We start from the raw sequence: 142075 nt of genomic DNA on the forward strand, positions 1-142075 counted from the left end.
AGCCTGGACTCTTCCATTCACTTGCTGGAGATTTGAGGGATCCATTCACCAATCCAGGCCCCAGTTTCCACTTCCGTAAAATGGGGGAGGATGTCTGTGTCTCTAAGGCCCTTCCAGCTCTACCGAGTGTAATGGGGTTTCATGAGAAAGGGGTGAACTGACCTGGTTGAATGGGCTGTTTGCTGCCCCCTTATGATGGGGCCTACTCTTCCTCAGTACTGGAGTGTCTTAGGCTTCCCCAAACTTCCAGCTCTGCCCATCCCTGTGAGGAAGTATGTGTTAGGAGGGCACCTCTTACTCCAGGGACATCCTTTCTGCTGTCTTGCCCCCACTGGCCTGTCCCCCATCCATCTCCTCAGCACTTGAGGCCCCCCTAAAAGGGCCTCTTTGTCTTTGATACCTCTCATACCATTTGCGCTTTTTATCACTGACCCAGTGTTATGGGCTGAATTCTGTCTCCCCCAAATTCTCAAATCTGCCCACTTTTTACCTCCCTCTGCCCCAACTCAGCATCACCTGTGTTCTGGAAGACTACATAAGGATTCTCACTGGCTTCCCAGCTTCCACTTTTGCCTTCACGATCTCCAAGCCATTCTCCGTCTTCTTTCTTTTTTTTTTTTTTTTAAGATTTTATTTATTTATTTGACAGAGACAGCTAGAGAGGAAACACAAGCAGGGAGAGTGGGAGAGGGAGAAGTAGACTCCCCGCGGAGCGGGGAGCCCGATGCGGGGCTCGATCCCAGGACCCTGGGATCACGACCTGAGCCGAAGGCAGACGCCTAACGACTGAGCCACCCAGGCGCCCCTCTCCGTCTTATTTCTAAAGACAGGTAATACATACATGATTTAAAAATTCCAGCTCTACAGGTCACCCCTCTAGAGGCAGCTTCTCTGTTTTGCCCCTTCCAGTCTGGGCATCCTAGGTACTCGTGTGGCTATACACATTCGCCCCAGCCCGTCTACCCACATGGCTCCGGGCTTTACACTCCATCGAGGCGTCCTCTTCCCATCGTAAGTGGACACCTCAGTCTCTTAGGCAGTCCCCGGCCTTTCAGGCTGGACCGCGTGTATCAGTCTCTAACCAGTCACTTCTTTGTCCCAAAGCTCTGCAACTTGGGATAAAACCCTTTGCTCTCTTCTTTGCCCCATCTCCCACGTGGCCATGGGGTCCCTCCCTCAGGGCTCAGTTTCCAAGTCACCTCTTTTGGGCGGCCCACCCATCACGTTCTATCACAGCACCTGCACCTGCACACAGTAAGACTATAGTCTTATTGGTGAGTTCTCTAACGCCCTCCCCGCCCGGAGACAGGAGCGCCGAGGCCGAAGCCAGGCCCACAGGTCCGTCCCGCCCCCGAGGAGAAAACCAGCTTGCGCCGGCTTCGCAGCTACATGAAGGAAGACTACCACTCCCAGAAACCCTTTCGCGGGGGGAGGGGCTGGAGATTTGCCCTCCAAGCCCTTCCTGCGGAGGAGACTGAGCATGCGCAACGGCAGCTGCGCTTAGCCCGAGAGGCTGCGCGGGCGGGGACTGCATCTCCCAGCGGGCCCTGCGTGCAATTTTCATCACCGCGTGACGAGTGACTTCCGGCGCGGAGGGGCGGGGCGCGCGGCTGAGGCAGCAAGTAAGGCAGCCGCTGGGGCGGCTAGGGGAGCGGCCGGGTGGCCGTCGGGCACTAGCCGCCATGGAGGCCGTGCCCCGCATGCCCATGATCTGGCTGGACCTGAAGGAGGCCGGTGACTTCCTCTTCCAGCCGGCCGTGAAGAAGGTAAGTGCTTCCCCCACTGCCTCCACCTCTCCCGCGTAGCGCCGTCTGCCAGCGCGTGACGCCCCCTGCGCGTCCATCATCTCTCTAGGCCCTGGTCGCAGGGTCGGGTGAGGCCAGGAGGGGCCTCCGCTGGATTTCCTCAGCCTGGGCCACCCTTTGCAGACAGTCCTGTCCCCTCCTCGCCCGCTCGGGGCTAGCACCCACAGTCTCGTCGAAATCCGCTTCCCGACTTATGCTCCGGGGCCGTCCACTGTTCCCACCGAGGCGCCGCACTTCCTCGGTCTGACGCTTGGGACCTAGTTCTGCTCCGCCCCTCCTCCACGCCGGGACCGCCCCGCGGGGAAGGTGGGCGGCCCTGGCCGTCTCGTTGACCTGTGCCCTAGGTGCGCTGTCGGTCCAGGACCCTCCTGGGACGGACGCCGGGGATGTGGCTCAGTGTGTGTGTTTTAAAGGTGGAAGCCAGAGGAATGCCTGACCTCTGCGACTGGGGTCTCTCTGACAGTTGGTGCAATTCTCTCTGGTCTCTTAAGAAGAACCGTATTCGGGAGCCCCCTTGGACCAAAAGATACGGTTCCTTGTCATTTTTGGAAGGGTTACTGCTTTTCTTAACCGCCCGGAGGATATAAACAGTGTTGTAGCTCCTGGAGAAACCTTAGCAGTCGTTGTGTTGAACCTTCAGTTGGACGGGGGAGACAGGCAAGTCTGGTGGTGATGGAGGCAAGGGACCTCTGTGGCGAGATCAGGTGGGGCTGGCACAGAGAGAGGCCAGGTGTGTTGAATGAGCATAGGGTGCCCTCCGGGACATCCCTTAGGTGGGGAGGGCCACCTAGGAGCATTGGGTCAGAGCAGGAGTGAACAGGAACTACCAGGTCGTTGCAGGTTGGCATCCTTGTGGTTTTAGTAGAGCAACTGCCACAGTCAGTCCCAGGTAATCTAGATGGTGCACCACTCAGCAGGGTACTCAAGAAAAGGGATCCGAGAAAGAAAATAGGTTTGGAAGTAGTTCCCCCAATAAGCTGTCTCCCTTCCTTTATCCTGCCACTGCCTTAGTTCAGACACTAATGATTTGTATTCCTTTGATTCCATCCTTAAACTAAACCTCTTTGGGCATTTGCTTCCTCATTTGTGAATACAGGAAATTAGATTAATCTAAAACTTAAGAGTTTTGTTACCTCTTCTCCAGACTTTGGTCTTCTCTCCATCTACTCTTTCATACAAGTACAGTTAGGTGAATCTTTCTAAAGCACAACAAAACTCCTTTGTTTTCTAGTTCAGCCCTAACCCATTTAGAGTTCTCCCTGACCAACCCCAGCCCTTTCAGTATTTTTTGAGGGCCCAGGGTATGCTTGGTCTATGTATTTCTTTTTTTTTTTTTAAGATTTTATTTATTTATTTTGACAGAGAGAGACACAGCGAGAGAGGGAACACAAGCAGGGGGAGTGGGAGAGGGAGAAGTAGGCCTCCCGCTGAGGGGCTCGATCCTAGGACCCTGGGACCATGACCCGAGCTGAAGGCAGACGCTTAACGACTGAGCCACCCAGGCGCCTCAATTGATCTATGTATTTCTGATACAGATTCTGTTCACAGTCAGCCATTTGCTGTTCTCTTGACATTCTCTGTATGTTTGTTCTTCTGTGCCTTTGGTTGTAGAATTCCTCCTACCCAGAAGAGCGGTCTCGTTTGTCCTGTGGGATGGGGCCCTTCTTTAATTTCTGTATATTGGTTCTGTCCCTCTTTCAAGGTACAATTTAAGTTCTTTCTCTTCCAAAAGCATTCTTTAATCCTTCCACCTAGGTTAATCTTTCTCTTCTCGGAATCCCTTTTTCCATTCTTTTCCTGGTGTTAGTATGTGTGCTATGTTTTAACTCCCCTATTCAATTCTAGGTGACCTGAAAAGCATCTCCATGTTCCTTGAAGCCTAGCGGGATCTTCTCTACATAGTTGGCATTCAGGAAAATGTTTCTGAAATGACTGAATGACATTTGAGAGAGAATTTAGACATGGTGACCATAAATTTATGGAAATTAGTGGTAAAATCTTAACCCAGAAAATCCTAGGAGATATTTTTGTTTGAACTTAGCCTTTGATACTCTGGTCACTCTTACCTAACCAACAAGGTTTTATGTGAGTCATGACTTCTCTGGAAGCCTCTCTGAGCCTCCATGACAGTAGTTGCTCATTAGCCATTTAGCCTGAGGTGGTATCAGATGCTGAAGAAACTCTTCACTTCCTAGACATCAGCTCTTTTTCTTTGTTTCCTGTTCTTTGGGTTGGGAAAGATACTGCCACTTATTTGATAGGTTAAGATTGTGGCATGTATTTGCATGAACCCACCGAAAAGGAATAGCAGCCTGTGGGTAGGCTGGGCTTGCGAATGGCCAACTCCTTCCAGGTACCCTGGAACTCTTCCTGCAGGACACTGCAGAAGCCAGTTCAGCCTGGGAAGTCTTCCTGACCTGGACCCCTCTCCCCAACCCTAGAACCCCTACTCTGCCTCTGCCACTCATACCCTTGTCCTCTTCTACCCTTTTTCTCAGCCATGGGAACCTTCACCATTGACCTGGAGCTGAGAGGTACAATTTAATTTAGGATACTGGGGTAAAAATGGGTTCTCTTGAGGTCAACCTGTTGAGCACTGTTACCTTGGTAATACAGGTGAATAAGAGACATTTTTTTTTTCTTTCATGGAGTTCAGTTTAGTAGAGGAAATTTAAAAATTAAATGGCAGTATCAGTGGAAGAGTATGTGCACAGTGTACAGAAGTACCAGCCTAAGGAAGGGCCATCAGAGAAGGCTTGGTGGGCTTTGAAGGATGAATAGGAGTCTTCCAGATAGCTAAAGGGTTTCTTTCTTTGTAAGGCCTGGGCTGTTGAAAAGACCTTTCATAATGGTTAGTATTGGTTTTTTGCTCCTGATGGACGTGCCTTCAATTAGGGAGTAACGTGAAATAAGAGCCAGGAATGGGGCGCCTGGGTGGCTCAGTCATTAAGCATCTGCCTTTGGCTCTGGTCATGATCCCAGGGTCCTGGGATCGAGCCCCGCATTGGGCTCCCCGCTCAGCGGGAAACCTGCTTCTCCCTCTCCCACTCCCCCTGCTTGTGTTCCTTCTCTCACTGTGTCTCTCTCTGTCAAATAAATAAATAGAATCTTAAAAAAAAAAAAAAAAGAAAGAAGAGCCAGGAAAACAGCAAGCTGGTTTGGAACTGTAGTGCCAAGCTTTAGGTTAGGATGCTGGGGCCCACATAATTTTCTGGTGGGGAAATGCTTCTGTCTCTGCACTTTCTTACCTGTGCTTTGGAGCTCAGAGTGCTGACTCACTGGAAACTGATGAAGGCTGACTTGTACTCCTCATCCCTGAGTGATTTGGTGACAAGTGTTGGTATTTGAAGCTGTTTTCTCTTCTGGTCCCAAACACCTGCCCTTAATCAACTGCACTAGAGCTTAAGTCAAGCTCACCTGGACTTAAGTGTTAACATCCATCTCTGATCCAGTTATTGAACAAATAGTTATTGAGTGACTGTATGTGCCAGCCCTGGGAACTCAGGGCTGTATGTAATGACAAAAATCCCTGCTTTCATGGAGCTTATGTTTTGATGATCCACATAGTAACCCTTCCTCAAGGGCATATGTATCATGTGGTAGCTGCCCTGTCAACTGGGTGGCTTCTTGGCCTCTCCCCTCCTCCCACTCTGGCTTGGATTGATCTCTAAATCTCCAGTTTTCCACCAGGTTCCTTCAGAGAAACTTTTGCCTGCTATTCAAGGCCTGCCACCACTTGGCTTCAGCCTGCCTTTCTCTAATTCATTCCCCCAGGCCTCTCCTATAGGAACTGTCAGCCTCTTTTCCTTCCACATCTGGTCATTGTTCTTGCTCTGGTCCTTACTGGAATTCCTTTTTTCCCATTCATTACTCAGGTTGAACCATACGTCCTCAGGCCCCCTTTAGCTGCCTGGCTGTTGTACCACACTTCTCCAAATTCAGACAGGTCTTAGCGCTCAGTTGACCTGCGCCACAGAGTGCACACTCTTATTACCTCTTCTTATAGTTTATCTTTTTTTTTAATTTTAAAAATTTATTTATTTGACAGAGAGATTGAGAGAGAGCACAAGTAGGCAGAACAGCAGGCAGAGAGAGAGGGAGAAGCAGACTCCCTGCAGAGCAGGGACCCCCCCCCCCACGTGGGGCTCGATCCCAGGACCCTGGGATCATGACTTGAGCTGAAGGCAGCCGATTAACCAACTGAGCCACCCAGGTACCCCGTCTTACAGTTCATCTTATTCACTTGTAGGTAGAGCCTGGTTTTTAGGTTTGTGGAAATTTTCTCCCTCTTCTTGATTTCCCATGGGTAGCTGACTCCTTTGAAACACTTGCCACATACCCAGAAAAGGAGATGACCAGAGGCCTAAAAGGGGACCCTGCCTCAGCAGCAGTGAGGAGCATGGGACATTGCCAGTTATTCTGGTGGTGACCTGTCTTTTCTCTTTATCACAGATTTGGAGTCACCGAACCTGTCTGCCCAGTTGTGTTTTACAACAGAATGACTCCAGGAGCAGATGACGTGCATTGTCCAGTTCATTCTCTCTGACTTTAGTCTCGTACACCAAAAACCTGTATCCATTTCACTCCAGATTTTTTCCTTTACTCGTGGCTTAATAAATACTTGTGTGTGGAGACTGCTTCACAACTGTTGGTTGAATGACCTAGTCTAGTTCTAGCACCTGCCAGGAGATGTAACTTGAGTTGTCCTTGCTGGTGTTGTTTAGAAGAGATGTGGAGAGGTTCCTTGAGTGTAGGGCTAGGTGTTAGAGTAGGCGAGGATGAAGGACTGTTCTCATCCTCGCTGCTGTTAGCCTGTAATTTGGTTTTAGGCTTGCTGACATCAAGGGGCAATAAAACTTTTTCTGAATAAAATTAATCTCATTTGAAATTCAGTAGCAAAGCATATATTGTATTTATTAACAGTCCTGAATGTGGGACTTAGTTTTATTTGTGTTTCCATGGACCAGCCCAAGGAATGCCTCATATTTAAGTAAATCCTGCAAGTGGGGAAAAAAGAAATAAGTGTATGGTGAACAAAGGTAACGTTAACACATGTGATGCCTTTTATTCTCTTTTTTTCTTGGATTGCTGCTTTAATTAGCACCATGAAATTCCAAGATGTTATATCAAATTAAGAGCAAAAGCTAAACACCCCCACCACCTGGTGGAGAGGGGGGACCCATACACAGAAAAGTGAGAACATGCTAATAGAAGAGAAAGTGACAAAATGGAATAACCCTGGGTCAGGAGTCAGGAAACCTGGCTTGGGGTTCTAGCACTGCCATTGCTAATCTCTGGTTCCCATTTTTCCAATCTGTAAAAGAATGTCAGGATCTAGGATGAATATTTCCAGTGATCTCATCTACCTACAAAATTCTGTGCCATTTGTTGCTCAGTAAAAGAGTAGTATCATGGAAATAGCATAGACTTTGGAATCAAGACAGACCTTGGTTTAGGTCCCATCTCTTCCACTTAATTGCTAGGTGACCTTCAGCTGCTACAAATGATTACATAACTAATCTGGTCCTCATTTTCCTTGCCTGTAAGATGGAAATACTATACCTCATAAGCTTGTGAGAATCAAGAATTAATGCCTGTGAGTCCCTATTAGAGGTCTTGACATCATATACATATTTCTCTCTGGAAATGGCCTTTCCATTCTCTTAGTATTTTGCACTTGTAACTCCTTCCTTTCCTTTTTTATTTTCCCCCCAGTGGCTCTGGTCCCTGGACATGCTCTCAATTAACATAGACGTGTCTATAGGTCTTTTTGTTCCCTCAGGAAAGGATCTCCAGCTGCCCCAGAGCCTGCGTAGGCTCTGGAGGTTCTCTGGTGCTCTCAACCCTAACTGGCTGTTAGTTGTGTAAGTGCACTGGGGTCCTTTCATTGCCTTCCAGTTTCTTGCTCCTGGTCTGTGGTGGCAGGGTCCAAGGTCTACCTGCTGCAGGGCCTTCCCTCTCAGGCTCTGTTAGGAGCTTCAGATACTGACCAGACTCTGTTCTGAGCTCTGCAACTCTAAAGAGTTTGATTTCACCGTATTTTTGTGTTCTCTCTTTGTGTGTGTCTTTATATACATACACACATATACACATGTGTGTATGTATATATCCCATGAAGCTTTGAAAGTAAGTTGTACACATCTCAGCACATCCTAAGAGTAAGGACATTTCTTCTGTATAACCATATTATCATCTCACGTAAGAAAATCCACAAATATTTTCTACTATAATTTTTTTTTTTTAGATTTTATTTATTTATTTGACAGAGAGAGACACAGCGAGAGAGGAAACACAAGCAGGGGGAGTGGGAGAGGGAGAAGCAGGCTTCCTGCGGAGCAGGGAGCCCGATGCGGGGCTCGATCCCAGGACTCTGGGATCATGACCTGAGCTGAAGACAGACGCTTAACGACTGAGCCACCCAGGCACCCCTCTACTATAATTTTTATTAAAATTTCACCTATTGTCCCCAAAGCATTTTTTTAAAGATTTTATTTTTAAGTAATCTCTACACCCAACGTGGGGCTCGAACTCACACAACCCTGAGATCAAGAGTCACATGTTCTACCCACTGAGCCAGCCAAGCGCCCCCCCAAAAATATTTTTATGACTTTCCCCCCCAAATTCAGATTCAGTCAAGGTTACCATATTGTATTTTGTTCTGTTTCTTTAATCTTTTAAAATCTAGGCTAGTCTCCTGTTTACCCCCACCCCCATGACACTGATTTTTTTCAGAGACTGGGTTAACTGTTGGGCAAAATGTCCCATCTTTGGACTTTTCTTAAGTGTCTTCTTTTAGTATTTTCAGTTTGTTCATCCATCCTCTGCATTTCCTGTAAATGCAACCATTTGTTAAGTATCTAACACATCTAATAAGGCCCCAACCATTCCCGATGCACTCATTGTTTGGTGCGGGTTGGAGGGGTGTCACTGGCATGACCCTGCCGCTGTGCCAGGCACAGTCTGGTGAAGGCATGTTTAGAATGTAGGGAGAGCAGCAGCTAGAGTTCAGGGAAGTGACATCACAGCTGAGTCTTAATAGAGAAGAGGGGACAACATGTGAACAAGCATTGAGACCTGAGAGCAGCAGTTCCACAGGACTGTTGGCTGGGGGTCTCCGGGAGTTGCTAGAAGACAGTCCTTGAAGGCTGCTGGGGGCAACTGTGAGGGGCCGTGGACTCTGTGCCTAGGAGATTACCTTTGCCTTTGAGGCTTTGGGGAGCCATTGTTGCACATCCTTTTCAGATTACAATTTTTCTCTTTAGATTGCAACTCATTTCTCATAATCTCACTATCCTGAGAAAAGTGTGTTTGGGTTTGTTTTTTTCCCCAGGTGTGTGTGTGTGTTTCAGAAGGCTTTAAAGTCAGGAGTGACAGTGGATTTTGCTAGAAAGAGAACTCTGGCCCCTAGGTAAGGGGTAGATTTGAAGGGGTGACAAGAGGATAGAGAAGAGAGCTCATGGACACATGGGACTTGCAGGAGGTAAAACCAGCAGAAGAGGTCAGAGTTGGAGGTTTGGGAATGTGACTGGTTGATGCTGAAATAAGCTTGGCAGGAGCCTCCCCTCTGCCTGTCCCACCAGGGCAGGTAGGAGCTGTCACATGGCCTTCCGGGTTCCCATGTGGCTAGTGCCCCAGCTGTGTGGCATAGGTTCTGGGAAGGGACCTTAGAACAGTTCGGTGGGCCACAGACATGGTGTGAGTGTGCTGCTGGACAGAGCAGGCCACCTCTTTTCAGCCTTTTTAGCTTCCTTCTCCACTTCACAACCTTGGTTCGGGCCTTAGGGAACCTGTGAGGTGGGCATCAGTGCCCTTTGCGTTTGTGGAATGGGTACATCTGCTCCCCCCCCGCCCCGATTGCTAATTCAGGCAGCAGGAACCACAACAGGCGTAGTTCAGCGGCCTTAGTCTGTTGATCTTAGGTGAACAAGGGGTCTTTTGGTCCAGGCTGTGCCTCCAGACTGATGAGTGCGTTCATTTCCGAGAGAGGCAGCTCCTGAGGCGGTGAGTGCTGTTGTGGCCAGGCATGCCAGTCCCCTCTCTGATGTGAGTACGGACTTTTCCTTCTCCTCTCTCTCCGGATCGTTCCCATCACACACCTGTAGGCCTTTCTTCAGGGTGAGGACGATGTAAATCATTTCTACTGTGGTGCCCTTTCCTAGCCAGGGGGGCTGGTGAAGAAGGCTTTGCACTCCCACTCTTGTTTGGTATCTTCTGCCTACATTTGTTGTTGGGTTAGGATTATGGTTGTGATCCCAGAACACAGCAAGGTCCAGTCCTTGATGGAGGCTTGAATTTGTGGCCTATTTTGGGATGCTCGGTAGGATCCCGTTTCAGACAGCTAAGTTCCCCAGCTTCCTGAGCTGCCAGAGTCCTGGACTTTACAGGGAGGGCTGCATCCTGGTGAAGACCACTCAGCGTGTTCATGTAGGGTCGTCCAGTCGTATTTTCTATTTTGCTCAAAGGTAGAGGCTCCCATGGTTAGCATCTTAGTGCTGCCCCGTTGTTGAGGTAGAGTTTCCAGTGGTCCAGCAGATACGCTCGTGGTTGTGGATCTAGACTGCCAAGGACTCAGGGCAGAAGTGAGAGCAGGGGAGCGTCCTATATTCATGGTTTACATTGTTCTCTCTCTCTCTCTCTCTCTCTCTCCCTCTCTCTAGTTTGTCCTAAAAAATTATGGAGAGAACCCAGAAGCCTACAATGAGGAACTGAAGAAGCTGGAGTTACTCAGACAGGTAGGAGGATAGTATTTTTATGCACTTGTGAACAGGACAGGTTGGATAGGGAGGTAAAGAAACCACCTGGAACTGTGTTCTTATTTTAATTTAATATTTTTTCCTCTTTAAAAGCAGCAAAGTTAATGATAGAAAAGTTTGAAAATGCTAAAAAGAAAAAAAAAAACTTAATCCTTCTCACAAATTTTTGTGTATATATAATTGACTCTTGAACAACGCAGGTTTGAACTGTGTGGGCCCACTTATATGCTTGTTTTGTATAGTACAGTACTATAAATGTATTTTCCTTATGATTTCTTTAACATTTCCTTTTCTATAGCTTACTTTATTATAAGAATACAATATATAATATGTATAACATACAAAATGTGTATTAATTGACTATGTTACCAGTGAGGCTTCTGGCCATCAGTAGGCTATTAGTGGTTAAGTGTTTGGGAAGTCAAAAATTATAGTGGAATTTTGACTGCGTCGGGGGGTCAGCACCCTTAACCCCACACTGTTCAAGTGTCGACTGTGTATACTGTATAAAAACACGGGAGGATCCTACACTGCCTGTATAGCTTATATAGTCTGCTTTTTTCATTTAATGTATTGTGGATTTGTTTCTGTATCAACGAACATAGAACCATAGTATTTGTAATGTCCTGTGATCATTCCATGGCACTGTGATTTAGTCAGTCTGGTCTCAGAGAACATTCAGTTATTTCAGTGTTTTCACCGTGGTAAGTATAATCTGTGTCTGTGTGTACTTGGGCGCTGGGATTGTTTCTGTAGGAATTAGTGGGTGAACAGGATGCGCTTGCTCTCATCTCCACCCCCAGCGCATACATGCCTACTCGTGCTGTTACTCTGCAGTCCTGGCACTCTGGGAGGTGAAAAGGGTATTTAATTTCAGTTTTCAGTTACTTGGTTAATCGTAAGGTTTCACAGTTGTTAATGTGTTATATATCTTCTTTTAGGACTTGCCAGTGTCTTTTGTCCATTTTTCTCTTCGAGTTCGATAGGCATACCTTGTGTTGTGCCTCGCTTTATTGCACTTCACAGATACGTGTGTGTTTGTTTTTAAAGATTTTAAGTAATCTCTGCACCCAGTGTGGGGCTCGGACCCACAGCCCTGAGATCAAGAGTCTCGTGCTGCACCGACTGAGCCCGCCAGGTGCCCTAGATACTGCGGTTTTTACAAATTGAACGTTTGTGGCTGTCCCACATGGAGCAAGTCTGTTGGTGCCATTTTCCCGACAGCACTTGTTCACTTTATGTCTCTGTGTCACATTTTGGTAATTCTCACAATATTGCAGACTTTTTCATTATTATATTTGTTAGGGTGAGCTGTGGTCAGTGAGTTTTGAGGTTACTATTGCAATTGTTTTGGGCACCAAAGGCCCCATGTAAGTGGGCAAATTTAATTGGTAAATGTTGGGTGTGTTCTGACTGCTCTACCGACCAGCTGTTCCCCGTCTTTCTTTCTTTCCTTGGGTCCCCCTGTTCCCTAAGACACAACAGTATTGATATTAGGCCAATTAATAACCTTACAACAGTTTCTAGTGTTCAAGTGAAGAGTCCCACGTTTTCATTTTAAATCAGAAGCTAGAAATGATTAAGCTTAGTGAGGATGGCATGCCGAAAGCAGAGACAGGCTGAAAGGTAGGCCCCTTGCACCCATTAGCGAGGTTGTGAATGCAAAGGAAAAGTTCTTGAAGGAAATTAAAAGTGTTACTCCAGTATGAGCACATGAATGGTAACAAAACCACATCAGCATTGGCTGATGTGGAGAAAGTTTGAGTGGTCTGGATAGAAGATCACACCAGCTACAACATTCCCTTAAGCCAAAGCGTAGCCCAGAGCAAGACCCTGACTCTCTCCAATTCTGTGAAGGCTCAGAGAGGTGAGGAAGCTGCAGAAGGAAAGTCTGAAGCCAGCGGAGGTTGGTTCATGAGGTTTAAGGAAAGAAGCCGTCTCCCTGACATCAAAGTACAAGGTGAGGGGTGCCTGGGTGGTTCAAGTGGATAAGCGTCTGCCTTCGGCTCAGGTCATGATCCCGGGGTCCTGGGATCGAGGCCTGCATCGGGCTCCCTGCTTAGTGGGGAGTCTGCTTCTCCCTCTCCCTCTGCCCCTCCCCCTGCTCATTCTCTCTCTCTCTCTCTCTCTCTCGCTTGCTCTCCCTCTCAAATAAGTAAATAAAATCTTTAAAAGAAAAAAAAAGTACAAGGTGAAGCAGCAGGTGCTGATGGAGAAGCTACAGCAAAGGATCTAGAAGATAATTCATGAAGGTGGTTACCCCACACAACAGACTTTCACTGTGGATGAAACCACCTTTATACTGGAGGAAGATGCCATCCAGGACTTTCATAGCTAGAGAGAAGTCAATACCTGGCTTCAGAGCTTCAAAAGACAGGCTGACTCTCTTGTTAGGAGCTAATGCAGCTGGTGACTGTTAAGTTGAAGCCAGTGCTCATTTACCATTCTGAAAATCCTAGGGCCCTGAAGAATTATGCTAAATCTGAGCTGTGCTCTAGAAATGGAAAAACAAAGTCCAGATGGCAGTACATGTGTTTACAACGTAGTTTACTAAATATTTTAAGGCTCCTATTAAGACCTACTGCTCAGGAAAAGAAGATTCCTTTCAAAATATGACTGCTCATTGACAATGCACATGGTCACCCAAGAGCAGTGATGGAAATGTATGAGATAAATGTTTCCATGCCTGTTAACACAGCATCCATTCTGCAGCCCATGGATCAAGGAGTCATTTTGACTTTCAGGCTTATTCCTTAAGAAATACATTTCATGGGGCGCCTGGGTGGCTCAGTCGGCTAAGCGTCTGCCTTCAGCTCGGGTCATGATCCCAGGGTCCTGGGATTGAGCCCTGTGTCAGGCTCCCTGCTCAGTGGGAAGCCTGCTTCTCCTTCTCCCACTCCCCCTGCTTGTGTTCCCTCTCTCGCTGTCTCTCTCTATGTCAAATAAATAAATAAAATCTTTAAAAAAATAAAAATACATTTCATGAAACTATAGCTGCATAGATGATGATTCCTCTGATGGATCTGGGCAAAGTCAGTTGAAAACCTTCTGGAAACGATTCACCATTCTAGATGCCATTAAGAACAATAGTGATTTATGGGAAGACGTTAAAATGTCAACATGAACAGGAGTTTGGAAGAAGTGGATTCCAGCCCTGATGGAGGACTTTGAGGGATTCAAGACTTCAGTGGAGAAAGTCACCGCAGGTGGGTGAAAACAGCATGAGAGCTAGAATCAGAAGTGGAGCCTGAAGATGGGACTGAATTGCTGCAATCTCATGATAAAACTGGAATGGATGAGTTGCTTCTTACAGATGAGCAAGGAAGAGTAGTTTCTTGAGCTGGAATCTACTCCTGGTGAAGGTACTGTGAAGTTGTTAAAATGACAACAAAGCATTTAGGGTATCACATAAACTTAGTTGATAAAGTAGTAGCAGGATTTGAGAAGACTGACTCCAATTTTGAAAGAAGCTCTACTGTGGGTAAAATGTTCTCAACCAGCATCACATGCTCCAGAGAAATCGTTCATAAAAGGAAGAGCCAATCAATGGGGCAAACTTCATTGTTATCTTACTTAAGAAATTGCCACAGCTACCCCAGCCTTTATCGACCACCACCTTGATCAGTCATCAACATGGTGGCAAGACCCTCCACCAGCAAAAAGATTACTACTCACTGAAAGCTCAGATGATGGTTAGCATTTTTTAGCAATAAAGTACCCTTTTTTTTTTTTTTTTTAAAGATTTTATTTGACAGAGAGGGAGCAAGCACAAGCAGGGGGAGTGGCAGGCAGGGGAGAAGCAAGGCTCCCTGCTGAGCAAGGAGCCCGATGTGGGATCACGACCAATCCAAAGGCAGATGCTTAACCGACTGAGCCACCCAGGGGCCCCTAAAAAGTACTTTTTAATTCAGGTATGGATGTTTAAAGATATAATGCTACTGCATTAATAGACTATAGTATAGTATAAACATAACTTTAATATACACTGGGAAACCAAAAAATTCATTTTGACCCACTTTATTGTGGTCTGGATCTGAACCTGTAGTATCTCTGAGGTTTGCCTTTACTTTTGTTCTTATTTTATAAAACTTATTCACACATTGGTATTGTTCCTTTGTCTTACATGATGCAAATTTTTTCAGTTCATTGGTGGTTTATTTTTTGGTTTTTGTTTTTATTTTTTTAAGTAGACTCAATGGAGTGGAGCCCAATGTGGGGTTTGAACTTAACAGCCTTGAGATAAAGACCTGAGCTGAGATCAAGAGTCAGACACTTAACTGAGCCACCCAGGAGCCCCATATCATGGTTTTTGTTATGTTTTTAATGAAGACTTTTCAAATTTTACATATAAATGTTTAAGTCAGGTCCATCTCATCATTCCTTTTACCTACCTTTGCTATGCACTGAGAAAAATACTTCGTCACCTAAATAAAATGTAAGCAGTTACTGATGTTCTTCTAGTACTTGTGCTATTTGATTTTTACTTAAACCTTTATATAGCATTTATTTAAGTGTATGGTAGGTGAGGGAAGGCTCGAGCTTTAACTTCCTCTCTATACTTTTTGTTTTTGGAAACACTCCTATGTTGAATTCTTACATACACTTTAGGTCTATTCAAAATTCCCTCTTCTCTTCTACCATCTACAGGTCCACGGTATTTTTTTTTTTTTTTTTTAAGATTCTAATTAATTAGAGAGAGAGAGTGAGAAAGAGAAAGAACGAGAGTGGGGAGGATCAGAGGGAGAAGCAGACTCCCTGCTGAGCAGAGAGCCCAACGTGGGACCCGATCCTGGGACTCTGGGATCATGACCTGAGCCAAAGGCAGACGCTTAACTGAATGAGCCACCCAGGCACCCAGGTCCACAGTATTTTAAGTATTATCTATTGTACATTTTTCTATCTGGTAAGACTAATTCCTGATAATAACTTCTTTTTTAAGTTTTCCATGGTTATTCTCACATGAATATTTCTCAGATGAACTTAGAATCTTTTTGTCAAGTTCTGCAAAATAGCATTGGGAATTTTGTGAGCTCATAAAACTTACAGATTGATGAGATAGAATTAATATGTTTATAAGGTTGCTGTTCTCTGCATTTCTTCATATATATATATATTTTCAGGTTTCTCAGTAAAGTTTTCTTCATACACATTTTCTTCTTTACACGTATCTTGTTGAGTTGATTTCCAGACTTTTTATTGTTGTTGCTGTTATTGAGTGTCCTTCCCCCTCTTTTATATTTTCCACCTGTTGCAGTTGGCGTAGAGAAAAGCAGTTGAGCAATTTATTTTGTTTTTTGGGTTTTTTTGTTTATTATTTACTTTTAATTAATCTCTACCTCCACTGTGGGGCTCGAACTCATGACCCCGAGATCAGGAGTTGCACACTCCTCAGATTGAGCCAGTCAGGCACCCTGAGCAATTTATTTTGATAATTGTCTTCTTTTGGATGGTATTTGAGTTCATTTTCTTGGGTTTTCCAAGTTACTGGCGTCGTACCATATACACATTATGATTTTGCCTTCTTTCCAGTGGTTGTACTCCTTATATTCTTGGAATCGGCAGACATTTCCGGAGCATTGTTAGTAATTGTGAGAATGACTTGATTCTGGTGTTGAGGTATCAGCTTGGAGCGCAGCGCTGGCCACGGTGCTGGTGTCAGGGTGTCAGGTGGCTTGTGTCTGCATGTGGGGGTGCAGCGGCCCCTCGTCTCCGTGCGGCTCACTCTCCTAGCGGCGGGGGTGTCTGCACGCTCACTCACTTTGTGTTCTCATCAATTAACAGGTCATAAAAGCTATACAAAACTTTATTTCTATACAAATAAGAGAAATATAAAGAACAAAACAATCATGCCCAGAGTCATTGTGATTTTATACATTTCATTTTTATTTAAAAAGCCCAAAGTTAAAATAACATTGCCAAAGCACTATAGACTAAATCATTTTAATTGTTAAAAGATTCGCTTGAATTTTATTATGTTTCTAACCTTTCTTGACCTGTGCCCCTTAGCAATAAACAATGAGCAATAACCAAATGCTGTTTCTGTAATTAATATTAGGAAAGCATTTTTTCCCATTTTTAAAATAAAAATGACATGATATTGAATAATTTCATCTCAACTCTAGCTGGGGCAAAGCATGATCCCCAAACAAAGAGAACTAAGAGGAGCTCTTTATCTGTCCTCTTCATATACTGTTCCAGTCATGCTTTATTCATTCCCTTAGCAAACATGCATGGAGGGCTCTCTGAATCTCAGGTACTCGTCTAGGCGCTGTGGCTTCAGCAGTGAACAAAACAAAGTTCCTGTGGCATCATGTGACGTTCTAAATAAGATTCCTTGAGCAGAGCAGCCCCGGTGCGGCACCGCCAGCATTAGGCTAAGCTTCCAGTGGCAGGGAAGAGGGCAGAGGAGCCAAATCCTGGGAAAAAAAAAAAAAGATGCCCAGTGAAAGAGAGTCTTCGTGAGGGATCCAGGAAGTGTGATGCTGGAGTGGGGGTTTCATTTGGCAGTTTAGAGTGAGGCCTTCATACTTCCACGTGACTTACTAATGCCTCCCCCAGCCTCCTGGGGTGGTGGTGTGGTCCCAGCCATCCATACAGTCGCTCACCAGAGACACAGTTAGTGGAGTAACAGGTATGGGAACCAGATCTAGAAGATTTGACATAGGCTCAGTTCTCAAGCAAGAAGCTGTTGTACTGCCTACAGCATTGGGGAGACAGTGTTACCAAGGCCACGTGCCAGTTTGCTTATTTTACTTTGGAAAAGTTGGCCCAAGAGTTTCAACAGTGGAAGGCTCCAATTAAGGGAGCTACATAGGAGTCCACTGCAGATGCTTTTTTTTTTTTTTAAATATGTATTTATTTATTTGAGAGAGAGAGCGGGGGAGTGGGGCAGAGGAAGAGAGAGAGAGTACACGTGTGTGGGGGGACAGGGACAAAAGGAGAGAGAGCTCTCGGGATGGAGGACTGGCAGAGGGGAGAATCTCAAGCAGACTCTGCACTGAGCGCGGAGCCCAACTCAGGGCTTGATCCCACAACCCTGAGATCATGATCTGAGCTGAAACCGAGAGTCCGATGCTCAACTGACTGACCCATCCAGTCGCCCCCTGGAAATGGAAGCCAGATAAAACTTGGGGAGCTGCAGGCAATCCTCTTTTCACGATCTGGCCTGTTTCCTCATCTGTAAAGCAGGGGCTGGAAGAGTTGTCTCTAAGAAGACCTTCCAGTTGCAACTGTGAGATAAATTCTTCATTTATAGGGCATAAAGCTGGCAGGCATGGTGAGAGGCTTGTTAGGGGGGTGGGAGTGGTGTGGTCTCAGAGCTTCCTTACCACTCTGCTGTTCGTTCAGCTAGGCTCATCCTAGCTCCTCCCCATGCAGGGCCATGCAAGGATGGTGGGGTGCTGTGGTTCTCTCCAGCAGGTGGGGTGAGAGTGGGCACAGTGCTTCTAGCCCGTCCCTTCTTTGTTTTGTGTACCTGCTTCTTGGAGAGGATGTTGTTGTCTGTTCTTCTGTTTGTTTGAGCACAGGGTTCATCTGCTTTGTTTATTTCCCCAAAATGGGAATAGCTTTATTGTTTTTTTATAAGAAGCGAAAGTCGGGGGGGGGATGAGGTAACTGGGTGATGGGCATTAAGGAAGGCACGTGGTGTAATGAGCCCTGGGTGTTACATGCAACTGATGAATCACTGAACTCTGCCTCTGAAACTAATACACTATATGTTAATTGAATTTAAATTAAAAAAAAATTTTTTTAAAAATAGGAAAAAAGTAGAAGTGTTCGATATAAAGAGTAAACTATACAAAGAATTAAATATATGTCTCCATATGTATATACAGAATAGGATAAGTTACTTAAACCCTGTTACCCAGTGGTAATCACTTAACATTTTGGTGTATAACCTAGAATCTTTTATCTTTGTGTAGTTGACTAGTTGGCTGTCAGTATCTATACGATTTTACATAAATGAAATCATACTGCTCATCTGTTACCTTTTTTTTTGGCTCAATAAATATGTCATGAACATCTAAACATAGTAGAGACTCTTCAGTCTTTGTGGCTGTATTTTCTTTTGTGGGTAGTCTTGACATAATTTATTTAAACAGTCCTCTTTAGTGGAAATTTTGGTGGCATCCAGTATTTGACCCTCTTTTTTTTTTTTTTTTTTTAAAGATTTTATTTATTTATTTGACAGAGAGACAGCGAGAGAGGGAACACAAGCAGGGGGAGTGGGAGAGGGAGAAGCAGGCTTCCCGCAGAGCAGGGAGCCCGATGTGGGGCTCGATCCCGGGACCCTGGGATCATGACCTGAGCCGAAGGCAGACGCTTAACCGACTGAGCCACCCAGGCGCCCCTGACCCTCTTAATAATACTGTGATAAATATCCTTGTATGCTCACCAAGCATTTGCTTTTCTGGGTGTCTTTTATTACTGTGTGTTTTAGATACAGAACTGTGGGTCAGCGTCAGGTACATGAACATTTTTAATGCCTGTTGTAAAACTGCCTTCTGGAAAGGTGGGACTGACTCAGCCAGCCAGCCGTGGCTGGTGGGGTGGTTGTTGAACAGCTGTAGGCATAGCTGTGGGCTTTCCCTGGATCCCTTGGGGTGTGCGGTCTGCTAGCTCAGATGCAGATTTCTTTCTTGGGCCTCTGTGGGTAGACAGACCTGCCTGTACTCTACCCCAAGTGATGGCAGGCCTGCTTCTCCCATCTGCCCCCCAGAACGCTGTCCGTGTCCCACGGGACTTTGAGGGCTGCAGTGTCCTCCGCAAGTACCTAGGCCAGCTCCACTACCTGCAGAGTCGGGTCCCCATGGGCTCGGGCCAGGAGGCCGCCGTTCCTGTCACCTGGTGAGAGCTGGCAGGCAGGGCTGGGGGGGCAGCCCGGAGGGTGCCTGGGGCGGCGCAGTGTGTTTGGATGGTGGGGAGGCCCCCTTCCCTTCCCCAGCCCCCTTCCCTCTTGCTGCAGAGGATGGGGAGTGGCTTGGTGTGGTCTCCATGGGCCTCCCTCTGACCCACACTGGGGTGGCTGGTCCTCTCACCTGGTCTCAAGGCCCTGGCCAGCTACTTCCCTTAAGACAAAGGGGGTGGCATGTCTGCAGGACTGAGATCTTCTCTGGCAAGTCTGTGGCCCATGAGGACATCAAGTATGAGCAGGCCTGCATTCTCTACAACCTCGGTGAGCTGCCTAACCCTTTCCCCATGGCCCTACCTCCCAGCCCTGCCAACCTAGGATCTCAGCTCAGCAGAAGGTCACAAAGGCAGTGGGTTAAGGGACAGAAGACCCCTGGATTCTGACCCTTCACAGCCTTCCCCATAGTTTTGCCAGCACCTCTTTTCTGGGCCATGGGCAGCCACCCTGCTGGGGAGAAGCTCTGCTGGGCTGGCTGCCACATGGTGTTGCTGCTGTGTGCTCTGGCCAGGAGCGGTGACTGCTCTTCTTTGACTGGACAGCTCTGACCCCCCTAATGGCTTTGGGCTGTTCAGTCGAGAGAACAAGACTGGCCTCAACTAGCCCTGCCATCAACCCTGATGACTTAGCCTCACTGTGGCTCGAGGGAGAAGCCTGGGGAGCCTGAGTCCTGTGTAGGCATCCCTGGGGCCTCAAGACCGGACCTGTAGGCTGGGTGCTATGGATGGGAGTTTCCCCTTCTGGGTGTCCTTGGACCAACTGCCCCAGTTCTCAGACCCTGTCTTCCTGATCCTGTGTGACAACACGGCCCCTCTGCCTTAACGCTCGACAAAGGCTAGCTCTGACACCATGTCCTCTGACTCCCCAGGGGCGCTGCACTCCATGTTGGGGGCCATGGACAAGCGGGTGTCTGAGGAGGTGAGGAGGGGAGGGTCAGTGGGTGGGACACAGGACATAACCAGGGAGGGGGGCTAAGTGTTCTTTGACTCCAGGGTTTGCATCCTGTCCCGTGGGAGTGGACACGGGCAGCTGTCTGGCTCTGCCTCTGGCCATCGTCGTCGTCCTCTTCCCTCCCAGGGCATGAAGGTCTCCTGTACTCATTTCCAATGTGCAGCAGGCGCCTTTGCCTACCTGCGTGAGCACTTCCCTCATGCCTACAGCGTGGACATGAGTCGCCAGATCCTCACTCTCAACGTCAACCTCATGCTGGTGAGGAGGTGCCCTTGTTGGGGCCCAGTTCAATCCAGGGGAGGGGACAGCCGGCACTGGATCCTGGACCAGGCCCTGTGCACATGGCAGTGGGGCCTTGGCTTTGATCTTTTGAGCCCCAGGTGGATCAGAGGAGGACGGTGCTTCTTGGAGTAGCGAAGGCGGGAGGAGAGAGGACAGGGCAGGGGATCTCTCTGTGGTCCCTCTGATGGGAAGGGTAAGATCTCTGCATTTGTCCGCCCAGGGCCAGGCTCAGGAGTGTCTTCTGGAGAAGTCAATGTTGGACAACAGGAAGAGCTTTCTGGTGGCCCGCATCAGTGCACAGGTAGGGGCAGGGGTGGATGGTGGCCCTCGGACTGAGAGCAAGCCTTTAGTTTACTCATGACCCCATCCTGGCCCCCAGGTGGTGGATTACTACAAGGAGGCATGCCGGGCCTTGGAGAACCCTGACACCGCTTCCCTGCTGGGCCGGATTCAGAAGGACTGGAAGAAGCTTGTCCAGATGAAGATCTACTACTTCGCAGCTGTGGCTCATGTGCGAGCACTGTGACGGCCGGGGCGGGGGGGGGCCGGGGGGGGCGGGGCAGCCACAGCTTGGGAAATAAGTAGGGGCGTCTCTTCTTTCTTACCCCAGCTGCACATGGGGAAGCAGGCCGAGGAGCAACAGAAGTTCGGTGAGCGGGTGAGTGAGCTGTGGCAGGGAGGGGTTCGGACTGATTCCAGCCTTGTTCACGAGGTGCTAGAGGGGACCCTTCCCTTACAGAAGAGGGGAGGCTCTCCTCACCGTCCCTCACACCCACATCCTTGGCCACCCCCTGGCTGCAGGCCTGGGGTTTCTTGTGTGTTGTCCCATCTGCTTCACTTTCATCCCCAGTGGGGACGGCTGGTGGGAGGTGGAGCTGTAAGATGGAGCCGGCTGGGCTGATGGCAGGCTGCTTCCTCGGCTTCTGGTCTTCGAGTGGGTCACCTCATGGCCAGGCAGGGCTTAATGGGGTGGCAGAAGGAGGGGGAGGGATGGACCGGGCTCTGCCTACTGCCCCTTGTAGGTCGCATACTTCCAGAGTGCCCTGGACAAGCTCAATGAAGCCATCAAGTTGGCCAAGGTAAAGCTGAGGAAGAGCCTGGCTGTCCCTCAGAGCCCTGAGGGAACCCAGAGTAAGCCCGCTGGGGCCGAGGGTTGTCCTGGCACTGGCTTAGATTGGTGCTGAGCCCCCTCCCATCCCTGTCCCACAGGGCCAGCCTGACACGGTGCAGGACGCATTGCGCTTCGCTATGGACGTCATTGGGGGGAAGTGAGTCTGTGGGGCTGGGGGTGGCCTTGGTTCCTTCTTGTTGGGAAGGGTCTTGGTTCTCTGCCTGCATCGTTGGGAGGAAGCCACCAGTAGCTAAGAGCAGTGGCCTCATTGCTGGACTCTCCACTTCTCCTTCTGACCCCAGGTACAATTCTGCCAAAAAGGACAATGACTTCATCTACCACGAGGCTGTCCCAGCACTGGACACCCTTCAGCCTGTAAAAGGTCTGGAGCTGAGGGGAGGCTGAGGGTCAGGGGAGGGCATGAAGATGGGAGAATAGGAGAGAGGCAGACTCGAGGCTTGTGTGGGCCTGGTTTCCACCGTGCTTCCTCTCTCCCCCAGGCGCCCCCTTGGTGAAGCCCTTACCAGTGAACCCCACAGACCCCGCTGTTACAGGCCCTGACATCTTTGCCAAACTGGTACCCATGGCTGCTCATGAAGCCTCGTCGCTATACAGGTGGGCGGGAGGGGCTGGCCCTGTTCTTAGCACAGATGGGGTTGGGAGGTCTCAAGACGTAGCTTCCAGCAACTGCTTTGTCACTTTGGCAGTGAGGAGAAGGCCAAGCTGCTTCGGGAGGTGATGGCCAAGATTGAGGACAAGAACGAGGTCCTGGAGTGAGTGCAGGGCTGGAGGGGGGAGTGGGGGGGGGGGATGCAGCAGATCTCCGCGGGGTCCCCAAGGCTGCTTGCAACAGGGAGAGGAAGAGTGAATGTCCTCTTGCATCGGGTTTCCTAGCTTTGCCTTCCTGCCCATGGTCTTGGGTGCTAGATTTATAGGGGGACAGTCACCTGGCTTGGGAGGGCGATGTTCCTGTGTCCCATTGTTTTCAGCAGTGCCCCAGGTGCGTTCTCTGGGGCCAGGTCAAACCTCCAGTGGTGGAGGTCAGGATGCTTATTTGCCTTTGCTAGGACCTCAGAGCTGGTTTCAGTTGTGGGGGCTCACCCTCGCAAGAGGAGGGAGAGTTGGGTCAGCACCCACCTGGTCCTGTTGTCCCCCCCCCCCCCCCGCAGTCAGTTCATGGATTCAATGCAGCTGGACCCTGAGACCGTGGACAACCTGGATGCGTACAGCCACATCCCGCCCCAGCTCATGGAGAAGTGTGCGGCTCTCAGTGTCCGGCCCGACACCGTCAGGAACCTTGTCCAGTCCATGCAAGGTGAGCAAGGGGGAGCAGCAAGTGGGTGACGGAAGTCCTCTGCGGCGGCCTTCTCCGTGTCCCCTGTTCACCGAGGACGGAGGTTGTGCAAGCACCCACCCTCATGCCTCCGTGGATCCCCGCACCCTGCGTCTGCCCTGCTCAGTGAGCCTGGGGCCACACACCAGCCCTTGACCGTGTGGGTGGTTCTGTCTCCCTGGGGAAGGGCGCAAGTTGGGTGCCTGGTGTGGCTGCCTCAGGAGCCGTTCCCTTCCTGCAAACACCCCCCCAGTACTGTCAGGTGTGTTCACGGATGTGGAGGCCTCCCTGAAGGACATCAGGGAGCTGCTGGAAGAGGATGAGCTGCTGGAGCAGAAGTTGCAGGAGGCCCTGGGCCAGGCCGGGGCCAGCCTGGCGGGCTCCAAGGCAGAGCTGGCCGAGGTGAGGCGAGACTGGGCTAAGTACATGGAGGTCCACGAGAAGGCCTCCTTCACCAACAGCGAGCTGCACCGGGCCATGAATCTGCACGTGGGCAACCTGCGCCTGCTCAGTGGGCCGCTGGACCAGGTCCGGGCTGCCCTGCCCACGCCAGCCCTCACCCCGGGTGAGCCCCCCACACCCACCCCCGTCCCCTGTCCCATGCCCGTGGGAAGGGAGGTGGAGCCGGAGGCTCTGGTCTCACCGACCACTCCTGCTCCCAGAGGACAAGGCTGTGCTGCAGAACCTGAAGCGCATCCTGGCCAAGGTGCAGGAGATGCGGGACCAGCGCGTGTCCCTGGAGCAGCAGCTGCGGGAGCTTATCCAGAAGGATGACATCACGGCCTCGCTGGTTACCACGGACCACTCCGACATGAAGGTGGGGTTGGTGAGCCGGGGACGGTCTCAGACTCTGGGCTCCACCCTCAAGCGGCGAGGCCCTGAGTGTCTGTCCCCCCATGCCCCGCGCCCTCCTGCCTCAGAAGCTGTTTGAGGAGCAGCTGAAGAAGTATGACCAGCTGAGGGTATACCTGGAGCAGAACCTGGCAGCCCAGGACAACGTCCTCCGGGCGCTGACAGAGGCCAACGTGCAGTACGCGGCCGTGCGGCGGGTGCTCAGTGAACTGGACCACAAGTCAGTGTCTGGCCCTGCGCTCTGGCCCAGACTCCCGCCCGGAGCTTGGCGCGGCTCCTCACCTTCTGCTGGCCTTTCCGCCCCCCCAGGTGGAACTCCACGCTCCAGACCCTGGTGGCCTCCTACGAAGCCTATGAGGACCTGATGAAGAAGTCCCAGGAGGGCAAGGACTTCTATGCGGATCTGGAGAGCAAGGTGGCTGCTCTCCTGGAACGGGCCCAGTCCACCTGCCAGGCCCGCGAGGCGGCCCGCCAGCAGCTCCTGGACAGGTGGGTGCGGCCTCGGGGCAGCTGCGGCCCAGACCCAGGCTTGGCTGCCGGGGGTGCGGCTCCACTCCTTCCTGTGTTCCCCAGGGAGCTGAAGAAGAAGCCGCCCCCGCGGCCCACCGCCCCGAAGCCGCTGCTGCCCCGGAGGGAGGAGGGGGAGACAGTGGAGACGGGAGACCTGCCCGAGGAGCTGCGCAGCCTGCCCCCCGACATGGTGGCTGGCTCACGGCCACCCGACACCTACTTGGGAACTGCCGCCCCACTCCCCTTTCCTCCCAGCCCCTTCCCCGGTTCTGCGGGCCCAGGACCCCACTATCTCTCAGGTCCCTTACCTCCTGGTACCTACTCGGGCCCCACCCAGGTGTTGCAGCCCAGGGCCCCCCAGGCCTCAGGTCACCCTGCAATGGCCATGGCCCCTGGACCTGCCCTCTACCCAGCCCCTGCGTACACACCGGAGCTGGGCCTCATGCCCCGATCCTCCCCACAGCATGGTGTGGTGAGCAGCCCCTATGGGGGGGTAGGGCCCCCCCCGCCAGTTGCAGGTCTGCCCTCAGCCCCACCTCCCCAGTTCTCGGGCCCTGAGATGGCCATGGGGGTTCGGCCAGCCACCACCACGGTAGATAGTGTCCAGGCCCCCATCTCCAGCCACACCGCACCACGGCCAAACCCCAGCCCTGCCCCTCCCCAGCCCTGCTTCCCAGTGCCCCCACCACAGCCGCAGCTGCTGCCCGCGCCCTACAGCTACCCTGTGGGGGCCAAGCCCCCCCTCACAGCTCCCCCTGCCCAGCACCACTTTCCTCCTGGGATTCCCCCGGGTTTTCCAGCCCCCAGGGTTGGGCCCCAGCCCCATCCCCATCCCACAGGAGTGGTGTTTGGGCCCCAGCCCCCCCAGCAGCCCCTTCCACTCCCGCATCCGAACCTCTCCCCACCCCCGGCTCCGGGGCGGGTCCCCCCCCCCCAGCCCCCCCAGCCCCCCTACCCCTTCACTCCTCAGCCTGGCGTCCTGGGACAGCCAACGCCACCCATGCACACCCCTCTCTACCCGGGCCCCTCTCAGGACCCTCTGCCCCCCCACTCAGGGGCTCTGCCCTTCCCCAGCCCCGGGCCGCCTCAGTCTCCCCATCCCACCGTGGCGTATGGTCCTGCCCCTTCCCCCAGGCCCCTGTGCCCCCCGGCGGCCCCTCTCTCCATTCGAGGTCCCTCACCTGCCGGCCAGCCCACCCCAAACCCCCACCTGGTGCCTTCACCCGCCCCGTCACCAGGGCCCGGCCCAGTGCCACCTCGGCCCCCTGCCGCAGAGCCGCCCCCATGCGTGCGCCGGGGCACTGCGGCCGCAGACCTGCTGTCCTCCAGCCCGGAGAGTCAGCACGGAGGCACGCAGCCCCCCGGGGGTGGGCAGCCCCTGCTGCAGCCTACAAAGGTGGACGCGGCCGACGGCCGCCGGCCACAAGCCCTGCGGCTGATCGAGCGGGACCCCTATGAGCACCCCGAGAGGCTGCAGCAGTTGCAGCGGGAGCTGGAGGCCTTTCGAGGCCAGCTGGGGGACGCAGGGGCCCTGGACGCCGTGTGGCGAGAGCTGCAGGACGCCCAGGAACACGACGCCCGCGGCCGGTCCATCGCCATCGCCCGCTGCTACTCCCTGAAGAACCGGCACCAGGACGTCATGCCCTACGACAGTAACCGCGTGGTGCTGCGCTTGGGCAAGGATGACTACATCAACGCCAGCCGCGTGGAGGGGCTCTCGCCCTACTGCCCGCCCCTGGTGGCCACCCAGGCGCCGCTGCCCGGCACGGCCGCGGACTTCTGGCTCATGGTGCATGAGCAGAAGGTGTCGGTCATCGTCATGCTGGTGTCTGAGGCCGAGATGGAGAAGGTGAGAGGGGGAGGGGGCTGCCCAGAAGGGACCCTGGAAGAGCAGCCCTAACTGCCTCGCCTCTTGGTCCCTCAGCAAAAGGTGGCGCGCTATTTCCCCACCGAGAGGGGCCAGCCCATGGTGCACGGCGCCCTGAGCCTGGCGCTGAGCAGCGTCCGGGCCACCGAGACCCACGTGGAGCGGGTACTGAGCCTGCAGTTCCGGGACCAGAGCCTCAAGCGCTCGCTCGTGCACCTCCATTTCCCCACTTGGCCTGAGTTGTGCGTCTGCTGTCCCGGCGGGGGGTGGGGGGGGTAGGGGCATCCGCTGAGGTCGGGCTCACGGCTCCCGCCCGCACCCCGCAGAGGCCTGCCAGACAGCCCCGGCAACTTGCTGCGCTTCATCCAGGAGGTGCACGCACACTGCCTGCACCAGCGGCCCCTGCACACGCCCGTCGTCGTGCACTGCAGGTAGGGCCCGGGCGGGGAGCGGCCGCACACCCCACGGGTCCTCGGGCCTGGGCCCTGCTTACGCCCCCTTCCTGCCGCAGCTCTGGGGTAGGCCGCACGGGAGCCTTCGCGCTGCTCTACGCCGCCGTGCAGGAGGTGGAGGCTGGCAACGGGATCCCTGAGCTGCCTCGGCTGGTGCGACGCATGCGGCAGCAGAGGAAGCACATGCTGCAGGAGAAAGTGAGGGTCGGGGGGGGGGGTCGGGGGGGGGGTGGTGCCGGGAGGGGCCCTCCATGCTGGGGCCAGGGAGGCCCTGCCCTGCTGACCAAGCCGAGGGCCCTGTCCAGCTGCACCTCAGATTCTGCCACGAGGCGGTGGTGAGACACGTGGAACAGGTCCTGCAGCGCCACGGCGTGCCCCCTCCGGGCAGACCATCGGCTGGCATGAGCGTCAGCCAGAAGGTGAGGAAGGAGCCCTTGGGGCTGGCGGGGTCAGCCCCAGCCTCGTGGACCGGTCTCCACCCACTCCTGTTTCCCCAGAATCACCTTCCTCAGGACTCCCAGGACCTGGTTCTCGGCGGGGATGTGCCGATCAGCTCCATCCAGGCCACCATCGCCAAGCTCAGCATCCGGCCTCCCGGGGCCCTGGATTCCCCAGTCGCCAGCCTCCCAGGCCCCGTAGAGCCCCCGGGCCTGCCACCAGCCAGCCTCCCAGAGTCCATTCAGCTCCCGTCCTCCCCCCCACCCCCCGTCTCTCCACCCCAGCCCGAGGCCCCCCAGCCTGAGGAGGAACAGCCAGTACCTGAGGCCCCCAGCCTGGGGCCCCCCTCCTCCTCCCTGGAGCTGTTGGCCTCCCTAACCCCCGAGGCCTTCTCTCTGGACAACTCTCTGCGAGGAAAGCAGCGGATGAGCAAGCAGAACTTTCTGCAGGCCCATAATGGGCAGGGTCTGCGGGCTGCCCGGCCCACTGATGACCCCCTCAGCCTCCTGGATCCGCTCTGGACACTCAACAAGACCTGAATAGGCTTTGCCTGCCCGGTCCTTACACTACATCATCTCCCGCACCGGTCTGCCCACCCTAGTAGGGACTCTCCGGCCGGCCGGTCTCTTACTCCCATTCCTGCTGCCTTCAGCCCTACCTGGCCCAGCCCGCACCCCTGTGGGGTGGAGATGCCTCGCGGGCCTTGGGTCAGGTTCTGCTCCTTTGTGGGACCTGACATTTTTCAGCTCTTTGCTATTAAAGTAATAAACCAACCTGTTCTGTGGCCAGTGTCTGCCCATTGCTGCCTTAGGGAAGGAACCTGAGCCTCAAGCACCGCCTGAAACGTGGTGCCTTCAGTGAGCTTGGGTGGGGCTAGGCGGTAGGACCATGGGGCCGCACTGGGCTCCCACGTCGCTGAAGGGTTAAGGAGGCAGGCCCGCAGCTCGGGCTTGCTGGGCTTCCCTGCCTCGTAACCGCCCCTGTGCACTGAGCATGGCCCCTGCCGGGAGCGACTCGTACTCGCAGAAGCATGTGAGCAAGTGGGGGGCTCCCGGGCACAGGGAGGGCGTGCGGCAGGGGTGCAGCAGCTCTAGGGAAAGATGCAAGTGGCTCAAAAGGCCCGTGGCAGATGGGATTAAAAAAAAAAAAAAGTTTAATATTACAGTCACGAGGCAGGACAGGACAGATCAGAGACAGCTTCCGGAAGACTCAGCTCTGCACCGCAGCTCCCGCCCCCTGCTCAGTCCAGCTTCTCCAGCACGGAGGGCACGTACACCAGGCTGAGCTCGCTGCCAAAGTTGCAGACGATGGCGGCATTGTCCAGCACCAGGATCTGGCGGGTGGGCTGGGCCTCACTGTTCTTCCCCAAATAGACGGTCTGTAATAGGTCCCCGTAGTTTAGGTCCCAAAAGGAGACACAGCCCTGGCCGCCAGTCACCAGCAGGTTGTCAGAGATGACCCCCAAGCTTGCACCACAGCCCAGGTCCTGGAGGCAAAAACAGGATCAGCTCGGTGTCCCGAATCCCTCCCTAAAACACCAAGAATCCGGAGGCCCCCGACCTGCCCACCTGCTGAATGGAGTAGAGCTTGATGCCAGTGCTCCGGTCCCAGATGCTGATGAGGTCATCCAGGCCACTACTGATGACGCAGGAGGTGGTACAGGTGAGGGAGGTGACGTCCCCACGGTGAGCGAACATGTGGCTGACCCTGCTGCCGGTCAGCACATCCCACAGGCAGATGGCCCCATCTTGTCCTCCACTGGCCAGCACCATGGTCTAGGGGAACAGGCCCGGGGGGCTGGGTCACTGGGGCAATACCTCTGTCCACGAGAGTGTCCCAGTGCCCTGGGGAGTGGGGGGTCCTCCCGCTCTGCTTCCCAAAAGGTTCTGGGGGCCAGCTGTCTGGAGTCCAAAACAAAGGCCATGGCTTGGTACCCTGGCACCCCACCCGCGGCCCCCGGAGGCTCCCTCACCTGGTCAATGTACACAGCTGTGATGGCCCCCGAGTGGCCCTGCAGGGTGAAGAGGCAACACGAGTCCTCCAGACGGAACACCTGGGGCAGGGGTGGGCATCAGTTCTGGTCTGGGGTGGTTTCCCAGCTCCATTTTGGCCAGGAAATCCCTTCTGTGCATCCTCTCCCCGCTCGCCAACCCGGGCTAGGCCACCCCAGCCCCCACAGACAGAGCCAACCCTCACTCTCAGCGTGTGGTCCTGGCTCCCGGTCACGAGTCGCCCAGCCGCAGCCTTCAGGGCTGTGATGGGTTTCTGGTGTGCACAGGGCACGGTGTGGGTCAGGCGACAGGCTACTGTGTCACTGCTGCTGTACACAGGGGACGTGGGGGAACTGCTCCGCCCTGGAGTCCCTGGAGACAAGCCAAGTATGCGGTCTCTGCGGGCAGCCGCCGCACCCCCCGCCCCCGCCGGGTGCAAGCACCTGCCCAGCGCAGGCCCTCTGACCTCGGAACTGCAGGGGGCTGAGGGCAGTGCAGGTCTCCAAGGAGAAGAAATCCAGGGAGCCGTTGAGCCGGGCAGCCACAATCCTGGAAGAGAAGAGTGGCTGCTGGTGGCTCTCCCTCAGAACACCCGGGCTGGGGGCCGAGCACTGTGGCCACCTGACGGGTCAGCTCCACTGGGCAGATGGGAACAAACGAAGGGACCACGGCCAAGGGGCAAGCACAGGTGCTGGGAAACATGTTGAAGCCGGGGGACCCAGGCTACAACTCTACTCCGCCTCTGTTTCTCTATCTGTGAAATGGGGACAACTACCCACCTCGCAGGGTGGTCACGAGGGTAAAAAAGTGGCACCTGGAGAACAGGTAAGACTGTGAGTTGAAGGCCCTCAGAGCCTGGAGCTAAAGGAGGGGCTTCTGAGGAGAGAGACGGGCCCCAAAGGGGCTGTGTGTTGGAGCGGCAGGAGGCACCGGGGTCTCTGGCCTCAGAAAGCAGCTTCGATCCAAGCACCACCCACTGCCCTGCCTTCTTCACTGCCCAGGAATTCCTAGGTAGAGATGGGGGTATTTGCCAAGGGGTCCCAAAGCCTTGCAGTGAGTGGAGTTCAAAATCTTCCTCCAGCACAAGGCATGTCTCCCAGCCCTGAACCGGAAGGGCCCAAGCCAGAGCCTGCGAAGGCGCCGTGAAGGGGGAGTGAGGAGGGCGAGGAGAGCCCACGGTCACCAGGAGCTCTGAGGGCTGGGCGGACACCCGGGGGCTTTCCCTGAACCTGAGAAACCAAGCAGCAGGGAAGAACTTGGAAGAGGGGGAGGAACCCGCAAAGGTGGCCAGGCTCGGGGTGGCGGCTGAGGGTGTCAGCCAAGGCCCGTGCAAGCGGCCTCGCAGAGGCAGAGAAGACAGCTGCAGCCGCCAGAACCTGAGCGCTGAGGGCCAAGGGCACCCTGCCCCGAGAATAAAAAGGCTCCGGCTCTAGCTTAGAAGCTGGTGCCACAAACGGTGGGGACCCCAGAGGGCAGGGCCAGCATGGGACAGCTGGGGCAGGGGGGTGAAGTGAGGAGCAGGAGGCCCCGGTCGCAGTGAGACCTGGGTCTATCAGCCAAGAGCGCGGTTGGCTGGGCCCCCGGGGAGCACCCACAGCCAAGGAGCACGCCGAGGACGGAGGGGAGCAGCGTACAGCGTCAAACACGAAGGTAAGTTTTAAACAGAAGGTTCTGCTGAGAAAGCATTTTTCGGTCACTGAAAACGCAGCCAAGACCTGGTAAGGTCTACGCTGATGGACTCATCCGGGAAACCCTGACTCTGAAGGGTAAGAGGGAAACCGAGTCACAGGGATTAGGGGCCTATTCTAAGTGCTTCAGTTGTCACCCCCCCACAGGTGTGGGGCTGAGTACTGAGAAGGGCCATCAATCACGCGGTGGGGAAGGACCCAGGAAGGGGACTTCTGCAGAGAGGCCGGGCAGCGCAGCGCCTCTCACCTTTTGTCCAGGAACACAAGCGCCGTGATGCCCGAGGTCACCTCCTCGCTGCTGCAGCGCAGTGTACCCTCGATGGCGTCCCACACCTGCAGGCCCAGAGGCCGTGAGCACCTGCGGGCCGCCAGGCCCCCCAAACCCGCGCATGGCCAGCCCTCTGCCTACCCCCGCCCTCCCCGCCGGGGCCCTGCCCACCTCCAGGCGGCCGCTGCTCCGCCCCACCACGATCAGGCTGCCCTGCAGCTCCAGGCTCCAGATGGAGCCGTCTGCGCTGGGGGCCCAGGCCAGGCAAGGGGAGCCCTTCTCGGGAGGGCAGCCCCCCTCGTCCTCGGGGGTCAGGGGGGGCGGCCCGGGCCCCGGGGAGGACGGGCGCAGGGCCGGCGGGCGGCCGGGCGCCAGGCCATCGTCCTGGTACACGCGCTGCACCAGGCGGCTGAAGTCGTAGCCCGGGCCGTCGCGAGCACGGCTGCAGCCCGCCCGGTGCCGGGGCTCGGGCTGCGTGGGTTCCGAGAGCCTCGGCTGGGCCGAGAAGTTAGTGTCGATCAGGCAGGTGAGGTCTGGCTGGTCCCCGAAGAGGGCAGGCGGCGGAGGGCCCCGGGGCCGGTGCCGCAGAGGAGGGCTGTCCCCAGGCTCCTCCGGGCCCCCCTTCCCGCTGTCGGACAGCCGTTCCCAGCTCTCTTGAGCCTCGAACGCGCTGCCAACGCCACTGTCGCGGCGCTGCCTGCCAGGGGCCAGGAGGACGGAGTGAGGACACAGGACGGACGGGAGGGGGAGGGCGGGGAGGGGGCGGGCACCTACCCCAGGCGCGGGATGCGCGTCAGGCAGTCCCCGGTCTGCGCGTCCCACACACACACGTGGCCCGCCAGGCAGCAGCTCACCAGCAGCATGCCGTCGCTGGCCAGGCACTCGATGTCCTGCGCGAGGGGGGCGGTCAGCAGGGGCTCCGGCCCCGCCCCGGCCCCGCCCCCAGCCCCGCCCCCGCCCCCGCACGCACCATGAGGTGCCCGCGCAGCACCAGCGGCGCGATCTCGGTCTCGGGCGGCGCGTAGCCGTAGTCGTCACAGGGCAGCTCCCCGCGCCGCCGCCGGCCGGGCCCGCTGCCGGGCTGCCCGTAGTTGCGCGGGCAGAGCACGCGGTAGAGGCACAGCAGCAGCAGCACGAGCACCATGCCGGCCGCCAGGCCGAGCGCCGCCACCCTGCGCGGGCCGGAGCGTGGTTAGGCGCGCCCGCCCCCCTCCACCCCCTCCCCCTCCCCCCCTCCCCCTCGCCGGCCTCACTTGTACAGGGTGACGTCCCCGTGGGCCGGCGCCACGCCCGGCGCCCTGGGGCCCGCCTCCCAGAGCCCACCGGGCCCGGGCCGTCGCGGGGGCCAGGCGCTGCGGCCGTCCTGAGGGTGCCGCCCCTCCAGGGCCTCCCTGGGGTTCAGGCGCAGCGTGACCGGGATGACGGGCAGCAGGCTGATGTACCTGGGAGCCGGCGGGGGGGCGGGGTGTCAGCGGGGTGCCTGCAGAAGGGCCCCTCCCCACTTCCCACTGGGACTGGCTCAACCTGCTCCACTCCAAGCCCACCCTCTGGGGACAGGCTTCCCAGCACTGGGGAGGTGCAGAGCCAAGGCCCTCCCGGCCCGGCCCGGACACCCAGCCTTGCTCTGTGATGCGCACCCAGCGCCCGGGGAGACACCACGGCATGCGGGCTGCCGCCGCCGCCCGTCCTGGCACAGACTGGGTGCCGGCCAGTGGGCTGATCTCCTTCGGGCTGAGGGGCTGGCAGTGACCTGTGACTTCCCAGGGCTGGGCCCAGGGCGACTGTCTTGGGCTGTGGCCGCCTGGAGCACTGGCTCCTACCTCACAACCCTACGGGTGTTTCTTTGAAAGGAAATGCAGAATTCAAAGCAATGGGTCTCCCGCCTGAGGGGGAAGGGACGCTCTGGGGACGAAGAGCTGACAGCAGGCGGGAAGGCGGCAGCTGCACAGCCCACTCACCTCTTGGCCAGCGTGATGTTGTAGTAGCTGAAGAGCGTAGGCCAGTGGCGGAAGGAGAGCTTCCTCCAGAGTTCCTCGTCCTCGGGCCCCCACGTTACCTCCGGGACGGGGCTGTCAGGGGCGCCCTCTGCTGGGCCCCCAGGCTCAGGCGGCTCTCCAGGCAACGTCTGGTTCTCCGGTAACTTCGGGGCATCAGGCGGGAAGATGGAGAAGGCAGGGTCCGGGTGGCTGGCGGGCAGCACGCCACTAGGCACAGGCATGGGAGTCAGGGCGCCCTCGCCCAGTGGGCTCTGTTCTGTCACCTGGGCAGCAAGGTAGGTGCGCAGCCCTGCTGGGTCTGTGTACACCAGGATGCCGATCCAGATGACGGTGCCGGCCTGCAGAGGGGCAGTGGGTGCTCAGCGGGGCCTCTGGGTGCTCAGCAGCCTTGGCCCTCGTGCTGGAAGGAAGCAGCACGGGGACCTCAGGCCTGGGGGTGGGGAGAAGACACAGGCCCCAATGTGTCCTCCCTTCTGCCTCTCCAAGTCCTCCCACTACCACCTGGGCCAATTGCCATTGGAGGGACCTAGTTCCCTTTTCATGGTCATGGTTTGGGGTTCCCGGCCTAGAAATACAAAGCGCACCTTTAGCACTTCCCCAATCTCCACCTATCAGCTGGGCCAGAAAGCAGGCACCATTCCCACGGACAGCACGGCCAGAGGGACCGGCTAACGGACCTGCTCCAGAGTCAGACCTGCCCACGGGTCCCCCCCAGTCCTCAGGGGGCCTCAGGCTCGCTCCCTCTCCCTGCAGCTCCATGGGGGTGCCACTGCTGGCCAGGAGCCAGCCCTGCTCCTCCCCTTCCGCCCAGCCCAGCAAGTGAATGATTCAGCCAGCATTTTCTGAGTCCTGCACACTGTGTGGCAGGGGAACCCTGGCTCGGGGAACCAAGGTAGTTCCATCCTGGAGCACCCCATCAACCAGGCTCGTGTCCTGGGTCCCTCTAGGGAGATGATGACTCTTCTACCCCATGCTCCTGGGGCTGCTTCTCCCAGGGATAGGCTTATCAGCTCAGAAGCCACCAGGATCTGGGCAGGAGGGTATGGTGGGCGGCTTCCCAAAGCCAGGCTTCCTGGGGCCATGAGGGCCTGAGGAGCATCTCCCACCTCCAAGGCAAAGTGCAAAAGTCCAGAGGGAACAGAGTGCTGGCTCTCAGAGGGCAGGGCAGGGGTGGCAGGTACCATGATAAGGCGCTGTGCCAGGCGGGTGCGGGCCAGGAAGTAGATGACGCGCAGCCTCTTGGGGAGCCGCAGGTTTCGGAAGGAGGACGGTTGCAGTGTGATGGTGTGGGGTGTGGAGGGCCGCACAGCCAGCTGCCGCTCGAAGCGTGCTGGCCGCCCCACTGGTTTTGCTGGGGGCAGGCAGGCCTCCGAGGGCAGCCGCTTGTTCAGGTCCGCTAGCTGTGGGGGGGGGGGGGGGGGGGGGGGGGGGGGGCACAGTGGTCAGGGCTCGAGGCTGCTGTCCAGCGGCTGCCCACGACCGAGATCTGCACCACTCTCACCCCGACGCCCTGAGGCTGGCCAGGGAGGGAGGTAGGGGCAGGGTACAGCGCACTCCTACCTCCATCCGGCGAATGTCAATGGAAAGGACAGTGGTGAAAAACAGCATCTGAAGGAAGAAGTCCGACACCAGGCCCACAACGGCAAAGAGACAGAACTCCTGGAATTAGAGCAGATGAGGGGACACGATGACATCACGGCCCAGCACCTGAGAAGCAGCTCCCTGCCTGCAGACACTTCAAAATCTGCAGGGCAGTGGCGGGCAGAGCCCAGCAGAGAGAAAAAGTTCTGAGTCTGGGAGCAGCCAAGGTTGGGGGGGGGGGGGGGGGCGGCACAGCTGCCCCCTCCCTCCCCACCAGGGGGCAGCAGAGACTCCCCCACTCACCTTGATCCAGAGAAGGTGGAAGGGTGGGTGCTCTCCCTAAACCTTCCAATCGCCCTAGACAGGAGGGCCTGATGCCACCTGCAAAGCTCTGAGCCCCACCATCCCGCTCCCCGCAAAGCTCTCCCCCAGTGATCCTTGGGCCCTGCTTAAGTCCTGTGACCAATGCCTACTTAGAGCCCACAACTGACCCAATGTCAGGACTCAGACGGCTTCCTGGCCAGTGACTGCACAGAACCAAAGGAGGGAGAGAGGGCAGGAGGGAATTAATTTCTGCCCTGAAACTGAATACGGGTAGTGTCTCTGCTCCCCAAGCTCTATCAACAGATGGAATCTCCTCAGATTTCAGTTTTCCTCCCCTGCCCTTCACCACAGCTTCCACTCACATCTGGGGTAAGATGAAGGACCCAGCTCGTGGTGGCACAGGGGTCATGGCAGCTCTACTGTCCCAAGGTGGCACTGTGTCCTGCAGATGCCCTCTGGGTCACCCTATGTTCTCTGCTCACCCCCACAACTCAGCAGGCCTGCCAGCTCTAGGGGAAGGCAGAGGAGGACAAGATGCATGGCTCCCTTCCTGCAACCCCTCAAGCAGTGGTCAGCAAGTCTGCGCTCTGACTCAGCGTAGGTCCCCTCCGGCTGCTCGTAGCCCCACAGCTGCGTGGGGGCACTTGGCCAAGACCAGGAGCCACTCGGAGCAGTGGCCCTCCACTGGGGGGAGGGGTGCGGTATGACTGGAGGCTGCAGATGTGGGTCAGGGCTAAGCCTAGGAAGGAGGAAGGGACCAGTGCAGGGGCCCCACAGGGCTTGTGCCTGAGAAATGAGAAACAGGTCTGGCTGGAACTGGGTGAACTTCTGAACCAGGCCTGCCAGGAGCACTCTGTGCATGGAACACCATCTTGGCAGCAGAGGTCCCAATGCAAGGGTGTCTGCGTTGAGAGGGGTACACCTCCCACACAGCGGGGGAGCTGGGCAGCTGGCTCCACACTCACCCAAGGGGCAGGCCTTGGGGCCTTACCTGGATGGCAGGCACCAGGGTGAAGTAGCCAATGAGGATGATGCCCAGCTCCGTGGCCATGTTCTTCATGATGGACCAGCTCTCACTGCTTAGGCCTGCAGAGGACAAGAGGGCCATGGGGCCAGCACATGGGAAGGGTGCCCAGCCTTCTGAGGCAGCCATTCCACCACAGTGGCCCAGTGCTCAGGCCACCACAGTGGCCCAGTGCTCAGTCTGCCAGCGCCCAGGCTCCACGTGTTGCCACCACTGCAGAGCTGTCGCGGGAAGGGGCTGGAGAGTACAGAGGAGAGCTACAACCACCATCAGAGGAAGGGAGAAGCAGGGTGGTGAGATGAGCAAATCCAAGGGGAAAGCCGAGGGCCACCCACTCTAGCACGTTCAGCCTCCACGTACCATTCGGTCTGGTCTGCACGGGCCCGCCCACACATGGCAGAAGGCCTGAGCGATGGAAGTGCTAGCTGTGTTCTTCCTCCAGCCCGGCCCCCAGAGCAAGCCCTGCCGGGTAAGGGGCCATGGCCCCTCGTGTCCTCGGTGCCCCCCATCTAGCGCAGGGCCTGGCCTCTCACAGAAGCTCATGAAGGCTTGTCCAGTGAGCGAACAGCCTGCCCTCGGCCCTGTTCCCACAGACTGGGGGTTAGGAAGAGGAAGTGCAAGAGTTCAGACTTCCGGGTCTAGGCTCTCTGCCCACTCTCCTCAGCATCCCGATCCCCACCTCCTGGCACTGAGGCCCAGGGGCCCTTTGTGGCAGCTGTGGGGACAGCGTCTCTGAAGGGACCAGCCGCAGGAGCCTGGGCCAAGTGCGGGAGGGTGAGGCGGGAAGAGAAAGCACCAGGTGCCAGTGTGGACGAAGGGCCACTGAACACGAGCCCTGGAGCAGAGTTCAGCTGTGTTCTTACTGACACATGAAACAGGACAAAGTCCAGTCCAGCAGTTCCGTGGTTCCTCAGGGCATGCGCTAACAAGCCCCCAGGGCCTGATGGTCCACACCACGTTACACTAGAGGTCAGAGCAAGGGTGATTTCTGGGGCCCCGTCTCCTCCACAGCAGGAAGCCCAGCACAGAAGGCCCCCTAGCGCCCCCCGCCAGCCACGTTACCTTGGGCGATGCGCAGCTTCACCTCCAGGTCCACCGGGGTCGAGACCACTGACTTGGTGAGCACCAACACGTTCTCTAACCCAATAACCACCACAAGGTAGGGGAAAATCTCGCTGGGGACAGAGAGGGAGAAGGTGAGGACAGTGCTGAGGAGGGCCCCCAACACATGCTGGTTCTCTACAGGTTTGGGCCCCGGGAAGACTGTGGGGTTTGCGGCCTCTAGTGGGAGGCTTCTGAGTGACTTCCAGAAGCACAGGGCAGAGCCCCAGCCCCCTCCACCCCACCACACAGGGCCTCTGCCTGCACAGCTCCCAGCTTTCAGGCAGGCCTGGAAGCCCGGCCAAGGGGTCAGCAAGCATCCCGGCCTCCATGTACGCAGCACACAGTGGCTGCCGGAGCACCGCTCTCCCTGTCCCTCCCACACCGGACTCTGCTGGACAGAGCAAATGGCCGGGAGCCCTCAGCAGCACTGCAGGCCAAGCCGTCGGGACTAAGTAGACGGGGGATGAGAGGAGCCTCTGCGGAGGCCGTGTGGAGAACTACTAGCTCTCCAGGGCCCACTGTGAGGCCCGCACTACCGGCGAGGACTATGAGGGACAAGGCACACCGGCTGAGGTGTAGCTGCCGGGATCCCTGCTGCGGGCTCTGAGGAGGGCACAACAGCCACGGGGGAGGGGGTGTCAGCCCCGTCGGGTTCAGGAAAGGAAGCAAGTGTTCCACGAGCAAGGGAAGTAACAGAAGACATAGCATCGCTGCTCCCGCAACCAGCCCAGCCAGCCCCGGTAGTGGATGGGCCAGGCGCTCAGCGACCACTAACGGCCAGGCCAAGGGCGGGCAGGGGGTGGGTGTAGCCAGAGCCGGGGAGACCGAAGACAAACATGGGCCGGGGCTTCCAGCCCAAAAGTTGGAGAGAAATGGCAAGAGAAAGCACACATCAATGGAAAGGTGGCAAATTAGAGTGTGCTTGTGTCTTTTAAAAAAACTCTGAAATGACCTATTTTATTAGTCATTTAAATGTTTTAGTAGTAAAAAAGGGAAGAAATATACCTTTTTTTTTTTTAAGATTTGATTTATTTATTTGACAGAGAGATAGAGAGAGAGCACAAGTAGGCAGAGTGGCAGGCAGAGGGAGAGGGAGAGGGAGAAGCAGGCTCTCCGCTGAGCAGGGAGCCGGACATAGGGCTCGATCCCAGGACCCTGGGATCATGACCTGAGCTGAAGGCAGCTGCTTAACCGACTGAGCCACCCAGGCGCCCCGAAATGTACCTTTCTTAACCTCCTACCCATCTGTGCCTTAAACCATCAAGGAGCAGTATGCATGTGTATATATACGAACACACATGCACGTCCACATCCACTTACAGACACACACACACGAAGGGCAAGGCCACACGTGTGCAGAAACCCACGTATATACACATACACAGCCCTACCTGTATACGTGTTGTATGCATACACAGATGTACTCTACATACATGAGTATGAACGCAAGCCAGGTAAGTTAAAGGTAAAAAATGTACCTCTTAAATGTCAAGATAACAACGCGAAGACACAGGGTACCAGCAAGCATCCAGTCCCGGGCAAGCCCAGAGGCTCTCCGGTCTGAAGCTCGGTGGAGCCTGGTGGGGACCTACCCGCCGTTGAGGGTGGGTGTCAGGCCGAAGAGTGTGCAGAGCCCCACGGACATGAGCAGAGAGCTGAGCACCGTGACCACGGCAGCCAGAGCCAGCCCCCACTTGGACTTGACCATGTCGATCTTGCCTGGAGGGCAGAGAGGGCACATCAGGGCGGCATCTCCCCCAGACCCTGACACACCCCGGCCCTTTGGGGCTTATCTCCCAGGAGGAGAGTGAGGAAGGGGTGGCCCCTGGTTTAACCCAAGAAGGGTCTTTTCCTGAGAAGCCAGAGAAGGCCTGGACCCACCCAAGCCTGAGACTCTGCTGGAGGATGAAGCCCTGGCTTTTGTGACCGCTGGGCATGTCTGACATCTCTGCCCAAGCCACCTCCAGAGGCAGGGAGGCAGGTGGTCTGGAATGCCCATTTGGCTTGGAGAAAGCCCCAGCCTCCGTGCTGTGCACCTACGTGTGGAGAAGTAGATGTAGGCAAACAAGATGATGTAGGTGGTCACGAGGGGGATGAGTTCGGCGATGCCAATCTCCTCCTTGAAGTGCACGTGGACCAGGCTCTCCGCCCGCAGGCTGCAGTTGGGGCTGGGGTGCAAGAGCATCAGGCGGGCCCGCAGGCTGCCCAGGAACCTGCTCATGGAGTGGAGTGGGGTGGGGTGGATGAACTGTCCCTCTTGGGCCAGGGGCAGAGACAATGCCTGGAAGGAAGGCCAATCAGGGCTGCCCTCCTCCCCGTGTTGGAGGGAGGTTTTCTGTGGTGTCTGAGCTTCCCCACAATCTCCAAGGGGCTTTGGAAGAATGGCGAAGTTGTCTCAGGAGCTCCCCCAGCCCCTTCCTCAACACCCCTTTCCTGACCCATCATAGCACTCTGAGTGCCCCAGGCCCAGACAGCCAATCGGAGGCATCTCTGGTGCTCTCTGCCTTGGTAGGGAGCTGCCTGCAGCACTTTGCTGGGAAGGCCTGAGGCCACATCGGGCTCAGGAGTCACCAGCTGGGGACTCCTACCAGAGGCTCAAGAAAGATCAGTGGAAGCACCAGGACATTGAATTTGCCTTAGTCCCCTATTCTTTTTTTTTTTTTTTTTTTAATTCAATTATCCAACGTATAGTTAGTCCCTTATTCCTTTTTTTTTTTTTTTTTTAAAGATTTTATTTATTTATTTGACAGAGAGAGACATAGCGAGAGAGGGAACACAAGCAGGGGGAGTGGGAGAGGGAGAAGCAGGCTCCCCGCAGAGCAGGGAGCCCGATGTGGGACTCGATCCCAGGACCCTGGGATCATGACCTGAGCCGAAGGCAGTCGCTTAACCAACTGAGCCACCCAGGCGCCCTTAGTCCCTTATTCTTAACTAGGCCAGGTCAGGTCATCCCCGTTCAAATGTGAAAACACAGCATCCTTCAGTCTAAGGGAAATAAACATTTCAACTGGAGGCCTGAAAACTGCAAGTTCCCAGGGGGCATTCTGGGCACCCTAAACCAGAACGGGGACTACTCAAAGCCTCATGCCATTCCACAGCCCAGCCAGGAGCCCCGAGCGCCGACGGCCTTACTTGGCATGGTAGCGCTGGAAGACCAGGGTGATGGTGTACGAGACCATCCTCTTCCTGGTGTAGAGGCTCACCCCGCTGTACTTCCCAGGAACACCAAACAGCAAGTCTGCAGACAGAAACCAGCAGTACTGACATACGAAGATAGCCACTGTAGAGCCGCCAAGGACCCCTCCCTACCCCCCACCCTAAGAAACAAGGGGTAACCCCTGATATGCCAGAGCACCCGTCAAAGCGGACATGGTGATCAACCTAGGCAACCTGCCCTGGAGGTACCTTTGAGTGTGGCTGAGGTCTGTAGGGTTTTGGGCTCGTGCTGGTGGATGGTCCCGATGATGTCAGGATCAGCATGGAAGCGTTCCCAGTCATTCTGCCAGAAGTTCCCAGGGGACAGCAGCAGGCATCCATGCTCGGGAAGTAGGTTCCGGAGCTTCCTGAGGCCTGGCAGCAGGTCAGTCACCTGCAGGCACACCTCCTCCAGGCCCCTGGTCCCAGAACTGTGCAGGAGACAGCACAAGGCACCCGCTGTGTCCGTGAGCACTCGGCAGGCGCACTGCACTTACGGGGAGAGCCTCTGTCATCAGGTTCCCGGATGCCTGCTATCTCAAAGAGCCTAAGGATTAGGACAGCAGGGGAAAGTTCTCCCAGGTGGTCAACAACCAAACCATGTGGCTGATGGACCTTCACAGTACACATGCGGCCCCGAGCCTCTCTGAGAAGTGTGCTCTGGGAGCGTGCACAACCTCTCGCCCACTAAGACACCTCAGCCAATTCAGTGGGCAGCTGAATTCAGTGGCAATTCAGTGGGCAGAAAATGAGGGGCTTCATTTCGTTCACCAAAACGCGTGTCAAAGCTCTCGGCTAACTAAAATCCCAGCGGGTGGAGCAGCCTGTGAAGCCAGCACACTCCGGAGACCCTCGGGGGCCGGGGGACACCGCCCGGGTTGGGGCTTCAGAAGCGATCCCCAGGTGGAGCGGGCTTCTCCTGAACCCGAGTGAACCTCAGTCACGTCCACACCACTGAGCCGCCAGGCAGTAAGCCACCTGAGGGGCAAGCAAGCTCGGCACGGGGTCAGCGCGGAGGACGCCTGCTCTGTCTGAGACCTGAGGACGAAACCACCTGCGCCCTCTGAAGAGGTCCAGGGGAGCGCGGCCACAGTGGCCCCACAGGAGGCTGAGGAAGGCAAAGCGAGCTCACCCGCCACTCTTCTCACTTGTTCAATTTCTGCCAAGCTGGCTGGCTCAGTATTGCCCTTCGGGACGGAACAGATTCAGGGAGGCTGGGGTCTCTGAGAGGGATACCTGTCTCTCAGCACGTGGTTCCGGATCTCTTCCACCAACTGGAATGCCCGGGACAGAGGAGAACGGAACACATCCACCGCCAGCAGGTTCTTGTGCCAGGGAGACACCGAGGACTTCACAAATATCTGCTGGATGTAAGCCACGGGGGCGCCCACATACTGCAGAAGAAATAGGGGAGGGGGGGAAATGGGCCCACATTCAGTAAGGGTTTACTAAGCATCTACGATGGGCAAAGTGTGTGGGGCCCAAAGGACAGGCCTTCAAAAATGAAGATGTCCACGAGGGGCTTTTTACCATCTATGAACCATTTTCCTAAACACTTCCCAATAGACCAGGGATCGGCAGACTATGGCCACAGGCTCAATCAAGCCCGGCACCTGCTTTTCTAAATACGGTTTTCCTGGAACACAGCCGTGCCCACTCCATTCCGTACTGTCTGGGGCTGCTTTCACGAAACAATGGCCGAGGTGAATGTTCACCACAGAGACTATGACCCACGAAGCCTAAAGCACTTACCATCCAGTCATCTATGGGACCGGTCTGCCGCCCTCACAGTGCACCCTAGGCTCCCAATAGGGTGCAGCCTTAGGGATCCTGCCACTTGCAGGTTAGCGGATTTTAAAGATCCAAGGACCCAATTTTAAATCCCGGCTCTCCAACTGTATGGCCTTGGGAACATGCTGGATTTCTCTGGATTTTGGTTTCCTCACTATGAAAGAGGGGTGACTGACATTCACCCTGCAGCATCGAGAATATGCACACACACTCACACACGCCTCCCACCACACGGACCCAGAGACACACATGCATACAAACAGCACATGCAGAGATTAAGTATTAATGGAAATATTAGCAATAAACAGTTGTGGCACATCTTTTCATCGCCCCCCCCCCACCGACAGTCCTATGAGAAGGTGACTCCCCAGGCTTTCATGACTCTTGCAGCGGGATGCAAGGACCCAAGCCCGTGTGTCCTCACTGAATGTCACACACTTCTCTCACTAGAACCGGCCATCTGCCCTGGAAGGGCTAACAACAGGCACCTGACCAAAGTATTCAGACATGTAACAGGCATGTCTGAATAACTCCCAGTGATGGAGAGGTCATGGAGTACCCCCAAAATGAGGTACTGGATTAGCCGTGGCAGGATTACAGCCCAGGGAGAAAGTGCGTGGAGCCGTGAGGTGGGGAAGGCCAGGCAGGAGGGGGACGGGGAGGGCCTCTGAGAGCACATCCAGTCCAGAGAGCACAGGGAGTCCTGCCAGGTAATCCCAGAAATCATAGCTAGAATGAGGGGAGGCTGGGAGGATGCCTGACTGAGCAGTCTGGTTTCTCACCAGCTGACAAAGAACAGCCCCGGGAGTCTCTGAGAGGAAGGGCGACCAGACGAAAGCAGCGCTCTGGAAGCCTACTCTGGAGTTACGGCGTCAGCCAGCTGGAGGCCGGGCAAGACGGCCGGCGCCATGACGCACGGTGGTGCCGGCTGCAGGGAGCTGCAAGGGCTGTCTCCACACCTGCGCCACAATCAGGGACTTCCAAGGGCAGGGGAGGACATGAAGGAAGGCCACTCAGCCACTCGATGATGCCCGGATAGGTTATTGCACAAGCGAGGGTCAGGATGCTGAACCGAACAGCAGGTTAAGGCCTCCTGAGCTTAAAGGAACAACCCAAGGCAACCACCTGTGCCTTTGTGAAGTTTACACTTATGAAGCCATGTCTTACAAAGGCTCTGGGGACAGAAGGCCTCACCTGCTTTGTCATTCGCACCGACCTGGCCTGTTAGAAGCTGCCCAGAGGCACAGAGGGATCTGGATGGAGCCGGCTGCCGCAGGCTCTGACCTGAACAGCAGCTCATTGGTTCAACTCATCACACAGGCCTGCGTGGGGGAGGAGCCGTTGCGCGTACAGCTCTACAAGGAGAGCTGTCCCCGGGGGAATCACCCCCAAACCCTGTGAAGGACGCAGCGTGTCACCCAGGGGCAGCAGGGCATCGCGGAGCCTCCAGCCCCAGGTTCGTACCCACTGGCCACAAGGCTGTGTCGCACACACCACCTCCTCTGCCCAGGGCCCTCCTGAGGCCCTCCACCTCCGCCTCCACGCTCAGGCCCACCGAGCCTCTGTGACTGAACCCTTAGTGTCCAGGCGGGAAACTCCTCTGGCTCCTGGGCCCTCCACTTCTTCTCCAGCCCCCTTCCCACCAGGCACCTTCTCCCCAGCCAGGACCACTCGGGCCACCATCTCAGCAAGTGCTAACGAACATGACTCAGAACCAGAGCCTTCTCCCTGGGCCCTAGGGACAGCTCTAGAAGTTCTGGGAGCACCTTGCTCCCCCAATTTTTAAAAGTTTCTGCCTAGAAGTGTACATATTATGACTACCATCATCATTTTTAGGAGAGGATCCATGGCTTTCATCAGATTTTCATAGCAGCATGTAACCCTTTGCCCTAGGTAGCTCCTTCTCGGTTGTCCTTCCACCAGTGCTGGGTAAGCCCTCTACTCATCTGTTCGCATGCCCGACCAGCACGGCAACCGCAGCAGACGAGAACCGGGGAGGAGTGATTCCTACTGCACAGCCCTGCTCCCTGGCCCTGGCGGGGCCTCCCTCTGCTGCAGGGCTCCTGATTCACTCCCTGATTTCCAAATGAACTTCCCAAGCAGCTATTCCATGTCTTTGCAACTCTTCCAAGGTCTTGGTCCACTCATTTAACAGGATTGTAGCAAACTTGTCACCCAACACAGGCTCCCTCAACCCCCCTCTTCTGGGCATCAAAATTCCCTCTCCGCGGCTTATTCAACAGGCACGGGCCTGACTCCTGTCATCCACTATCTCAGTCTGGGTTCCCCAGGAGCAGACCCTAAGACAGGTGGTTTACTTGGGAGGTGCAGAAAGCAGAGAGAGGGGAAAAGGACAAGGAACAAGGGAGGGAAAGCAGACAACAAAGGGTGTTACTGGCCAAGTGACCTCTGTGGGTAATGGGGTTTAGCTGAGTCATCCCACCTGAGGGATTAGAGAGCTCAGCTATTACACGCCCCACCCCGCGCCTACGGCTTGAGGGCTGCCCCTAGGGGACACCGACTCCCCGGCACCTCAGACCTTGCTGCACCTGAGATGCTCCGATACAGGACATGCAGGGGCTGGTAGCTGACAAGCAGGCGGGCAGGCGCTGAAAGGGCAGTGGGGATGTGGCCAGGGCCCCACCACTCCCCGTGCTGGGCGCTATCACAATCGCCACTGGCTGTTATTAAGTGGGAGACAGACATCCGAAGGCAGTGACTGCGGAAGCGTAAGGGCCCGCGGATCCAGATGCCCGCAGACTCCTCACTAGACAGAGGTTGTGGCAGGCAGTCTTCTACCACGGCCCCCGTCTCCCCCACCCCCGGCGCTCACGCCCACGTGCAATCCCCCCGAGAGTGGGCTGCGCCTAGTGACTGGCTTCTGACAGATGACAACAGAAGTAATGACGTCATTTCTGAGATTAGATTACAGAAGATTATAACCCTTGGGGACGTAATGCTCAGTGAAATAAGCCAGTCACAAAAAAACAAGTACTGTACAATTCTACTCCTATGAGGTACCTAAAATAGTAAATTTATAGACACAGAAAGAACAACGGTGGTTGCCAGGGCTGGAGGAAGAGGGGGGTTATTAATAGGTATAGGGTTTCTGTTTTACAAGATGAAAAGTTATAGAGATGGATGGTTGTACAACATGAATGTATTTAATATCAGTAAACTATATACCTAAAAAGGGTTTATACGGTAAATTTTATGTTGTATTTTGACACACACACACACACACACACAAGGGCACGCAGGCTCGTGCATGTGCGCAAGCAACTGAAAGGAAAGAGACTATAATTCTTCCTCTGTCCCCTTCTTCTGGAACCACCACTCTGATGAAGTTAGCCATGTCGTGAACTTCTCTGGAAGGTCCACGAAGCAAGGAACTGAGGGGACCCTCAGCCAACACACGGTGAGGAGGGGAGCCCCTCAGCTCAACAGCCTGCAAGAAGCCCCTTGCTAGCTGGCCACTGAGTGAGCCTGGAAGCGGATTCTCCCCATTTGGGCTTGGAGATGAGTGCAGCCTTGGCTGATACCTTGCGTGCAGCCTTGGGAGACCCTGAGCTAGAGGTCGCAGATAAGAAAACCAAGCCCAGAGAGATAAAGGATGTGGCCAAGGACAGAGCTGACAGGCAGCTGAGCCAGGATTAAAGCCAGGGCCGCCCAATTCTCAAACCTGTTTTTTCTCAACAGCCAATGTGCCTGGGTGGTGGGGAACCATGCGAGTTCCTGTAGAGAACAGGAAACAGACGGCAAGGCCCACCACGAGCAGTGTAGGAGGGGAGCTGAGGTCCTAGGGATCCCTGGGGTCTCCGGCCACCAGCATTCACAGCATGAGGCGCTGACCAGGGCCCTGTGGAAACCCCGCGTCCAGGCTTAGCCACCACCACGGCCACCGCAGTGCCGGCCCAGGAAGCCCAGCCAGCTCTGTGGCTGGCCAGGTCGGGCTTCGTGTGGAGTTCAGGGTTCCTGATGACCCCGTCTAGGGGAGCCAGGCCAGTGCAGGAGACCTCAGGCTTGTTTTGTTTGTTTTTATTTTTACTTTTTTAAAGATTTATTTGACAGAAAGATAGAGCACAAGTAGGCAGAGCAGCAGGCAGAGGCAGAGGGAGAAGCAGACTTCCCCACCGAGCAGGGAGCCCGACACAGGGCTCCATCCCAGGACCCTGGGATCATGACCTGAGCTGAAGGCAGACGCTCAACCGACTGAGCCACCCAGGCGCCCTGTTTTTGTTTTTTTTTAAATACAGTCCTTCCTCTCCATTCAGATAGAGCAAACTAGAGTTCTCGGGAGTTTACCTTTACACTGACACACCCAGGGGCTCTCTGCAGAACCTGACAGAGGACGCCTGATACTCAGCAATTCTGAAAACCAGGGCTCCTGATCCTTGTCCTCCAGCCCTGGGCACATAAGGGGGTGTGGTGGGCGGGGGGGAAGGAGGGAAAGGCAGGCTCAGGGGACCCAGCTGGGTTCAACTTCTAGTGCCAGCCCTGGCTGTGTGCCTTGGACAACAGTGTCTGCACTCTCTAAGCCCCAGGCCCTTACTAGGGAATGCGGATGGAATGCCAGACCTCACGCATCACTGTGAGGACCCAACAAAACAACACATATAACCATCTGGCAAAGTGGCCAAAAACATGTCACTTATATGGAGTTACATTACCATGGCTTAAAACTATTAAAATTAGATTTGGCATCTCCTGAAGATCAATCCCGTCACTCCCTTCACACCCCCAACCCTTCTCCTAAGCACGGTCACCTCCGTCTCCAAGTTTCTCCAAGTTCAATACAACTGATCTTCCTACTGCCACTTTCCTCATGTCCTTGCCTCTGGGGGACTGGCTTCCCACTGCATATACAATCAAAGTTGAAACCCCACCGCCTCAGATTCAACTTGGCCCCACCTACCTTATCACCCATCATGCACCAAGAAAAATGACTCAATTTACATTCCTGGTCTGCTAAATAAGCCGGGCTGTTTCTGTTAAACAAGAAGCTTTTCCTCAGCACCTACTATGTTAAAATACCGGACTATATGTGCTCGAATGGAACACAATTCCTACTGGGTGGAAATACAGAGAGGAGAAGCAGGGCAAGAGAGCTGGGGAAGGCTTCCTGGAGAGAGTGGTATCTGAGCTCCACTAAAGGACTGCAGGCCTGCGGTGCCCGGAGGGCAATCAAACATATGAACTTTGGTCCTCTTCCAGAACTTCGGCCAGATCTGATCAATGACAGTGACAACAGTGACAGCCACAAACGTGTCAAATGCAAGTGATGGGCCTGGCACTAAGCCTTTGCATGCCTTCGTGTAATCCTCTGACGACGTATGATATAGATATGATTATCATCCCCATTTTATGAATGAGGAAACATGGGCACGAAGGTGTGAAGTAACCTGCCCAAGGTCACACGTGTGGGAAATGGAAAGCTTCTACCATTTCTGCTTTGTTCTTCTGTTCCTCTGGTAAAAACATCCCTTTTTCCAGAAGGTGCCCCTCCCAACCTGACAAGGCCATTAGTTAGTGACTCCACTCTTAGAGAGCGTGGGCCTGACTCAGAGCACCAGGACCCGGCACAGTGGATCAGAGACCTCTCTGCAGGACCCACAAAGGCAAGACTGCACAGCGCAGCTGACGTCCCACTGTGGGGACACTAGAGCAAGAGGGCAGAAAAAGGGCTATATAGAAAGCCATCTCCAGCATATGGAAAGACTGGCAATTCAATAAAAAGAAATCCAAACGACTTCATTCAAAATGGGTGAACACCTACCAAAGAAAGACATGCAAATACAATAAGCACTTGACATTAACCATCTGGGAAAGGCAAATGAAGACCACAATGAGATTTCTCTATGTATCCATTAGAAAGCCTTTTTAAAAACTTGTACCAATAGCTTTACAGCATAAAGACTGAACTTTAATGTATGGAAATTTATAAAGTAACTCAAGAGGCTGACGTATGTGAAAAGAATGATGCTTCACCCCTGCGGTCTTCCCCAAACCCACAATCCCAGGCTAATCTAGAGAAAAAACAAAAAATCCCCCTGGAGGGCAGTCTACAAAATACCTGGCCGCTACTCAAAACTGTCAAGCTCATCAAAGACAAGGAACGTCTGCGAAGCTGTTGTACCCAAGAGAGGCCACCGGGGAAGCGACACGCGAGTGTAATGTGGTGCCCTAAATGGGATCCTGGGAGAGAAAAAGAACTTCAGGTAAAACCTAAGAAAATGTGGTTTCCTTAGTTTCCTTAGTGACAGGTTCTCAGAATTTCCTTGTTTTTGATAACCTTGACAGTTTTTTTTTTTTAAAGATTTTATTTATTTATTCATGAGAGACAGAGAGAGAGAGAGGCAGAGGGAGAAGCAGGCTCCCCGCTGAGCTGGGAACCTTACGCAGGACTTGATCACAGGACCCCGGGATCATGACCTGAGCCGAAGGCAGACGCTTAACCATCTGAACCACCCAGGCGCCCTAACCTTGACAGTTTTAAGGAGTTGTGGTCAGGTACTGTATAAAAAGTCCCTCAATTGGGGGGGGCGCCTGGGTGGCTCAGTCGTTAAGTGTCTGCCTTCGGCTCAGGTCATGATCCCAGGGTCCTGGGATCGAGCCCCACATCGGGCTCTCTGCTAGGCGGGAGGCGTGCTTCTCCCTCTCCCACTCCCCCTGCTTGTGTTCCCTCTCTCGCTGTCTCTCTCTCTGTCAAATAAATAAATAAAATCTTCAAAAAAAAAAAGTCCCTCAATTGGGATTCATCTGATGTTCTTCCCATAATTAGGCTAGGATTATGGGTTTCTGGGAAGAAGACCAGAGGTAGAGTGTCTCACTTGTCACACATCAAGGGTATATACTATCAGTCTGATCTATCACTGCCGACGTTGACTCTGACCGCCTTGCTGAGGAGGTATCTGTCTGGTTCTCCACTCTAAAGTGCTTCTTTTCTCCCCGTCTCCATACAGTGTTCTTTGGAAGGAAGTCACTATGCACAGTCCACGCTTAAGGAAGGGAAGTTATACTCCACCTCCTTGAGGGCAGAGTATTTACATAAATTATTTAGTATTTTTGCCCAGATTTGTCTATTTCCCCCCATTTACTTATTCAAGCATATGAACTCAGATATTTATTTTATACTTTGGGTTATAATCCAATACTACTTTGCTTTATTGCAAAATATATTTTATTTTCTAGCATTGGCCATTGGGAGCTCTTTCAGTTGGTTCCTGTATCCCTTTGACATACATCATATTTATTTTAAACTGACATCTTTGTCTTCTCTTTCTAGTCAGACTGAGATCTCCCCGGAAGCCGTGAGGCTCTATGTGTCCCTTAGATCATCACCCTGCCGGGCACACCACAGGCATGCAATAAACATATGCTGAATACTAGAAGGAATGGAGGGAGGAAGGAAGGATGTTCTGGTTCCTGGGTGGGCAGCAGGTGCTTGTGCTGTGCTGCCCGGTGCCTGAGCCTCCTGATTTTCCTTTTGAAATGGTCCTTTCTTGTTCTCAGCCTCATGATGGAGACAACTAACAATGAAGCCAGTCAACAAAGTACCCGTCTTCACCACGGGATTTGGGATGGGGACAGGCAGGTAACCTCACTTAGAATCAACCTGGCACCTTCTCATCCTGCACCAGATTGGATATTGCAACAACATGGGGCTGAAGCTGCTGGAGCTACTGTTAGGTAGATCAAGAGTGGAGCTGACAGAGTAGAAAGGTGGGCTCCTTTTGAGGCCCAAGCCATACTATCCTTGAGTTCTAGGACTCCAAAAATTCCCTTTTTGCTTACTCTAGTTTGGGCTGAGTTTTTTGTTCCTTATAACTAAAGCAGTCCTTACCATTCCTGTTTTGCTGGCCTGAATTTTTAGCACGGATTATCCGTGGAGGTAAGGTAACTGACCACTAACCTGCAGAGCACCAGGTCACCGCACCGAGGCCTTCAAGGCAGGGGCCAGGGCGGGGGGGGGGGGGGCTCCAATGAGGAAGACAGAAAACAGACAATCCTCTGTTGAGCCCTGAAGTTACTTGTACACCTGCTTACTATCATCATCCCAGACCAAAGAAGGGCACTATGGAAGTTAAAGAGCTCACAAACACGTCACCCCCTCCCCCAACAGCTGTATCATTAAACGTCTCTCCTGCACCGTCAGGCCCACCGACCCCCTGGAGTCACGACACATCCACGAACACAGACACCCTGTGGTGACCGGGAGCCCTTAGTTCCACCCTGCGGTACAACTGCGTCAGAGGTTAATGAACCAAGAAGGTCCCATGCGGAGCCAATGGTCAAGCTGGGACATGAAGTCAGAGCTGGTTTCTGCCAGCATCAGACATGCTCGCTCTGACCTTCATGGACAGAGTCCTAGGAAGACGGATTCACGTACAGCTTAACACACACCCAGCTGACCAGCTGGGTCTCTATTTAGCACCAGCAGGGCTAAATTTGTAACAAGGTACCTGACAGCTACATTACCCTCAAAGGAAACAGAAAGGAATGTACCACCACTGTCAGAGACAGGCAGGAGCACAACTGAGCTTTGGATTTCCTCCTCAACAACACAGCCCAGCACAAATCCCGGGACCAAAGCACAATGTGCGAAGGAAGGACACTTTACCCGCTACCTGGCAGGTAAAAGCTTCAGAGATGGGCTAATGGAGCTCGTAAGATTTCCGAATAACAAGTCCAGCATCACAGTGAGTTAGTTCCTCCGCCTGAGACCTTTGACTGGAGCGACTGTTACTTCCTAGTGGCCATCAGTGCTCAGCTCAGAGACAGTCAACTGGGGATGGTATGGTCCAGGAGCAGCAGGGGTCAGGAGTCCCGGGGTTCTGATGCAGTGCTGACCCCACGTAAACTAAATAACAGAGGCTCCTCATCACTCTGGGCCCCACTTCCTTAACTGTAAAAGGGATTAAAAAAACACAAAACACAAAAACTCAACTCTTTCTACCTAACTGCATTGTGAGGAGAAAATCGGACCTAACCGATCTGAAAAAATGAGGTGCACACCGCATACATTAGATGGTGTCAAGACGCTGATGACAGAACGTTCTCTAGGGATGCTCCCTGGTTCTCATGACCGCTTGGGGCAAGGAGATGGCCTGTCTGCCAGAGCACGGCTCGGCTCCGGGCATGGTGTGTGAGCAGGCCAGCTAGGAAGCCAGACCCACCTGGCCACAGTGACCACAACCACAGACCCCACCCTGTTATTGTAGGACAGTCGCACTTTTGTGTCACTTGGGGTTTCCTTTCAAAAAAGGTTATTCATTAACTGTGTGACTAAGTATCTGTGGTGCCTCTGTAAAGCTGGTCAAGGACACGTATTCACCAATCAGAAGCTGGCCACCCTCACTCTCACTCCCACAACCCCTGCCTTGGCCAATCTCCACCCAACCCTCGGGGCTCTCCCCAGCCACACGCTGAGCACCTACCCACTCTGGCCGCTCACTGGGCTCCCCTGGTTTGCGGTCAGGGGCCACAGGCGGGGGCGAGTAGTCCTTCACAGGAGTGGTGAACTCCACCGGTCCTGTCCCCGGCAGGGGCAGTTTCAGCAGTGGGCAGCTGGGACGAACAAGAAGGAGAAAAGGGTTAGGACACGGCAGGAGCACAGTCCGCGCCAGGACGAGTGACGCGGGGGCCGCTGCAGGTGCTCTGCGCTCTCCCTGCCGGCACCGTACGTGTGTAAAATACCAGGATCACAGAACTGCAGGGCGAGAAAGACACTCAGAGCCTCCGAGATCACAAGTTTTCAAGCTCATTTTTAGTCACAGAAAGCTTATAAGGAAGTCCAATTCATAAAACAGACTGGTTGAATATTTTTAGAGATGTAATAAAGATGCTTAAAAAAAAAAAAAAGCTTGTCAAATTAAATATAAGTAAGACAACAATAAGAAACTGGGGGGAAAATCTATAAAAATCCCAAAGGATCCCAATGCATATTGCTGGGCAATTGCTCCAAAAAATCACTGAGGGTGTGGTTTACACTCAGACCCACTGTTCACATGGGAAAACCTTGGTCTTACATCAAAAAGCTGGCGAACCGATGTGCATTTTGTTTCACATTTTTTAAACAAACCTTCTGTTTTTAACTGAGAATTAACTTTTATAGAATACGATGCACAAATCTTAGATAGTTCAATGAATTTTTACATACACATACACCTGTGTAATCACTACCTAGATCAAGCTATAGGACATTTCCAGAACCTCAGAAGGCAGCCTTCTGCCCCTGCCCAGTGAAGAGCATCCCCAAACTACTATCAGGGCGCGCCTGGGTGGCTCAGTCAGTCAAGCGTCTAACTCTTGGTCTCAGCTCAGGTCTTGATCTCAAGGTCGTGAGTTCAAGCCCCGCACTGGGCTCCCCACTGGGTGTGGAACCTACTTAAAACAAACAGGGGCGCCTGGGTGGCTCAGTCGCTGAGCGTCTGCCTTCGGCTCAGGTCATGAGCCCAGGGTCCTGGGATCAAGCCCCGCATCAGGCTCCCTGCTCTGCGGGAAGCCTGCTTCTCCCTCCCACTCCCCCTGCTTGTGTTCCCTCTCTCGCGGTCTCTCTGTCAAATAAATAAAATCTTAAAAAAAATAAATTAATTAAAAAGAACTTCTATCACCATAAATGAGTTTTGCCTTTTTAATGGCTTAAAAATGAAATCACCCATTCCACGTGTGTACTCTCTTGTGAGTGGCTACTTTCACTTAAATTTTATCTGCTAGATTCATCCACACCGGTGCACACAGCAGATCACCCTTTCCCGCAGATATGTGCCATCCCACTGAATTATACCTCAGTGAATGTTTCCATTTCACTGTCAAGGAACCTGTGGCTGGTTTCCAGTTTCAGTTATTAAAAATAAAGCTATTAGGGGCGCCTGGGTGGCTCAGATGGTTAAGTGTCTGCCTTCGGCTCAGGTCATGATCCCAGGGTCCTGGGATCGAGCCCCACATCGGGCTCCTGGCTCAGCGAGGAGCCTGCTTCTCCCTCTCCCTCTGCCTCTCTCCCTGCTCATGCTTTCTCCCTCCCTCTCTCAGTATCTCTGTGTCTCAAATGAATAAATAAAATCTTAAAAAATAATAATAATAAAATAAAATAAAAATAAAGCTATTACGGTCATTTTTATATATGGCTTTTGGTAGCCATAAGCACTCATTTCTGTTGGGTGTGTTCCTAGAAGACAATTTCTGGGGGTTAGAGTGTGCATGTTCAGCTTTGCATATAATACTGATTTTCCAAAGTAGTTGTACAAATGTATGTTCCCACCAGTGGTGTGACAGGAGTTCCAACTGCTCCAGAGCCTTGCCACCTCTAGATGCTGTCAGGCCACTTAACTGTAACCATGTCGAGGAGGCAGCAGTGGGGTCTCTCTGTGGTTTCAATGTGCAACAGTGTTGAAAATTCTTTTGCATGCTTGTTGGCCATTTGGACACATCCTCTTTTGTGAAGCCCTTCTTCAACTCTTTTGATTATCTTTTTCTCATTGATTTATAGCTCTTTATATATTCTAGCTATGAGTATGGAGTCCTCTTCACAACTACACGTTTCCCTCCTAGTCCTACTTTCATAGCACCCCACCAGACTTGGTGTACCATGTTGTTTTCGTTCTCATCTAAAGGTATTTCCTAATTTCCCTTCTGATTACTTGACTCACTGGTTGTTTTAGGATGTCCTGTTTAACTTCCACTTATTTGTGGATTTTCCAGTTTTCCTCCTAGTATTTTTAATTTCATTCCACTGTGATTAGAAAAGACACTCTATATGATTTCAGTCTTCTTTCATTTTTTAAGACTTGCTTAATATGGCCTAACATATGGTCTATCCTGGAGAATGTTCCATGGGCACTTGAGAAGAACATCAATCCTGCCGTTGCTGCGTGTTCTCCACATGTCTGTTAGGTCTGGCTGGCAGACACTGTTGCTCAAGTCCCCCATATACTTATCACCTTGTCTGGTCCTTGTATCCAGTACTGAAAGTGCAGGATTCAAAGGTCAACTATAACTGTGCGTTTCTCAATTTCACATTTCAATTCTGTCCCTTTTCGATTCATATATTTTGGGGCTCTGTTGTTAGGTGTGTGTGTGTGTGTGTGTTTATAACTGGTGTGCACTCTTGCTGTATTAAGGCATTTAACAATATATAATGTCCTTCTTTGTCTCATAACCTTTTAAATGGTATCTGATAATTATATAGCCACTCTAGGTCTCTTTCTATTACTATTTGGCATGGAATATATTTTTCCATCCTCTTATTTTCAGCCTCTTTGTGTTCTTATATCTGATGTGCAGTGTGTATCTGAAGTAGACAGCATATAGATGCAACCTAATCTGCCAATGTCTCTTTTAATAGAAGAGTTTAATCCACTCACATTTTATGTGATTACTAATAAGGAAGGATTTCCTCGTGCCACTTGTTTTTGCATGTCTTATATGACTTTTGTTCAATTCCTTCAATTGCTGCTTTTTTTTTTTTTTTTTGGTATTTGGCTGATTTTTGGTAGTGTGCCACTTTGACTTCCTTCTATCCTTTTCTGTATTTTTCAAGTTATTGCTTGGTTACCGTGGGGACTACAATTATTATTAACAATTTACAATCACCTAGACTGAATGCTGTTGTTACAGCGGGGTTCTACAGATGGGAGCAGGCGGGAGAAGAGGTCAGCGACCTTGAAAACAAGCAACTGAAATCATCCAGCCTGAGGAGCTTAGTTTCAATAGTATCTAAACACTGTTTCTATAGATCTGTCTCACCCCTTTTATATTGTTATTGCCACAGATTATAATTTATACACTGTATGCCCATCACCATAGATTTAAAAAATTATTGTTCAATGCACTTGCCTTTTAAAGCCCAAAAGACAAAGAAAGATGTTACAAACCCAACCAAAAGTTACAAGTCTGGTTACCTTTACTAGTGTTATTTTTAATTATGGTTTCAAATGACTGTCTAGTAACCTTTCATTTCAGCCTGAAGGACTTTCTTTAGTGTTTCTTGTAGGGCAGGCCCAGTGGTAACAAATCCCCTCAGCTTTTGCTTATCTGGCTATTTCTCAATTTCTCCTTCATTACCAAATAATCGTATGCTAGAATATACGATTCTTGGTTGAGTTTTTTTTCATTCAAAACTTTAAATCTTATCCAATTGCCTTCTGGCCTCCATGGTCTCTGAGGAGGTATCAGCTGTCAATCACATTGACACTCCCTGGTTCATGAACAGTTGCTCCTCTCTTGCTTTCAAAAGCCAAGGTTCAACTGTTTGGAGGGAGGTGTCAAGGGCTGTCTCCAGACTTAGCTAAGGTTCTGCTCTGGAAAGCTCTGCACAGCACACAGGCTGAGCCCTGGGCTCTGCGTGTGGAGCGGAGTCTGGGGGCCTAGAGCTAAGATGATGGAGCTTTAGCCTCACTACAGGATGAAAGCATGCAGTACACATCTACATTCACTTCCCACACCACAGCTGCTCAACTGACTGAACTAGGGGCAGCCTGTTTCTCAGACTGTGAATTATTAAAAACATCTGTGAATTCTAGGAGTCTAAACACTGCAGCAGGAAGAGAAAGAAGGGCAGGACACTCCAGAACCTCCAATTTTCTTAGGATAAAGTCTCTTGGGAAAAAGTCCACAGGCCTTGAAATTCTTCAAGAGGCTGCCAGTCATTCTCTACCCTTGCCCGGGAGCCACACCCTTGCTCTCTTGCTCCTGAGGCTCCATCCCTGCTGGAACACGCTTGCCCATTCTTCTCCTAGATCACTCATCTTTGAGGCCTCAGTTGTGGTACCACTTGCCCCAGAAAGTCTTTTCCCTTTCCCCAAAGTCTGGCTTTCCCCTTTGGTAGCTCCTCCTGTGAGCTACCGAAGTGCCCCATACTCACCCCAACATGGCTCTTCTCACTGACAGGGACCTGTTTCTGTGCCTGTACTAGTGATGGTCTCTCTCACTGAACACCTATGTGCCAGACACCAATCCCAGCGCCTTCCACCCATTTGCTCATTTAAGCCTCACCACAACCTAGTGAGACGCAGAAGCTATATCCCCACTAGGAAGTGACAACACCAGCAGGTCAACACAGGCAGTGTGGTACCAGAGTCTGTGCTCTTAACATCGCACTCACGTATCTTGTACTGCATTTGTTTTGCTAAAAAAATTTAAACGACCATACATTCCTTTTAATATAGGCAAAGAAAAATATCAAGAAAAAGATTCTACAAAAATGCAAAATGCAAGGGAATAATCACCATCCACAGCTACCAAATTCTAGCCAAAAGGAAAGCTTGGAAGCACAGTGTCAGGCAATTTTCAGAAGTAAAAACACTTACTTTTCCAAGGTTAGAAAACAGACTAGAGACATTTAAAGAAACTGTCTGGGGATTTCTACCACCACCCCCATGTTACTTCCCCAAAACTCATTTCTAAGACCAGATTACATCTTGGCTTACCCTGATCTTACAGGGGCAAAGGAAATGAACCGGGTCTCCAAAACCTCCCCTGCCTTTCCTGTCTCAGCTCCACCCATCCAGTTGCTCAGGCCAAGCACTTTGATCTTGACTCCTCTTTTTCTCATACTCCACATCTGGTCCTCAGACAATCCTGAGGGCTCCACCTTCAAAATATACCCAGACACGGCCACATCACACCACCTCCAGGCTCTCCACTTAGACTAAGCAACCATCAACTCTCACCTGGGGCAATGCAATCACTTATCTCTTAATCAGGTATGGACCTGAAATCCCCAATCTTCTTCACCACCCAACCCATAACTTTGTCACTGCACCTGCTCCCCACATGTGACCACCTTACGAATCCCAACAGGCTGCTGGGGCCCTCCCCTTATTCCCTCTGTTCTTATTTCTGGGCATGCTGGCTCAATTTCCGATTTCCAACTGCTAGCACTTGCATCTCTTTCCCTGAGACTATTGTATTGCTGTTGGAGACCTCTCTGCCTAAGTGGTGGGAACTGATGCTAGCTGGAGGCAGCCCTCAACCAGTAGTTGATGTGGTTGTTGTACAGATCAGGGGTTCACAAACTACAAGCCCACAGCCCATTTTTGTGTGGCCCATGAGCTAAGAATGGTTTTTACACATTTAAAAGGTTATTTTAAACAAACAAACAAGGGGCGGGGTCCTGGGATTGAGCCCCATGTCGTCAGGCTCCCTGCTCAGTGGGGAGTCTGCTTCTCCCTTGTGCTCACTTTCTGTCTCAAATAAATAAAATCTTAAATGAGTAAAACAAACAAAAACAAAAACAAAAAAACAAAACCCAAAAACGTGACAGAGACCATATGTGGCCTTACTATCTGGCCCTTTATGGAAAGAGTCTGCTGACCCCTGGCACAGACTGTCCAAGCCCCCACACCCAGGTGGGAGCTCTGAGGTGGCTGTCCTACACCATTTCTCAGCATTCCCCAGTGAGATGACACAGCTGCCTGTGGGGATAACTTGCTGGATGATGCTCCTTCCTTCCTAGCTCATCGTTCCACCTTGCTGCCAGTGCTCATTTCATCTCACACACAAGCTACACCTTGTCTTAGGGGAGCCCAAACCAAAATCCCCCCCTGCCCCCCAAATGCCAGCCAAATTCCTGCCTAACCTTCAAGGCCACACTGCCTCTCTACTCCTCTGTCCCCAAGCCAGTAGTTACCTCTCCTCTATACTCTATGGCAGCCTGCAATCACTGATCCCAGAGACCTCTACTCATCCGCATGATTAATACAAGAAACATGGGAACATGCCATTTTAATTTCTGCATCCCCAATACTAGCCACATGGAAGACATTCAGGAAATGTTCAGGATGAGTTATCTTCCAGATGGCCCACGCACGGCTGACTTCATGGGTGTACAACCCATATTGCTGCACAGGACCCCATGCTCAGAAGGTCCAAGTGCTTGGGGTTTAATGCTCTGCAATAGCAGTATGGACATTCTCAATAAATTTACCTTTAAACTTGTGTTTTGAAGTGAAGTCCACCACAATGGAGCGTGTGCTGAGAGTGTGGAGTATAGGTTCACCTGTGGTCCCTCCCCCCTGGGACCACCAGCTCCTCTGCCCCCTCGAATCCCAGGACCTGGCCTTGCCCTCCCTTATCCAGGTATCCCCTTTGCTGCTGCCCCCTGGCAGGGGCCTGAATGTAAAAACAAGGGGAGGGGGTCGGGGTCAGATGTGCACGCCTTGCTGTGTCCTAGGGCAGGGTGAGGTGACGGCCACCCCTAGCCCAGACTGGCAGCACCATTGCGCATCTGGTGGGCCTTTGGGTGGGGACCTTTCACCCACTCCCATGCAAGTACATTTAGGACCTTTAATGGTCCTTTCCCCTGCCTCCTGACCAAGCAGCCTTACACTGTCCTATTGCTCTGGTCCCACAATTACGGGGATGCTACTGGCTCTAGTCTCATCCCCTTCTCGCTCCCAGCCACCTGGGATTGGGGTTCAGGAGATGCTGAAGACAGACGGAAACAGCAACCACAGAAATGACGTTCAGAGATGTCACCTGAGGCGCCTGTCTGGAGACATCAAGGTGAGACATGTTTTCTCCCTTCCCTTCTCAGAGGAGAACAACAGTACAGGATGAAGGGTGGGGTAGTGAAAGGCGGTATTTCTGAGATCTCCTGCTCTCTCTTGTGTTTGAAGAAATTTCAGGTGGTGAAGGAGTCTTTGATCTCCCACAGGCACTTCAGAGCCTTTCCGGAGCTTGTTTGTGAGGCCAGGAGTAACTTTTGCTGGGGGAGGCCTTGGCTCTGGCATGCTTAACAGGCCAGCGTCCTGGAGCAGCTGCAGGAGCTGGTCCCCTGGGCTCTCAGGTGTAGGCTTCAGGGCAGAGCTCAGAGGTGCTTTGGGACCCGTCCTCAGCTACCCAGCCTGGCTCTCCAGAACACAGTCACAGATAGGCCTTCACTTATTTAAATTTCTTTCTTGTCCATGAAGAGAATAGAAATGTGTCTAGAGTGGCCACAAAGGCACAGAAAAAAGAAGCCTTTAACACAAGCCCCTGTGTGTACACCCCACCAAGAGGCCATGGTGATCTTGGGGAAACTCGTAACGTGGGCAGACCGGGGGAGGCTGACAAGCAGAGGCCACCACAACTGAGATGTGCAGCCTCAGTCCCAAGGTACTGTGTCCCTCCAGAGAAAAAGGAAGAGGAAAGGGGCCAAGCCTGCTCTGGAATACCCACACAGGCTGCACAATGACCGTTCTTCACGAGGTTCAGAATGGCCTCATCGTGATTTAACTTGCTCTCCAAGCTCTCTAGCCATGAGCAGCAGGCTGTAGAATCAACAAGGGACCCAGTGACCCTCATGTTAACCTCTGACCTGCACCCAGGAAGGCCGGTAGGTAGCCTGGCACCCAAGCCCTCTTTCTTCATCCCACAGTGCACCTACCACATCCCCGCCTGGAAGCAATAGCACCCTGTGCCTTGCTGGGCTGCTGCTGGGCCACGCCTCGGGTGGCCTAACCTCTAGGAAATGTGAAGACACCTCTTGCCACAGTGCCTACGTGCCACAGGTTCCATCAGATTTTCCCAGAGCAAAGAGCATTCACTGCTCCCAGGGTGATCCAGTGCTGATGAACAGGGTCTACAACTCAGGTGGCTGCTAGATCTGAACAGGGTTCTCAAGTGCAGGGATCCTTTGAGGTCAAGCTGCACAACTGCCTCATTCCAGGGACAATAAAAGATAAGCCACTAAATAGAATGTAGATATCTAACAAAACTACTAAAAGCTGTCTAGGACCCACACTTTGTTTTCTGCAGGCAACCCGAGACTCTGAACAGAAGGGGGGACTCTACTCTGGACAAAGAATCTTCCCAAGGTTAGAAGAGGACAGGCTTGTGCCATAGGGCCACAATATCTGGTCTCTTGGACAAAAAGGCCCAGAATCTGTGGATCCTTTGAAACAACTTTGTCATTTTAGGAGGCTGACAGACTTCATCTAGCCTTGGGAAATTCTTCCTAAGCCAATCAGATTTTAAGAAAAGTTGTTAAAAGGCTCCTTTGAGGGCACCTGGGTGGCTCAGTCGTTCAGCGTCTGCCTTCGGCTCAGGTCGTGATTCCGGGGTCCTGGGATGGAGCCCCATGTCGGGCTCCCTGCTCTGCGGGGGGCCTGCTTCTCCCTCTCCCACTTCCCCTGCTTGTGTTCCTGCTCTCGCTGTGTCTCTCTCTGCCAAATAAATAAATAAAATCTTTAAAAAAATAAAATAAATAAAAGGCTCCTTTAAGATGACATGACAAAGATGCCGGTTTGGGAAAGTAATTACAGGGCACTAAGAATGGGACAGTCCCTAAGGCTGGTTTTCCTCTTCAAAGAAAAACCTCGTGTCTTTGGAAACTGTCACGCCATTAGAAGGTGGGACCAGAGGAGGCAGCCGGTTCTCGGAGGGGCTCTCCGTGGGACCACCCTCCCTGCCTGGCTGCTAAGTGAGCTGACTGATGGCCACGACCATAAACAGGAAAGGAGGCGAGGAAGATGCCCCTCACTCTCCCTGCAGGGTGTGGCTCAGAAGTGCTCCCCCCAGAAGCCTCGCTGACACTGTCTGCCTCTGCACCAAAGCCAGGTCACATGGGCTGACGGCACTGCGGCTGTGTGTCTCGGGTCCAGACTGCGCTTTTGAGGAGAGGGATGGTGTGCACGTCACTGGGCCGGCACAGTGCTTGGCGTATATTATGGCCATCTTTATTAAGTGATATAAAACCCAACTTTGTGCTCTCTCCTCAACTCCCGTTACACATGGCTACGCCTCAAAAAGCCTCCCTGCTCTTGTCTAGGCAGGTCCTGCCTACAGATCCTGCTCCTGGCCCATGGCAGCTGAGACCATCTCTCTTAGGCTCCTATTCAGGGAGCAAACTCCTTGCAATGAAAGCTATCAGCACCAAACAGTATTCTTCAAAAAGTTCCTATCACCTTGGTGAAGTGGAGAAAGTACAGGGCTTCCCACAAGGACCTGCCAGTTGTAACACCACTTCTCAGCTCTCCACGCTAGTTTCATCATCTTGAAAAAAACTAGGACATAACCACCCCCTCTAAGGATGTCAGGCACCAAACAGAATAGCACATGTGAAAGGGAAAGTTCCAAAGGACGTATGAAGCTAGGAGTCATAGAAGATCGGTCTTCCTTGCCTTCCCATCAGCCCAGTCCTACCCCGAACCTCGCCCACCCCTTTCCCAGGACTGATGTTCAGCCAGGAGCACCTGTGGGATATAAGGCAGGCTTGGCTGCATCTGGGCTGTTCTAGTCGTTAAATATTGCTATCATCACATCTGCCTCTTCCTCCACCTTCCAGACCATTCTAATTCACCCTGAGTCGAGAAGGCGCTCTCCAAACTTGAGACCACAGCCATCTCCTAAGGTTTTCACACCAGAGGCCCTCACGTCATAAATCCAAGGACTGTCTGTTCCGAAACACTTGTGTAACAGCAAATTACTCATTCAAAGGTAAGGTCGACGGCACCCGAGCAGCTGCTGCGTGTCCAGGACGCTGCCTAGTCTCAGCTGGCAACACCCAACATCCAAAGATGAATGGCAAACAGGAAACATCTTTTCCTCTTCCTGTAGCTAGAGTTATCTTCATGGAAGGGGATCACAACTACCCTCCTCAACTCAAACTGACCGCACAGCATATAAGCTGAATCCAATGTACTCGTCCACCAAGTAGTTCTTATCACCTTCCCACGTGCAGAGGCCACTGAGGACCTAAGGATTTAGTGCAGGGGAAGCTCAGTCCCACCACCCTCAACAGAAGGCCATACCAGGGATAATAACCATGAGTGTCCCCATGAACTGCTGCTTCAGAAATCAGCAAAAAAGAGAAAACACTTTTAGCAGAGCCGTGGTAGAGTTGCAGACAGATTTTCAAGAAAGACAGTCTAGTGGTTCTCAGCACATGGTCCCAGGCCTGGGAACTTGTCAGAGACACAAATTCTTGGACCCAGCCCAGACCTGATGAATGAGAAACTCTGGGGCGAGGCCCGGCAATCCGTGTTGTGCATGCCTCCAGGTAATTCTGTTGCTAGCTCAGGTGTGAGAAATACATATGCCAGGCCTAGAAAAGTATGATTTTGAAGGACAGAGATGACTTTTAAAAAGTATGATCTTGAGAAATTTTTAAAAAGCTAATTAAATTAGAGGAAAAAAAAAAAACACAAGAGCTGGGTTCTACTAATTTATCTCCTATAGAATGTAGCCGTATCTTATCTTTTACAACACAATTTAACAAAATTTAAGCATCAGTACAAATACACTGAGCCAGAGCGAGGAGAGTCAGGGTGACAGAGTGCCACGGGGGCAGACACCAGAAATCCCTAGGCCTAGATTTAAAGCCCAGTGTCCCTGCTTATTAACTGTGTAGACCACACAAGGCTCCAATCCACCATCCTCCTTTGGTTAAATGGAAATATAACTGGACTGCTTCCCAAGGTTATTATGAGGATTGATGAGATTAATTATATGCCTGAAGCAACCAACAGGAAATTCTCAATGAAAGATACTCATCTTTCTTAGTCCTAATTAGAAAAGAACTTGGGATCATTAAGAACCCGACTGGGAGCTCAGTCCTGAACCACCCTCCTTCCAGCACAGCACTGAATACATCTAACAAACGTCAGATGTACAAAGAATGTGGAAACCTTTCCAGAGGCAAGGATAACACAGTGGGCTCTTTTCATGGCTGTAAGTGTTTTAGAGCCAAAAAAGGCCATCAGATATCCTCTTACACCAAGCCCGTCCTTCTACATGTCATCATCGGCTGCAGCCTTCTCGAAGCCTCGGCTTCTGTGAGGCCCTGTAACAGACAGACAGACGGATGGGAACCGAAGGCAGCTGCGGCAGGCACGACAGTCGTTGGGGAGCACAGCAGGCCCTGAGAATCAGCAAGAGGTCAGAAAGACGCTCCTCGTGAACACCAGAAAACGACTGGAGAGCAGAGAACCAAGTCTCTGGGTGAGCCCGCACGAGGGTGTCCAAGGAACTGTTCAAATGGACTTTGTCTTAAAACATTCAAATGCTCCTGCTCTTAACCAGGTACCAAAATGAAACTGTCACTGTTGAAAAGGAATATTAAAAGATCATGCCTTTCAGTTATCTTTTGGTTTCTTAGAAGTGTCTAAACATTATTTTGAAATAGACTACCAGTGACATGAACAAATCTGGTGAATCCCTAAGTTGGGGCCAGCCTGGACTGTTTACAGTCTAGTGGCTAAACACTCCAGGATGTGAACTCTACACCCACCAGCTCCAATGAGCCTCCAGTTACATTGTGTAAAAAGTATACACAGTCCAAGGGCTACAGAGCAATCAGGATTAGGAAACCTACTGTCCCAACACAGTGGCCCACCATATCCAGCGCAACTCAGAAACATACCAGCAGGCTAAGATGCAGAGCCCTGTGAAGAGGATGATAGGGATGGGGTAGGATGCGCAGAGCAGCCCATGGTTGTAGAAGGCCTGAGATATCTTCTCACGCAGCCTTTCAGTCAGGGTCATCCTCAGCTGAAGTCACCTTGCTGCCATCCCGGAAAGTGACCATGGATCAGCCTGGTGTGCGCTGGACAGCACGGACAATGGACACCATCTGCAGGTACCTGGCAAGAAGGGAGAAAAGTCAACGAGTCCTGGTTCTGCACACTGGGGCTGCTGGGGGAGGTAGCTGTGATGCGTGGCTGGAGACATGTTTCAGGATGCCTACATCCAAGGTCTGGAGACATCAGTCCCAACACACACACACACCCCCTCCCCTCTGGTCAGCTCTTAGTAACTGTGGGCAGTTTCTCAGTCAGTCTAACCAAAGAGGCCAAAAACTGCCCCTCCAGCTCTGATGATAAACTCTCAACCCTCTTTCATACAGGCATTTCTAAAAGCCCACTCCCGAGAGAGGGCACTATTCCCACAGGTGGCACAGGAAAGCACCCCTGGGTAACCGACATCACCTTCAGCTGCTCTCTGACAAAGGGGAGTTCTGGACATCCTCCCCAGCTTTCTCTGGGCACAGGCCAGATTGACAGAAATCCCTGGGGAAAAACTACACAGGGCTGACCCCTCGGAAAACACATTCTTGCACAAAGAGTGTTTCACTGGTAAAGAATGTCCAGCGGAGTCAGCCTTTAACACAGAAACAGCAAAAAGTCCAGGCCTCTGACAGAAAACAAATGTCACTGTGGCAGCAGCATTAGGCGAAGCTGCTGCTCCTGGTGAGGCAGCTGCTCCTGCCCCGGCCTGCCCAGCAGCTGGCCCCTTCGTGGCCCAGGGGAAGCACCTCTCTCCACAGGATTGGGCCTGGACAGGCTGTCAGTCAAGGTGCCCCTCCCTGACCCACAGCAGGCCAGCTGGTTGGGCCTCTGTCCCTGGACTTTGATTTCCGAGCAAAAAGAAGCAGGAACTGGATGTGGTAGTGCTTATTCAACCCCCAGAGATTCCTGCCCCTGAGACCATGGCTGCCCCGATGCCAGCCCTTTCTGAAGGTGAGGCTCAGCAGCTTCCTTTCCAGTCTGTGAGCCATCCCAAAGCCTTCCAATAAATCCTCTTTCTGCCTGTGTGAAAGTAGAAAACCTTAAGCCAATAAAATCGGAATAGAAAACTCCAGCAGAAGGCCCAGGGATCTAGAATTCCCTTCATTACAAGCTCTCCGCTGTTACCCACATATAAACCCACTTCTGGTCCATGTTGCCATTTTCTTTGGTCTGTGTTATAGGGAACATGCCCGGACTTGTGTCCTGGCTTGAGCAGGCTCACTAATGGAAACCTAGGCCAAAGAGGTGACTCTTCAGCAGCGTCAAGACCAGAAAGGAGAAGCAAAAGGAGTCACACCACAGCCAATTCACAAGATGAATGGCTGACACCCCTTCCACCTTCCAGGAAACACAAGCTTTAAATGCATATGCAGTTTTCCAGTCCAGCAATCTTCTTAGGAAATAGAACCCTCTGTGGGTCAACTCAACAGGCTTGGGAGAGAGGAGTCTGCAGGTGGCAGCTGCCAGCCCAACCAGCAGAGGTGTTTCCACTGGCTCAGCCACTCACAAGGCTCACCCAGAGCACGGCAGGTCAGAGAGGTCTCTAGCAGAGCACCCACCGGGGGCGACCCGCTCTAGTGCTCACCACCCAGAGGACACACAGGCTCTGGGAAGCAGTGTTTCTGCTCCTGTGCCCTGGCCCTCCATCCTGCCCCCGGGGTGGGGGTGGGAAAACAAACACTGATGAGATGTACACCTGTGGGAAGAAAGACACTATCACAAGGATCCCCGAAGACTGAAGGCCAGAAACCAACTGTATCTCTTCCAACCTCAGTCCTCTGACAAGTCTCACATCTCTTAAGTGTCGCAAAACCAAGCCCTCCAAAAAATTATGATTTTGTAATCCCCATCTCCTTCTCTGCCTCCTCTGTCCACACATCGGCAACACAGGAGGGGTAGAGGCCCCACCTCTGCAGTCCAGCTTTTACAAGTGGAACTACAGAGAGGAGAAAAAAACTATCTAATTCACTTCCAGTTTGCAGCAAACACAACTCTTTCTGACATGATCTTAATTTCAGCTCCCACTGATCTTAATATTATCAGTTATACTCATTGTTAATTTTCACAGCATCTGGAAAATAAAGCAAAAAAAAAAAAAAAATCCAAATTCTAATTACACAGCCAACCTACCTGAACCTACCAAGAGAAGACATTATTCATCCCTACTCCACAGTATACATTTTAATGCAAAGCTACTCCAAAGCAAAATTTACACAACCTGATCCAAAAACCTGTTTTTCCTACATTGCCCCATACTTACAGGTTTCTTCAGATCAAAATCTACAGCTCTGCTTCCTGAATTTAAAGAGACACAACACGTGGAAAGGATGGAGGCCTGGGAGGCCTAAGTGTACGTTACATGAAAACATAAACAATCCTGCTGCCTGCCTTTGTGGGAGACCCCACTATAAGCAAAAACAAAGGAGTTTGTTATTAGACACCTAAATTATAGAGCTGTCCACATAAAGAAAAAAACTCCTAGAACCAGTCAGAACAGCCCTGAGGAATTCTATAGAGGACAAGCCTGGATCAAGTCAGACACTCTGGCTCAGAAAATAAAGGGCGCTAGGAATGGAATGCGTCAGTCCGTGAGGACAGACTGGGGAGGCAGGCTCATCCCACTTTGTCATCAGCTTGCTTGAGATGCCTACAGTTCTGAACGGGCCCCAGATAGGAAAATACATGTGAAAATTTCAGAAAAATCCACATATATACAACATATTATCATAAGATTTAAAAAAAAATGATCTTTTTATGCCTATATTCACCACTCAACTTTTAAAATTCTCATCAACCAACTCACACTTATTAAGAATCAACCAAGAGGAGCACCTGGGTGGCTTAGTCATTAAGCGTCTGCCTTCAGCGCAGGTCATGATCCTGGGATCCTGGGATCAAGCCCCGCATCGGGCTCCCTGCTCAGCGGGAAGCCTGCTTCTGCCTCTCCCACTCCCCCTGTTTGTGTTCCCTCTACACTGCATCTCTCTCTCTGTGTCAAATAAATAAATAAAATCTTTAAAAAAAAATCAACCAAGAAAAATAAACGTGCCAAAGACCCAAGGGAGGTGGAGGTAATAGGAAAAAAGATTAAAAAAAACTATATATAGTCTCTGTCCCACAGCTTTTCAGGATCATTTGTTGAAAATACTCACCATCTCCGCCAAGCTTCAGCCACACTAGACCTATCATGCTTGTTTTTACCACAAAGGTTTACTGACTATCCCATTTCTCTGGAATAAATGCCTAGAAGTGGAACTGCTAGGTACTATGGCATGTTGAAATTTTCTAAGAAACTGTCAAAATATTTTCCAGAGTGCTTGTACCATTTTATATTTCCACTAGCAGCATATGAGATTCTGTTTCTTCTCATCTGCCATCATTTGGTATTTCCACTATTTTTTATTTTGGCTGTGCTAACAGGTGTATACTGATAACTAACTGGGTCTTAAATTACATTTCCCTAATGACTAGTGACACTGAACACGTGCCTCTCTGCCATGTGTCTGTATACACCATAGGATGTTATATACACGAGATCATGTCATTTGCAAACAGAGTTAATTTCTTTTTTTCTAATCTGGATGCCTTTTATTTGTTTTCCTTATAAAGCTGTCTTGACTAAATAAGGTTGCTAAAGTAATTAAATAATACATAATAAAAACAAATGTGTTAGAATCTCACTCTCAGTATTGTAAGATGAAAAAGTTCTAGAGATCTATTCCACAACAATGTGAAATACTAACACTACTAAACTATATACTTAAAATGGTCAAGATGGTCAATTTTATGTGTTTTATTACAATAATAAATTTTTTTTTAAAAAGAAAAAAAAGGGGCATCTGGGTGGCTCAGTCGTTAAGCGTCTGCCTTCGGCTCAGGTCATGATCCCAGGGTCCTGGGATCGAGCCCCACATCAGGCTTCCTGCCCGGCGGGAGGCCTGCTTCTCCCTCTCCCACTCCCCCTGCTTGTGTTCCCTCTCTCACGTTCTGTCAAATAAATAAAATCAAATCTTTAAAAAAAAAAAAGAAAAGAAAAAAAACCTGTGTCTTGGCTAGAACTTTTAGTACAATGTTGAATTGTAGTGGTAAGAATGAATCCTCATCTTACTCCTGAGCTTACGAAGAGAACATTCAGTCTTTTACCATTAAATGAGATATTATGTCAAAGTTTTTCATAGATGCCTTTACCAGGTTGAGAAAGACCCCTTCTATTCCTAGTTTGAGAGGGTATTTTTTTTATTAACATATAATGTATTATTTGTTTCAGGGGTACAGGTCTGTGATTCATCATTCTTACACAATACACAGTGCTCACAACACATACCCTCCCCAATGTCCATCATCCAGCCACCCCATCCCTCCTACCACCCTCCACTCCAGCAACCCTCAGTTTGTTTCCTGAGATTAGAGAGTTTTTTTTTTTTTTTAGGGGTGGGTAGAGGGAGAAAGAGGATCTTATGCAGGTTCTACGCCCTGCAAAGCCCAGTGTGGGGCTTGATCTTACAACCCTGAGATCATGACCTGAGCTGAAATCAAGAGTCAGATGCTTAACTGACTGAGCCACCCAGGCGCCCCAAGAGTTTTTTTTTTTTTTAATTAAAGGGTATTATGGTTTTTTGTGTGTCTTTTGAGATAGTCTTGTGATTTTTTATTTATCTTACTAATAAGGTATATTACAAAGGCTGAGTTATTGTATCCATGTTGAACCAACTTTGTATCACTGGGTATCATCCTTCTAAATGTTGGTAGTCTTGGCTAAGGGCTACTATGTCTATATTCATAAGGGATACTGGTCTGCAGTTTTCCTTCTTTAGGATGTCTTTGCCTACCTTTGGTATTAGGATAATGCCGGCCTCGTTCCATCTCATTCCAAGATGACTTGGAAGTGCTCCCTCCTAATTTTTTGGAAGAATTCATGATAAATCTTTAAACATTTGACAGAATTCACTAGTGAAGCCATCAGATATTGGGCTTTTATTAATTGGGGGACTCACAAACATTCAGATATTTGTTGTTGTTGTTGTTTTATGTAGGCTCCACACCCAGTGTGGAGCCCAACATGGGTCTTGAACTCACAACCCTGAGACCAAGACCTCAGCTGAGATCAAGAGTTGGACACAACCAACTGAGCCACCCAGGCACCCGTTTTTGTTTTTAAGTGGGAAGTTTTAAAATTAACTCAATCTCTTTCCCTGTTTCCTGCTATTCAGATTTTCTATTTTTTCTTAGGGCACTTGGGTGGCTCAGTCGGTTAAGTGTCCAACTCTTGATTTGGGCTCAGGTCATGATCTCAGGGTTGTGAGAGATTGAGCCCTGCATCAGGGTCTGCACTGGGCGTGGAGCCTGCTTGAATTCTCTCTCCCCCTCTGCCCTTCCCCCCCACCAACCCCCTTCTCTCTCTCGCTCTCTTAAAAAAAATTTTTTTTCTATTTTTTATCTATTTATTTTAGAGAGAGAGCATGGGGGGGAGGCACCCCTCTATTCCTTCTTTAGTAAGTTTTCTTTGTATGTTTCAGGATCTGTCCATCTCATCTAGGCTAACTAACTTATTGGCATTTATTTACTGTTCATAGTATTTCCTTACAATCATTTCTATTTCTGGAAGGTTGGTGGTAATGTCCCCACTTTCATTAGTAATTCTAGTAATTCGAATCTTATTTTCTTGGTCATTGTGGCTGAAGGTTCGCCAATTTTGTTGATCTTTTAAAAGAATCAATTTTTGGTTTTACTTACTCTGGTTTTCCTATTCTCTATTCATTTGTTTCTACTCTAGTCTTTATTCTTTTCTTCCTTCTGTTTGCCTCAGGTTTATGGTACTCTTCCTGTTCTAGTTTCTTAAAGTAGTTAATAGTTGAGCTTACTGACCTGATATCTTCCTCCTTTTTTTTTTTAATTTTATTTTATTATGTTAGTCACCATACATTATAGGCATTTACAGCTGTAAGTTTCCCACCAAACACGACTTCAGCTGCATCCCATAAGCTTCCATATGTTGTGATTTTTGTTTTCATTCATCTCAAAGTATTTTCTCATTTCTCTTGTGCTTTCTTCTTTGATCCACTGGGTATTTAGGAATTATTGTTGAGATTTCCTTATGTTCTTTCAATATGAGTCTTTGATATGTTTTGATATGAGTCTTTGTCTGTAGCTTGTCTTTTTTTTATTCTTTCCACAAACTCTTTGATAGAATCAAAGTTTCTAATTTCGATGAAATCTAATTTACCCATTTTTTTTCTTTTATGGATCATGCTTTACTTGTCACATATAAGAATTCTTTACCAATCTGTACTTCTGAAATTTCTGATTTTTTCCCTTTTTTTTATAGTTTTACAACTAAATCTATGATCCATTTGAATTACTTTTTGTAGAAGATGTGAAGCTTAGGCCTGGGTTGTTCTCCGCACCCCACCCCCCGCCATGGATATCGAATTTTTACAGCACCAACTGTTGAAAAGACCACCTTTCCTCCACTGAATTGCTTTGGCACATCTTAGGCTGTTTGAGCTTCTATAACAAAAATACCTTGCACTGGGTGGCTTAAACAACATACACTTATTTCTCACAGTTCTAGAGGCTGGGAAACCCAAAATCAAGGCCATAGTAGATTACATTTCTGCGGTGGGCCCACTTCCTGGTTCACAGATGGCCACCTTTCGTGTCTTCACATGGCAGAAAGGAGAGTCAGAGCTCTCTGGGGTCCCTTTTATGAGGGCACTGATCCCATTTGTGAGGGCTCCACCCCCACGACCTAATCAGCCCCAAAGTCCCCCACTTCCTAGTAGCATCACACTGGGGTTAGGATTTTAACATGTGAATTTGGGGGACTCACAAACATTCAGTCAAAAAGCAGTGGCTGTACTTATGTGGGTCTATTTCTGGGTTTCCTGTTCGGTTCCAGTGATCTATCTATCACTCTACTAATACTACACAGTCTTGATTACTGTAGCTATAAAATAAATCTTGAAATGAGTACTGTGATTCTTCCCATTCAAAACTATTTTACCTAGAGTCTTTTTCATGGATTCCTTGGGAAGTTCTAAGTAGATTATTATGTCATCTGCAAAACAGGGACACATTTATTTCTTCCTTTCCATAATTTCTTCAGTTTTCTGTACCACTCTATCGCCTCTCCTTTTGGGATTTCCATAACATGAAAGCTAAGCCCTCTGTTACTGTCCCAGAACTCCCTGCAGCTCTGTGTACTTTTCCTAAGTTTAATTCCTGCTGGGTTGGACTGGATCATTCTCATTGCTCTTTGAGTTAACTGACTCTTCTGTTACCCCCACTCTGTTACTGAGGTCACTTCATGAATTTTTAAATTTAGTTTTACTTATAAATTTTCCAATTTTAAATTTAAATATCTAATTTTCCATTTCTTTTTTAAAAAAGATTTTATTTATTTATTTGACAGAGAGAGATAGCAAGAGCAAGGAACACAAGTAGGAGGAGTGGGAGAGGGAGAAGCAAGCTTCCTGCCGAGCAGGGAGCCTGATGTGGGGCTTGATCCCAGAACCCTGGGATCACGACCTGAGCCGAAGATGGACGTTTAACAACTGAGCCACCCAGGCGCCCCCCCCCCCTTTTTTTTTAAAGACTTATTTAACTGCGAGAGTGGGGGAGAGCGAGAGACAGAGCACAAGAGGAGAGAGGGTCAGAGGAGAAGCAGACTCCCCGCTGAGCAGGGAGCCCGATGTGGGGCACGATCCCAGGACGCCAGGATCATGACCTGAGCCGAAGGCAGACGCTTAACAGACTGAGCCACCCAGGCGCCCCTTCCATCTGTTTCAAGAGTGTTCACCCTCACTTCTTAAAAGGAGGTTTTAATTATATTTTAATTCTACTTTTTGCCTTAAAGTCTTTGCTAATCCCAACATCTATATCATCTCATGGTTCCCATCTGTTGACCGTCCTTTCTCCTCAGGAGACAGTAAGATTTTCCTGATTCTTCATATGTGGAGCAATTTTGAATTTCTAGATATTATGCTATGTTAATCTGGATCTTGTTTAGGTGCAATGGAAAATGTTGGATTTTTGTTCATTTTAACAGTAATTAACTTGATTAGGTCCCAGACATACCATGCAGTGGCCAGCACAGGACTTGGGCAGTAGTCTACTCCACGGTTGAGTCTTCAAGGCTCTCGGTATGCTGTTTAGAGTCAGATGCATACATGCTATTTCAAAGGAGAGCCCAGGAATTCATGCACAATACTATGGGTTCCCTTTGTGAACTTCCTTCCTCTCTGCAATCTTCCTGACACTTTCCAGCTCCCAGAGGCCCCTTTCCCAGTCTTCTGGCTAGAAAGGTAAAGCTTTAGTTTATCTGCTGAGCACCTACCACAACTGTGATTGCCTCTAGGGTCAAGTGGTGAGAAGAGACAGAAAACAAAATCAGTGAATCTCTCTCCATGCTCTTGGAACCATAATCCCTCTAAATTAAAGGATTCGTCTCCCATCTGGCTGCCAATGTCACTGCTGCCTCTGCTGCTACAGAATTTCATGGGGCCTGGGGCAGGAGAAAATGGGGGGGGAGCAAACAGAAAACAAGAGATTCTCTTCCTCCATCTCTATTCCCTGATCCATAGGAATCCCCTTTCCTGGGGATTCTCTTCGACTTTCTTCTGTCTGCACCCAGTGCCCAGTTCCAGGTTTTGTGCTACCTTTGAGTCCAGTCTGGAAGGAATTCTATGGAAACAAAAAATAAAAACAGTTTCCTTCCCCAATCCATCTGCCATCATTTATCTTTCAGGGTACTCTGCTGATCCACGCAGTCTACCCAGGGATTTTAGTTGGATTCAGTCAGAGAGAAAGGATAAAATGTGCTTACTACATCTTGACCAGAATCAGAACCCTTTCATTTCTTAATGTAAATATCTTCATAAATTCCTGGATTCTTTGCCATTAAAGAAACTTAATTGCTATCCTACGCCTGTTGGCACCTGTCAAACATATCATCACTCCACTGTGGGAAGTAGGTAGTGCCTTACTGTGTTTAACAAGTTTTTCACACACAGCATGTATTGTTTTTATAGTCTGCAATCATGAAATAAAGGTTATAGGCAAAAAATGCACACCAGAAGAATGGAGGGAAATGTTAGTACTGGTTGTTGGTCTTCATGTGGTATGAAGTATGTGGAAAGATATTTTATTTATTTATTTATTTATCTATTTATTTATTTATTAAAGATTTTATTTATTTATCTGACAGAGAAAGACAGTGAGAGAGGGAACACAAGCAGGGGGAGTGGGAGAGGGAGAAGCAGGCTTCCCGTGGAGCAGGGAGCCTGATGCAGGGCTCGATCCCAGGACCCTGGGATCATGACCTGAGCCGAAGGCAGACGCTTAACGACTGAGCCACCCAGGCGCCCCTGTGTAAAGATATTTTAAGTCAACTTTCTGTACTTTTACATTTTTTATGAGTACTGCCTTTTTTATTTTAAACTTTTTAAGTTTAGCATAAAATATTGCAAAAAAGTATACAGATTACAAGCATACAGCTCCATGAAAGTAAATAAAGCCATTTAACCTCAACAACACTCGCATCAAGAAACAGAGTATTACCCTAAAGTTCTCCATTACCAGCCACAACAGTGATTGCTTTTCAATTATAAAAGTAGTACACATATATTTATATTCAAGTAGTACTGGAATGTATTTCTTTTTCTTTTTTTTAAAGATTTTATTTATTTATTTGACAGAGAGAGACACAGCGAGAGAGGGAACACAAGCAGGGGGAGTGGGAGAGGGAGAAGCAGGCTCCCCGCTGAGCAGAGAGCCCAATGCGGGGCTCGATCCCAGGACCCTGGGATCATGACCTGAGCCAAAGGCAGATGCTTAACGACTCAGCCACCCAGGCACCCCCTGGAATGTATTTCTGATTTTAGTTACTGTGATACTGATCTCTTTATATGTTGTCAACATTTACATTTATTTTTTAACTGTTACAAAAATCTCCTGTACATTTTGTATAGGTTGATTCTAAAATGTGATAACCATTTAAAAAGCATTTGGAGGGGCACCTGGATGGCTCAGTCAGTTAAGCATCTCTCTCTTTTTTAATTCAATCTAGTTAACATATACTATATTATTAGTTGCATGGGTAGAATTCAGGAGGTGCCTGGGTGGCTCAGTCGTTAAGCGTCTGCCTTCGGCTCAGGTCATGATCCCAGGGTTCTGGGATCGAGCCCCACATCGGGCTCCCCGCTCTGCGGGACGCCTGCTTCTCCCTCTCCCACTCCCCCTGCTTATGTTTCCTCCCTCTCTGTGTCTCTGTCAAATAAATAAATAAAATCTTAAAAAAAAAAAAGGAGTAGAATTCAGTGATTGATCAGTTGCCTCTAACACCCAGTGCTCATTACATCAAGTGACCTTAATGCCCACCACCCAGTTACCCCATCCCCCCACCCACCATCCCTCCAGCAACCCTCAGTTTGTTTCCTAGAGTTAAGAGTCTCTCATGGTTTGCCTCCCTCTCTGTTTTTAACTTTTTTTATTTTTCCTTCCCTTCCCCTATGTTCATCTGTTTTGTTTCTTAAATTAAGCATCTGACTCTTGATCTCAGCTCAGGTCTTGATCTCAGGGTCGTTGAGGTCAAGCCCTGCAACTGGCTCCATGCTGGGCGTGGAACCTACTTTAAAAAAAAAAGAAAGATAAAAGCATTTGGAATATCTGATAATACAATTGTCATTCACTGGGAAAGCCTCAGGATCCCCAGCAGGCTGACAGAAGATATTTCTCTCCCAAGGCCAATCAGTCAAGGCTGGAGAAGGTGACTGCTTCTTCAAATGCAAAGACAGCAACACAAGATATCCAGGAACATGAAATCAAGGAAACAAGACATCACCAAAGGAACACAGTAATTTTCCAGTAACTGACCCCAAAGAAATAGAGATCTGCAATCTACCTAATATAGAATTCAGCTTAGTGAGCTATAGGGAAATAGAAAAACAATTCAATGAAATCAGTAAACAATACACAAACAAAACAAGAAGTTTAACAGAGAGATAGAAATTATAAAAAACATCCAAACAGAAATCCTAGAGGTGAAGAATGCAATGAGTGAAATGACAAATGCAGTAGAGAGCACCAACAACAGATGTGATCAAAGCAGAAGAATCTGTGAAGTCATAGGTCACTTGAAATTATCCAGAGGAGAACAACAACAAAAATAACAAAAGTGAAGAAAGCCCATGTGAATTATGAGATACCATCAAGAGAAACTATCTAAGCATTGCTGGCATCCCAGAAGAAAAAGAGAAGAAAGGGACAGAAAGCTTATTTAAAGAAATAATGGCTGAGGCCTTCCCAAGTCTGGGGAGAGATTTAGACATCCACATTCATAAAGCTCATTGGTCCCCAAAAAGATCTTCTCCAAGACAGACTATAATAAAGCCATCTAAAATCAGAGAAAATTTTTAAAGCAACAAGAGAACAAAAATTCTTCACATACAAGGAAACCCCCATAAAGCTATCAGTGGATTTCTCAGCAGAAACACTATAGGCTGAGAGAGAATGGGATGATGTATTCAAAATGCTATAAGAGATTGACTGAGGAAGATGGGCTTCCTCGTCTCACAAATACAACTAGATAACTATCAAATTATCCTCAGTACCCCAGAAATTGATCTGAAAACTGACAGAAAAAACTCCAAAACTAAAGGTAGAGAAGAGACCACATCAAAGGTAGGAAGTGCAGAGATGCAGTTGGGTAGAGAAATGGATAGTGGCTACTGCAGTGGGGAGGGAGCCACAGGCAAGAAGGGCAAGAGACAGACTAGTACACGCTGGAGTGCACAGGGAAAACAAATCCCTGTAGCAACTGCCTTGGAAAGCAAAACGGCCTGAATCTCGTGAGTTCTTGCAACCACTGGGGCTTAAAGCCTGGAGTTTTAAAGGTCAGCATGCTTGGCTCTGGAAGGGCTGAGAGGACACTGGGCTGCTCTTGGAGAAGAGACAAGGCAAATAGCCTGCAGACATACAGCCTAGAAACAGTGATCTGAAGAGTGCCTGGGGCACACAGTGGGGAGGTTAGCTGCTCATCTGGGAGCATGTCCTAGAGAGGCAGCATTCACAGAGACACCCTCTCTCCCGCCAGGAACACAGGAACTGGACAGCGCCATTTCCCTCCTCCTCCCCTCAGCATAAACACAGAGCCACCACCAGGAACCAGTGCAGTGACCACACTCCCTACCTAATTTGCTTACACCAAGCTCCCTCCCACAACCCACCTCCCGGCACTCAGGTGGAACGGCCCTTCCCAGTCATGCTTGCCTCAGTCCCAGCACAGGAGGAGGGAGGCGCCCTTCCCTAGAAAACTGGCCCAAACCCCTACCACACCATGTCTCCCAACCGAGTTTTGTGAGGCGTCAATTCCAGTGGCAGCAGCAACAGGTCTCATTTCACAAGCAGGCCAGAACACACCAAGTTAAAAAGTGCCACATTCAGGCCAGGCACCAAACCCTGCCCATGATAGGCAAAGAAAGCCTCTGCAGAAAACTAGCCCGAAGGATAAAGTGGCCAGGATACAACAACAGAGCACACATAGCACACACTGGAGACAGTCCCAGAAGTACCAGGTCCTAGAAACGGGACACCACACTGCAGGGCACTACATGATCTCTTCTTCATAAAGCCATTACACTCAAGAACAGGAGATGTAGCTGACTTTCCTAACACTGAGAAACAGGCACAGAAATTTAGACAAAATAAGAAGGCAGAGGAATTTGTCCCAGATGAAAGAACAGGATAAAACCATGGTCAGATACTTGAGTGAAACAGATATAAGTAACATGCCTGATGAAGAATTTAAAGCAATGATCATGGGGCATCTGGCTGGCTCAGTTGGTAGAGCACACCACTCTTCATCTCAGGGTCATGAGTTCAAGCCCCACATTGGGCATAGAACTTACCTAAAAAAAAAAACAAAAACACACACACAAAAAACCTAAAGCAATGATCATAAGGATACTCACTGGACTTAAGAGCAGAGGACATCAGTGAAACCATTAACACAGAGCTAAGGAATAACATAGCAGAGATAAAGGGCTCAATAAATGAAATGAGAAACACACCTGATGTAATGAACAGCAAGCTGGAAGAAGCAGAGAAATGAATTAATGACCTAGAAGACAGAGTAATGGGAACTAATCAAGTTTAACAAAATAGAGAAAAAAGAATTATACAAAACAAGAACAGACTTAGGGAACTCAGTGACTCCATCAAACATAATAACATTCGTATTATAGGAGTCCCAGAAAAAGGAGAGAAAGAAAGGTGGGCAGAGAATTTAAATGAAGAAATAATAGCTGAAAACATCCCTAATCTGGGGAAGAAAACAGACATCCAGATCCAGGAAGCACAGAGAACCCCCAACAAAATCAACAAAAGCAGATCCACACCAAAACATATTGTAATTAAAATGGCAAAATATAGTAGTAAAGAAAAAATACTAAAAACAGCAAGACATAAGAAAATAGTTACATACAAAAAAAACCCCATAAGGCCAACAGTGGATTTTTCAGCAGAAACCTTCCCAGCCAGAAAGGAGGGGCATGATATATTCAAAGTGCTGAATGGGAAAAACCTGCAGCCAAGAATACTCTGTCCAGGAAGGCATTCATTCAGAATTGAAGGAGACAAACAAAAACTAAAGGAGTTCGTGACCACTACACCAGCCCTGCAAGAAACATTAAAGGGGACTCTGAGTGGAAAGGAAAGGCCAAAACCAATAGCATGAAGGTAGGAACACAAAAGCAATAAAAAGAAATATTTCTGTAAAAAAATCAGTCAAGAAACATAAAATAAAAGGATGTAAAATATGACATCATATACCTAAAACATGGGGAAGAGTAAAGAATGGGTTCAAACTTCTATGTCGGGGCGCCTGGGTGGCTCAGTCATTGGAGGGCGTCTGCCTTCAGCTCAGGTCATGATCCCAGGGTCCTGCGATCGGGCCCCGCATCGGGCTCCCTGCTCAGAGTAGAGCCTGCTTCTCCCTCTCCACTCCCTCTGCTTCTGTTCCCTCTCTCGCTGTGTCTCTCTCTGTGTCAAATAAATAAAAAAATCTTAAAAAAAAACAAACCAACTTATATGTCTATCAACCTAATATAAACTGCTATGTGCAGAAAATATAATTTACAAACTTAATGGTAACCACAAATCAAAAGCCACTAAGAAATAAGCAAAGAATATAGAGAAAGAAATCCAAATACAGCACCAAAGAAAACTAGCATACCATGAAAGAAAGGATCAGAGAAAATCTCCAGAAACCACCACAAAACAAGTAATAAAATAGCAATAAATACATACCTATCAATAATTACTTTAAATGTAAATGGACTAAACACTCCAATAAAAAGACATAGGATAACAGAATGAATAATAATTTAAAAAAAAAACCATCTACATGCCGCCTACAAGAGACTAATTTTATACTTAAAGACACTTGCAGATTGGAAAGTGAAGGGATGGAGAAACATTTATCATGCAAATGGATGTCAAAACAAAGCCAGAGTAGCAATACTTATATCGGACAAAATAGGCATTAAAACAAAGACTGTAGCAAGAGACAAAGAAGAACACTATAATGAAGAGAACAATCCAACAAGAAAATATAACAATTTTAAATATTTATGCTCCCAACATGGGAACTTCCAAATACATAAAACAGTAAACAAGAAACATAAACTAACTAAAAATACAATAGTGGGGGACTTGAGCACCCCACTTACATCAATGGACAGATCATCTAAGCAGAAAAACAACACGGAAACAAGGGATTTGAATGACATACTGGACCAGATGGATTTAACAGATATATGCTGAGCATTCCATCCTAAAACAGTAGAATACACATTCTTTTCAAGTGCACATGGAACATTCTCCAGAAGAGATCACAAATTAGGCCACAAAACGAGCCTCAACAAATTCAAAAAGATCAAAGTCATACCATGCATCTTTTCTGACCACAACACTATGAAACTAGAAGTCAACCACAAGAAAATATCTAGAAAGACCACAAATACATAAGGGTTAAATAACATGCTACTGAACAATAAATGAGTCAACTGAGAAATAAAAGAAGAAATGAAAAAGTACATGGAAACAAATGAAAATGAAAACACAATGGTTCAAAACCTTTGGGATGCAGTAAAAGCAGTTCTAAGAGGGAATTTTATAGCCATACAGGCCTACTTGCTCAAGAAGCAAGAAAAATCTCAAATAAACAACCTAGCCTTACACCTAAAGGAGCTAGAAAAAGAACAACAAAAAGAACTAAAACCAGCAGAAGTAAGGAAGTAATAAAGATTAGAGCAGAAATAAATGATATAGAAACTAAAAAAAAATCAACAAAAACAGGAGCTGCTTCTTTGGGAAAAAAACAAACAAACAATAAAATTGATAAATCTCTAGCCAGACTTATCAAAACAAAAAGAGAAAGGACCCAAATAAATAAAATCACAAATGAGAGAGGAGAAATAACAACAAACACCACAGAAAAGAGAATATTATGAAAAATTATATGCCAACAAATTGGGCAACCTAGAAGAAATGGATAAATTATTAGAAACATATAACCTACCAAAACTGAAACAGGAAGAAATAAAAAATTTAAACAGATCTATTACCCGCAAAGAAATTGAGTTAGTTATTAAAAAACTCCAAAGAAAGAAAAGTGTGGTACCAGATGGCTTCACAGGCAAATTCTACCAAACATTTAAAGAAGAGTTAATACCCATTCTTCTCAAACTATTCCAAAAAACAGAAGAGGAAGGAAAACTTTCAACTTATTCTATGAGGCCAGCATTACCCTGATACCAAAACCAGATAAACACACCACAAAAAAAGAGAACTACATGCCAATATCCCCGAGGAACACAGATACAAAAATCCTCAACAAAATACTAGCAAACCGAATCCAACAATACATTTAAAAAACTTATTCACCACGATTAAGTGGGATTTATTCCTGGGTTGCAAGGGTGGTTCACTATTCTCAAATCAATCAACATAATACATCACATCAATAAGAGAAAGGGTAAGAACCATATGATCATTTCAATAGATCCAGAAAAAGCATTTGACAAAGTACAACATCCACTCAAGATAAAAACCCTCAACAAAGTAGGTTTAGAAGGAACATACCTCAATATAATAAACGCCATACGTGAAAAACCCACAGCTAATGTCATCCTCAGTGAGGAAAAACTGAGAGCCTTTCCCCTAAGGTGAGGAACAACACAAGGACATCCACTCTCACCACTTTTACTCAACACAGTACTGAAAGTCCTAGTCACAGCAAACAGACAACAAAAAGAAATAACCCAAATCAGCAAGAAAGAAGTCAAACTTTCACTATTTGCAGATGACATGATACTATATATAGAAAACCCAGAAGACTGCACCCAAAAACTGCTAGAACTGATAAATGAATTCAGTAAAGTTACAGGATACAAATTCAATGTATAGAAATCTGTTGCATTTTTTAAAAGTTTTTTTACTTACTTATTTGAGAGAGAAAGTGAGTGCATGAGCAGCGAGGAGGAACAGAGGGAGAGGGAGAAGCAGACTCCCCACTGAGCAGGAAGCCTGATGTGGAGCTCGATTCCAGGACCCTGAGATCATGACCTGAGCCAAAGGCAGACACTTAACCAACTGAGCCACCCAGGCGCTCTAATCTGTTGCATTTCTATACACCATAATAAAGCAGCAGAAAGAAAAATTAAGAAAACAATCCCATTTACAACTGCACCCAAAATAATAAGATACCTAGTAATAAACCTAATGAAACAAGTAAAAGACCTGTATGAAAAAAATCAAAGATGACACAAAGAAACGAAAAAACATTCCATGTTCATAGATTCGAAGAATATTGTTAAAATGTCTAAACTACCCAAAGCCATCTACACATTTAATGCAATCCCTATCAAAATACCAAGAACATTTTTCACAAAGCTAGAACCAATAATCCTAAAATTTGTATGGAAATACAAAAGACCCCAAATAGCCAAAGCAATATTGAAAAAGAAAAGCAAAGCTGGAGGCATCACAATTCCAGACTTCAAGTTATATTACAAACCTGTAGTAATCAAAACAGTATGGTACTAGCACAAAAACAGACACATAGATCAATGGAACAGAATAGAGAAGACAGAAATAAACCCACAATTATATGGTCAATTAATTTTGACAAAGCAGGAAAGAATATCCAATGGGAAAAAGGACAGTCTCTTCAACCAATGGTGTTGGGAAAACTGGACCACTTTCTTACACCATACAAAACAGTAAGTTAAAAATTGATTAAAGGGGTGCCGGGTGGCTCAGTTGTTAAGCGTCTGCCTTCAGCTCAAGTCATGATCCCAGGGTCTGGGATCGAGCCCTGAATCGGGCTCCCTGCTCTGCAGGAAGCCTGCTTCTCCCTCTCCTGCTCCCCCCGCTTGTGTTCTCTCTCTGGCTGTCTCTCTGGCAAATATATAAAATCTTAAAAAAAAAAAAAATTGATTAAAGACCTAAATGTGAGACCTAAAACCATAAAAATCCTAGAAAAGAGCACAGGCAGTAATTTCTCTGACATCAGCTCTAGCAACTTTTTTCTAGATAGGACCCCTGAGGCAAGGGAAACAAAAGCAAAACTATAAACTATTGGGACATCAAAATAAAAAGCTTCTACACAGTGAAGGAAACAATCAACTCAATGGTAACCTACAAAATGGAAGAAGATACCTGCAAACGACATATCCTTTTAAACATAAGTATCCAAAATATATTAAGAACTTATAAAACTCATCACCCAAAAAACAAACAATCCAATTTAAAAATGGGCAAGAGACATGAACAGACATTTCTCCAAAGAAGACATCCAGAAGGCCAACAGACATGAAATGATGTTCAACATCACTCATCATAATGGAAATGCAAATCAAAACCACAATATCACCTCATACCTGTAAGAATGGCTAAAATCAAAAACACAAGAAAAAAACAGGTGTTGGCAAGGATGTAGAGAAAAAGGAACCCTCGGGTACTGTTGATGGGAATGCAAACTGGTGTAGCCGCTGTGGAAAACAGTGGTTCCTCAAACCAATGGAGGTTCCTCAAAAAATTAAAAACAGAACTGCCCGATGATCTAGCAATTACACTATTTTGTTTTTAAAGATTTCATTTATTTATTTGAGAGAGAGAGAATGAGAGAGAGAGAGAGAGCACATGAGAGGGGGGAGGATCAGAGGGAGAAGCAGACTCCCTGCTGAGCAGGGAGCCCGATGCGGGACTCGATCCCAGGACTCCAGGATCATGACCTGAGCCGAAGGCAGTCGCTTAACCAACTGAGCCACCCAGGCACCCCTAGCAATTACACTATTAAGTATTTACCCAAAAAATACAAAAACACTAATTCAAAGGGATATATGCAACCCCATTTTTATAGCAGCATTATTTACAATAGCCAAGATATGGAAGCAGCCTGAGTGTCTGTCGACAGATGAATGGATAAAGAAGATGTGGTATATACATGCAATGGAAATGTCTAAATGTCTAAACTAATTAAACATAAAACTAGTCTAAAACATATTAAAAAGAGTGAAATCCTGCCATTTGCAATAACATGGATGGAGCAGAAAGCATAATGCTGAGTGAAATAAGTCAGTCAAAGAAAGACAAATACCATATGATTTCACTCATATGTGGAATTTAAGAAACAAAACAAAGGAGCAAAGGGGGAAAAAAAAAAGAGAGAGACAAACCAAGAAACAGACTCTTAACTATAGAGAACAAACTGATGGTTACCAGAGGGGAGGGGGTTGGGGGTATGGGTGAAATAGGTGATGGGGATTAAGGGGTGCACTTGTCATGATGAGCACCAGTGACTCAAACAAAAACTTAAAACAAAAAGCAAAAAAACCCACAAAGTGTTGCCAAGTAAAAACTGCCAACCAAGAATACTTTTTACCCAGCCAAGTTGTCCTTCAGAAATGAAGGAGAGATAAAGACTTTCATGGATAAACAAAAGCTCAGAGTTCATCACCACTACACCTGCTTTACAACAAATGCTGAAAGGAGTTCTTCAACCTGACATGGAAGGACATTAATTAGTAACATGAAAATATTCACTGGGTAAAGGCAAGTACAGTCAAATTCAGAATACTCTAATACTGTAATATGGTGGTGTGTTAATCACTTAACTCTAGTATAAAGGTTAAGAGACAAAAATTACTAAAAATAACTACAGCTACAATAATTTGTTAATAGCTACAAAGAAGACATAAAAATGGTCAACAGGTACATGAAAAGGTACTCAACACCCTAATCATCAGGGAAATGCAGATCAAAACTACCTCACACCTGTTAGGATGGCTTTTATTTAAAAAGACAACATGGGGGTGCCTGGGTGGCTCAGCTGGTTAAGCATCCTCAATTCCTGATTTCAGCTCAGGTCATGATCTCAGGGTTGGGAGATCAAGCCATGCATCAGGCTCACGTGCTGGACGTGGAGCCTGCTTAAGATTTTCTCTCTGCCCTCCCCCCAAATAAATAACTAAATAAATAAGCAGACAACAGATGGGGCACCTGGGTGGCTCAGTCAATTAAGCATCTGACTGACAGGATTGTGAGTTGAGGCCCCACGTTGGGCTCCATGCTGGGCATGAAGCCTACTTAAAAAAATAAAATAGGGGTGCCTGGGTGGCTCAGTCGTTAAGTGTCTGCCTTCGGCTCAGGTTATGATCCCAGGGTCCTGGGATCGAGCCCCACATTGGGCTCCCTGCTCAGCGGGAAGCCTGCTTCTCCCTCTCCCATTCCCCCTGCTTGTGTTCCTTCTCTTGATTGTATCTCTCTGTCAAATAAATAAATAAAATCTTTAAAAGATAAAGTAAGGTAAAATATAAAGACAACAGATAACATGTGTTGGGAAAGACGTGGAGAAAAGGGAATCCTTGTACACTGTTGGTGGAAATATAAATTGGTACAGTCATTATGGAAAACAATATGAAAGTTCCTCAAAAAATTAAAAACCAAACTAACTTATAATCTAGCAATCCTACTTCTGGGCATATACCCAAAGGGAACAAAATCATTATCTTGAATAGCTATCTGCATCCCCATGTTCAGGGCAACATTATTCACAGTAGCCAAGTTATGGAAACACCCTAATTGTGTGTGAACAGATATATGGATAAAGATGATGTAGTGATTATTTACAATGGAATACTATTCAGCCATAAGAAGGAAATTCTGCCATTTACATTATATACACTTTAGATAGATAGATAGATAGATCAGACTTCAACTATTTATATCCTTCTCAACCCCAAAGCCAAAATCAAGCCCATCAGGAACACATTAGAATAATTCCCATCAGAGTCAAAGGCCAAACAAGCCTATGCACTTCACTACCACCATTTACTATGCTGTGGAGGTACCAGTGATCACAATTAGGTGATAGAAAGAATACACAGGCGTGCAACTGGAAAAGAAAAAGTAAAATGATCATTATTTGCAGATGATATTCTTATATACCTAGAGAATCAACTGAAAACCTTTACTGTTTTATAATCAGATAAGGTAGTGAAAATTAATATATAGAAATCCGTGCCTTCACATACATCATCAACAAGAAGGTAGAAGACAAAATGCTTCAACAACACTAAAAACAAAGAAAAAAGATCTGAGAATAAACTTAACAAGAAATGCCAAGAAACCGCTCAAACTCTGAGGGACATGAAAGAAGACTCAAGCAAAGAGTAAGGCATACAATCTTAGTGGGGAAGACTCATCACCTAAATATCATTCTTCCTACATTAACCTAAAAATGTAACACAGAGCCAATAAAAACAAAAATGATTTTTTCTGAAACAGGCAGATTTATCTTAAGGTTCATATAGAAAAACAAACATAGCCAGGAAAGTCCTGAAAATTAAAGGTAATGAATGATAATTAACTTCACCAAATATCAAAACATGCTCTAAAGCCGGAGTAATTAAAACAATGTGTACTCAAACATAAATACACAGATTAATGTGTAGAACAGAGTCCAGAAATAGACCCAAATGTATATGGCATGTGGCAAAGTATATCACATATAGTAAAGGACATTTGAACAACTGGGAGGAAAGATGAATTGCTTATTACAAGGTGTTGCAACAAATGGGTGGCCATTTGGGAAAAAATTAAGTTGGGCTCACACTTCTCACCAAAATAAATTCCAAATGGATAAAAGATATAAAGGTAAATAATGAAATTTAAAAAGTACTTTAAGAAACCATAGGGTAATTTTGCATACTCTTCTAATAGGGAAGATCTTTCTAGGTACGACAGAGAACCTAGAAGCCTTAAAAGTTCAATGAATGACCCAATAAAGAACCAATTTTTAAAAAAGATTTTATTTATTTATTTGACAGAGAGAGACACAGTGAGAGGGAACACAAGCAGGCGGAGTGGGAAAGGGAGAAGCAGGCTCCCCGCTGAGCAAGGAGCCCGATACGGGGCTTGATCCCAGGACCCTGGGATCATGACCTGAACCAAAGGCAAACGCTTAACGACTGAGCCACCCAGGTGCCCCAGAACCAATTTTTTTTTTTTCATGACAAAACCATCCTAAATAAAAAGAGAAATAACAATCTGGAAAAATATAACTACAATTTATATCACCAAAAAGTGCTAAGTTCCTTCATATATAAACCATTTTTACAAAATCAACGTTAAAAACACCAAAGCCCTAAAGAAAAATAGGCAAAGAAAATGGAAATGGTCCTTCAACCTTATAGCAACAGGAGTGCTACAAATTCAAACAACCCCTGATATGAGTGTTCACTCTATTACTCTCTTTACTTTTCTATAGGGTAAACTAAGTTTTGGAAGAAAAAATATACACAAAGAAATAATTTTTTCCCCTATCAAACTGGCAAAGATCAAACCGTGTGCTATCACAGTGCTGGTGAGGGTGTGGATAAACAGGCACAGCCACACACAGCTAAGGAGCACAGGTGGACAAAACCTCTACAGAGGTCTTTCTGGTAAGAGCTAACAATTTTACAAAAGCACATACTCACCAACCCAGCAGTCCAGTGTTTCTGCACTAGCAAAATTTACAACACCTTATATGTCCATCAACGGAGCTCTGGCTAAATAAAGGTACATCCTGACAATGGAATATTATCCAGTTGTGAAAGACAATGAAAAAGCTCTTATGTATTGATAATGAACTATCACAAACAGAAAAAAGCAAGGGATATAGTGCGCTACTTTCATGTAAAAGAAAAGAGCTCTCTGTGTGTTTGTCTGTATTATGCAAAGAACATCCCTGAACAGATACTGGAGAACTGGTAACACTGGCTGCCTCTGGGGAGAGGATGTGGTGGCCAGGGGCAAGATGGAAGGGAAACTTTCCCATGTATACTCTGTTGTTCCTTTTGAATTTTATGCCACATGAATCTATTATTGCAGTGAAAAGCTAAAATTAAAAATAATGAATGCTTCCCTGTAAAAGCAGCAGCCTTCTTCTCTGAGCTTCTGTAACTGTGTATTTCCATCATGCCTGTGTTCATTCTGAAACTTTCAGCCTCCTCTGATTGACTGTGGTTTCTTTGGGAAAAAGGTCACTGCTGAATCACCTCTGTGTTCCCTAGAGCACGCAGCACCTCATTTGGTGCCGAGCGGAAAGTCACTGCAGGTCTGTTCACTATGCTAAACTAGTCCACTGGTGTAAACAGTTCATCCTTGGAGGAAAGATTTTCCGAAAGTTGCTTTGTAAAGTGGACCAATGATTAGGACAGGAAATTCTGCTTCTGTAAGCATCAAAATTAGCCAAATAAGCCAGAAGAATGCCCAGCAGAACAAATTAAGAATACTAAAAAGAGAAAGAAGTTTCAGTTCATGAATGAAAGCTGATTTCAGAGAACTTGAAGCATGAAAATACATATATTCAAGACGATGATTACTGCCACATTTAGAATAATCATTGGGGGTGCCTGGGTGGCTCATTCGGTTAAGCATCTGCCTTCGGCTCGGGTCATGACCTGGGAGTCCTGGGATTGAGCCCCCTCCCTCCCCCTACCTGCTGCTCCCCCTGCTGGCTCCCCCGGCTCGTGGCTCTTACACTATGCGCGCATGCTCTCTCAAATAAATAAATAAAACCTTAAACAAAATAATCATTGGGATGGCACAGCAACATCCAGATTGAAGGGAAGACAAAATTATATTAACTGGTTGTGATGGTCATCACAAATAACCAAGTACATAATGCTGACCCTCTTCACAATTGGACATCAACAAATATATTAAAGATTTTCTTCCACAATGCCAGCTACCTACATTCTTATTCCCTCTTGAACTGGGCAGGAATGACTAACAAAGAGACTGAACTGACTCCTGCTAAGAATATGGGAAAAGAATTTGTTCTAAAGCTAGAAACAGGGGCATCTGGGTGACTCAGTCGGTTAAGTGTCCAACTCTTGATTTCAGCTCAGGTCATGTTCTCAGGGTTGGGAGAGACCCATGGCAGGCTCCATGCCCCATGCTCAGCGGGCAGTCTGCTTGAGATTCTCTCTCTCCCTCCCTCTGTCCCACCCCCACTCGCCCACTTTCTCTCTAAAATAAATAAATAAATCTTAAAAAAAAAAGGGCTAGAAACAACCCAAGAGCCCAATGGGGCAGCCCTGTCATTTCACAAGAGCTCTGGCCCAGACAGAGTGTGGCCTAAGTCTCAGTCCCAGCAGGTGCTGACAGGAGCCTGGCTAAGGCCAGCCACCGGCTCCCAGCTACACAGGGGCGGCCTCATCCACATCCACACAGCACGGAGGCCCCTCGCCTGGCTTCCTGACAGATGTGTGGCCTCCTGGAGAGCACCATGGTTCTTGACAGCTTACCCCAAAGTGGGGGTGTGATGAGTCTCTTTTTTATTACTGTCTCCAGAGCTTTTAATACAAATGCTGCACGGAAAATGGTTCCATTCCCAACACAGATGTGCAAAAGCACTGTTTGTGAGGGGAAGAACTGCAAACAAGAGAGAAAAGATTAGGTTCACCTGGAGCCCTTCTCCTTGGCACAATCTTTTCAACAAATGGTGCTGGGAAAACTGGAGAGCCACTATGCAAAACAGTTAAGTTGAACCCTTACATCACATACAAAAATTCAAAATGCATCAAAGACCTAAACAAAGAGCTAAAACTAAAAAACTCTTTTTTTAAAATTTTATTTTACTTATTTGAGAGAGAACGAGAGAGAAAGCATGAGCAGGGAGAGGAGAGGGAGAAGCAGGCTTCCCACTGAGCAGCGAGCCCACACAAGGCTTGATCCCAGGACCCCACTGAGCTGAAGACAGATGCTTAACCGACCGAGCCACCCAGGCATCCCAAAAACTATAAAACTCTTAAAAGAAAGTAGGGTAAAAGCTTCATGACAGTGGATTTAAAAAGGACTTCTTGGATATGACACCAAAAACACAGGCAAAAAAACACAAAAAAACAGACAAACTGGACCTCAAAAAATTAATAATTTTTGTGCAACAAAGGAAACTTTCAACAGAGTGAAAAGACAACCCACAGAATGGAAAAAAGTATTTGCAAATCATATCTAATAAAGAATTAATATTCAGAATAAAGAACTTTTATAACCTGGCAACAAAAAAACAAACAACCCTATTCAAAAATGGGCAAAGGACTTGAACAGACATTTCTCTACAGAAGATATACAGATGGCCAATAGGCACATAAAAAAATGCCCAACATCACTAATCATTAGGGAAATGCAAATTAAAGCCCTAATGAGATACCACTTCACAACTACTAGGATGGCTCTTATTAAAAAATAAAAACAAACAAATGAAAATGGGAAATGAGTGTTGGTAAGGATGTGGAGCAACTGGGAACTCTTGTGCATTACTGATAGACTATAAAATGGGGCAGCTGCTGTGGGAAATAGTCTGGCAGTTCCTCAAAAAGTGAAACACAGAATTACCGAATGATCCAGCAATTCCTCCCCTGGGTATATATGCAAAGAACTGAAAGTACGGATTGGAACTGATACCTGTACACTCATGTTTATAACAGCATTATTCACAACAGGCCAAAGGTAGAAATAATCCAAATGTTCACTGACAGATGAAGGGATAAGTAAAATGTGGATATACATACAATAGAATATTATTTGACCTGAAAAAGGAATGAGATTCTGATACATGCTACAACATGGAGGAACACTGAAAACACCGTGTTAAGTGAAATAAGCCACGTACAAAAGGACAAGCACAATATGATTCCACTTATACGAGGGACCTAGAATGCGCAAATTCAGAGACAGAAAGTAGAATAGTGGTTGCCAGGAGTTGGGGGGAGGGGAGAATGAGAAGCTGTTTAATGAGTACAGAGTTTCTGTTTGGAATGATGAAAACCTTCTGGAAATGGACAGTGGAGATGGTTGTATAACACTGTGAATCTATCTGATGCCACTGAATGGTACACTTAAAAATGGTTAAAATGGTGCTCACTTCGGCAGCACACATACTAAAACTGAAACAACAGAAGACTGGCATGACCCCTGCGCAAGGATGACACACAAATTTGTGAAGCATTCCATATATTTTTTTTTAAATGGTTAAAATGGTAAATTTTGTTATGTGTATTTTAGCACAAAAAAATTCATCAAATAATTTAGAAAGAAAAAAAAGAAAAATATAAAAAGGGGAAGAGAAGAGGATATAGATGAAGCAAGTGTGCCCTGAGTTAACGAGTTAATGACAGATATAACTGAGTGATAGACACACAAAGGCTCACTGCTCTCTGCTTTTGTATATATTTGAATTTTACCACAATGAACATTCATAAACAAGGAAGTCCTTCAGAATGTGCCAAAAGAGAAAAAAGAATTTATCCCCTTACAAAATTTAGCAAGATTGAATACACAAGGTTCAAAGACCTGGGGTGCCTGGTTGGCTCAGATGGAAGAGCATGTGATTCTTGATCTGAGGGTTGTGAGTTTGAGCCCCACTTTGGGTGTAGAAATTATTAAAAAAAAAAAAAAAGTTCAAAAACCTAAACTTAAGACGGAAAACTGTAAAATTCTTGTAAGAAAACACAGGGCAGGGGATGCCTGGCTGGCTCAGCAGGTACAGCATGCAAATCTTGATCACAGGGTCATGAGTTCAAGCCCTGCACTGAGTGCAGAGATTACTTAAAAAAAAAAAAGGGGGGGGGCGCCTGGGTGGCTCAGTCGTTAAGCGTCTGCCTTCGGCTCAGGTCATGATCCCAGGGTCCTGGGATCGAGCCCCACATCAGGCTCCCTGCTCCGCGGGAAGCCTGCTTCTCTCTCTCCCACTCCCCCTGCTTGTGTTCCCTCTCTCGCTGTGTCTGTCTCTGTCAAATAAAAAAAAAAAAAAATAGGGCAAAAGCTTCAATGACATTGGACTTAGCAATGATTTCTTGGATATGACACCAAGAACACAGGCAACAAAAGAGAAAAAAACAAACTGGACTTCATAAAAATTTTTAAATTGTGTGCATCAAAAGACACTATCAACAGAATAAAAAGGCAGCACACAGAAAATACTTACAAATCAAGTATCTGATAAAGGGATTACTATCCAGAATACAGAGAGAACTCCTAAGACTCAACAGCAACAAAAAACAATCTGATGTAAACCTGGTCAAAGGACTTGAATAAACATTTCTCCAAAGATACACCAATGGCTAACAAGCACATGAAAAGATGCTCAACATCACTACCCATTAGGGAAATGCAAATCAAAACTACAATGAGATACCATCTCACACCCACTAGGATGGCTACCATCAAAAAACAAAAACAAAACAAAACAAAACAGAAAATAACAAGTGTTGGCAAGGATGTAGAGAAATTGGAACCCTTGTGCATTGCTGGTGAGACTGTGAAACACCGTGGAAAACAGCATGGTGGTGCCTTAAAAAATTAATCATAGAATTACCATATAATCAATTCCACTTATGTATATACCCAAAACAGGAACTTGAACAAATATTTGTACACCCATGTCCACAGCAGCATTATTCACACTAGCCAAAAGGTAGAAACAACACAAATGACCATCATGGATAAATGGATAAACAAAATGTGATATATAAATTCCACGGACTATTATTCAGCTTTAAAAAGGAAGGAAATTCTAACACATGCTACAACATGGATAAACCATGAGGACATCATGCTAAATGAAACACGCCAGTTACAAAAAGACAAATACCATATGATTCCACTCACATGAGGTACTTAGAGTAGACAAAATCATAGATAGGAAGTAGAATGGTGGTTGCCAGGGGCAGGGGGAAGGAGGGAATGGGAGTTAGTGTTAAATGGGTACGGAGTTTCAGTGTTGCAAGATGAAAAGAGAAACGGAGAAGGATGATTGTGACCATGATTGTGACGGTTGCACATTATGTATGTATTTAATACCATTCAACTGTACAGTTAAAATTATTAACATGGTAAGTTTTATGTGTATTTACCACAATAGAAGGATTAAACAACAACAACAAAGAATGAGTACACAGGAGGAGGCGGGGGAAGACAGGGCTAGGAGGAATTCAAGTGGAAAAAAGGAAATAGGATGGGAATACGTGTTTGGTTACAATATAACCACAGTAATCTTTAGAACAGGGATGAAATGTGTTCTACATTTTATGGTAAAATCTGAAAGAGCAAAATAACTAGCCATTAAACAGAACATTATAAGCCAAAAGTAATCTTAAAAGCACAAGCCATAGAACTCTGAATACAAACGGGACTCTGAGCTCCCTAATAGCCAACGCAAAGAGGGAAACATTATTGACATAGTTCACGGTATACTTTAGACAAAATCAAAGCAGTGGCTTAGGAGAGGCACAGTCACTCCAGGCACTGAACCTGAAGAAATTCTAATTGGCCTCACAGATTTTCTTGGGGACTCCTCAGACAGATCTCAATGCAAGCTGATGGGGCCATGCAAAGTCAGTTTACTAAAAAGCTGGAAGAGGGGCCAGAATTATGCTGCTTCCTAATGATCTGGCTTCACTCAAAGACACTGAGTCTGGAACACTGCCTGGAACATAAGCATTAAAACACCTTCCAGCACAGTCTGATGAATGTTCTTTCTCTCAGTTGAGCTTCGGATGGTATCTGGGAGAAGAATTCAAGATTATCCTTCCTGACAGAAATGAGATGCAACATTCTCTGTTGCTTGCTAAAGGCAGGTCTTGGTGTTTCCAACAGTCACTGTCGCAGGGATGACAAATTAGAATGCCTGTCCAAACCCAACCAGGGCTCAGACTGGAAGAAGGGACCTCATCACCCATGGAGATGAGGCGGCATCAACGTGAGCTGGTAGGGAAGAAGGGCTGGGTAGGCCAGCTTGGGGAAGATCATGAGAGCAGGGGGATACTGAAGACTACTAAGGGAGGACCACGAATGGAGACTTTCTGAGTGATAGTGCAGTCTTCTGAAAGGTGCAACCCAAGCCCACAGCCAAACACAACAAGCTGCTCAAAGAATCAAGTTTTTGGGAAATGTAGAAATAAATGAGATTTTAAGTTTTAAAAAAACAAAAATGTTCCAGAATAGTGTTTTACAGAAAAAGATGTTTACACATAACAGAAAATGGATACAAAACAGTATGATCCCATTATAAAGAGAGGGAACAAGAGAATGAGCAAGAATGAAGCCTGCTAGTGGTCACCACTGTGATTATAGATAAAAACTGTGCATGTGCACCCCTGCCTATTAATTGTTCTTCAACACGGACAACTGGTATTAAAAACAAAAACAAAAACAAAAAACACCTCTAACTCCTCGAGAAATTTAGAAATATAGTATTGCAGCAAAAAAATATAAATAGTGATATCACTGAGAATGAAATCTTAATTATGACATCATTTAAAAATAAGGGGAACTGTCTAAAAACAAGAGCCAGTTATGTACTTGGCAAAACTATAATATCCGACTGACTGATGCTGATGGGATTCAGTGTGAAACATTTAAGTACTGGCATCGTGCTCTGGTTTTAGGTGCGCTTATATGGAGCCATGGCTCATGGTTCCGTAGACCAGCAGCAGCAGCCTGAGAACTTGCTTGAAATTCAAATTCCAAGGCCTATCTCTGACCTACAGAGTCAGAGACTCTAGTGAAGTAGGATTAAAACAAGGTGATTCTAATTCACACTAAAGCCTGAGAACCACTGGTATGAATAATGTCTCATGTGTCTAGCGAGGAGAATATGTTTCTTGCTCAAATCCCTTTCTGTTATTTTAACCTGAACTCCTGAACAAACACTAATCTATTCAATTGTGAAATAAACTGGAAGAGAATTTAAAGATATTTTTTAAGTTAGGTAGAATTCTGGAATTGCTTATTTTGATACAACGTACCAACCACTGCTGTGGAGTGACCTGAAGAAAATCAAATCTAGTTTGTAAAGAATCAACATATTTGGAATTTCAATATATCTAAATACCATCTAAGATTTGCAAATACTCTAAAGTTAACAGCACAGGGGCACCTGCGTGGCTCAGTCGTTAAGCGTCTGCCTTCGGCTCGGGTCATGATCTCAGGGTCCTGGGATCGAGACCCGCGTCGGGCTCTCTGCTCCATAGGAAGCCTGCTTCTCCCTCTCCCACTCCCCTTGCTTGTGTTTCCTCTCTCTCTGTGTCTCTCTCTGTCAAATAAATAAATAAAATCTTAAAAATAAATAAATAAAGTTAACAGCACAAATATGACTATTACAACTACCACATTTACGTTAACTGATTATTTTAGTCTCTCTTATTTCTGACTGACATTAACAGGTTTAAAATAGAAGAGGTTCAACAAAATTTTATTTATTTATTTTTTTAAAAGATTTTATTTATTTATTTGACAGAGACAGAGATAGCGAGAACAGGAACACAAGCAGCGGGAGTGGGAGAGGGAGAGCAGGCTTCCCGCTGAGCAGGGAGCCCGATGCGGGGCTCAATCCCAGGACCCTGGGATCATGACCCGAGCCGAAGGCAGACGCTCAACAACTGAGCCACTCAGGCGCCCGAGGTTCAACAAAATTTTAATTTCAAAAGGGATATATCAGTCATTATAGCTCCAAACTTAAGACTGCTGCTTGAGACATAAAGACTATTAAAATACTAGATCCTCTTTCACAAAATTGTGACTGAAATTTTTAAAATAATTTATAATTGGTTATTAATATGAAATACCATTCTTGGGGCACCTGGGTGGCTCAGTCGGTTAAGCATCTGCCTTCCGCTCAGGTCATGATCTCAGATCTCAGATATCTCATGATCTCCTGGGATGGAGCCCTACATCTGGCTCAGCGGGGAGCTGGCTTCTCCCTTTGCCCCTCCCCTCCTCGTGCGCACAATCTCTCTCTCAAATAAATTAAAAGTTTAAAAAAAATATGAAATACTCTTCTCCCTGATTATGTGGAATTACAATGAACTTCACTAAACTTCCAATGCAGGAACAAATGGTTAGCACAACACCTTACATATTTGATACAAATGCTAAATATCAAATAAATCCGTGGTTTCCAAATGTTTTTTGATTTGCATCCCCAACAAGAATTTGAGTATATGTCCTAATATATGCATATTCATATATATGTATGTACCACTGTAATATAGTATACATTATAAAATAATCTAATAAAAATTAAGTAAAGCTAAAATAAAAACAAAGATCAGTTTTGATTTTATTTCCCTGAGACCTCCATGCACTCTTGATGGATGCACACCCCCCGTCTTTGGACTCCACTGTAAAGCTCAGGAATGGCCCAGCACCCCCACAAGCGTCCTCAGGCAGCGCCCCTGCCCACTGCTGTCTCCTTCCTGAGTTCCACATCTCTGACTTGGATCTGTGATGCTGGCTTCTTCCCTTCACCCCGTCACCTTCTTCTGCTACCTCTCACCTGCCAATGGGCAACAGGAGAAGACTGTGAGGCCAGGAGGTGCGAGACGAGCATAAAAGCATGGACTCTATTGTCAAGCAAACCTGGGTTTGCACCTGGGCTCTGCCTCTAACTCAGGAGGTGACCCAGGACCAGTCAGGTAACATCTGTAAAACTCATCATTAAAGGGGGGGGAGGGGTGACAATAATATCTCACCTGGTTACTATGATGATTAAGTGAGATAAGCTATTATTAGAGCACCTAGCACAGTACACCTAGACAGCACAGGTGTTCAATAAATATTTTACCCACTACTTCAGGTGGCAAAAAAAAAAAAAAGCCACCTGGACTTTGTTTCATCAGCCAACTCAGGAAGGAGTTACAGTGGAAGTACCTCAGGCGGTAGAGTCTGGCAGATCTGGTTTGAAGGCCTAATCCACTACTTACAAGCTGGGTGACCCTGGAAACCCAGCTTCGCTCTAAGGGGCAGTCTTTTCATCTGTTCAAATGGAAGTGATAACATAAACCGTATACAAAATACCTGTGAGAGCCAATATAACTAACCATGGCCACAGCAAAGGGCTACCAATGGTGAGAGTAAACAAACAGCACATAAACCTAAGTGTAATTCCAGGGTCCTCAGGACACATTCATGTGCATGGCTAGATAACTAAAAGAGTAAGCCTCCCTAAAGTCTGCCACCAAACATTAATAAATGCATGAGTACTGAACCCCACAGGCATGGTTTGCTTCCCAACTGGACAGTTTACTTGCTCATATATGACCTCAGGCAATTCATCATCTTTCTGCCCCCATCTTTTAGTCATAAACTAGGAGTAGACTTTATATCCACCTCACAACAGTAAACTAGTCTAGATGATGGGGATCGGGGGCGGCCACACCAATGATTATAAAGCACGTGGAGACCTCAGGAGAGGTGCTGTTTTTGCGCAACAGCAAAAGAAAGGAGAGAGCTCTCAAATACCAGATTAGTTCATAATAAATGAGAAGTAATTCTTTCAATCTATGACCAAAAGAATGACTATGAAAATACATTTATATATATATTTTGTTTTTTACATCACGTGCCTACTGGGAATGCTGCAAATGTGTAAAACACCTAAAACCCAAACTATATTAACATACTTAAAAAGATACAGGTCACATGGGCCCAGGTGGCTCAGTCAGTTGAGCAGCTGACTCTTGTATCAGCTCAGGTTTTGATCTCAGGGTCATGAGTTCAAGCCCCCAGTTGGGCTCCACCATAGAAAAAAAATACAGGTCAGATGGTAACTACTCTTGTCGTGAGCATAATGTACAGAGCAGTTGAATCACTGTTGTACATCTGAAAATAATGTAACATTGGAGTGTAACAACTACACTCCAAAAAATTTTTTAAATGGCACCACAAAAAAGGAATAAAAAAGAAAAAGTTCATCCGTTAAGCATCACTCAGGAACACTAACCCGACATTCTTGACCCTAGCTTCAATCATTAGCAAGATATCCTGAGACAGCAGCACACCAATAAGACACCCTATAACCAAACTCCAAAAGAGATCTGGTCAGATAAAACACACACAAAACTAACATCATTAAGGAAAACTTTCCTAGGTCTTCTTCACAAGAATTACTACAAAATCCCCAGAAAGAGTTTAATCACGCAGCTTTGTCACCACAGAAGGTGGGAGAGCAAGTAGCAACGAAGGGGAACTCCTGGAGCCCCCGCAGGGACCCTCCGCCCCCTCCGGCCAACAGCCTTTCCACCTGTGCAACTTTGCGCTTCAAACCGTACAGGCTCCCTGCAACTCGTGCCACCGTGACATTATAATCCCCTATGATATATTGAGGTAACAAACACAAGGCAACACACCAAACGTGAGTGAGCAAAGTTTGGGCTTGCGCAAAACTAGAAGCCAAGCAAAACCCAGCAAAGCAGCTACGTGTTGCCTCAAAACCAGACAGCCCAAAAGCGGCAGGAGTGGACAGCATGCTCTCCCCCGCACTCTGGAAAACCCAGACAGCTCCAAAGCAGGTTCTAGAAGCGGCGGCTTCCCGGGGACGCCGGGCCAGGGGCCGCCGCGGCGCGACCCCGTCTCCCGGCAGTGGTCACCCGGGGCCAGAAGCTGGGTGGGGACACGAGGGCGCCGGCGGGGGCGCGGCCGGGGTGGGGGTGGGGACGCGGCGGCCCGGCCCCCTCTCTGGGCTGCGTGCGGTCTCCCGGCCCGCACGGCTGCTGGACAGCGCCCACGCCCGCGCGCCCGTGTCCCCGGCGGCCCCCACCCCCGACCTCCCGGGGCCGCGCGGCCGGAGGCCCGAGCCGGGGCCCGCGGACAGGCGCCGTGGGGACACGCGCGGCGGTACCTGTGGCGGCAGCAGCTCCCAGGCGGCGGCGGCGGCGCTGGCGGCGGCGGCGGCGGCGGAGGCGGTGGAGGCAGCGGCGGCAGCGGCGAGGGCGGGGCGCGGCGTGCGCGCTCCCGGCCCGCGGTCCGGTGCGTGGTGCCCGCCCTCTCTCTCCCGGCCGCCCGGCGCCGGCGCAGCTCTCCGCCCCTTCACCTCTCACCTCCTACCTTTCCCCTCCCGCCCTCACCGCCCCCCGCACGTGCTCCAGCGGCGCGCACATGCGTAGTCGAGCCCCGCCCGTGGCTCCCGCTCGCCCCCTGGCGGACGCCCGCCACGCCACCCGGAGGGAGGGAGAGGTGGCGGTCCTGGGAGGGGCGGGGCTTGAAGATGGGGCAGGGCCCTGTGGACCGCACCGGGACTTGACAGCACCTCCCGGAGAATTACCAAGAACGTGCGCAAGATGCCTAGGTCCCCGTTTAAAACAGCAAAAAATTAAAAACAACAATACAGATGCACAACAAATACAGATGGATCGAATAAATTCTGTCCATTTCCCTACAGCCTTTTTTTTTTAAAGATTTATTTGAGAGAGAGAGCACAAGAGGGGGGAGGGTCAGAGGGAGAAGCAGACTCCCCACTGAGCGGGGAGCCCGATGTGGGACTCGATCCCGGGACTCCAGGATCATGACCTGAGCCGAAGGCAGTCGCCCAACCAACTGAGCCACCCAGGCACCCTCCCTACAGCCTTTCTAAAGGACAAGTTTTATGAATACTTACTGATGTTGAAATCTGTTCCTGAAAGATGGTTCAAAATGAACTGTAGAGTACGATCTCATTTTTATTGAAAGCCATCCACAGAGAAGGAAGGGTCTGGTGCTGCTGATGTGTAGTGGGTGGATATATCTGGGTTGCAGATTTAGGGTTTTGGGTTTTTCCATTCTCCGACGGGCATTTAACCATTTTACACGGACTGTGTCTTTGTTGGAATCGCATAGCTGCATCCACTGAGCGTTTACTCTGTGCCGGGTGCTGAGCTGAGCACTTATCTGAGCATCCCGAAAACCCCGAGGGAGGTCTCCTTACTGGGTCTCATACAAGGGGAACGGAGGGGGGCTTCACCCGCTGTGGGGACACGGGTCCCGGCCCGCCCAGCGCTGGCCAACCCGGGATGCTACGCGCTGAGACTGCCCGGGGTCCGCACTCAGGGACCTCGATCGCAATCCCCTCGCCCTCAAGGGACCGGGCCTCGAGTGTCAGGGATCAGCCCCGCCCCAACCCCGCTGCCCTGGGCACACTCAGCTCAGCCGCACCCACCCCAGGCAGACCCTGCTCCTGCCCTCAGAGGCCGCAGCTCTGGGATGGCATAAGGTGTAGACATAGCCACAACTCGAGGTGGGACTCAGAAGCGGCCCTTCTGCCGGTCCAGCCCCCTGCTCCCTTCTAAGCCTTCTTCAAAGAGACATACCCCCTCCTTCACACCCATTCATTTCCACTGGACTCAGGACCACCTCTCCAAGGCCACCAGTGTCTTGACTCCCTCCCTGCCCACCACACTATTGTCAGAGGGAAATTAAACAATAGTGGGGACAACTGGCCTTGGTCTAAAGTGGCCTTTAAGATTTTGCCCTGTATTCAGGATTGGCTTCTGGTTTCAGATGGGACTTTGGAAAGGGCACCTGGGGAGAGTACTAGAGTAAAGTCATTACAGTTGATTATTTCCTTGTTCCCTTCTTGGTGAGTGGTCGGATCATACACACAGCCCTGCCCTCTGTCGAGCAACTGTGGTGTCTCCCTGGAGGGTGAGTGCACTGCCCTCTCCATTGGCAACTTTGGCCACCTGTCTGGCTTTGGCCAACAGAGTGTGAGTGAACATGACCTGCATGGGCCTGGCAGAAGCTCTGAGAGCCACTGGCTGAGAGAATGAGCCTCTCATTCTCTCCCTTAGCCAGGGGGACAGCAGTGCCACATTGGGACTGCTCCTTCCAGCTGGGTCCCAGAATGAGAGGTCATGGAGTGGAATGGAAGCAATGACCCACAGTTCCAAACATGTAACTTAAATGAAGAATATGTCTGTGCATTTAAGTCACTGGGATTTGGAGGCTGCTTGTTACTACAGAAGAGTTGTTAAGTGGTGGAATCAGGGTCCTAGCCTTGGTTTTTTAAAATAAACTTTACCTGTTTTAAGCGTTCAATGATTTCCAGTATACGCGAAGTGCAACCATCACCACATTCTAACCTTAGAACATTTTCATCCGGCCAAAAAGAAACCTACTGGAGTCATTTCCCATTCTCACAGCCAGTCCCATGGAATAGTGTGCTATCAGATCTTTTGTGTCTGGCATGGTGTTTTTGAGGTTTATCCATGTTGTAGCATGTTGCAGCACTTCATTCCTTTTAATTGCCAAATAGCATTCCACTGTAGAGCTGTACCGCTTATTGTCTGTCTATCCATTCATCAGTTAATGGATATTTTGTTTCCACTTCTGGGCCATTATGAATAACACTGCTGTGAACATCCACATACAAGTGTTTATGCTTTCATTTTTCTTGGGTATATACATGGGAATTGAATGGCTGAGTCATATGGTAAATCTATGTTAAGAAACTTCCAAACAGGAGCGCCTGGGTGGCTCAGTCGTTAAGCGTCTGCCTTCGGCTCAGGTCATGATGCTGGGGTCCTGGGGTCGGGCTCCTTGCTCAGCAGGGAGCCTGCTTCTTCCTGTCCTCCCTGCTCATGCTCTCTCTTGTTATCTCTCTCTCTTTCTCTCAAATAAATAAATAAATAAAATCTTAAAAACAAACAACCAACTGCCAAACTGTTTTCCAAGGTGGCTGCACCATTTTACATTCCCACCAGCAATACCTGAGGGCCCCAATTTCTCCATCTCCTTGCTAACCCTTGAAATTGTCAATCTTTTCACTACAGCCATTTTAGTGATTACACAGTGGCATCTCATGGTGGTTTTTATTTGTATTTCCCTAGTGGGTAATGATATTGAACATATTTTTATGTGCCTGTTGGTCATCCCCATGTCTGCTTGGGTGCGATGTTTGTTCAAATCTTTGCCTATTATTTTTTTTTAAAAGATTTTATTTATTTATTTGACCGAGAGAGACACAGAGAGAAAGGGAACACAAGCTGGGGGAGTGGGAGAGGGAGAAGCAGGCCTCTTGAGGAGCAGGGCGCCCGATGCGGGGCTCGATCCCAGGACCCTGGGATTATGACCTGAGCCGAAGGCAGACGCTTAATGACTGAGCCACCCAGGTGCCCCTCTTTTGCCTATTATTTAACTGGGTTGTCTTCTTAATGAGGTGTAAGTTTTTTATATATTCTGGACACAAGTCTCTTACGGTATATATGATTTACAAATAATTTTGTAAAAAAATAGAATGATAACTATTTCAAAAATAAAGTACTAAAACTGGCACAACAAAGAAAAGTTATCATATATAAAGACCAATACCAAAGAAGTATTTTTAAACTACCTCCAAAAAATTACTTGACCTTGACCAATGCAAGTCCTAATTCGGGAAAAAATACACTAAGAATTTCAGTGCATACAAAAGGTAGCAAATTCCTCAACATGGTTTATGAGGCATATATTGCTCTTTTTAAAAAAAAAAGATTTATTTATTGATTTAAGAGAGAGAGAGTATGGAAGGGGAAGAGAGAGAGAATCCTCAAGCAGACTGCCTGCCGAGTGCAGAGCCTAACGTGGGGCTCAAACCCAGGACCCTGAAGATCATGACCTGAGTCAAAACCAAGAGTCAGATGCTCAACCGACTGAGCCACCTAGGTACCCTGAAGCATATATTGTTCTAATGCTCAAACACAGCCAAGCTAACGGATAAGCAAAAAATTATAGTTCATGTTTGCTTACAAATACAGATTGCACAGTATCTCAATAATATTAATTTAAAAATCTTAGCAAGGGGCGCCTGGGTGGATCAGTCGTTAAGCGTCTGCCTTTGGCTCAGGTCATGATCCCAGGGTCCTGGTATCGAGCCCCGCATTAGGCTCCCTACTTGGCGGGAAACCTGCTTCTCCCTCTCCCACTCCCCCTACTTGTGTTCCCTTTCTCGCTGTGTCTCTCTCTGTCAAATAAATAAATAAAATAAAAAATAAAATAAAAATAAAAAAATAAAAATCTCAGCAAGCCTAACATAAACAGCAGGTTATAGAAACTACAACAAATACCAGCAAGAAAAAGCTGTAAAAGGAATTTAGGGCTCACACAACAGAGAGATGCTCAACACATCCACAGGATAAATAGTGCCGTTACCTCAGTGAGGCTGAGAAAGTACAGAGTTCACTAATGATTACTGGTTAAACGCTAAGGGCGGGGGGGCAGGAGATTGAGGAGGAGCATTTCTTTTTCCTTTCCCTTCCCAAGGTTATTTCACTGACTTGATAATTTATGTATTTTAAAAATTAAGAATTACTATAAAAATGCTTCCTATTCCCGGGGCGCCTGGGTGGCTCAGTCGTTAAGTGTCTGCCTTCGGCTCAGGTCATGATCCCGGGGTCCTGGGATCAAGCCCCGCATTGGGCTCCCTGCTCTGCGGGAAGCCTGCCTTTCCCTCTCCCACTCCCCCTGCTTGTGTTCCTGTTCTCGCTGTGTCTCTCTGTCAAATAAATAAATAAAATCTTAAAAAAAAAAAAAGCTTCCTATTCCCTTAAAAACAGAAATTAAGACAACAAATACCTTCACATCACTCTTAACAAATTTCAAAATGCTGACTAAAGTTATTCAGGGGAAATAAACCACTGGAGCTATGTCAAACTAAAAAAACTTTTGCATAGCAAAGAAAACCATTAACAAAATGAAAAAACAACTGACTGAATAGAAGAAATTTTTGCAAATAATATATGTGATTAGGAGTTAATATCTAAAATACATTAAAAAAACTCCTACAACTCAACACCACAAAAAAAGTCCAATTAAAAAATGGGCAGAGGACCTTGAATAGACATTTTTCAAAGACACCCAGATGGCCAACAGACTCATGAAAAGATGCTCAACATCACTCACCATCAAGGAAATGCAAATCAAAACCACAATGAGGTATCACTTCACACCTGTCAGAATGGCTAGAATCAAAAACACAAGAAATAACAAGTATTGGGGAAGATATGGAGAAAAAAGGAACTCTCAGGCACTCTTGATGGGAAGGTAAATTGGTGCAGCCACCACGGAAAACAATATGGAGGTTCCTCAAAAAATTAAAAATAGAAACACTATAACACTATATGACCCAGTAATTCTACTTGTGGGTATTTACCCAAAGAAACCAAAAACTCTAATTTAAAAAGATAATGCACCCCTATGTTTATTGCCGAGATATGGAAGCAATTCAAGTGTCCATCGATAGATGAATGGACAAAGATGTCTTTCTTTCTCTCTCTCTCTCTCTCTCTCTCTCTCTCTCTCACACACACACACACACACACACACACACACACACACGCTGGAATATTACTCAGCTATAAAAAAGAATGAACTGGGGCGCCTGGGTGGCTCAGATGGTTAAGCATCTGCCTTCGGCTCAGGTCATGATTTCAGGATCCTGGGATTGAGCCCCACGTCAGGCTCCCTGCTCAGTGGGAAGCCTGCTTCTCCCTCTCCTTCTCCTGCTCCCCTTGCTTGTGCTCTCTCACTCTCTGTTGAATAAATAAATAAAATCTTAAAAAAAAAATGAACTACTGCCATTGGTGACAACACGGATGGACCTAGAGGGTACTATGCTAAGTGAAATACGTCAGAGAAAGACAAATACCATATGATTTCACTTATATGTGGAAACTAAAAATAAACAAAAAACAGAAACAGATTCATAAATCCAGAGAACTGGTGGTTGCCAGAGGGGAAGGGGGCAGGGGGATGGGCAAAATAGGTGAAGGGGATCAGGAAGTACAACTTCCAGTTATGAAATAAGCAAGTCACAGGGTGCAAAATACAGCATGAGAAATTTAGTCAATAATAGTGTAATAACTTTGTATGGTGACAGATGAGAATTACCATTACTTGTATGGTGGTATTTCATAATGTATGTAACTGTCGAATCACTATGTTTTACACCTGAAACTAATAATGTAAGTTAACTATACTTCTATAAAAAAATTTTCCCTATTTAAAGGAAAATAAGCAAGGTTGGCATTATTTGTAGATGTTAATATCTGAAAAAGGAAAACAAGAAAAAATATCTAAAAATTCAGGAATCTCAATTAGAAAATTATTAGAATAGTTTAGAAAAACTGTAGAATAAGTTAATACATTTCAAAAAGTCAACTACATCCCTATGTCAAAGACACCACAGAAAAATCCACAAAATCGGGGGCGCTTGGGTGGCTCAGTTGGTAGGCGTCCAGCTCTTAATCTCAGCTCAGGTCATGATCTCGGGGTCATGGGTTCAAGCCCTGTGTTGGGCTCCACACTGGGTGTGGAACCTACTTTAAAAAAAAAAAAATTCCACAAAACCAGATTTCTTTTCCAATAAAATAAAAAAACATTTAACAACAGGGTATTAATTTCTTCACTAGTTTTTTAAATAAAATTACACAACTACAATTTAAAAAACGAGAGCAAAACATCCTTGAAGGATACTTTACAGAGCTTGATAATGTGCTGGTGAAATTCATCTGGATAAATAAGCAGGCAGATATCCTTTTAATACAAGCTCTTGAGAGCAGACATATACTAACCTTTCAATACCTACTAAGAACAAATTTCAAAAAAGCTCAATTTTAAGAACTTTACATATAAATAAACCCAAACTACATAACAAGAAAGGATCACTACTTTTCAGTAAATACTGTTGGGCTATTTAGTTAGTTACTAGCACGAAGACAAATTACAATACTGTAGCAAATTCTAAATAAGTTAATTTGAGGGGCACCTGGGTGGCTCAGTCGGTTGAGCATCTGCCTTCGGCTCAGGTCATGATCCCAGGTCCTGGGATCGAGCCCCACATTGGGCTCCTTGCTCAGCGGGGAGCCTGCTTCTCCCTCTGCCTGCCGTTAACCCTGCTTGGGTACTCTCTCTCTGTCAAATAAATAAAATCTTTTAAAAAAAGCAAAAACAAACAGTATTGCCTCCATAATTTCTTCCCCAATTCTCTGCTCCCTCAACAAAACAAAAGCAAAAGTGATGAGGAAATAATCACTCTTTCCTGTGACCATCAGCCTGTCACCGTCCATTACATGTGCTGTAATCATCGTCTTCTCCACTGTGTCACAATACTTAAGTGCCTGTTGCTTAGCCCCCATCAGAGCACCTCTTAATGGCCCCTTATATAAAACAGGTGGTCCACAAATATTTCTTGAACTAATGCATATCAGAATAGAAAACAAATCTTTCTGAAGATAAAATGCTTTTTAAAGTAGAAAAACATATACATAAACAGATGATAAAATCCTTTCCAAAATATTACAAAGAATGGATAAAACAAGGTTGACCCCAGGTTCTAATTGATAAGTGATTAAGGGTGAGGAATACATTCTCCACACATGGGAAAATAGAGAGAAAATCATATCTTCGTCATTAATGTCCGTTTTCCCACAACTCTGCACAACTATTAAATTAGTAAAAGATAAGTTAAATCCAACATTGGTGGAGGAAAACTTATAGATCACTGTTAACTGGCTCCATCATTCTGAAGAACAATCTGATACCATATGAGGGCCAGTCCATGTTTTGTTTTGTTTTTTTAATTAAGTAGGATCCACACCCACCATGAGGCTTGAACTCAGGACCTGAAGCCAAGAGTCACATGCTCTACCAACTGAGCCAGCCAGGTGCCCCAATCCATGCTTTCAGAAATTCCACTTCAGGGAGAAGACTAAAATTTCATCATCCCTCACTTTCACAGGCCCCTTCCCCTGCTTTATTTTTTATTTTTTTTAAGATTTTTTTTTTTTAATTCATTTGACAGAGACACAGCGAGAAAGGGAACACAGCAGGGGAAGGGGGAGAGGGAGAAGCAGGCCTCCTGCAGAGCAGGGAGCCCGATGCGGGGCTCGATCCCAGGACCTTGGGATCATGACCTGAGCCGAAGGCAGACACGTAACGACTGAGCCACCCGGGCGCCCCTTATTTTTACTTTTTAAAGTTTTTTTTTTTAGTAATCTCTACACCCAATGTGGGGCTCGAAATCACAACCCTCAGATCGAGTCACATGCTCTACAGACTGAGCCAGCCAGGTGCCCCTTCCCTGTTTTACTTATAGCACTTAACACAGTCTAACTCTACATAGATTACTTCTCAATTTGTTGCAGGCAGGGACCTGCTTTGTCATGGTCATACCCTCACTGCCTAACAGCAGCCTGCCATATAGAAGGTATTCAATATTTGCTGAGTGACTGAATGAAAGTTCTAAGGAAACAAGTATCTGCCCCCACCTCCAAATAAGTACGGTATATAAAATTCATAGGGCACCTGGCTGGCTCAGTCAGTGGAGCATGCGGCTCTTGATCTCAGGGTTTTGAGTTCGAGCCCCATGTTGGGCATAGAGATTGCTTAAAAATAAAATCTTCATAATATTTTTTAAGATTTTATTTATTTGAGAGAGAGATAAAGCACCCGACTGTGCACCCAGATGCCCCCAAATAAAATTTAATGAGATTAAAAATAATAATAAAATAATATTCGTAACATAATTTATAATTACAAACCCCAGAACCTACACGTTCAGAGAATAGCTGAGCAAATTAGAATAATGACACCATAAAATGCTCAGTAACCATTAAACATTAAAATTTAGTGAACTCAGGGATGCCTGGGTGGCTCCGTTGGTTAAGCGTCTGCCCTCAATTCAGGTCATGATCCCAGGGTCCTGGGATCAAGTCCCACATCGGGCTCCCTGCTCAGAGGGGAGTCTGCTTCTCTCTCTCCCTCTGCCCCTCCCCTCTGCTTGTGCTCTCTCTCTCTCTCCCACTCAAATAAATAAAATCTTATTAAAAAGATTTAGTAAATTCATTTATAAATTAAGTGAAGAAACAGAATAGCAACATTCATATCACGTAAAAAATGTTCTGGGGTGCCGTGCCCATTCAGAATTGTAGCTCAGATGAAGCTGGTATAAATACTGAAGAATATTCATAGAAGAATCATTAGTTCTTCAATAACAACTTTCTCAAGTTACTTGTACACATAATTTTCAAATATTCTATCAAGTCTGCGATATTTTTGGGAAGAAAAGCAGCTACTGTTACTGGTTATCAGTGGGATAACCAACATAATAGTATGACTTGAAAAGAGGAGTGATGAATTGTTCCCTTTTACGAAAACTAAAAAATGTGAAAAGTTAAAATTAAACAATAGATACGAAATTTCCTTAGTCCCTGCTGATCAGTGTAATTGTTTCATTTCGAATTCATTGCAGTATAATTTGCATATAGCAAAAATGTACCCAGTTTAAGGGAATGCCCCTGGTGTCTACTCTGAGGCGATCCTGACTGACGGGCTGAGTGTGGCATCTACAGGATGCTGGGGCAAGAGCTCACCTCTTCGGTCTTCACAGGTGAGGGAGGAACTTGCAAGGCTCCATCCCACCTGGCAGCAAGAACACTCCTGACCCCTCTCACCAAGCCAGGAAGCCTCATGTGCCAGGGACCCCAGAACCAGGAGGAAGTGAAGCTGTGAACCAAGTGGGGAGCCTGCCCCTGGGTTCTGGGAGGCTCGGTCACCAAGTGTGGACTTCAGAGTCGGGCTCCACTACCTACGGCCGGCTCTCCAGCCTTGAGCGCGCTGGCCAAACCTCTTTAAGCCGGTTTTCTTACCGGACTGAAGGGCAAATACCTCTGTAGGACGCAGGTGAAAATTAAATGAGACAGTCCATCACTAGGAAGCCACAATACAGGGACTCTCCTCATGCCAGCCATGATTACCCACGGTGTCCCTCCGGGGCCTGCCACCCGGGGCTGTCTCCTAGCTGGCACGTTCATACCCACTCTGGCTCTGAAAGGCACAACAGCCAAATGGGCAGTTGAGGCTAAAGCGTATTTAATGAAAGGCTCCCGGCACCACTTTCACCCGGTTTCAACATGTGGCGTCTCTCTCCGCAGAGGCCGGGTTGCTATTTCCTCTGTTATCCGAACAGCCCGGGGAACTAGGACATGCCGTCACAGCCCCTTTCCACGGCCCCGCCCCGCCCCACAGTGAGGCTGTTGGTCCAGGCTGAAATGCCACTTCAAAGGTGTACAGATCCATTCCGACCCGTCGCTTTATCTTTCACATCTGAAAACGGTCCAAGGTCGCTCTGTATGCTCCTCAATCAGGTCACAGAACAGCAGGAGACATCCCTTTGGCAAAAAAGGACACACTTTTGTCCTGTATCTTGTACTGGTAAGTGAGGCTCCTGTCCCGCTGGGCTGTGGGCTGTGATGGTGTCCGCCAGAGGATCCTCAGCTACAGGGACAAGGAGAATGAAAGAGAAGCAGCCCCCAAGTACCCGCCTGCTCCACCACCTGCGACCGAGGCCTCGAGGAGGTCCCGGTCATGTGCGATGCAGCATGTGACCCACTTTGAAAACAAAACTTATTACCAGCTAACTAAAACTAAAGATTCCCCCCCTCCAATACAGGAGTGATACCTGCCCGTTACAGAAAATGTGTAAGAGAAAGAAAAAGAAAAACAGCCATCCAGGGAAAAACCACTGAAGTAATTTGGTCTTTTTTCTATGCGTGCTTTTGTGGGCTGCACTGATTTTGAGAATCGACTCAGTACCTTCCAACCAGTACAGGCTCGGGAAGGCTAGAGGTTTATTCTGATGATGTCTCAATGCTAGGCAGGCTAGGATGCTCCAGGGGACTGGCCGCAGAGAACCCTCTCCGAACCCTCTCCTCCCACTGTGCACACAGGTACTACCCCACGGCATCTCGGGGCTCGCCCATTTGTTTTCTTTTCTGACTCTGGGCCAACACTCCCACCCATGCCTAATGGGTCAAGAGTGGTCAATGTCAAGTTAACCTGGAAGCCATGGTGGGGGTGTGGGAGGAGATTCCAAAAGAAAAGTTCCAGAAGGCAGAGAACCATGGCAGCCCCTTGGGAGGAGGTAGAACCTGACCTCCCTCACAAGGCAGGACTCTCGGCTTCTGCCTGAGTTCTCCAACATTCTGGTCAGAGGCAGCAGCGGGGGTGGCAGCAACCCCAGCCATGGGTATGGTCCCCCCAGGTTTGTATTTTAAAAGGAGCAGCATTGACCTGAGTAAACAAAGCCTTCTGTGGCCCTGCAGAGGCATTCTGCTGTCGGACAGCAGGGGCCCTGCATTCTGCTCCAGACGGCGGTCTCCTTTTTAGGAAGTTCTGCTTCGATCACAAATGGAACCACCATGGAAAACGTGCACTGGTGTGTGAGCTAGCCCCATCTGGAACAGACTGTCTTGCATTCACACAACTCCTGAGGTTTCCCTTGCACCCGAAGGAACACCCCAACCAGAGAGCCCCTAGGGCCTGACACTATCCCACGTATGGTCTCGGCTCAGGTGCAGAGGCAGCAGCTGGTGCCCCATGAGCCCCTGCGCACCTGTCCATGCACGTCCCTGCAGAAGCCCGTAGCCAGGCCCTCGGCCCGCAGGATCAGGTGGCTCTGGTGACTAAGGCCATTCAAGAGGATGTCATTCTCCTCATCCTCGCCGTCTCCACTGTCGTGTACCAGGGCCACAATGTTTCCCTGCAACAGAGAGTCAAGATGAGAACCTGCTCCTCCAGGCAGGGCCATGAGGGAGCACTGGGCTTTCGGTGCCTCCAATCCCCTGCATGTCTTCGCCCTGATCAGCCTTCATGCTGCTACTACTGGGAAGGACCCTTGCCTGTGCTCCAGGACCCTAATTCCAGCCTCGCCAGCACATCCAACCTATCCTGCCAGCTCAGTCCCTCTTAAACCAAGCTCAGCTCAGCCTGTGGTCCTCCATGTTAGCAAAAAGTGCCACCTTTCTGCCAGGCTCCTGAGTGCTCAGCAAGCGCCGGACTGCAGCGGGGACCAGAGGGGAGCAGTGTGGGCCCTGGAGACAACACAGGACACAGGCCAGGAGAAAGGGGAGCACGGAGGGCTGAGGGAGCACAGGGAAGAGGCATCATGTCTGGCCCAGCAGAGGGTCAGGAGGTGGACACACATGAGCAGAGTTAGAAGGGCAAGCAGGAGTTAGCCAACCAGAACCGAGGGGGAGGTCGACCCACTGAAGGGGATACCCTGAAGAGTAAGTCCTTTCAGAGGTATAGTATCCAGTTGTTCAAAAGAATGAAGCAGACCCGAGTGTTCTGTTCTTGGGCAATGGACACCAAGATACAGGTGTGCTATGAAATGGCATGGCAGGTGACCAGCGACGTGAAGAAAAATGCAGAGAGAGGCGCCTGGGTGGCTCAGTCGTTAAGCGTCTGCCTTCGGCTCAGGTCATGATCCCAGGGTCCTGGGATCGAGCCCCGCATCGGGCTCCCTGCTCCGCGGGAAGCCTGCTTCTCCCTCTCCCACTCCCCCTGCTTGTGTTCCCTCTCTCGCTGTGTCTTCCTCTGTCAAATAAATAAATAAAATCTTAAAAGAAAGAAAGAAAGAAAGAAATTTAAAAAAAAAAAAAAGAAAAGAAAAACGCAGAGAGACACACACACATAAAACACGTTCACAATTGCACAAACTCTCTGGAACAATATCCACATCGGGAAAGAGACCATTACTTTTTATTAAAGTACTCTTTGTGCTATTTATTTTTGCTTTCTTAAACTATTCCGAAGTTTCACTTTTTCAACTAAAAGAGGTATTTTTACAAAACGAGGGTGGCAGTGGGCCACAGAGCAAGCTAAGCTGCAGGCGGTGTGCGCACTTCGGTGTCGCTGATCGCGCCCTCCGCGCCCCTTCCATTCCCTCCCCCTCCCGTTCTCTCCACGTCGCCCGGCCCCCGGAGTTCCCCCGAACCCAGCTGCCAGGCAGGCCCTTGCACACAGGAGGTGCGCAACATGCCCTGCTGGGGACACGCAGCCCCGGCTGACTCCACTAGCTCACGCCAACCGTTGCCCAGCAACGCGGCCTGAGCACACGGCGCTGAGGGCCGCAGGCTCCTACCAGGGGCGCCATCACGTGCTGAGGAGCGGCCGCCGGGGGCCAGACGCTGTGTGGGCGTGCTGCAGGCTTCGTGTCACTGAACTCCTGCCGTTGCGTTCCCGTGAGGCCGGCACCAGAGCCATTCCTATTGTATAGATGGGTCTACTCCCATTGTTTAACTCTCTGTTTTGGCAAAATCCCCATTTTTGCCTCATCATTTGACACTAAAGATCAGGTCCTATACTTGCATCGCATCACACAATTTTTTTACAGCCGTTTATATCTCAACTGATCTTCAAAGGCCACAAGAGAGACAATGACCTGTCCCAGGACACGAGGCAATGTATGCCAGAGCTGGGACTTCCGCAGAAGCACACACGACAGGCCACAGTCAAGACAGTACCGATCAACCTTTTCATTTTGAGGCCTTTATTTTTTAGCAGCGGCAAGTAGGGGAGTGGAGGATGGCAGACCAAAAGATTTCTGGGGCTACCAGAGTAAAGCCAAACCCCCAGGCAAATACACAAGAAAGATCACCGCAAGCAAGGGAGGTGTGGACCCATCTGGGCCCATGGAGGTCACAGGCGGGAGCACGGAGAGCAGGCTGATCAGTACCTTTCGTTCCCAGCACACGGCCACTCTGCAGTAGTGGATGAAGTCCAACACAGCCACCGCCCCCAGGCCCAGGCTCAGCAGCACACTGAGGTCGTCCACTAGCAGCACCGGGCACCTCCACGCGGCCTGTCCGTCATCCACGGGCTTCAGAGCCTCTTGGACAAACTCATACAGGGGCTGCAGGTTCCCAGCATCGGCCTCCCTGGAACATCAAGCAAGGGTCACCAGAGAGTTCATTCTCTCTACAAATGTTTATCCGGGACTGAGCAGCACCACAGGAAAGGGCTGGGGGTGGGGTGGGGGGACAAAGAACTGGATCACAGGCCTTGGCCTAAGGGGCTCCTGATCTGGTTGGAAAGAAAAGGCATGCATTCATACATGAGCAAGTTGTACTTCAAACACTCCTTGAGGCCTAAGAGGTACAAAGCACTGTGCTAGAAACTGGAGGACATAAAAATAAACAGGCTCTCGGACCCTCAAGAGACACCATGCAGCCCCTCCTCCTAAGAGCTTAAGGCATCGAAGATTAATCTGGATTGGGCAGGCAGGAGAAGCCTTCCCGGGAGGTCATCATGGGGACAAAAAGCTAAACAGCAATTCAGGTAACCTAGCGGTGAGGGACGAAGGCCTAAGGGCTGTTTGTGTACCTAACAGATTCCACCTGTTTCTGAATAAGTTGGCCCAGCTACCTCCGCCTCCCCAATGACTACCCTTGGTGGTCACTTCCCAGCAACAGAGGCTCAAAAAGCACCTGAGCAAAGGGCCTCGGCATGTGCCCATGCTCCAGGTCCAAGCCCCACTAACAGCAAGGACAACCTCCCCCAACCCGGGGGTGAGGGTAACCAGGCCCATCATTCAGATGAAGACAGCCAGGTTCGGAGATGGTAAAGGTTGTGTGCGAGATCACATGCATAGGGTCAGGGCACGGGGCCTTCTGACCATACTGCTTTCCATCCACCGCATCAGGCTGAGTCTGAGAGAGGGGGCGGCGGGGAGAGCTCCCGTAGGGACTCCTTCGTGGTGGAGGAAGAAGAGCACCCAGGTGGGGAGTCCGCACAGTTATGTTTGTGGCTGGCACTCATAAAGGACAAGAAACAGGAAAACCAATCTCAGAATAGCAAACCCAGGAGTCGATGGACTTTTTCTTAAAGAGCAACAGTAATATTTTAGGCTTGTGAGTTCTTTGGTCTCTGTCTCAACTACTCAACTCTGCCGTTGGGAGTGCAAAACAGCCAGGAACAATATGCGAACAAATGAATGCAGCTATTCTAATAAAACTTTATTTACAAAAACAGGTAGCTGGCCCATGGGCCATACTTTGCTGAGCCCTGTATCGAGCCAAAAACAGAACAAAGGTGTGTGCAAGGGCTCTGAGCCAGGGTTGGAAAAAACACCGTTCTGCCATACTCCCAGCAAATAATGCTTTCTGTAGCCTTTGGGTCATCCATATGCCCTCTGGCCCATGATAAGAGCCAAGGGCTTTTTGATGAAGCCACAACACCAGGGAAGTGTCTACCTCCTGAAGCCAGCTCTGTCCCCCGACACGCCACACGCCAGGGAGAAGGAATCACAGGGCAAGCCTGGTCTGGGCCTCCCCACCCCCTGGGTACTTCTGGCCGGGGCTGCGGGCTGACTGACCTGAGGAACTGCAGGGGGTGTGGCTCCGCCTGAGCCCTGAAGAAGACATCCACCGAAGACTTAAGACCCTCGAGGAACACAAGTTGCCCGCGTTCCCGGGCCGCAGTCAGGCTGACACCCTAAACAACACAGGAGAGAGTGAATCACAGTGCCTTGCAGGGGATCCCACCCCATAGGCCAGACTCCAGCTCACAAAAGGGCACAGGACACATTCTAAGCCCTGCAAATGTGCACCTGTCCACCTTCGGATGGGGCCCATGCCTTCTTTCCACTGTGCGTTCCTAACCCACAATCCCCACTGTGCTCAGGTGTGCCTTTACGTTTAATTGTCACTTGGTAAAAAACTGATGTTTTGCTCACATATTTGTTTTCATGACGGCTCAATGGTTTTAATTTGCAATAGTATCAGGAAGTGTATCATCAACTTTTCTAAAAGTATGTATTTACAAAGTTAAGCACGTTTAAAAACGGTAATAATGACAATAAAATGGTGGGAGAATGACCAAGGTCTGAAACATGCTGGCTGCAGAAGAAAGGGCCAGATGTTGGCTTCGAGTTTCACAAACCCTTTCGGGAACGCCTCAGTGGTACAGGACCTCAGAGCTGCTCTGAGGCTTTCAGGAACATAGCTCCGAGATCGGAACGGCCAGGCTGCCAGCCACACAGGGAGATCCAGGTTCTCCTTCTCTGCCCTCTTCCTCAGAGGGCGGCACTCCCACGAGAGCTGCGGCAACATGAACTCTCGATGCACTAGTTCGGGGGTGGGCTAAGTTTCTCTGCATAGGGCAAGACAGGCTTTGCAGGCCATAGTCTGTGCTGTCACTACTCAGCTCTGTAGAATGACAGCAACCACCCACGACTCATAAACAAACGGGCCAACCCCTGCTCTAGACCAGACCTTTTTTTTTTTAAATTAACTTATTTTTTATTTATTTATTTTTTTTAAAGATTTTATTTGTTCATTTGAGACACAGAAATACAGAGAGAGAGAGAGAGAAAGCATGAGCAGGGAGAGAGGCAGAGGGAGAAGCAGGCTCCTCGCAGAGCCAGGAGCCCGAGGTGGGGCTCGATCCCAGGACCCTGGGATCATGACCTGAGCTGAAGGCAGACGCTTAACAACTGAGCCACCCAGGCGCCCCTAATTAACTTATTTTTTAAAATAATCTCTACACCCAACGTGGGACTCAAACTCACAACCCCGAGATCAAGAGTCGCATGCTCTTTGGATTGAGCCAGCCAGGTGCCCCTAGACCAGAACTTCTTTTTTTTTTTTTTAAGAAATCTCGCACACGTAGTATTTTATTATAGACAATTTAGTTTACAAATCTTTATACGCTTTAAGGAAAACAATCCGGCATCATAAACATAAAAATTTCAATATGCGAAATTAAATTTACAACGAGAAAATAAGCATGCACTTATTTTTGCATTATGTGGTTATTGCTACACTACCTTTATAATTCCTATCCGGAGTCCGAAAATGTAGTCAAGCCCTAAAAATGTTAGACCAGAACTTCTTAACATGGCTCTTCATGACCTACCCGATTACGAAGCTCTAGAGTCACCTGATTAAAAGGCAGATCCTTGAGCGCCACTCCAGACCTCCAGAACCAGACGCTTTGCGGGCAGGGCCCAAGAATCTGCATTTCGACAAACACCCAAAGACGGATACAATCTAAATATGCAACCCACTGCCCTGTCTGTGCAGACCCAGGTCACACGGAGCTCTTCACACCGCTCATGCCCCTTGACCAGGTCTCAGTTGTTCATTCTCACCCCAGTGTCCCCCACTGCGCAGCGCCATTAGCTCCACGGTCACCCCGGCAGACAGAAAGACTCCTGTTCGTCCCCTCTGCCCTTGCTCATTACCATTCTACTAATGGCAGTTCAGTAATACACCAAGAGTATGGAGGCTCACACTCTAGTCCTTCACGTGCCCAGTCCTGTGCGGGCCATTCCTGCTGTGTCAATGACGATTCAAAGGTAACAGAAAAAGTAGCCCATCTGGACATGAGTGTACACCAGTTTCTCATCCAGAAACACAGATGCTTAGGGTCAGAGACACATGCTTCACAGACCTGGAATGTAATGTGTTCTTAACATGACTGCTCTCCCTGAGCTCATGCTCTGACCTCTAACCCAGGAAATTCTTCCTTCTCAGCAGAGGATGGGAAAGTCTACCCTCCTCTCATCCTCTCATTTGTTTCTCCCCATCAGAGTGACATCGGGCAGTGACATGGCCCAGCAGGAAGACTGGCATTTCAATGATCACTGCTAATGGGTAGCCTGCTTCTTTCCCCCTCTGAGGCTGGCCTATTAAAAACAAAACAAAATAAAACAAGACCAAAAAAACAAAAACAAAAAAACAAAACAGTAAGCCCCTCTGGTCACAGGTCATGGGCGACGGCCTACGTAGGCCAGAAGGTTCACCAGCCTCTTGGCCATCTTATTCTTGCCTGCCCATATCTGATAAGATGAAGGGCAGGCCAAGATCAGATAAGGAGCAGGTGACAAAAGCACCTCTCCCCACATTTGGGTTCTAAGCCCTAAGCTTAGGGAGACAGTAAGAGGCACTCAATTTGGTGATAGACCAAGCTGTGATCAACCGAGCAAGACTAAGATTAAAGCCCACACTGAGAAGGAGAAAATCTTAACTGGTCCAGAGTCAGTAGAGCTGCATTTGATTAACAACAGATGTGGTTCTATAAACTCTAAATTAATAAAACAGGTAGAGTTGCTGCCTTAGCCTTTCAGATAAGGGATTCAGCACCCCGTGATTTCCCCAGTCACTCTCTTGCTAAGTTCTCTACAACCCACACAGGGGAGACCAGCCTCGGCCCCACTCACACCTGCGTGACCCACATACTCAGGGACTGCACCTCGGAGGTCTATGATACTTACCAACTTCTGTCCCACGATATTGTAGTGACTGAAGGACTGGATGAGTGCCACAAAGCAGACTTTACAATTAGCTAGCAAACAAAACAAACAGATTTTTAGTGACGTCTTTACTTACAATCAGTCTCATATAGTTCATACTTCTGGAAACAAAAGCACTGGGCCAGGTCTAGACAGACTCAAGGGGCCCTGCAACCTGACATACCCAATTTCATTCTAAGATACACATTTTCTCATATATAGTAATTATATCTTATTTCATTGAACCTGAGATGTACTTCTGTTATGTGTATTACTAGGTACCTTATTTTGTTCGATTGTCAATGAATTGTGGTTTTTAAAAAATAATATTTTGGAACGCCTGGGTGGCTTAGTCGGTTACGCATCTGCCTTCGGCTTAGTTCATGATCCCAGGGTCCTGGGATTGAGCCCCACGTCGGGCTCCCTGCTCGGCGGGAAGTCTGACTTCTCCCTCTCCCTGCCGCTCCCCCTGCTTGTGCTTGTGCTCTTCTCTCTCTCTCTCTCCCTGACAAATAAATAAATAAAATTTTTTAAAAATTAAATAAATAAAACATAATATTTTTCTGTTTGCTGTTGGTGTATACAGAAATATAATTGATTTCTTTTCAACTGTTCTTATATCCAAGAAGTTATAAGGGGAACACAAAGAAACTCTAGCTACCTTACTAAACATAATTAGTTTCTAATAATTTATCTGTAGATTCTCTTGCTCTTTCAGTGCTGACAATAACATCATCTGGAAAAGAAAACAACTTTCAAAGCTGTGAACTATTACAACTAAGAGTGCCAAAAGTCTACCCTCTATCCTGGCCTGGCTCAGCAGGAGCTCAAGGAGAATCAGTTGATAAATGAGTCTTTTTTTTTTCATTTATCTGTTTTCTTCTTCTAATCTACTTCCGTCTATAAATTGCAGTGGCCCTGCAGTTTTCCTCCCGACGTTCTTTAGGAAGCATCTACTGGCTAGGCAATGTGTCAATGGGTCCAGGGCCCAAAGACCTCAAGATACACAAGGACTGAGGAGCAACAAAATCAGTAGGCCACATAAGAGACTCAGTGAGACTGTGCGCACACTTCGTGGAGAAGGGAAGATAGGACACAGATACAGAGAGAACTTACCACCCTTTGGGATGGATGGGCAGGGAACAAGATGGTCAGTAACCTGTTACCTAATAAACAGCCACCTGGCTACCCAAACACCAAAGCCCTGGTTGGTTAATACTATTCCCATTGCGTTTTCCCTTAGGTTTCTTTTTCTATAGCATCAATGAGTCCTATACCTTTGAGGTAGAAGGAGAGAAAGTGGTGCACAAGGAAGCTGCCGTCTGTCTTGGCATCACAGAGGAGAGTCAGTTTTCCCTACAAGTTAAGAGGAACACAAAAAGGTGAATTAGACTCCCTGGAAGGAAGTCGATATCTACACACACACACACAGATTACCAAAAAGAAAATAAGTCAAAATTATGGAAAAAAACAACACTTAAAGTGATTGCTATTAAGTCACTTATTATGGATACGCATATCTCAGCTTCCACCTTCCCAAGGCAAACAGAGAATAAAGTGCCTCCTCTTCCTCATTCACCTCGGTACCTCAGGGACCAGTCCTGGGAAGAACGAGATCCTGAACGAAAGAAGCTTCTACCATCAGAATCCAACAAAAATCACAGCCTGCCACGATTGGAATGCACCTTCAAAAAACTAATCTGATCCAACTTCCTTCCTATTTCTAATTCTGATACCAATTCTGTCCAATAGGGTGGGGGATAGGGGAGTAGCAGTAGTTGACAGAGGCCTCCAGTAACAAAGTTCTCATCCCAATGGCCCTGGACACTGCTCCAGGCAGAGCTCTGATCATGGAAAGTCCTGGAAAGACCTCTAAAGATGGTCTCCACAGGGGCTGGCTGTCCTGCTCCAGCCACCTCTAGTTCCCTGTCGGTGAAAGGGGAGGTCGGGATCAAATGGCATCAGATAGGGCACTTCCATGTTGTGACTTTTTTTCACTTATAAAATATGAAAGATCGCACTATCAGACCTTGAGAGTTACCTCCAGTGCCCACTTTGATCCTCCAGTCCTCCACTCTGGCCCTGGCTTGAGCGCTCTGGAGGTGCCCAGATAACTAGCAAGGTCGCCAGTGCCACCTGCAGGCTTGGGCAGCTGACACCCACAGGGTCTACTGAAAACTGTAATTTGCCTGACACCGTGGGTTCATAAAAAGGCCTGAAACATTTGGTGTCTTGGCTGCCTGGAGGAGCTTACCATTTCCTTAGGAAGACAAGGTTAAGTTCCTGGGAGAAGTAACGCCGGGCTTAAAATGTGAAAAATTTCGGGATGCCTCGGAGTGCGGGAAGGAGGGTGGAGAAAACAAAGTGGCGGAGCTGTTGTGCCCAAGGCCGACTTGATACAAGCCAACGCTGGCTGAGAGCAACTTGGAAGAGCACCATTCAAGACCATGAGGAGGAAGAGGGGGAGCAGCGTTCACTGTGACCCGCACAATGCCGCAGGGCCAGAGAGAGAGACTCGGGGCGGTTAAGAAGCTCGTCTCCTGGGAAAGGTGGAGAATCGAACTCCCGACTCTCAGGCAACCTCCTCTGGGCGCCGGGACCCAGTGAGCACGCACAGGGCCCCCCAGTACACGTCTGTGAACGTAAGCCAATGCACAGCTGGTCAAGCTTCCCGGGCACTTCCGAGGGTACACACGGCCTTCGAAAAGACGCTCACCTTTCGTAAGCGCCCGCGCCCAGCCCAGTTTCCGGGTTGGCCCTCCCCGGACTACAACTCCCAGGCGCCCTTGTGCCCGCGGCCGTCGCGTCTTTCCCACGGCTCCGCGTGCGCTTCATTCGGGGATGCGGTCTCCCGCCACGCTCCGGGACCCGCCCCCTTCCCACCGCGCGGCGTCTAACCTGCTCCGCCCTGTCAGGGGTGATGTTGAGAAGGTTATTGAGTTCCGGGAACATTCCGAGCTCCGGGCACGAGCGTCCCGGACCGGGAGTTGGGGCTGCAGCGGGGACGACGGAGACCGAAGAGCCACACACCACTCGGGCCCGCGCGGGGGAAGCGCGCACGCGCAACGCTGCTTCCGGGCGCCGCGTGGCCAATCAGGCGGGCGCCTGGACCTGGGCCGCTGCCGGCGCACGCGCGAGGGGGCGCATCCGGCCGGGGTGGTGGGGGTCTTGGCCCTGCGGCGCCTTCTTGAGGGTCCGCCGCGCCCTGCAGTGGCCCCAGATGCCCCGCGCGACGGGTGTCTTCCGCCTTCCCTTGGCCTTGCTCTCTCCCAGCCCCGGGCCTCAGGGCCGTACAGTCCGCCCTTCCACACGAGCCTGTCGAGCTCCTGCTGTGTGTCCCCCAGGTCTCCAAGCTCAAGCTACGTAGGGAGCGAGATGGGTGAGGATGCCCGCCCTTTCTCCCAAAGCAGAAAACAAACGTAATAAACGCGGAATTGTATGTGGAAAAGTTATTGGGAAAAAAGGCAAAGCTGGAAAAGGGAGTAATGGGGTAAAGGTAGGTTCAGAATTAAAGAGGTTGTCAAGGTCAGCGCACTATGAAAATGTGATTGGAACACACCTTGCATGCTCCTACTCCGGACTTCTGCACCAGCTGTTCCTCCCTCCTGGAATGCTGATTTCCCAGATACTCAGAAGATTAAAAAAATCCCCCACTTTTTTCCGGTCTTTGCTCAGATATCACTAATCTTCGAGGCCTTCCCTGACCATCCTGTTTAAATTGTTTTTGTGGGTTTTTTTTAAGATTTTATTTATTTGCCAGAGAGAGAGCACAAGCAGGGGGAGTGGCAGGCAGAGGGAGAAGCAGGCTCCCCGCTGAGCAGGGGGAGCCCGATGTGGGACTCGATCCCAGGACCCGGGATCATGACTTGAGCGGAAGGCAGTTGCCCAACCAATCAAGCCACCCAGGCACCCTGACCATCCTGTTTAAATTGCAAGCTGTCCTTTCCCCAACACTTACCCTTTTCCCCTGCTTTCTTTTTTCCATAGCATTTATATCTAACTATATATAGTTCTATTGTAGCCCATTGAGCCTCAGAGCCCCAGGGACAATCCTATAATTTGACAAAATCACCTTTATTGACTCATTGCAAGGATAGAGGTAGCATACCAATAGAGTCCTGGGACCTGTTACTAAGCAAAGGAAAGGGAGTTGTTTTAGGATTTGGGAAAGGATGGAGTTCAGGTAAAATTTAAACGAAGTGGTGTTTTGTTGATAGGCTGGAAGCAGAGCATAGCTGTGTGTGAGGGGTCAATATCTGGCCTGGACTGTAAAGAGGACCAAGGTTTCCAGTGCATACCACAAGGTTAAGATAGATGTGGAATGGGGAGGTGGGGGGGGGGGGGAATGGGTAAAATAGATAAAGGGGATTAAGAGTACACTTATCCTTTTTTTTTTTTCACATTAAAACACTCATAATTGAAATATCTTTATCTTATGTACAATGAGTTGGCATTAAGGTAGGTATCTTGGATGACCCATTCAAGGAAGTTCACTTAATCCAGCTTAATGAAGCCTATATCCTTTGCATATTGACGGAAACACTGGCAACAAATATTGAGGCCGTATTTCTGGATCAGACCTTGCTTGTTTGAGCAGATGTGGCAAGAACCCTGGCCATCTTTTCTCAGATGGTTCCAGTAGAACTGCTGGTGACCCATCTTGCTCTCTTGGATGGAAAGAGGCAGAAGGGAGAGTACACTTACCTTGATGAGCACTGAGAAATGTATAGAATGGTGAATCATTATATTGTACACCTGAAACTATTATAACATTGAATGTTTATACTTCAATAAAAAAGTTTTTGGGGATGCCTAGGTGGCTCAGTTGGTTAAGCGTCTGCCTTCGGCTCGGGTCATGATCCCATTGTCCTGAGAATGAGCCCCACATCTGCTTCCTGCTCAGCAGGGAGTCTGCTTCTCTGCTCCGCACCCCCACCCTGCCATGCTCATGCTCGCACGCGCGCTCTCTCTCAGATAAATAAAATCTTTTAAGAAAAGGTTTTTTTAAACATAGATGTATGTAGTCACTCACTTATTTGAAACTCTCCACCTGGGCTGGAATTCGAAGCTGCTTCTCTGTCAAAATTACTTAAGTCCTCCAGCCCGGAACGGGACATTATATGCTTACTGGTATGTGAGGGAGAAGAGCAGTCCCTGGCATCCAGGGGCTAGTTCTTGGTGGTGTCCTGTTGAGCATAAACAATTTCATGAAACATCAACATCAGAGTGATTATGATGGGTCAAGACAAAACTAGTCCACTCTATAGTTATGTTGAACACAAAACAAGAGCACTGTTCAAGCCACAAACAACCAGACGTCCCCACTCCCAGCTAAAGACTACTGCTTCTTTACCATCACAGCTTTAGCCTCACTCTTTCAGTCCTCCCTGTAGATGAGATTCATTAAGGTACTTGATCATAGAATTAACCCTGCTTTTGACAGCACCCAATCCCAAACCCTCCTCCCAATCACCTAACAAGCCAAATCCTATAATTGTGTTCTAACATTCTTTTTTTAATTAAAAAAAAATTTTTTTTAAAGATTTTATTTATTTGACAGAGAGAGACACAGCGAGAGAGGGAACACAAGCAGGGGGAGTGGGAGAGGGAGAAGCAGGCCTCCCATGGAGCAGGAAGCCGGATGCGGGGCTCGATCCCAGGACTCTGGGATCATGACCTGAGCTAAAGGCAGATGCTTAACAACTGAGCCACCCAGGTGCCCCTGTTCTAATGCTCTTAATGATACACCCCATGATTTCCCATGGTGTGCATTCTCTTTCACAGCAATGAATAATAAACCCAACTTTTCAGCAATAGATGAATTCCTGGTGGTTGTTTCCTGGAAGGAAATGACAGGATTTCAGTTTCAACTTCAGGAACTTTAGCAAATAGTTTCTCAGTAAGAAAGCAGGAGTCCTCAAAGAAATGGGTTGTTATCAGACTGCAACTGCAACATGTCCTTGAGGGAAATACTGTTTCTGGTCACAGGTGTTGATGATAAACAGCCAGGGTTAGAGTCTGAGCTTATTGTTCCTTTCTTAATGTCCTTTTTGAATCCTCACACTAGAAGACAGAAGAGGGGGTTTTTGTCTGGCTTACTCACTCTCATTCCTCAGCCCCTGCTACGTGCTCATTTTGAAGGAATGAATGTTTGTATTTTTCTGTAACTATGGGCTGTCTTTTCACTTTCTTAATGGTGTCTTTTGAAGCAAAAAAGTTTTTAGCTTCAATGAAATCCAATTTAGCTTCTTTCCTTGTTTGCTTGGGCTTTTGGTGTCATCTAAGAATCCATGGCAAAATCCCAGGTCATGGACATTTACCCTTGTGTTGTCTTCTAAGAATTTTATAGGTTTAGCTCTTACAGTTAGGTCATCGATCTGTTTTGAGTTCATTTTTGTACATGGTGTGAGGTAAGGATCACTTCAGCTGGGATTCTGATAGGGACTGTGTTGAATGTATAGATTAATTTGAAGAGTATTGCAATCTTAACAATGTTAGGTTTTCCAGTTCATGAACATTGGATATTTTTACATCTACTTGGATCTTTAATTTCCTTCAACAATATTTTGTAGCTTTTGGAATGTAAGTTTTGCACTTTGGTTAAGTTTACTCCCTTGTCTTTTTTTTTTTTTTTTTTTTCCTTTGCTGTGCTATCGTGAATGGAATTTTTTCTTCATCATTTTTCACGTCGTTCATTGCAAATGGGTAAAAATACAATGGATTATATATACTCAGTTGGTATCCTGCAACCTTGCTGAACTTCTTTATTCTACGTGTGTTTTTTTTAGTGGGTTCTTTAGGATTTTCTATATATAAGATCTTGTCATGTACAAATAGAGATAGTTTTACTTCTTCCTTTCTGATCTGGATGCCTCTTATTTCATTTTCTTGCCTAAATGCCCTAGCTAGAACCTCCAGTATGATGTGGAATGGGAGAGGTGAGGGCAGACATCCTTGTTTTGTTCCTGCTCTTAGTGGGAAAGCATCCAATCTTTCACCTCTGAGTATGTTAACCTGGGTTTTTCATGGATGCCCTGCATCAGGTTGAAGAAGTTCCCTTCCATTCCCAGCATGTTTAATCCTTTTCTTCTTTGTGATGCTTCTTTCCCCATCCTGAGCAGTTCCTCACACACTGGATACTTGAGGGTATCAGTATCCCCTGCAGGTCTTGGGGATCTCTCTCTGTGAAATTCTCTCTCTTTGCTAGTACTCTGTCCTGTCTATGAACTCAGGCAGCCTCAGTCTCCCCAGGTTCTTAGTTCCATCTTTTCAACTCAGGGAGTATTTCACCATAGTTCCTCCTCTCTATCTGGAAACAAGGCAGTCAGCTTGGACAATCACAGGGGTCACCTTGTTCTTTGCCCATTTCTCAAGGATCACTACCCTTTGTTGCCTGATGTCCAATGTCTTTCAAGTTGCTGTTGCCTATATTTATATATGTCATTTTTTCTTTTGTTTTTTGTTTTGTTTTGTTTTTAAGCAAGAAAGTTAATCTAGACCTTTTTACTCCACTTTGGATGGAAGTAGAAGTCTGTGGATTATCTAAATGAACCAGAATTTAGCAAACTTTTCCTTTTTTTTTGTTTGAGCTTGTTGAGTCTTCTTCAAGAAAGTCTTCCTTACCCCAAAGTTCATAAAGATATTTTAGATTTTCTCCAAAAGTTGTAAAGTTTTCTTTTCACGTTTAAGTCTTTAATCCATCTGTAACTGATTTTTGTGTTTGGTGTGAAGGGATACAGATCAATTTTGGAAGTAGTATGTTCTATTTAACCTTGCTGAAATTTGATTGGTATCGTATTGAATTGTTAGATACAGTTCAAGGAGAATAGGTATCTTTAAAAAAAAAAAAGATTTTATTTATTTTTCGACAGAGAGAGAGACAGCGAGAGAGGGAACTCAAGCAGGGGGAGTGGGAGAGGGAGAAGCAGGCTCCCAGCCGAGCAGGGAGCCCGATGCAGGGCTCGATCCCAGGACCCTGGGATCATGACCTGAGCCAAAGGCAGTTGCTTAACGACTGAGCCATCCAGGCGCCCTGAGAATAGGTATCTTTTTAATATAAAATGTTGACTCTTCTTGTATTTGTCCATTTTCCTATCAATAGTGATGGGTTAGTTCCAGCTTTTTCCTTTGACAAAGAATACCTCTGTGAACATACTCAAATCATGTCCTTTGGTACCTCATACACATGTGCAAGACTTTGTCCAGGGAAGTATCTGGAGTGAAATCATTGGGTCATAGGAAAGGTGAATTTACCATGAAGCTTATAAAGCTCATTTTTTAAAAAAAGATTGTATTCATTTGAGAGAGGGAGAGAGAGGACAAGCAGGGGGAGAGGCAGATGGCAAGGGAGAAGCAGGCGAGCAGGGAGTCCAATGCAGGGCTTGATCCCAGGACTTGGAGATCATGACCAGAGCTGAAGGCAGATGCTCAACCATCTGAGCCACCCAGGCGCCCCTAAAGCTCATTTTTTATGCATAATGTTGTTTTCCTTCCTCTTTTCTTTCTTTTTCTTTCTTTCTTTTATTCATTCTTTCTTTCTTTCTTTCTTTTCTTTTTTTCTTTCCTTTCTTTCCTTTCTTTCTTTCTTTCTTTCCAGGAGGCTCCACACCCAGCATGGAGCCCAACGCAGGACTTGAACTCAGGACCCTGAGATCAAGAGCTGAGCTGAGATCAAGAGTTGGACGCCTAATCAACTGAGCCACCCAGGTGCCCCTCTATTCCTTTTCTTAATGAGAATGCCTCTCTCCCATTGTATAAGCCTCAGGTCCCCAGATAGCTGGATTTGCTCCCAGTCATAGTTTATGCACATGTTGAACAAACCAACGCAAATCTGGAAAATTCAAATAGAAGGATTTGATGCAGAAAATTGGGTCAAAGGGTGTGGGAAGGACTGGAAGAACAAAAGGGAGAAGGGGATCTTACATAACAATTAGGAAATTGTGGGGCGCCTGGGTGGCTCAGTTATTAAGCGCCCGCCTTCGGCTCAGGTCATGATCCCAGGGTCCTGGGATCAAGCCCCGCATTGGGCTCCCTGCTCAGCAGGAAGCCTGCTTCTCCTTCTCCCACTCCCCCTGCTTGTGTTCCCTCTCTCGCTGTGTCTCTCGCTGTCAAATAAATAAATAAATAAATCTTTAAAAACACACACACACAATTAGGAAATTGGTACTGCCTGGGCTGAAGGGCCCTCTTCTATAAGAAGGGGTCGAGAAGCCTGCAAACTACCCTTTCTAGACTCCTTTGCCAGCTGGCTTCTTGTTAGTTCTGTCAGGGAGACACTGGCAGGATACTGGAAGGCAGAAGAAGGAAGAAGCCATTTTTTCTGCTTCTGGTGACTCTGCTGGGCCTTCAAATGTCCATTTTCTTTCCATGAGTTAGGACTTCGCGAGCCCAGTTCCCTTCCCTTCCCAGCATGATCTCATGTCTGCCCTGGAGTTCAGAGCTCTCTGGCAAGCACGGCCCGTGTTTTCACCTTGTTCTCCTCCCCGGAACAGTGACTGCTCTACAGCTTCCAGCCCTAGAAGCGTCCTTCAGCCCCACTTCTCTGTCTCTGGCCACCCCTGGTAGAAAACATCACACAGCCCTGCCCCAGCTCCACTCCAAATACTGTTGCAACCACACCATAGTTTCCCTTGCTTTCCTGTGTCTACGTTGATGAGTTGTTTCTGCCAAGTGCTGCCTGGCGCTTCCACGATCCGTGCCAAGAGAGTTTTTATAGCCCCGAGTTGAAGGTGAACCCACAGGACCCATAGACTGCCGGCAAAAGCGAAGCTGCAAGTGGGCTTGGTCAGTCTCCTGCATGTCCACCAGAGGGCAGCAGACACCGCTTAAAGATGCAGGGCGCAGCAGCCCAGCGCGATCCCGAAACCGTTGCATTTCCAGGGTGCCCGCGGGCTGACAGTCCTTAGCTCCCCTCCCTGGGAGCTTGGCGGTGGACTCGTCATGGGCTCTCCTGCTCCGGAATCGCCCTCCCTCAGTAAAGTCCTCCCTGCCTTAGCCCCCCCAACCCTGCCATTGCGCCCCTCGTTCTCACATGACCTCAGAGCGGCCCACCGCTCCCCTGACCTCCTCTCACGCTGCTCACTCACTCCAGCCCCACCGTGCTTCTGGAGGCCTCAGAGGCAAGCTCACCCAGGGCCTGGGCTTCTCTGTCCCCCCCTCCGTAGGGCTCATTCTCTACGTGTCTCAGCTCCGCGTCCCTAACTCCTTCAAGTCTCTACTCCACCCAGCCTTCCCTGAGCGCAGCCCGTGTGCCAGACCCCCTTTCCAGAAAGATCTGCAGGAAGAGCCATCACCGGACAGCCTCCAGCGCTCACATCCGCGGCGGTCCGCGGGGGCTGCACAGAGCCTCCCCCAAGTCACACTCTTGCAGGGGGAACAGCGGCTGCAGCGGCCTGTCCTCCCCCCACCCTGCCGTGGGACACCCCGACAGACCATACTTGCCATACTTGCTCCAGAACTCCCCACCGTGGCTTTGTTGCGCTTGTCCGTGTCCACCTGCCTCTGCCCAATCCTGCTTCCTCCGCTTGCCTTTCACTGCCTTACCCAGGGCCCCTCCTCACTGGAACGTAGGCTGGGGGGCGGCAGGACAGGGATTTTGTCTCTTTGTTAATGAAGGACCTAGAAGAGGGCCGGTGATCCAGTAGGTGCTTAATAAATGTGATGAATGAATGAATGAATGGGGAAGAGACGGAGAAGCAGGCTCCCCGCTGAGCAGAGAGCCTGATGTGGGGGCTCGATCCCAGGACCCTGGCGCCTGTCCCTGTGGCCTAGACTTCTCACGGCTCCCCTCGTGTCACTCCTCCAGCCTGCATGGCATTTTAGGGTTTCTCCTCTCCTGGTCCTCACTGCCAGGCCTGGTTCAGCCCCTGCTGCCCTCCTGCCCCACCCCCTCTAATGCGGCTGTATCCGCGGCTTCCCTGCCCTCTGAAGCCGCACTCAGGGCATCACTCCCACCTCCTGGCCAGCATGGCCCCCGAGGCCTCCGCCTTCACCTCGGTGGCACAGCACCTCCCTCTGTGTGCTCAGCCTCTCACCCAAAACAGTCTCATGTGCCCTGAGGCTCCTCCAATTTCAAGAAGGGCAGGCTCAGCAGAGGGCTCAGGGGTGCAGACAGAGTGCACTCCCTGGCTGATCCTCAACCAGTGGGGATGGAAACCAAGAGAAAAAGGTTCTAGTCCCCTGTCCTGCAGGTGCACACTTCTGGGGAGGGGGCACTCTGCGTGCTTTTCCCAGCAGACTCCTGCCCCTCGACTACACAGCCCTGCCCAGGCTCCCCCACTTCTGTCTCTCCCTGCTCCGGGGTGCCCCTCCCAGTAAGTGACCTTATCTCGGCTCAGCTTTTAGGGAAGCCAGGTAAGAACGCTCCTCCTTCAACTTCTGCAACCTTCTAGAAAGCACATCTTCCAGCTATATAAACCAAATACAGGTCCTCTTCCCCGCTTGTGCTCTCTCTCTCTCAAATAGATGAAATTTAAAAAAAAAATAAATAAAGACACACGTGTACACACAAAGGTTTAGAAATAAGAGTTGGCTGGTCAACTTGAGCATGCTCCTGACAAAGGATTATTGGGATTATTTTCTGGTAGGACTAGCATGTCACTAAAGCAGGCCTTTTGATATATCAATTTTTTTTTAAACAACAACAACAACAAAACCCGAGTCAGATCATAGCACCCCTCTGCTACAAATCCCTCTATGGGTCCCCTCACATTCTGAGAAGAGCTGGGGCCCCTGCTGTGACCTAAAGGCCCAGGTTACATTTCTGACCTCGCCTCTCCTACCATCCTCCCCATCACTCACTACTCTCCACCCCACTGGCCTTCTTGCTGGTTCTTGAACATGCCAGATAGTTACCTCCAACTCTTGCTGGTTCCCTCTGCCTGGAATGCCCTTCCCTCAGGAGTATGATCTGCACTTGGTTGCCCCTCACCTCCTTCGGGCCCTCATACACCTGCTCTCTTCTGGGGCAGACGGTAGCTCTCACACACCAGTATAAATCCCATTTCACGTGATCTTACATGATGCTGACACTCCATGGGGGGGCAGGGGTGATGTCTGTGTTTCCGTCCCTTGAACCCAGATAGAGTTCTGTAATGGCCTTGACCAAGGTGATGGCAGGAGAGACCCTGATTTCTAAACCTGGCTCCAATAAGACAATTCTGTTTCCTCCTGGCTCTCTCCCACTCACATGCTTCCAGAGCCCTGACTGCTGGAGGGAGCAAGAGGAGAGACCACAGAGAGACTGAGATGCCCAAAGAGCCCCCAGTCTGCAGCTGCCCAGCTCTCACCCAGGCCAGGAACCAGATGTGTGAGTGAAGGAGCTCTCAAGATGATGGTCCCAGCCCACCCACCCTCTGACTGCAACCTCATAAGACACCCCAAGTCAGAGCCACCTAGCTGAGATGCTCCCAAATTCCTGACCCACAGAAGCCCGGAGAGGTGGTATATGATTCTTGGGCATAAGCCACTTGTCTGGAGTTTGGGGTTATTTCTTACACAGCCATAGAAATTGGTGAGGTCTGCTCTAAGGACCCGATTTAAAATTTCAAGACACTCCCCCACCTCCTCACTCTCTGTCTCCCTTCTCTTGATTTTTCTCCCCAGCACTTACCGCTACCTGATAGGGAAGTCTAATTTATTTTAATTAGTAAATGTCTCTAATTTACTCATTTACTTTAATTAGTAAATGTCTCCCAAAGGCAGGGGTTTTTGCCTGTCAGGTTCATGACTGCACCACCAGGGGCTAGTAGGTGCTCAATATTTGTTGAACGGAATGAATGTACCTAGTAAAACTGCCAACCGTGTACGCAGGAATGAAAGCTAAAGTCTGGATGGTGGTTGTCTCTGGGGAGGGAGCAAGAGGAGGCAAATATCAGTGGCCTTCACTATATGTGTATTTTCTTCTTAAAAGAAAAAAAAGAAGCAAATGTGATGAGATGTGTACGCTTGATTAAAAAATGTGTTTGCCACATTATTCTCTATCTTTTCCATGACAAAATTTTTTATAAAAATAAGACTTGTACATAAATGTTCATAACAGCTTCCTTTGTAAGAGACAGAAGCTGGAAACAAACCAAATGCCCATCAGTTGGTGAACAGATAAACTGTGGAATATACTCAGCAATAAGAAGAACAAAATACTGGTACCGTCAACACCTGAAGCCATTATGCTGAGAGAAAGAAGTCTCATCCAAAAGAGCACGTACTATCGGATTCTATTTGTAAGCAATTCTAGAGCGGGCAAAACTAACCAGTGGTGGGAAGACATCAGCCTTGGTGCCTTTCTGGAGGGCAAGGATTCTTCTAGTCCCAGCTCGGGCCTTCCCTCACCGAGTGACCCTGGGCAAGTCATGGTCTCTCTCTGGGCCTCAGTTTCCCCCCCTGGAAATTTCAGCGGAGGCTGGGGTAGGTGTCTGCTGCTTCCTCCCATGCTGACATTCCGGGATTCTGGGATTCCCCTGCAAGCCAGGCCGCCTCAGGAATCCCCTGGGCCAGGCTGCAGGTGGCTCAGGCCTTCGGGGCAGGGGAAGGAGCGTCCCTCGGGCTCTGGAGCTCCGGCCTCAGGCAGACCTGGATGGAGCTGGATGCCAGGCACCCACCACAAGCGGGGCTGGGGCCCCCTGCGCTCACGCAGGGCACAGGGCTTGGAGGGTAAGAGGTCTGGCAGGGCCCCCTCGGCTTTTGTTCCTGTCTCCAGGGCTTTGCAAGCCAACGACAACGTAGCCCTGAGAATAAAAGCCCCTTGTCCAGAGTTCTGAGCCCTGATACTTTTCCATGTCACCAGCGGCAAACCGGAGCCAGGGGCCGGAGGGCTGCTCTGATTTCCCTGTCAGCCGCCCCTTGAGTCCCACACTCTGGTGCCAGCCGGTCCCCATCACACAGCGCTGCCACCCTGGCCGCAACCGCGCAGCTGACAGTAATCATCACTCGGGTCTCTAATGAAGGAGCCGTCAGACTGGCCAGCCCCAGAGAGGCTGAGTACCCACGGGCCCCGAGATCGACACACCCCCAACTTCGCCCAGGGTGGCCTCCCTCCCCTGGGGGCCCAGACGGTTCCTCAAGCGATAAGGGGGGCCTTGACTGGGTAATCCCAGGGTCTCTCTGGGCTCACCCGTCCCTTCAGGAAGGCCTGGGCACTTGCAAGGGGGCACATATACCTCAGGGAGACAGGACTTCAGGAGGCCAGGGGACAACCTGGGCATCGGTTTTACTTGAATATTTAATTGGAGGAGAAGTTAAGAATTTAACATGTAAGCACTGCGAAAATCAATCCTTTAAAATTGAAATAAACAGAGCCATATAATAAATGAAGTCAAATGCAAATTTGATGTGAATTTTAAAGATGAAAGGAAGAGACCTTAAAAAAAAAATGTGTTCGTGGAGACACTCTGTCCTTCGTCCCCTCTAATCACGCTTCCATCTGCACCACTCCCTGGGACCTGCTCAAGTCAAGGTCATCCAGGACGCCCAGGTGGCTCACCCGCGACCGGTCTCATCGCTCCCCACCTTACGGAGCATCAGCAGCCCTTCACACAGCCCGGTCACTCCCTGACTCAGGTTCTTGGGAGTGGTTGTCCTGGTTGTCCTGCTATTTCCCCCGCTGCTCCTTCTCAGCGTCCTTTGCAGCGTGCTCCTCTTTGCCTCCAGGCCTCCTCACCACGGTGAACCCCAGGGCTCTGAGCCTACAGTGGCTTGGATTTCTGGTTTTGAAATAATTCCTGCCAGTGTTGAGGGCTCTCTGCTGGGTGTGGGCAAAAGAACAGCCCCTTCCTTGCTCCTACACCTCACATCCCTGACCCCCCACTGGGAACCCTGCCCCCACTCGACCCTCATCGTGTACAGGATTTTTTTTCTTAATTTTTTTATTTAAATTCAATTTAGGTAACATATACTGTATTACTAGTTTCAGGGGTAGAATTCAGTGATTCATCAGTTGCATATAACCCCCAGTGCTCATTCCTTCACGTGCCCTCCTTCATGACCATCACTCAGTTACTCCATCCCCCCACCCTCTCCCCTCCAGCATCCCTCAGTTTGTTTCCTAGAGTTAAGACTCTCTTGTGGTTTGCCTCCCTCTCTGTACTTTTTTTTTTTTTTAAAGATTTTATTTATTTATTTGACAGAGAGAGACACAGCGAGAGAGGGAACACAAGCAGGGGGAGTGGGAGAGGGAGAAGCAGGCTCCCCATGGAGCAGGGAACCTAATGCGCGGCTCGATCCCAGGACCCCGTGATCACAACCTGAGCTGAAGGCAGACGCTTAACGACTGAGCCACCCAGGCGCCCCTCCCTCTCTGTTCTTATCTTATTTTATTTTTCCTTCCCTTCCCCTATGTTCATCTGTTTTGTTTCTTAAATTCTACATATGAGGGCACCTGGGTGGCTCAGTTGGTTAAGCAACTGCCTTTGGCTCAGGTCATGATCCTGGAGTCCAGAGATCGGGTCCCGCATCGGGCTCCCTGCTCAGCGGAGAGTCTGCTTCTCCCTCTGACCCTCCCCCGTCTTGTGCTATCTGTTTCTCTCTCTCTCTCAAAAAAAAAAAAAAAAAAAAAACCAACTTAAATTCTACATATGAGTGAAATCATATGATATTTGTCTTTCTCTGACTTATTTTGCTTAGCATAACACCCTCTAGTTCTATCCACGTGGGTGCAAATGGCAAGATTTCATTCTTTTTGATGGCCGAGTCATATTCCATTGTATATATATACCACATCTTCTTTATCCATTCATGTGTCAGTGGACATCTGGGCTCTTTCCACAGTTTGGCTATTGTGGACATTGCTGCTATAAACATTGGGGTGCATGCGCCCCTTTGAATCACTGTTTGTATCCTTCGGATAAATACCCAGTAGTGCAATTGCTGGGTTGTAGGGTAGTCCTATTTTTAACTTTTTGAGGAACCTCCATACTGTTTTCCAGAGTGGCTGCACCAGCTTGCATTCCCCCCAACAGTGTAGGAGGGTTCCCCTTTTTCCACATCCTCGCCAACATCTGTTGTTTCCTGACTTGTTAATTTTAGCCATTCTGACTGGTGTGAGGTGGTATCTCATTGTGGTTTTGATTTGGATTTCCCTGATGCCGAGTGATGTTGAGCACTTTTTCATGTCTGTTGGCCATTTGTATGTCTTCTTTAGAGAAATGTCTGTTCATGTCTTCTGCCCATTTCTTGACTGGACTTTTTTGTTTTTTGGGTGTTGAGTTCAATAAGTTCTTTATAGATTTTGGATACTAGCCCTTTATCTGATAAGTCATTTGCAAATATCTTCTTCCATTCTATTGGTTCTCTTATAGTTTTGTTGACTGTTTCCTTTGCTGTGCAAAAGCTTTTTATCCTGATGAAGTGCCAATAGTTCATCTTTGTTTTTGTTTCCCTTGCCTTTGGAGACATGTCTAGCAAGAAGTAGCTGCAGTCGAGGTCAAAGAAGTTGCTGCTGTGTTCTCCTCTACGATTTTGATGGATTCCTGTCTCACATTTAGGTCTTTCATCCATTTTGAGTCTATTTTTGTGTATGGTGTAAGAATGGTCCAGTTTCATTCTTCTGCATGTGGCTGTCCAATTTTCCCAACACCATTTGTTGAAGAGATTGTCTTTTTTCCATTGACTATTCTTTCCTGCTTTGTCAAAGATTAGTCGACCATAGAGATGAAGGTCCATTGCTGTGTTCTCAGTTCTGTTCCATTGATCTATGTGTCTGTTTTTGTGCTGGTACCATACTGTCTTGATGATGACAGCTTTGTAATAGAGCCTGAAGTCCGGGATTGTGAAACCACCAGCTTTGCTTTTCTTTTTCAACATTCCTCTGGCTGTTTGGGGTCTTTTCTGGTTCCATACACATTTTAGGATTGTTTGTTCCAGCTCTGTGAAAGATGCTGGTGATATTTTGATAGGGATTGCACTGAGTATGTAGATAGCTCTGGGTAGCATAAACATTTTAACAATATTTGTTCTTCCCATCCATGAGCATAGAATGTTTTTCCATTTCTTTGTGTCTTCCTGAATTTCTTTCATGAGTGTTCTATAGTGTTTTTACTTTACCTCTTTGGTTAGGTTTATTTCTTGGTACCTTATGGTTTTTGGTGCAATTATAAATGGGATTGATTCCTTGATTTCTCTTTCTTCTGCTTCATTATTAGTGTATGGACATTCATCTGACTTCTGTGCACTGATTTTATACACTGTGACTTTGCTGAGTTCCTGTATCGGTTCTAGCAACTTTTTGGTGGATCTTAATGTAGTCCCCAAACCTGGGGATTAGAGCCGAAAGGTTCAGATAGCTCTCCGAAGATTTCTCACTGTACTTGACACTTGTCATACACCTAACACCCCTGCTGGTCCGTTCAGTAATTCCTCCATTATTCCTTCAACCCCCAAGGACTCTTCCCCTGGGCCCCTCGGGAAACACGGAAAACATGATGAGGAAGACAACTGTTTCACCGAGAAACCAGAAAATAAGCACTGTGCCCATAGATTTTTTTTAATGGGAATTTCAAAATAGCTTTCCCTAAAGGACTAATAAGAGCATAAAGATATTTGAATGAATATATAAGAAGGTTAAGAGATAAAAAAAGATACTGGTCTGAAAAAAACCTTGCAGAAATATACTATTGAACATTGTATGTCCATCTCTCCATATACTTGGTAAAAAAAAGTAAAATACATTAAAAAATCATATTGAGATGAGGGGCATTATTGTAATTGTGTGCTTGAGAATAATGAGTCTTAGTTAAGGTTTTTTCTTTTTCTTTCCTTTTAAAGTAGGCTCTGGGCCCAATGTGGGGCTCAACTTCATGATCCTGATTTCAAAAGTCACATGCTTTTCCAATGGAGCCAGCCAGGCACTCCAGTTAAGGTTTTTTCTTAAGAAAAAACCCAAAGTTAAAAAAAAAAAAAGCAGTTTTGGCAAACTAATAAACATCAAAAGTGGGGGGAAAAAAGAAAGATCAGTCTGGCTCCAGGTTCCCATCCTCGATGATTAACTTTGCTGAGCTTCAGGTAGCTCCTTTTGAAAAACAGAAGTAATGCCTACGTGTATCTGAGGGTTGTCGTAAGAATTAAATCAAGTAATGCTCTTGAGCACCTTGCCTGGTACCTGGCTTGAGGGCAGCTATTATTAAGTTTACTAATCACAATTCAATAAAGCTTAAGGAATTGAGGGTTACGGCGAAGGAATATCATGGCCATCCAAGCGGTAGGCAGCAACCTTCTGAATTTCCCCATCAAGCCTGCTGTCACCTACACGCTCCTGTCTGCAACGAGCCCGAGAAGTCAAGACGTGATGCAGGCCCAATGGCAGCCTTCGCTGACCCCACAGGGAGGCCTGCGGCTCAAATGGGTCATCGGGATTGTCTGGCATTGGGCTGAGGTGGCCAGGGTTTTTACCCTTGGTTGGATCAGTTGCTGGATGTGGGCCACTAGAGGAAGCAGGTGACTTTGAGCAAGGTGACTCTGCGCAGCTGACCGCACTCCTTCCTTGCGGGGAGTGTCTGGACAGTGCCGCTCAGACACAGGACAGGGGTGGGCACAGGGCTGGAGGCACTGGAAGGACCATCAGGATGGGGTTATGTGGAGGGAGGGCTGAGATGAAGGGCACGGGGAAGAGGACATGGCAGCTTGGCCTGCGGTTGGACCCGGAGCCAGCTGGAGCTCCTGGGGTGGGGTGGGGGGATGTGAGCCCTGCCACGTCCTGAAGCTCTGCCCGGGGCATCCTGCTGCCTACAGCCCTACTGATGGGCTGGGCAAGGCAGCCAGCAGCCAGGAAGCAGAGCTCGTGCGGGAGCTTCAGTTCACGGAGTGCTGCTCACGCTCCCCGCTCGCCACCACCCGCCTCAGCCGTCATTAGCTGGCTTTCAGTGCCACTAACCCTACACCGTGGGACCCACATAGCCAGAGAGGAACTGACACTAGGGGAGAAAGCCACGCTCCGCCTGAGCGATGACTTACGAGGGGCTTGCCTGGGGGTGCTGGCCGCACATTCAGCCAACATAGAGCCACACGGGTGGCAGAGACACGGGCAGTTAGCGCTTCTGTATTTCTGGAGGACAGCACTGTGGGGCTCAGAACAAGCTGAACAGGTTAGAAACATGAAACTCGGTTTTGACAAAGGACAAGTCCAGCACACCAAGTCCCTCAAACCAGCTGAACTGATAGAGCTCTTACATCCCTCAGGACAGGAAAATGACATAAGGGAATGCATGGGGGTCACTTCACAATGCCTCTATGGAGGGATGCACGATGCTGGTCATGGGGACAAGGCAAGTCATTGCGGCCCTCAGACCCAGGCAAGAAGGGTCCTTGGGGCTAAGGGCATGCCTGCTCAGAATCCATACTCTCCCCTTCCAGACCACTCTCCGTACCTGGAGCCCGAGGATCTCTTGCCCAAATGGCCCCAAAACCTGCTTCCCCGGCCCTCTCCCTGAAGGATGGGGTTGCAGAAGTCAATGGCTGTGGGCAAAGCTGGACCATGTGGACTCAGGTGTCCTCATGTGTGTTCCTGGCATATCTTGCATTGAAGGTGGAGGCAGGCCTAAGAGAGAAGGGGACCAGGTTGCAGGATCAGGCAGCCAGGCTGTTCCCCTAGCCCTGCCACATTCTGAGGCAGAACTCCAAGTTTAGGAATCCTAAATGCAAGCTTAGCCTTCCAAGACATTAGGAAGGTATGAAGATCAAAGTAGAGCTTATTGAATGGTTAGCCTGAATGATAACTTGTAAACTTCCAGACATGGGTCTGCATTGGTTCTCCAGCCCTGGCCCTGTGAGTGCTGGGGTCGGCCTGGGGCAAGCATCCCCTCAGGGTTCACACCTGGAGTACACAGACCCCTTCTGGACCCACCCAGGATGTCCTGAGAAGAGCACCCGGAAAACCAGGGGCCAGGAGAGCTGTCACAGGAGGGATGGCTGAAGGGATGAAGACACTCATCCAGGAGAAGAGAAGGTTCAGGAACAGCATTCTGGTTGTCCTTGGGTCCTAAAAAGACCATCAAAGCAAAAAAGAGTCTTCCTGATTCATTCTAAGTGCTCAGAGAGTAGAACGAGGCCCAGGGGGTGACTCAGGGAGGTCAGAGACTCAATAGAAAATGACCCATTTAGCCAGAAGGTGGGGAAGGTGGCAGAAGAAGAAAAATGGACTGTGGTAGGTCATGAGAGCCTTCTTGCTGATCCTGGAGGATTTTCTAGAGGTGATTTAAACCACAGATAGGTGACCAGGACTTGCTGATAATTAAGCTCTTCCCTGACCTGAGGCTGACTGATGAAAGGCACCTTACAAGTCTCTCACAGACAAGGCCTCCCCTGGTCCTGCTGTCAAGCATCTGAAAACTCTTTCCGTTTTCCAGGCAGGGCAAATTTTGAGGTACAGAGCAGGGAAGTCACAGCGGTACCTGGCAGCCCAGCTTTGCCCCACTATGTGTCAGAGGGGCCGGCCATCTACTTCTGTTGGTCAGGCTCTCATGTTTCTTGCGGGTTTGGCAGTCTCCGGCGGGGGGGGGGGGGGGGGGGGGGGGGCGCCGTCCAACAATTCTCACATGGACGCATCTTCATGGATGCTGCTTGGCAGGGCCTGGGTGGCCACAGGAGGCCGAAGGGAGGTCTTTTTTTTCCTGTGGGAACTCATTCCAGTTGCCAGCGGAGTGAGGAACAGAGCTGTGTCACTTGGCTCTCTGGTGGTTACTCCTGGCAACCTTGCTTGGCCTTGCCTTGGCCTCGGGCAGGGACCCAGTCTACCCCAGGGCTTCTCTTTCTCCATTCGTAGAACAAGGGTGAACTTCGGCCCTGGCTGGCGGCGGAGCCGGCCGGACCAGGAAGCGTGCTGTCCTCCGTTAGAGGGTGAAGCCACAGCCAGGGCAGGGACAAGTGAGAAGCAGGACTTGCCGCCTCCCAAGAGAGGCCCAATTAGGACAGTGAGCAGTTCCCACCAGAGTTTCTGGCCAACCCTCAAAGCCGGCCGCGTGGGCAGGCAGCCGCGGGCTGGGTGATTAACGATGGCCACTCGGGCTGCCCCCTGGGCCTGGCCTCAGGAACTTCAGATGAGCGCGTGTAGTGCCAAGGGGGAAGCCGGCCAGCTCCCTTCCCTCTGCAGGGAAGGGATGGGAAGGGGCCGGCGCGAGAGCACCCAGCAACAACAAGGCCATGCCAAACACTGAGGCCTATTAGGACTTCTGCACAGGCCTCCCCTGGGCCCCCCGAAGATGGGGCATCATCAGGGATGGGTTCACTCCGCAGGCCCCAGTTAATACACCCTGAGGAAGGCTCAGCCCTATTCCAGGGCTGGGGCTGCAGGTGTAAAAAAGGAACCAGAGTCTACAGTTCGTTCATTCATTCATGCATTCAGGAAAGCCTGCCTGTAGTGCTCTAGAACCACTGTTGTGAACAAGACAGGATCTCTGCTCTCAAGAGATGATTATTCCTTGTAAGTCAGACAGAAAACAAGTCCCCGGTAATGAAAAACCAGAGAGGTGACAGTGGGGATGAACACTGACTCTGGAGTCGGAGGGCCGAGGTTCAAGGCTCAGTTCTAGGTCCACCTTCGGACCAGGAGGAAGCTATTTAACCTCTGTGCCTCAGCCTTCCCCTCTGGAAAGTGGGGACAATAAAAGCATCTATTGTATGGCGTAGTTACAAGGATTAAAAGAGCTAATAAAAGAGTTAATATTTGTAATGTACTTCAAACTGTGTATGGCATACAGTAAATACCCTATAAATATTTGTTAAATAAAAAATAAGAATAGTGTCCAATAGTGATAAATATTATGAGGACCCTAAAGGGGTCCTCAGGCTAGTGCCCCTCATGGTCTCAAGGTGGCTGCTGCAGGGCCAGGCATCACATTCAGGCATGACATATTTACTAAAGAAATCATTTCCTGGAATAGGAAATTCTCCCCAGAATTCCTCCAGCAAGCTTCCCTCATTTACCAGAGCAGCATCATAGGCTCAAGCTTAAAACCAATCAATGGCAGGGTGACAGGGATCACCTTGATTGGCTTGCCAATCAGGACCCACCCCGAAACACGGGGTCTCTCAGAGGATGCATAACAATGAAGGTTCTTAGGAATGAGATCCCATACGGTAGTGTGATAGGCAATCAACAAATTATGCAATAGAATGTAAGGAAGGCCTCAAGAATATCCCCCTGAGCGGGGACCTGAATATGAGGAGGAGCCAACCTTACAACCACGTAAGGAAAGACAGTCTAGGGTAAGTACCCTAGCAGAGTAGCAAGTGCAAAGACTCTGGGGTGCAAATGAGCTTGCAATTCAAGGACATTCAAGGAAAGAAAAGGCCAGAGTGGCTAAGAAATGGACTGAACAAAGGGACACGGTGTAAAATGATAACAATAATGTCTTAGGAATTGCAAATATTTGGAGATAATGTTAAAATATTGACTGGAGTATATGTATCAGGAGAGGAACAGGTGAGTTAGCGTTCTAAGGTTTTTGCGTTGTCTGCGAGAAGGGTAATAACAATACCAGTATCAGACTTTGAAAAGAAAGTAATGCGTGTTGCAATTTTGAGAGCTGTGCTATCCAATGTGGTAGCCACCAGCCACACATGTGTGTTTAAATTAGGTAAAACTAAAATACAATCTGAAATTCAGTTCCTCGGGTTTTTTTTTTTAAGTTGTTTTTTTTTTTTTTAATTTCTAAGTAATCTCCATACCCGATGTGGGGCTCGAACTCACAACCCTGAGGCCAAGAGTCAGGTGCTCTACCAACTGAGCCAGCCAGGCGTCCCCAGCTCCTCAGTTTAATTAACCACATTTCAAATGTTCAATAGCCACTTGTGGCCAGTGGCTACTACACTGGGCAGCATCAATGTAGAACACTTCTAGTGATCACAGGATGGAAAATTGGTCAGGACTGTTCTAGAGTTGGGGAGCCTGGGTAGCTCAGTTGGTTAAGTGGCTGCCTTCGGCTCAGGTCACGATCTCATTAAACATGTTACTTGAGAGAGAGAGAGAGAGCAAGCACAAGCAGGGGGAACGGCAGGCAGGGGAGAAGCAGGCTCCCCGCTGAGCAAGGAGCCCGATGTGGGGCTCAATCCCAGGACCCCGGGATCATGACCTGAGCCGAAGGCAGACGCTTAACCGACTGAGCCACCCAGGTGCCCCAAGAAATCTACACTAAATATTAAGACACATATAGATTAAAAGTAAATGGATGGAGAAAAATATACCATGCTAACAATAACCAAAATACAGCAAGTGTAGCTATATTAATTTCAGAATGAGCAGATTTCAAAGTAAGGAAACTTTTTATGCACAAAGTGGGTCATTACATAATGACAAAGAGATCAATTCTAAGAAGACATAAAAATTATTTTTTTAAAAAAGGATTTTATTTATTTGAGAGAGGGAGAGAGCCAGCATGAGCAGGGGGGCAGGGGCAGAGGGAGAGGGAGAAGCAGGCTCCCCGCTGAGCAGGGAGCCTGACACGGGGTTTGATCCCAGGACCCTGGGATCAGGACCTGAATCGAAGGCAGATGCTTAACCAACCAAGCCACCCAGGCGCCCCAACATAAAAATTCTTACTATGTATGCACCTAACAACACAGCATCAAACTATATAAGGCAAAAACTAAGAACAGCAGAATACACATTTTTCTCAAGTTCACATTAAACATTCACCAAGATAGACCACATTCTGGGCCAGAAAACATACCTTAACAAATTTAAAAGAATAGAAAGTACACAATGTCTGTTCTCATACTATAATGAAATTAAATCAGAAATGAATAACAGAAAGATAACTGGAAAATCCCCAAATACATGGAGATTAAACAATACACTTCTAAATAACACATGAGTGAAAGAAGAAATCTCAACAGAAATTTAAAAATATTTTAAACTAAATGAAAATTAAAGCATAACTTAGTAAACTTTAGGGGATGCAGTGAAAGTAGTGCTTAGAGGGAAATTTATACCATTGAATGCATTTATTAGAAGAGAAGAATCACCTAAAATCAATCTTCTAAGTTCCCACCTTAGGAAATTAGAAAAAGAAGAGCAAATTAAATTCTAAGTAAGCAGAAGAAAAGATGAATTAGAGCAGAAATCAATGAAAATGAAAACAGGAAAACAACAGAAAAAAAATCAGGTAAACCAAAAGTTGGATTTTTTAGAATATCAATAAAATCAATAAGCCTCTAGCGAGGCTAACTAAGAAAAAAAGGACACAAATTATTGATATCAGAAGTGAAAGAGAGGACATCACTGCAGATCCCACTGGAAATTAAAAGGATAATAAAGGAATACTATGAACAACTCTATGCTCACAAATCTGATAATCTAGTTGAAATGGACCAATTCCTTGAAAGACACAATCTGCCAAAACTCACACAAGAAGAAACAGATGACCTGAATCTGCCAGTATCTATTAAAGAAATGGAGTCAATAATTAATAACCTTCCAAAACAGAAAACACCAGGCCCACATGTGGTCACTGGTGAATACCACCAAACATTTAAGGAAGAAATGATAAGAATTCTCTACAATTTCTTTCAGAGGATAGAAACAGAGAGAATACTTCCAAGCTCATTCTATGAGGCCAGCATTGTCCCGATACCAAACCCAGACACAGATATTACAAGGAAAGAAAACTACAAAGATCTCTCATGAACATAGATGCAAAAGTCCTCAACAAAAATTAGCAAATTAAATCCAACAATGTATAAAGAGAATTATATATACCATGACCAAGTGGGATTCATCCCAGGTATGCAAGGCTGATTCAACATTTGAAAATCAATTAATGTAATCCATCACATCAACAGACTAAAAAAGAAGAATCATATGATGATATCAATAGTTACAGAAAAAGCATTTGACAAAACCCAATAACTATTCTTTTTTTCAACAATTTTTATTTTATTAAAGTTTTAGAATATAGGTGAACATTTTATAACTTAATAAAAGGTAATTAAAATTCTCTGTACCAATGTTTGTAATACCTAGTTTGCCTCTTGGTATTAACTTTTTTCAAATTTGTTTTGGGTTTTTATTTAAATTCCAGTAAGTTAACATACAGTGTAATATTAGTTTTAGTAGTAGAATTTAGTGATTCATCACTTACATACAGCACCCAGTGCTCATCACAAGCATTCTCCTTAATACCCATTGCACATTTAACCCATCTTCCAGCCCACCTCCCCTCTAGCAATCCTCAGTTTGTTCTCTATAGTTGAAAGTATGTTTTATGGTTTGCCTCTCTCTCTCTCTCTCTTTAATTTTTGCCCTACGTTCATTAGTTTCATTTCTTAAATTCCACATATGAGTGAAATCATATGGTATTTGTCTTTCTCTGCCCGACTTATTTTCCAAAAACTCTTCTTGATAAAAACTCTCAGTAAACTACAGAGGAGAACTTTCTGGACTTGATAAAGATTATCGACAGAAACCCTACAGCTAAGATCTTACTTAACGCTGAGACACTTGAAGCTTTGCCACCACGATCAGAAACAAGGCAAGGTTGTTCCCTCTCACCACTCCTTGTCAACACCATACTGGAAGTCCTTGCTAATGCAATAAGGCAAGAAAAGGAAATAAAAGGTATACTGAATCGGGCACCTGGGTGGCTCAGTTAAACAGCTGACTCTTGGTTTTGGCTCAGGTCGTGATCTCAGGGTCCTGGGATTGAGTTCCATGTAGGGCTCTGTGCTCAGAGGGGAGTTTGCTTGAGGATTCTCTCTCTCTCTCTCTGCCCCTCCCCCTACTCACTCTCTCTCTTTCAAATAAATAAATAAAATATTTTTTTAAAAAGATATACTGAGGGGCGCCTGAGTGGGTCAGTCATTGAGCATCTACCTTCGGCTCGGGTTGTGATCCCAGAGTCCTGGGATCGGGCCCGCATCAAGCTCCCTGCTCGGCAGGAAGCCTGTTTCTCCATTTCCCACTCCCCCTGCTTGTGTTCCCTCTCTCACTGTCTCTCTCTCTGTCAAAAAATGGATAAAATCTTAAAAAAAAAAAAAGATATACTGATTGGGAAGGAAGATATACAACTGTTTTTGTTTGCAGATGATGTAATCATCTTTGTAGAAAATCTGAAAGAATCAATAAAAAAACTTTTGAGACCAATAAACTATAGCAAGGTTGCAGGACAAAAGGTTAATGTACAAAGGTCAACTGCTTTCCCATATACTAACAATGAACAAGTGGAATTTGAAATTAAAAACATAGTAGTATTTATATTAGCACCCCCAAAAATGAAATACTTAGGTATAAATCTAACAAAATACATATGGTACCTATACGAGAAAAACTTCAAAACTTTGATGAATAAAATTTAAAAAAACTGAATAAATGCAGAGACAGTTCATGCTCATGATAGGAAGGCTCAATACTGTCAAGCTGTCAGTTTTTCCCGACTTGATTTATAGATTCCATGTAATCCCACCAGGTTATTTTATGGATGTTAATAAACTGATTCCAAAGTTCATATGGAGAGACAAAAGTCCTAGAATAATCAACACTATATTGCTAGAGAAGTACAAAGTTAAAGAACAGATGCTATTCAACTTCAAGAATTACTATAAAGTGACAGTAATCAAGATAGTAAGATATTGGCAAAATAACAGATAGATCAATGGAACAGAATAGAGAACCCAGAAATAGACCCACATAAATATAGTATCTCTGACAAAGGAGCAAAGGTAATACAAGAGAGCAAAGTTAATCTCTTTAACAAATGGTACTGAACAACTGGACATCCACATGCAGCAAAAAAGAAGAACCTAGACACAGAGCTTATATGATTCATAAAAATTAGTCAACTGAAATGTAAAACAAAACTATAAAACTTCTAGAAGATGGGGTGCCTGGCTGGCTCAGTTGGAAGAGCGTGTGACTCTTGATCTTGGGGTCATGATTTCGAGCCCCATGTTGGGCATAGAGATTACTTAAAAATAAAATCTTTAAAAAAATAATCTCCTAGAAGATAACATAAGTGAAAACCTAGATGACTTT

General features: G+C 48.4%; 4 protein-coding genes and 1 non-coding gene across 9 annotated transcripts; 2 read left to right on the forward strand and 3 right to left on the reverse strand.

Annotated features, from left to right (window-relative positions):
- The first annotated feature begins 1591 nt into the window (after positions 1-1591).
- On the forward strand, positions 1592-28061 carry PTPN23 (protein tyrosine phosphatase non-receptor type 23). Its single transcript, XM_032412620.1, has 25 exons — positions 1592-1766; positions 10463-10537; positions 19278-19405; positions 19657-19733; positions 20335-20384; positions 20544-20675; positions 20920-21000; positions 21079-21210; positions 21310-21357; positions 21722-21778; positions 21909-21967; positions 22113-22192; positions 22311-22425; positions 22518-22583; positions 22980-23125; positions 23397-23708; positions 23806-23960; positions 24064-24215; positions 24305-24484; positions 24569-26354; positions 26430-26614; positions 26699-26803; positions 26884-27022; positions 27130-27243; positions 27322-28061. Exons 1-25 carry the CDS (start codon positions 1683-1685, stop codon positions 27799-27801), a joined length of 4938 nt encoding a protein of 1645 aa, XP_032268511.1. The 5' UTR covers positions 1592-1682; the 3' UTR covers positions 27802-28061.
- A 337-nt stretch (positions 28062-28398) lies between these two features.
- SCAP (SREBF chaperone) lies at positions 28399-97021 on the reverse strand. 3 transcript variants are annotated; one of them, XM_032412621.1, is made up of 23 exons: positions 96940-97021; positions 63566-63785; positions 51663-51792; positions 41671-41828; positions 40645-40865; positions 40372-40477; positions 39280-39452; positions 38832-38958; positions 37198-37310; positions 36103-36197; positions 34767-34865; positions 34388-34606; positions 33168-33544; positions 32463-32651; positions 32180-32381; positions 31984-32099; positions 31381-31906; positions 31189-31274; positions 29720-29802; positions 29459-29625; positions 29235-29315; positions 28831-29037; positions 28399-28748 (listed from the first exon to the last, which is right to left on the reverse strand). In XM_032412621.1, exons 2-23 carry the CDS (start codon positions 63685-63687, stop codon positions 28503-28505), a joined length of 3843 nt encoding a protein of 1280 aa, XP_032268512.1. In that variant the 5' UTR covers positions 63688-63785; positions 96940-97021; the 3' UTR covers positions 28399-28502. The 3 variants fall into 3 exon arrangements, with proteins under 3 accessions (XP_032268512.1, XP_032268514.1, XP_032268515.1); XM_032412623.1 differs by lacking the exon at positions 96940-97021 and adding an exon at positions 94597-95666; XM_032412624.1 differs by lacking the exon at positions 96940-97021 and adding an exon at positions 71787-72810.
- Positions 89177-89279, forward strand: LOC116637261. Its single transcript, XR_004300445.1, has one exon. It is a non-coding gene; the product is annotated as a U6 spliceosomal RNA (small nuclear RNA).
- Positions 97022-105851: 8830 nt separating the features above from the next.
- On the reverse strand, positions 105852-118187 carry ELP6 (elongator acetyltransferase complex subunit 6). 3 transcript variants are annotated; one of them, XM_032412631.1, is made up of 7 exons: positions 118021-118187; positions 116400-116478; positions 115105-115175; positions 112204-112322; positions 110566-110767; positions 108442-108588; positions 105852-107324 (listed from the first exon to the last, which is right to left on the reverse strand). In XM_032412631.1, exons 1-7 carry the CDS (start codon positions 118072-118074, stop codon positions 107196-107198), a joined length of 801 nt encoding a protein of 266 aa, XP_032268522.1. In that variant the 5' UTR covers positions 118075-118187; the 3' UTR covers positions 105852-107195. The 3 variants fall into 3 exon arrangements, with proteins under 3 accessions (XP_032268522.1, XP_032268523.1, XP_032268524.1); XM_032412632.1 differs by lacking the exon at positions 115105-115175; XM_032412633.1 differs by lacking the exons at positions 115105-115175; positions 118021-118187 and adding an exon at positions 117839-117873.
- A 1429-nt stretch (positions 118188-119616) lies between these two features.
- LOC116637231 (40S ribosomal protein S29-like) lies at positions 119617-119819 on the reverse strand. The gene has a single exon (XM_032412634.1). It carries the CDS (start codon positions 119779-119781, stop codon positions 119617-119619), a length of 165 nt encoding a protein of 54 aa, XP_032268525.1. The 5' UTR covers positions 119782-119819.
- Between the last annotated feature and the right edge of the window lie 22256 nt (positions 119820-142075).

Source organism: Phoca vitulina, unplaced genomic scaffold (genome assembly GCF_004348235.1).
Source record: "Phoca vitulina isolate PV1807 unplaced genomic scaffold, GSC_HSeal_1.0 scaffold13, whole genome shotgun sequence".
NCBI lineage: Eukaryota > Metazoa > Chordata > Mammalia > Carnivora > Phocidae > Phoca > Phoca vitulina.

Excerpts from the sequence above, each read along its gene's own strand:
- SCAP (XM_032412621.1), bottom strand. The coding sequence starts at position 63,687 with ATGACCCTGACTGAAAGGCTGCGTGAGAAGATATCTCAGGCCTTCTAC. Across the intron at positions 33,545-34,387 it reads TGGCACAGCGCCTTATCATG|GCCGGCACCGTCATCTGGAT; the intron begins GTACCTGCCACC and ends GCCCCTCTGCAG. Across the intron at positions 29,038-29,234 it reads CAGCTGTGTACATTGACCAG|ACCATGGTGCTGGCCAGTGG; the intron begins GTGAGGGAGCCT and ends CTGTTCCCCTAG.
- LOC116637231 (XM_032412634.1), bottom strand. The coding sequence starts at position 119,781 with ATGGGTCACCAGCAGTTCTACTGGAACCATCTGAGAAAAGATGGCCAG.
- ELP6 (XM_032412631.1), bottom strand. The coding sequence starts at position 118,074 with ATGTTCCCGGAACTCAATAACCTTCTCAACATCACCCCTGACAGGGCG. Across the intron at positions 110,768-112,203 it reads CACCCCCTGCAGTTCCTCAG|GGAGGCCGATGCTGGGAACC; the intron begins GTCAGTCAGCCC and ends TTGATGTTCCAG. Across the intron at positions 108,589-110,565 it reads CCGTGTGCTGGGAACGAAAG|GGAAACATTGTGGCCCTGGT; the intron begins GTACTGATCAGC and ends TCTCTGTTGCAG.
- PTPN23 (XM_032412620.1), top strand. The coding sequence starts at position 1,683 with ATGGAGGCCGTGCCCCGCATGCCCATGATCTGGCTGGACCTGAAGGAG. Across the intron at positions 19,734-20,334 it reads CTGCATTCTCTACAACCTCG|GGGCGCTGCACTCCATGTTG; the intron begins GTGAGCTGCCTA and ends CTGACTCCCCAG. Across the intron at positions 22,426-22,517 it reads GAAGCCTCGTCGCTATACAG|TGAGGAGAAGGCCAAGCTGC; the intron begins GTGGGCGGGAGG and ends TCACTTTGGCAG.